The 144,179-nt window shown below is 40.1% G+C and overlaps 1 long non-coding RNA gene across 6 annotated transcripts; it reads left to right on the top strand.

The window, feature by feature from the left end:
- Positions 1–41,391: 41,391 nt before the first annotated feature.
- On the top strand, positions 41,392–142,590 carry LOC125919446 (uncharacterized). Of its 6 annotated transcripts, none has more exons than XR_007456784.1 (8): positions 41,392–41,593; positions 86,743–86,808; positions 97,856–98,033; positions 101,061–101,259; positions 136,230–136,308; positions 141,103–141,183; positions 141,405–141,456; positions 142,211–142,590. It is a non-coding gene; the product is annotated as an uncharacterized LOC125919446 (long non-coding RNA). The 6 variants fall into 6 exon arrangements; XR_007456786.1 differs by lacking the exon at positions 101,061–101,259 and adding an exon at positions 60,624–60,705; XR_007456785.1 differs by lacking the exon at positions 101,061–101,259 and having other exon boundaries at positions 97,856–97,995.
- The last annotated feature ends 1,589 nt before the right edge of the window (positions 142,591–144,179 follow it).

Below are 144,179 nucleotides of genomic sequence, written 5' to 3'. Positions count from 1 at the left end.
AAAAATGTTTGTTTCATTAAACTTGGCACTACTACGAAGAGAAAATTATGCAGAAGCTCAGAGTTCTAGTCTATGAGTCTAGATGAGTCTCCCAAATACCTTTGGTAAGAGGTTTAAGATTAACGGAAAATTCCTATGGAAGTAATTAACACTTTCCTCTGAAAAGAAGTCAGGGTCCACATAGACATGAGTTCAGAAACTGAAAATATTTTTGAGAAGCAAGGGGGGATATGGTAGGACATACTTGTTTACAGACACCAGGAGAAAAAAATGTAAGTGGGTCTTGTTACGATTAGTGACTGGAGGTCTTAATTTGTACCTATGAATAAAGATGTATTGTAAATTTTGCTAAGGATTAATTACAGTTAATCCTACCTACCTATGCAAACCTGTGTTATAAGATATGAACAGATAAAGAAGACTTGGTTCCTGCCCTCAAGCAGCTTTTCAAAATATATTTTTAACAGAAACATATCATCAGCATCGTTTCTCTTGCTTCTGCCTTCCCTATTTCTTATAACTAGGGCTATTGATTCACCATATCCAGCACCAACTATTTCCTGATTCTGAGGCTAATCTTGAGTGAGGCAGACATATTAGCCTCATGTGCACTATTTAGGAGGACGTGAAAATGAGTCTCATTTCTGGACCTGGAATCCAGGACTCAGCCCAGCCATGGGTGCTAGGCTCCATTGCTTCCTTGAATCTTCTGAACACTTAGACTTGGGATGGCCACTGTTCTGTTGTCACATGGGTAGAGTTATAGTATTTGCTACTCTCTCTTTTACCTGGTCTGGCACCTTCATCCTCTCAAGTTTTTGCCTTAGCCCATACCTTGTCAGCCATGTATTTCTCTGCCTATTTCCTCTGACCCTCTGGCCCCCAATACCAGACTGTTCCTTCCAGTCTCTTTCTTTGAGAGCTGGGCGCTGTCCTGGTATATCAGACTGCAGGCCCCAACTCTGTAGGGAATGGGAAAATCTCCCAGGACTGTCCTCTTCCATTTCCTGAGATTCTCTGCTCTCTTCCTTTTTGAATCTTCCATTCCTGTGCACTCTATTTGTAAGACCAGACCATGCAGTTGTAATGGTTTCCTGAATAGTGCCATGTTCTCTATACCCCTTGGATTCTAGGCCTTAGACTATCCAGCTTCCTTTCCCTGGGCCAGTCTTTGTAGCTGGACCAGATTCTGTGCTACCCTCACATCCATTTTTACTTTACTTAGTTTCTCTCCTCTTTCTTCCAGTTACATGTTTCTGAGGACCCTTCATACTTCAAGCTCAAGTCCAGGTAGGTACTGCCACGTTGATCTTCTTGTATTAGATGATGCTTCTAATCTAGTTAGAATAATTTTCTTAGCAGATATGGACACACACACACACACACACACACTCATCCATAATGCATCCTATTTAAGTATTAACTTTGTGTCCAAGTATTTTTCTTCATCCGTCCATCCATCCATTTATCCATCCAACAGATATTTAGTAAGAAACTACTGAATTTAAGCCATCTGGCTCAAATGATGATTGGTAAATTCAAACCATACAGATACTCTGAAGGTAAAACTCTGCTAGCTTTAAAATTTCTAAGATAACATGAAACTTTTGTGCTATATAATCATTAGTGATAAATTTTAGACCATGGATATAACTTAAGACCAAGTGTATTTTAAGTTCAAGTAAAAAAATATGATTTCAAGTCTATTATATGGGATTTTAAAGCTAACTGTTATATATCAGGTACTTTACATATTTTATAAGATAGGTTTTTATCAGTATCCACAATTTAAGATGTGAAAATAAGAAATGGAAGCTCAGAGAAAATTAAGTAACTTGCCCAAGTCAATTGTCAGAAAGCAGTGGAGAGAGATTGTATAGTTAGTTATTTCTAGGTCTAAAGTCCAGGTTCTTACCATATCACCTCTCTGATATTTAATAAAGAATAAAAATAACATTTGAAATTTTACAATCTGATCCTATTAGAATTTTGTATTGTTATTATTTTTAAATGGTTGCTTTTTTATTCTTCCTGATAAGTCTGTCGTTACACAGAAATGTTTTATGTGTGTATCCAACTCCCACCAAGCCCCCAGCGTTTGTCTAGATTTAAATAATCAGGATACAGTTAAAGAAAGGGGTTTGACCAGTAAAGGGAAAACACATGGCTTCCCTTCTGCTCAGGAACTTCACTTGAGGTACAGTATCTCAGCACCTCAGTTAATGTCTAAAGCTCTAAAGTTTTACTGAATTCTAACAATACTTTAGGTGGTTTCCCAACCCAAGGCAGAAAGAAGAGGGGGTGATGAAGGCATATAACTGCAAGAAATAATAGTTGCTGTGTTTTGATGAGAGGAAAGATGGGAAAACTACAAAAGTAGGCACAGGGACTAAGAAAACTAAACTAAGAAATTTAATGACCCTTTAAAATGGTGAGACATTAGACATACCTGCCCGAAAGATGCATTGTATGATAATTGCTTCCTTACAACCATTTAGAAGGGAGCTGGTACATAAGGACACACAAAATGATGATTTGGGGAACTAAGTGAAAGATTAAAATATATTCCAATTCTCTCTCTTGGAAGGCAAGAAAGTGTGTACGACATACGAGAGTATTGAAATCCAAAATGGTTTTAGGACTTCAAGGAATAAACTTCTATTTTCTGAAAAATTACACTCATTCGGAATATGCATCCCAGTGCTACTTCTTACCCTCTCTGTGACCTTTGGAAAGTCATTCAGTTTCTCAGAGACTGTTCCCTTCTCTGTAAAATGAGGCTAATAATAATAATAATGATGATGGGTTGGTCGTGAGGATGAAATTAGATCAAGTGCTACCACAGCTCCCAACATATGGTAAGCACCTAAAAAAGAGTTTGCTATTGTTTTTTAGGTTCTGTCCATTTGCATTTTGCATTTCCTTGGATCCATGGATTTAGGTTTTTGCATTTTAGAGCTTAAGAAAATTCATCAGCAGAGATATGTTTATTAGAGAGTTTGTTGTATCTTGAGATCCATCTTTGCCTGAGTTTCTCATTACTTTTTACAATTACATGAGACTCAATTATATTTCACATCTCTTTTTTTTTTTGTTGCCCAGACACTCCATAGGAACCACATGGCAGCCATGATCCAGTTTAAAGAACACCAGGCCAGCCTCTGGAGACCTAGATTTCATTTTGTCTCTCTCGGTACCTCACTGTGTGAATTCAGGTAAGCAGCTTAACTTCTCTGGGCTTTCTTGGTCTGAATTTCTCCCTAATATTCCTATCACCTTCTTTTATAGCATTTTCTATCAGTCTTTGGAACTATTTAAATGGTTTCTTTGAATAAATTTAAATATATGCAAAGTATAGTGTTTAAGTGTGGACTCTCTAGGGTAAGTTTGACTGGCGTCAACACTTACTGGCTCCTGGAGGGTAGGCAAATAACCTAACTTGCCTGTACCTAGTTCTACTAATTTGTGAAATGGGGATAAAAGTATCTACTTTGTATGGTTATTAGGAGGATTAAAAAATGACTAACACACCTGCAGCATTTGAAATCATGCCTAGCACATGGTATAAGCCCCATAAGGGATATGGAGATGAATGCATTTTTAAAGAGCTGGCAATTTACTGGGGGGAGATTAAGGCACATACCAAATAACAAAGAAAAGTATGATGCATATTCAGTAGAAAGAAATTGCAGAACCTGATGGAACACTAGGGAAGGAGCAATTGATTCCTACTGAAAGGACCAAGGAAGGTCTCATGAATTAGCTCAATGTTGTCTGGGCCAGGAGGAGTAAACTGGCTCTCAAGGGAAGGTCAAAGGTATTTCTTCTTGGTAGAAGAAATAAAAGGAGGCAGGGTGAAAAACTCAGAAAGTACCTGATGTGTAGCTCTTTTTAGCTGCAGTGTTGGTGGTGAGTGAGGGTGTGTACTGAGAGATGAAGTTGGGAGAATGACCTGGGATTAGATCAGTAAGAGGTTTGTTTAGTGCTTCGGCAAGGAGTATGGGGTTGACTCCACCAGCAACAGGAAGCATTGAAGATTGTTGAAGTGATATCATCCCATTTGTGAGCCTGGGAAAAGTCTCAGGTGATTCTATCAAAGAGAAATTAGAGGAAAGAGAAAATGCAGTCAGGGAGAACATTCAAGGACCACTGGGGTAGTTGAGTAAGAGATTTTAAGGGTCTAAATTGGAGAAGTGGCTGTTGGGATAAAGAGAAGGGCTAAGATTGAGAACTGGGAAGATAGGTGTTGTCTTAGAAACTCTCTTACCTGCCCCCTGTTCCCCCCCCCCCCCCCCGCTTGGTTCTCTTTGTCCACCTTTTGAGCTCCTGTGGAATTCTCTCTATGGTGATCTACCTGTACCCAGTGGCCCACATGGGCCACTATCTAGTCATGGAAGCATTAAATGGCAAGCCCTCAGTGAGCTAGCAAGCCATCAGCTTTTATTCCTGTGTTTAAGGGAGAAGATATTTTAGAAGCAGAAGACAATCACACAACAAACAGCTTTTGTTTAATGGGGGAGAGGCTTCCAAGCAATAATTAATCTGAAAGCCTTCCTTTACTTGCAGGAATCCAACCATTGAATGGTGCATTTAAACCTCTTCATTATGTATCTGCAATAGATACTGTGTAGCAGGAATTTTGTGGGGGGCATTTTATACTGCAGAATCTGTGGTATGGAGAGCACTGTCGTTCATCACTGCCTGGGTTTGTGTAATAGCAAATAGGAAAGGGACCATCTAGATCAAAAGAAATAACTATTATAGGCAGCACCTATGTATTGCAGGGCAGATATTCTCTTTACTTGAAAGAGTGCATCGTAAGAAACTGAAGGTCATGCTGATTCTCTTTAATTAGTTGTACCTGGTTTGACAAAAGAAGGTGAAATTCATGAATCTGTGTAAAATACAAACCAGAAACCAATCAGTGAACACTGCAACAGTATAACAAAAGGGGATCAGAACCAGGTAGAAACATAAAGTTAACAATTATAGAGTGACAGTGATGCCCTGTGAAGAGACCATTAATGAATCCCAGAACCACACTGTAGCAATTATCCTGCATTTACATATGTGAGTACGTATGCATATATACATCTGTGTATATATGCATAGGTATATACACATAATATAATACATAATATATGTAAATAAAAGATAATTCATTCAACAAATGTTTACTGAATGCTCAACGTGTGCCAGACACTCTTCTAGGTACTAAGGATAAAACAGCCAACAAAAACAGATCATAGCCTGAAGAGCTTCTCTTTAGTAGGAGAGACAGACAATAAATATACATGAAGTCAGATGATGATCAGTACTAAGAATAAAATAGAGGACACATTAAGTGGAGAATGAGAGGTAGAGGGAGGGCTGTGTTTTATATATGTTTAGGAAGGGCCTCCTTAGTAAGGCGAAGATTTGAGGAAAGGCTTCCAGAGATCTGGGAAGGAAAAGTGGTCCAGCCAGAGGGGACAGGAAGTGAAAGCTCTGAGGTGAATGTCTTGTGGGTTTTTTAATTTTTTTTTCCCAATGAATTTCTTTTATTTTTTTTTAATATGAAATTTATTGTCAAATTGGTTTCCCTATGACACCCAGTGCTCCTCCCAACAGGTGCCCTCCTCAATGCCCATCACCCACCCTCCCCTCCTTTCCGCCCCCCATCAACCCTCAGTTTATTCTCAGTTTTTAAGAGTCTCTTATGGTTTGGCTCTCTCCCTCTCTTTTTTTTTTTTGAGGAAAGCGATGAGGCAGGGTGGTGGGAGCAGATAGAGGGAGAAGGAGATGGTAGATGGGGTTAGAAGAATAGGTAGGTCTTTCAGGCCCTCATAGGGCACAGTAAGGACTTTGGGTTTTACTCTGAGTGAGATGGTAAGCTTCTAGAAGCATATTATTAGTATTTATTTATTTTTTATTTTAGAGAAAGACAGAGCATGAGTAGGGGAGGGGGCAGAGGGAGAAAGAGGGAATCCTAAGCAGGTTCCATGCTCAGTGCAGAGCCCTATGTGGTGCTTGCTCCCACGACCCTGGAATATGGCCTGAGCTGAAATCAAGAGTCAGACTCTCACCCAACTGAGCCAACCAGGTGCCCCTAGAAGCATATTATTACACTAACCTCATAGGGTTAATTTGACTACTTCCACATATTACTTTATGATCCCACTTTGCATGCATAAATTTCTAACATAAGACATGTCCCCCTCTTCTGTCCTGCTTGCCTTCTTCCCATCTATAGTGCCCAAGCACAATGTAAAGACAGCTCTGGATTCTGTCCTGGCTCCTGCCACTGCATCCTTGGATAGTTTCAGTAAGTTACACTTCCTATTTGATTCTCTGATCAAAACAATGGAAATACTTTCACAAAACTCATGTTATTAATGATTTAGCAAGAAAAAAATTTTAAAAATGTGCAAACTCGTAATATTACAAGATTCTTTGTCTTTACACAGTTGCCACAGGGCATAGTATGCAGTAGGCACACAATAAAGGCCTATGGAATTGAATTAGAAAATTAAATGAGGAGAGGTGTAAAATGTTCTATTAGGTAGGTAAAAAGTTTTATTAGGACTAGTATAATTTTATTCACTGAGCTCAAAAGATACTCTCCCTGGGGAGTATCACTCTCTACCCAGAAAGTTGTGCCATTTTTGTTTTCATAATGTTTCTCTAATACTCTTTTTAAAGAGCTAATTTTTTTATTTATTTATTTTGAGAGAGAGAGAGAAAGAGAGGGAGGGAGAGATAGAGGGAGAGAGAGAATCCCAAAAAGGTTCCACACCATCAGCGCAGAGCCTGATGTAAGGTTCAAACTCATGAACCATGACCCGAAAAACAAATAATCCGGTGAAGAATTGGGCAGAAAACATGAATAGAAACTTCTCTAAAGAAGACATCCAGATAGCCAACAGGCACATGAAAAGATGCTCAACATCGCTCCTCATCAGGGAAATGCAAATCAAAACCACACTCAGATATCGCCTCACGCCAGTCAGAGTGGCCAAAATGAACAAATCAGGAGACTATAGATGCTGGAGAGGATGTGGAGAAACGGGAACCCTCTTGCACTGTTGGTGGGAATGCAAATTGGTGCAGCCACTCTGGAAAACAGTGTGGAGGTTCCTCAGAAAATTAAAAATAGACCTACCCTATGACCCAGCAATAGCACTGCTAGGAATTTACCCAAGGGATACAGGAGTACTGATGCATAGGGGCACTTGTACCCCAATGTTTATAGCAGCACTCTCAACAATAGCCAAATTATGGAAAGAGCCTAAATGGCCATCAACTGATGAATGGATAAAGAAATTGTGGTTTATATACACAATGGAGTACTACGTGGCAATGAGAAAGAATGAAATATGGCCCTTTGTAGCAACGTGGATGGAACTGGAGAGTGTTCTGCTAAGTGAAATAAGCCATACAGAGAAAGACAGATACCATATGGTTTCACTCTTATGTGGATCCTGAGAAACTTAACAGAAACCCATGGGGGAGGGGAAGGAAGAAAAAAAGAGGTTAGAGTGGAAGAGAGCCAAAGCATAAGAGACTCTTAAAAACTGAGAACAAACTGAGGGTTGATGGGGGGTGGGAGGGAGGGGAGGGTGGGTGATGGGTATTGAGGAGGGCACCTTTTGGGATGAGCACTGGGTGTTGTATGGAAACCAATTTGACAATAAACTTCATATATTGAAAAAAATTAAAAAAAAACAAAAAAAACAAACTCACGAACCATGAGATCATGACCTGAGCTGAAACCAAGAGTTGGATGCTTAACCTACTGAGCCACCCAGGCACCCCTAAAGAGCTTATTTTATTTCTTAAAATGAAAATGGTTAATTATACTTAGATTTGTACTTTTCATGATGCTACAGATAATACATAATTATTCCCTTTATGAAATTTTGCCAACAATTTTAGAACAATTTTGAAGCTTTGCAGAATGATCTGTGTGATACTTTTGTGTGTATATACCTTGAGTCTAGCTTTTATAGTAGATGTTTGCAGGAAATGGTCAGAAACTCTTTTTCTTCCTATATACATGTCCCTTTGATGTGACTTTGCAACCCATTAAGAGCTGATATCTATTTCTTTATGTTTTAACTCTGGACTTGGCCATGTGACTTGCTTTGCCAATAGAACATTAGCACATGTGATACAACTAGACCCTTGAAAAGTACCATGCACAGGACCCTCCCTTGCTGCTCTTGGTAACCCTGTGGCCAATAGCATGTAAACAAGGTTAAATTTACCTGCTGGATGATGAGTAACATATGGCCAATTACCTTCTTTGCTTCTGCCAAGAGCCAGACAACTACAAGATATGCCAATGATGCTATTGTCAGCCAGCTGACACATGATTGAGCCTGACCAACAACACATAGACCAGAAATGAACCATCCTAGCTGAGCCTAACCCAGCTAATCCACTGAATTCTGAGCAAATACATGTTTTAAGCTCTAAGTTTGGGACAGAAAAATCTAACAGATACAGCTAGTATCCCTATTAATTGTTTATATTTTGTGAAATGTGTTTTCTTTTTGCTCCTTTTTGCTCCAGTGTGTTTCCCTCCAAAACACACCGTGGTAGGGACAAGTGTCTCTACCCCAACATCCATTTTCTCTTTTTTGTTTTATTAATAGGCCTCCTCCCTTTCTTCCAACTTTCTACATTTGAGTTTTATCCAGGCCCATGGCCATGCAACTTAAGACTAAATTCCCTGCCTTTCCTTGCAGCTAAAGTGTGGTCATGTGACAAAATTGTGGCCAATGTGACATGAATGGACAAAATGTGTGCTAAGAAAGCTTCTTGCTGTCCACTCTTCTGCTCTGTCATTTTTCCCTCCCCATTTCCTCAGGCTGGGAAATGGAGCAGCCTCAGACCAGGAGATGGAAGCCACAGGTTAAAGACGGCAGATGTAACCCACTAGCTTGGGGCCCAGAGCACACCTACTTTGCACATCATACCTACTTACCCGTCCTGGACCACTGTCTACCACTGGTCTGTTATGTGGTAACCGTCTTAAGTGTGCCACTATATTTTTGTGTCTCTTTGTTACAGCAACTTGACTTTTACCCTGACTTGTACATAACAAATAATCAACAGATAAAAATAGCAAATACACACTGCCTACAACTTAGAACTCAGGAGCTCAATTAATGTTAGATTCATGCACTTATTCAATAACAGTTACTGATTTCCTATTGTGTATTATATTGTGTATTAAGCCTAGAGTTGCCTAGATAATAGCTTTTTTTTGTGGGGGGGGGGTGGGCAGGACAAATGAGCAGGGATAGAAAAACATAACAAACAAACAAGAAAGGAATTAAAGGTGAAGAATACTGTAACATAGGACTCTGTCAGGGGTGGTATCCAGAGAAAATGAAAGGATTTGGAGATCTTTTAAAAGTTTGCTGTAGTAGGATGAAACACAAATCATGAAACGAAGCAGCCATTCAATGCGCCTGTACAATTACTTTTACAGAATTTGGAAGCCTCCTCTCTCTTGTTTCTGGGTCACTGACCTTGAGCTGGGGCAGGGGTAGGGGCTGGCCACTGGCTTACTGCTTTCTCACTTCAGACTTCCAACACTATCTTTTCAAAGGGTTTTGTGTGTTGGGCATAGGGGTGGCAATAGGGACGGAGGTTAGGTTTAGAGGATTACTGACAATCCTGTAATAACTTTTGAAATAGCTTTTCAGATCAATTCCCATTCATTTCCCACTTTACAGAGAAAAGAGGACCAAGGAAGGATCAACAGTTATGAGAAAAACTTATAGGAAAAAACTCCACTAACCACACCTGGAAATGGAAGATATCTCTTTGTTCCTGTGTCCCATTCCTCGCCCACCCCACCCCCAACCATATCCTGTGGCTTATTTGTGTTTTCCTTCTATCATCCACAGTAGCTTTTGTTTTATATTGAGAATGTCCTGGGAAGAAGGCACTAAGTGAGAAACCATTGAGAAAGTTCAAGAAGAGAATACACATAGTATCTTGGGTGTTAACTAAGACATACTAAGCATGAGAAAGAATCTTGTCAAATTAGGTAGTCATGTCTACTTCATCTAATTGCACCAAATCTCCTGTCACGATCATTGGCAATAGTGGTATTTTTTACCTTGAGTCATAATAACCTTGCTCTTTATGAACGCCTTGCCCATATGTGCCTTATGTTTTCAGAATTCCATTCATTTCCAAGTTGTAGGTTATATGCCTTTACAGAAATCATGTATCCTCTGTAAGCCCCAGTTTTTTTTTTTATTTGTAAAATGACCACATAATCTATGAGATCTGCTTTGGGTCCCAAATTCGATAATTTGAGTTCCCTTGTAAACATATTGATTAAAGTCTGGTGACAACTGTAGCTACAATGACAACAGAATGACGAAGCATATTAACGTTAGTGTTAATGCAATAATCAGCTGTGTTTTATCCCATATGGCAATTTATTTCAACAATGAAGCCAAACTCCATCTGTTTTGGCATACACATTTTTTTCAAACGGGTTCCTGAACTACATCTTTGGAAATAATTTTATGTTTTGCAAATATTGCTACCATCCATAAATGATGACTGTGTGGAATCTTTCTGATTAAAAAAAAAAATCATGGGTGCCAAAGCCCATCTTATGTGACAAAGGGCTCGTTTTGCTGTTTGACCTTATGGATATGTTGCATTGTCTAATTGATAGTCCCGGAAAAGGAAGATAAATCTCAGTGTCTGCATAGAGGGAACGTACATGGGGTGCTAGTTCCTAGAAGAGACAGAGAAAGCCTCAATGCCATCAACAGCAGATTTCTATTTTTCTGACCTGAGGATCCTGTTGGGACAGGATGTGCCTCAATCTGTGATGGAGACAAGACAAATGGTAACTTCCATACATCCGGCTTGGGTTGAGCTGCATTGACAGAATAGCAATAGGGAACATTTGTCTTTATCTTTATAACGCTTGACAAGAGGCATGATTACTGCTGTAAGGGTATCAAAATAAAGAAAAAAATGGGCTGTCCTACAGCCCTGTTATTTATCACATTCAGAAACGCTAACCCAGACTAGCAGGAGAGAAATTCCTTGTCAAATTGCCTCTAAAAATCATTTCCCTCCCTGAGATAATATGTGAGTCCCATGGATCCACCCATGCTGTCCCCCCACCCCTCCAGGTTTGTGGTTGGGGACAGTCTTCCCCTGAGCCAGGCTGTCCCTCCATAGACTGGAAGTTGCTTCCATGTGGCTCATTGCATGTGCCAGTCTGCCAATAAACACACCGTTCCTTGCATGTGCAGGAAATACAGAAAAAATGCTAGCTGGCAGCTTATTAACAAATATTGAATGTACACAGCAAAAATTCGATTTATTTTGCAGCAAGTGTTAGGATGTCTCCAGGCAAATTAGTGCTGGAGCCGACTTTGTTCAACCCCTTTATTTATTTTCTTATTCCTCATTTTCTAATTAGGCAGGCTTTCTTCTGCTTTACAAACACCCTCTCTGCCTAAATCATTGCAGGTCTATTGCATCCTGAATACAATAGGCTTACACATTCATAGTAATACCATGATAGGGAGGTATAATCCACCCTTCTGCATATAGGCTCCAAATTGTTTCAAGAGTGATACTAAATGCCTTTACGACACAGTATGCATTTTCCCGCTCTGACTTATAGGAGGCCTGCATGTGCTAAAGCCAATGATTTTTTTCCGAAGAAATTGCAAACAGTAAATGGGTCTAAATAGTGTTTTTGTTTTTGCTTTTGTTTTTTTGAAAGGCCACCTTCTTCAGTGTGTGGTACAAAGTAGTGTTTTCCCCTCAAAATGTTCTTTTTCAACAGGTATTTGCAAAAGAGGGTATTTGCTCCCAGTTCCTCATGGAGAGAGCAACTCAGGAATTAAATCAATGGCTATGTCCTGAAGCTTGTTTGAAATTCAACATAATTTTATTTGGATTCACATTCTTTTGTAGGGTATAGAGCAATGGTTCTCAACCTTAGCTGTCCATTGGAATCATATGTGAACCTTTAAAAAATATTGATGCCCAAGCCCCTTCCCAGACCAATTAAATCAGAATATCAGAGGGTGGGGCCATATGGCACTAGCATTTCTAAAGTTCTCCAGGTGATTCTATTAGGCAGAAAGCCATTGGTTTTCAGGGTTTTTATCATGAGAATACATCCAAAGAACTCTTGTTTATTTATTCAATGAATATTTGAATAACTACTATTAGGAAAAAGACTATGTACCATAGGGGAATCAATGACCTACCAAAGAATGTCTATGTCCTGAAAGTAGCTGGTAAGTTAATAGAGGACATGAAGTTTTCATTCATTCCACACATATTTATTGAGTCTTATTATGTGTTATGAGCATTGGGGAGTGAGCAGGGAACAAGACAGACAAAGCCCCTGCTGTCGTTGAGCTTACATTCTAGCCAAACATTGTTTTAAATAGGTACTGATTAATCATATAAAGAAATGAATACAGAGATAACATGATAGAGAGTGGCTGAAATGAGGGAAGAGTTCTGGGATGCTTATCTGAGCAGCAGATGAGAATGATGTGAAGGAAGCAGTTAAGTGAAGACCTGGAGGGATCCAGTTTTGGGTAGAAAGAACACCAGTGTCAAGGTCTTGAGGTGGGAGTGAGCAACTGCAGAAGCAGAAAGAGGCCAAAGTCTTTAGAGGAGGTAGGTGGTCAGAGAGGAGGTCAGAGAGGTGAACAGAGAGTCAACAGTCTTCATAAAGGTAATCTTAACAGAGAGAAGAAAGCAGGTAAGAGTTGGGAGATGCAGATTAATGATTCTGAGTATTCAGAGAGAAATGATATTGCTTTGGTATGGACATTCAGTGTTCCTAGAGAGAGTGGTTTTGAATTGTACCTTGAAGGAGAATACCTGAGAACTGGAGGGGAAGAACATTTTAAGTAGTAGTATTTCTCTGCAAAGACAAAAAAGGCACAGCAATCTAGACCATGAACTGAGAGTAGCACATTGTTCAACTTGACTGGAATGAGGGATATAGGAAGGAGTAATGGGGACTCAGACGTTGGGGTAATAAAGGACCGTATATGTAGAAAGCTTGGACGTCATCCTAGAGAGCTGCTTACTTCTTTAGTCTTATGTGTGGCCAATTCCTGCCTCACTCTCTGTGTCCTGGAAACTCCAAAACACTCCTTACTGTCCCACCTCCACACACATACCACCGTGCTGGTCCTAGCCTTTAGGTTACAATTGTCTTTTCCTCTGTTTGAAATATCTTTCCCATGTTCTTGGGCTCCTCTTTGTCAGGTAGTCAAACTCCTCCTACTCAGGAGTTAGCCACAGTTACTTCAGGAAGGTGTTTCTGACACTCCTTCGTGACTCCATAAAATGAGAGGCATATTTCAAGGGCACTTGCCATGTTGAGTGGATCGTTCATGAGTGCTAGGTACTTGCTCTTTATTGAGTGCTAGGTACTACTCTGTGTGCTTGCATTATGGCTTAATTGATAGGCAATAAATACTGAGCATAACAAATAAACAAATTGTATAGTATGCTATAGATGGTAAGTGTGATAGGAAAAAGTAGCCTAGGATATGGAAGGTTAGGAGTGGCACAGGAAGGCAGTTACACTTACAGTAGTAAGTCAGAGTGAGCCTAACTGAGAAAGCAAAATTTGAGCAGACTTTGACCAACTGTTCTAATTTACTTGAGACTATTTCCTGGGATGTGGGATGTTCAGTACTAGAACTGGATCAGTCCTGGGCAAATCAGGATGGTTGGTCACCCTAGAACTGTCTGTTAATATTTGTCTTCACTACTAGTTCTAAACTATTTGAGGACAGGAACTAGAGAGTCAGAGTAGCATGGTGGCTAAGATCATAGGCTTTGGAGTCAGAGTAGCAGGGTTCAAATCATAGCTTAGCTCAGCCATTTGTTAACATTGTGACCTAGGACTAGTAAGATTTTTAATTTTCCTGAACCTCTGTCTCTTAATCTATAAAACTGAAGTAGCTGGCACAGAATAAGCGCTCAATAAATGTTGCTGTTATTATTATTCACAGTGCCCAGCACAGACCCTGGGGGAATAGTAGCTCCTTGGTAGATGTTTGTAGAAGGAACAAATGAATTAATGATAATGTACCATGTGCCAGGCACCAGGCTAAGCCCTGGATATATAAAAATGAATCAGGCATGATTTCTGCCTTTAAGAAAATCACAATCTAGCAGGAGAGACATACATGAAACACCATATTTGATTTTAACAACCGCTCTGTTGTTCTACCATGCCATTCTTCATTCTACTTTCTTGGTGTACTTTTCTTTTATAGAGTGTTCTTATATGTCAGTTATTCTCATCAGAATGCAACTGCTTAAAAGCAGGGACCTTGGTTTTTTCACCGAGATATCCCGAGTGCCTGGAACAGTACCTGGCACCAAGAAGATGCTCAATAGTGTTTTGTGGATTCATGAATAGAAGGTCCATTTGGTGTGATAAGAACTTTTAAAGAGAATGTGCAAGGTGTGGATGACTATTTTTGGAGTCAGGAAAGGTTTCGTAGATGACTCAGGTTCCACAGATGTGGCATTTTAGGTTGATCTTGAAGGATATACAGTGTTTCTTCTAGAAGGCTTCTGGAAGGCTTCTAGAGCCTTCAAGGATCAGAGCTCATCAAGAGGACCTGATAGGAGCAGGAGAACCAGAAGAATGCAGGGTCAATGAAGGTGGAAAGAGGGATTGATGGGTTGAAGAGAACCTGAAGCAGTTTAGTATGGGTGAAATTTTTTTTTAAATTTTTTTTAACGTTTATTTGTTTTTGAGACAGAGAGAGACAGAGCATGAACAGAGGAGGGTCAGAGAGAGAGGGAGACACAGAATCTGAAACAGGCTCCAGGCTCTGAGCTGTCAGCACAGAGCCCGATGCGGGGTTCGAACCCACGGACCGTGAGATCATGACCTGAGCTGAAGTCGGCCGCTTAACCGACCAAGCCACCCAGGCGCCCCTGTATGGGTGAAATTTAAGAGACATTTCAGTGTGTTGGTGTTGATGGAAAATGGATCAAAGGTTGAAGCAGTGTGTGGCGTGACAGCATGGAGACCCGTGTGTAGTTGCTTAAGAATCTGGATGGAGATGAGTTGGTAATTTGATGGAGGATGGTTTTAATTTTTAATGAATTAAGATCACTTGAGGATTAGAACACTAAGGGGAAATAGCCAACGGAGGAGGCTAGAATAAACACCGGAAGAGGGCACAACTGATACAAGGAAGTTCTGGAAGAGACAGGAAGAGATAAAGTTGAGAGGACAGAGACAGGGAGGGAGGGATTCCTCTGAAAGGAAAAGAAAACCTTAATCTTCTTCAGAGACTAGACTTAAGCTTCTCTCACTTGTGTGGAACCCGATATTCATGAAGTCATAGGAGACAGAACTATTATAGAAGCTGAGTCACTATTGGCACGTCAGTCGAATCCTGTTACCTCACTTTATGCTGGATAGCAGTTAAGAAAGGTGGAAACTGGGAGACTTTCTTCAGCAGGAATTTTTATAAAAAAAACTTAACCACTCAATTATTAGAAAACACAGGGTGCTGTAATGGAATTTTCTGGCCAACTCAGAATTCACCAAAACCAAAACCAAACCAAACAAAAAAACCCAACCCTTTCTGTTTCCAACATTGTTAAAAGTGATGGCATTTTTTTCTTTAATGGAGAATGACAACTGAAAAAAAAAAAAAACCAAAACATTTGGTTTTTAACAAATTCGAAATGCCTCAGAAGTTTCCTCCTCATTTTCATTTAATTATACTGAGTTGCAGAGGTAGATGGTATGAGGGATTAGTATTAATGGGTATGGAATTTAGGATGTACCCAGAGACAGCCTTTTTTAAAAAAAAAATTACTTAATTCCAGTTGTGGCACAACTACTTAGTGAATTGAGGATCCTGGTTCTTTGCTTTTACTTATTTTTGACTTTTGTTTTATATCGGAAAATTAACATCTAAGAATTAGGAAATGAAAGGTTATGAGTAGCCTGGCTTTTGCAGATCAAACTTTAGCTTATAAATTTTGTAGTGGGTGGGTAATCTTTATATTCTGCCATCAGCCAAAGAAGTGGGTTGTCTCTGAATATAACTATTATATTATCAGCCATAATAGTCTTTTCCTCAAGGGCAGTTACTCAAACAAATGATTTCAAAATCAATAAACACCCTGTAGCCTCCTATTTCAGAATTTACTTATTCATGAGATGCTTATCTCTCTGTAAATTCCCAGGAAGAATTCTTATTGCTTAATCCCACCATATTGGATTGAATGCTTATCAGTTCAAAATTAGTTCTTATTAAATTTTCTTGGCAACTTTGTAACCATCTCAGGGGGTTCTCCCCCAGAGAGTTATTCTTACTTTTAAATCTTACATGAATAGAAACACACTTTAACATCCTAAAAATCATTAAACATTGGCTTGCCCATTTGCAGTCTGTTCCACTTCAGTGTTAGTTAGGCAAAGACCATATGCCCTCAAACAGGGCTTCCTAAACAGACTATTTTGTACATCTGCATCTTTTCATTATTAGACACCAACAATCTCCATCACTGACAGGTAGAGACACATTGGAAGCTAAAGCACAATGGAGGCTAGTATAGGCACGTCCTCATTTTTCAACTTGAAGGCTGTTCTGCCATCCTTTGGTTTGGTCCCAGGGTCATTAGCAGCTTCTCTCCCAATCTAGGGATGTGATGTACACACACATGGCCAGGTAACTAAAGAGGAATGGTCTGCTCAGACTGCCTGACTCTGAGAGAAGATGCCTGCTCAAGATGGCGAGAGCTTCCGAAATAATGCTTTGCTGTGGGCTCATTTGAATAATCTCTCCACTCATTAAACACAGCTGCAAGGCAAGAGGCAGCAGAGTTCAAAAGGCAAGCCAAGGGAATATATTAGTAATAGAATTATAGTTTAAGCCTTTAGGCATGTTTCCCCAATATTTTTGTACTCCATTAATTACAACAAGAACACTTTTGTCACTTACTGAAAAAAAAGGTTAGAGGAATATTTTGACTAGGAAACATAAGTAAAATGTATATGTTTTATAAAAGTGTTAGGTATGCTGCAATTAAATTTTAAGACAAACTCTGGAAGTCATCCAACAAGTCATTTCCCTGTTGTACAATTTAAATCCCTGGTGAGCTGGGATTAGAAACCATCAGCATGATTTAGCTTCATGAGTCACTTTACCCTCGGCCCAGTACTTTGGTGTCCTCACGCAATTTTCTCACAGCTGTGTGTGTGTGTGTGTGTGTGTGTGTGTGTGTGTTCTGCTGGGTGATTTCTGGTTTAAATCCTAGAATGCCTCTTATACCCACTCAGAATAGCAAATTTATTATAAGACTAGAAAATATTTAATAGAAGACAGACAACAGTGGAAGTAAAAGGTGGAAATAAAAAAAACCAAAAGTTTCTTTTTGAAGACCTCACTGGCAGCATTTTTCCTCTTCTCTGTCTTTGAGTTTCAGGGTCACTTGGGCACTTCTGGAGTTGCAGGCTCTAGGGTCATGTTTTTGCTCTCGATTTACCCCCACCCCTAATCTCATCCACCACACCATCTTGCCTGGATGACTCACCAACATGACATTTTAAGATATTGGGAATTTGATGTATTTAAATTCTGAATGGTTTAACTCTGAATTCAATTCTGTAACCTCCCTTGGGCTGTGGATTGGATTGAGCTGAGGTTTATTACCCCAGGGACTCATGTCCTCTTCCAATACAGAAGCAAATGGCTTTCATTTTGTCACAGTTTCTGTAGGGATTTGAAGGATATATTGGTGTCCAAGGGTGGACAACTCCATCCTTCTCCTTTCCTTGTATACCTGTCTAAATTGACAGAAAGTGATGTAAATAAATGTAGCACTATTAGAGATTGTAGGGACATTCTAGTTCTCCATTTTCATTAGCATTTCCATGTTAAGGTGTTCCTAAGGCATGAGGCAGAAAACTACTGAAGAGTTTTTCTTTTTAATGCACCTTATTTCACCCAGCGTTGGATGAATAAAATATTCCTTTCTGGTGAATTTTTTAGATAACCGAATTTATCTAAAAGTTTGAAGAAGAGTTAACTGACAGTTTATCACTTGGTTTTGGCTTTGATCTCTCCCTCTATTTGATTTTGTATGTGGTAAGCGCTTGGCAAGCAGTGAGTATAGTATACCAAAAAATGGTTCCTCGAAAGATTTCCACATCCTAATACCTAGAACCTGTGAATGTTAACTTATGTGGAAAAAAAGAGTCTTTGTGGATATTATTCAGAATCTTGAGAAGGGGAGATTATGGTGGGTTATCTAGTTGGGCCCTAAATGCAATCACATGTATGTTTACATGAGGAAGGCAGTGGGAGACTTGATACACAGAGGAAAGGTGATGTGGAGATGGAACAAAGTCAAGTTTTAAGATACTGGCCTTGAAGATTGAAGCAATATGGCCACAAGCCAAAGAATGTCAGCAGCCACCAGAAGCTGGAAGAAGTATGACTTTACCTGGAGAGACTGTGGCCCTTAAGATACATTGATTTTTGCCCAGTGATACTCATTTTGAATTTCTGACTTCCAGAGCTGTGAGGAAATAAATTTATGTTGTCTTAAGCCACCAAAAATCTAGTAATTTGTTACAGTTGCAATAGGAAACTAACAGAGGAAGGCATTTTCATAACATTCAAACACTGGGGCCACTAGCCAGGCAAATGAATCCCCACATATCTGATAGTTCCATGTTTGCAAATGATCTTCTAGACAGTTGCAATAGCACAAAATATTTAACAAAAAAGAAAAAAAAAACTAGTGACTTAAGGGCTATAGACCAAAAGAAAAATATAAATTTGGTACCCATGGGTTTATCCCTCCCTCTTATTTTCAGCCTGAAGGTACCAGTTCTTATAATCTAGATGTTCTTTCTCAGGAATGAAATAGATGGCATTGGATATTATATAAATAAGTCCTCTAAGATGAGGATCTGGCTGCTGCTGTGTCCATAATTTCAGTTCTTGCCATGTTATTGTAGGGGAAGCCATAAATTGTCACCTTAGGTCTCAGAGTAACAGGTGGTCCAGCAAGATGCACGGTATAGCATTCCTGTCCCTTACTGTGCCCTTGACCTTTGATCTTTGGTTCTCCCCTCCTCCCCAAATAAAAGAAGCCCTGACTTTTAATGTCTTTTCCATCAAGTTAAATCAGAAGCACCTTCTCATTGGCCAATTTCCTCCTAAGACATCCTACTTTTGGCCTTACCAGGTCCATTTCAGTTAGGGAGACGAGTTCGGTAAGAGAACACATCAAAACATCTCTTTGCCTAGATTTATGAAACATATATCTTCTAAAAAAGTCTGAAATATCAGACTATAAACATATCCGTATGACTTTTTAATTTCTCTATGGAGAGGAAGAAGTAGGCTTTTTTGGTGGATAGCCCCTGTAGCTGGGACAATGCCCATTTTCCATTTTATTCTTCTTTAAGTTTAGAAAAAATAAACAGAACTTTGAGAATGATTCCACATATCTCTAAACACCATCATTACATTGGCAGCAAGATTTCACTAGTTTAGAATAATGATGTGAGGGTGGAGAAGGACAGAGACAGCTGAAATTCTGGTTGTGGGAAATTTTTAAAGAGCGCTTTGGTGTCACCTAGAATGCATACTAGACAGTAAGGTATAAATGTATGTTAGTTATTGGAATAAAGCAATCTGAACTAATTTTAACATTCTTTCACACTGGACTAAAGAGACAGAAGTCATTTAATATGCAAGAATTTATTATGTCTCCTCAGTGGTCTAACTGAACACATCTGGAGGCGTGTTTATAAAGAAATCCTTCGTTTCAAGAGCTTTTGGTTAGATATAGCTACTGATTTTATACTGGGTTCCCTCCCCTGTGAAACCCCAAAAAGGTTTTCCAGGAATGTGTTATTTTGACCTTCAATAATAGATAAAATGGACTGATATCATCTTTGAGAATTAAAATCTCTGTCCTGCCTATCAGGACTGAGTTTATGATAAGCATTGTTTCCACGGACTGCCTGTTTATTCACCTTCTTCCCAACTTCAACCCAATGCAATGTTTCTTCTTTCTTCCCATCTCCATCAAAATTGTTCTTGGAGAGGAGCAGTGATATAGTTGCTAAACTCATTGGATTCTTTTAGTACTTATTTAACTGAGTTCTTGGAAGAAGGTTGATCCAGTCCCGGCAGTAGTCCGGTAAAACATCTTGGCATCTGCCCTGAGAATTCCACTGGACTGGAATAGTTATGGCCTGAAGCCTCTGTCATCCTGATCATTGATCCAAGCCATCAACTCTGTGTTCTCCTTTCAGTACCTCTTCTGGGCAGGACCCATGCTGTTGAATGAGAGTAAGAGTGTAAGAATAACTAAGCTCTGATCTCAGGGTAACCATCTAAATTCTGATCTAGAGTCAACCTCTTGGGTCACCAGATGAAGTCCACGTGTCCTTTCAGGCAAGCTCCTAGAAATATGAATTAATTGTATTATTCCATTGAGTTTAGGGCACATTCCCCTCCCCTCTCCCCAACATTTTTAGCCTTTTTTATGGTTCATGGCATTTAGAATCACTGTTAGCCTGGATTGACATTGACTTCTTCCCTGGAGGATTTGAGTTTCCTTTATCAGTCACTTGGTCTACTATCAACTTGAAACCACTTTAAAATAAGTTCTCAGGTTGAGGTTTCTTTTGACCACACTGATGGTGTAAATTCAAATAAAAATCTGTGTGTTGGCTCATATTTTTATGGGAGAGGTTTTGATTTCCTTCCCAATTAGTGCCAAAATTGAGGTACCCATTCTTTACTGTCCCCTTCTGTGTGGTGGGTTTCTCATTTACTCTTCTACAGAGAGTGTAGCCCTTTGTCTTCTAGCTCTAAGCAGAGGTGTTTTTCTCTCTTAATAGTATACAAAATTATAGTGCATGTTTTTTTTCAGGGACAATAAGAGAACAAAAGGTCAGTGTTGTACCTAGAAACTTTCCAGCAGGCGGGCTGAATTCACCTCCTAACTAGAGAACTTTCCTTCTTTCCCTCAAGACCACACCTTTTGTCTGTAGCATACAACTCTCACCTCTCTCCCCTAAAATGCACTCAGATCTTCCCCTAGTTTGTTTTTCATAATAATACTATTGGTATGGGATACAGTTCACTCATGACTAGGTCAACCAGGGGTGGGTTTGGTCTTTATTTAACTTCATTAAAATGTGAAGTGTAGTCTTTATTGAAACTAACCTTAACCCTACCTGGTCATGTTCCCATTGCATTCTTGACTCATTTCATTCCTGGGCTGTCAAGAATGCACAGCAGTTCACATTTTGACCATCCTCTTCCACCTATTTTATCTGGTTTTCCTTTTGTACTAGGATGCTTTACCCCTAAATTTGCTAATTTAATTCTTTTTTATTTCAACTAGCTAGCTTTGAAGATTTTCTCTTCTGCTATGTACAATAGGTTGACCCTCTGAACTTCCTCTCTCACTGGTATATTTTGTATAACTCTTATCACAATGCTGACACTTCCTTCATTTTAGAATGCTCTCTTTTCTTGTCTTCTTTTACACCATGCTCTTCTGGTCTTTCTCCTACTGCTCTGTCCATTCCTGCCCCTTGAATGTTGGTGTTTTTCAGGCTTCTTCCCTATGCTCCTTTCTGGTCTCACTTGGTATACCTTCTCCAGGCCATCTTATCTATACTCTCATGGTTTCAATTTTAAATGCTACTCTGACCACTTCCCAATTACAATTTCTGGTCCAGTCCCTTTGCTGAGCTCTAGGCCCATCTATTCAGTTGCCCTCAGACATCATCCACAGGCACCTGAGATCAACCAAGTCTAAAAAGGAGTCAGCACCTTTTCTGCAAATGTTTGCCCCTTCTATATTTCAATGGCACCTGTATTTCAATGACACCATCATTCAGCTCTTAGCTCTGCCTCCAAAACTGGATGTCATCCTTACCGCACTACTTATTAGGTCTACAGGCTAATCACGTATTTGTCTCTGTAAGTCTTATTTCCTTCATTTCCAAAACAGGAATAGTAGTGCCTGTTTCATAGACTTGGGAGAACATTATAAATATGTTTGTAGCACTTTGTATAGTGATCTATGATAAATGCTCTATTATTTTTTTTAATTATACTTGAGTCTTTCCTTTCAGATAACCCTTATTCAGTTGATCACCAAATATTCCTGAACCCCCCTCCTAATCCATCTCTCCTGTGTCTTTCTCATTTGTCCTTTTCTTATATCCACATTGCTAGAATTTTAGTTCAAGCCGCTAGTGTCCCTTAGGCTAATTATTTCAACTGATTTCTTTGCCTCCCATCTTGCCAGCTGTTTATCCATTTTCCACCATTCACCCAGAACAGTCTTCTTAAATCAAACACCCAATTGTATAACACTGCTGCCTGGAAACCTTTACAACTTTCCATTGTCCTAAAGGTGTCCAAATGTCTTTATAGGATCTCCATGGTCGGGCATCTGCAATCTCTCCTGCCTTATCACCCCATGCCCAGTTATTTTGTATGACAGTGATAGGCATAAGCCAGTCTCTTTCTCTGCATGTGAACTTTGCACTTGCATTCCTTCTTGAAACCTCTTAACTTTTCCTTTTTCTTGGTTAGCTCCTATTCATCTTTCAGATCCTGGTTCCCCAGTCTGGGTTACTCATACATCCTTAACCACTTCTTTAGCATTCAGATCATACTTACCACTTCACACTGTTGCAATTGCCCATTTACTTTCTCTTAGGCTCACCAGATTTAATAGATAAAAATACAGGACACCTGGTTAAATTTGAATTTCAGATAAACAGTGAATAATTCTTTAGAATAAGTATGTCCCATGCAAGCCTTTCTTCTATTAGACTGCTCTCACTTGAGGGCAGGGACCATCATTGCTTCCCAATACCTCGCATTTTGCTTAACCCACTGCACACACTTTATTCACTGTTGACTAATTGAGTAAACTACCTAATGAAGTCCAAATATATATTCATTAGTTGTATGTTAGCTGACATGTTCCAGATCTTTCATTTTGATGCTATGTTAACCATGAGACACATTCTTCTAGTTGATTATCTATCTTTCAACTGGGCTCTAAAGCAAGCAGAGAACTTAGGAATTGACCGCCTTCACCACAATTAGCTTTTACGTAAATGATTCGAAATGCTCATGTTTGGAATTTTCACTGTGTCAGAACGAAGTTAAAATTTCAACCATAGTTTTCAATAAAACAGAAGCAAAAACATAACTTCCACAACTCAACTGCCTTTTCCTTTTTGATCAGTTGAAGGGCTTTTGTTCTTTCTAATACAAGTGTTTTCTGTTCATGCATAGCAAAGACATAATCTAATCTCCAAGGTTTATTTGCCTAAAGAATCACTAGATGTGAAAAGGAGCAAAGGTTTGAATTTTTATTAATTTGAAACGTAAGTTCACCTGAGAATTAATGTGCAGATCTCTCATAGGAACCTTTTCAAAATAAGAGTACAACTAAGGGAAAGTTCATAGATATTTTCCAACCTATGAACTTAAAAGTTTAGTTAACCAAATGAAAGGGTTTCATTGTAAGACTGTGAATGGAATAGAAGCAAACCAGTTTCAAGGTAAATTCTTCATGCTCTGAATCACTGAATGCCTTCTTTCTAGAGAACAATAGAAGCCCTCAGCTATTTTATAAAATTTGAGAAAATACCATGGGGTCTGAGATTGGCTTTATTCTCTGCTGTGATTGGCCAACTCCTCTTTCCTTTAATTGTGCTTGTTCAGTGGTCTAGTTTAGAAAAAAAAATGCTGGACTGCTTTCAAAGTATGGAAAAAACACCTTACTGTATTTTCCAATATACTATTCTCAAGGCTAGTAACCATAGGGATCACACTCTAGAATGTTATGTCAGTGAGATAAAACGAAACCTTCCACACTCATTAAACAAATCTTTTGGTGTTTTTGGTGAACAATAATTACAAGAGCTTTTAGTCATTTTGGTGACTGTGTGACTCACACAAGTCTGAGACAAAAAAAAAAAAAAAACCTACAAGAAAAGGGCACACACCAAATATGCTTCCTAGGGGATTAAACACATTAAAACCAAGAGGCACTCTCATTGTAGAATTTAATTGAACTATTTTTCAGTAGCTGATATTTAGTTTGCTTTATTTATATTTAATGTAGCTGTAAGTAGGAAGACTGTGAATTGGGTCTCTGGGCTAATCATGCTGACATGTTCAGGGATGAAACTCAGGGGTTTTGCATAGCGGAGTTCTGTGATCAGGTCAGCACTGGGTTATTGAGTTTCTAAGGTTGAGGATGGGCTGTGTCAGTTTATACTTTTCCAGATAAGGAAAAGAAAATTGCACCTGGAGGCAACAAGAAGAGTCAAGAGTAATTTGCAGGGAGTGAGTAAAATGAAATCCTGCAGGAGGTCAAGTTTGTTTTCGCCAGGAGGTGTCACTATTGTCAACATACATTACTGGAGATGGAGGAAAGCTAAGAGGCAGTGGCTAGCATCATTGGACAACAGGAGACAATTTTTCTGAATTTCTTCTTCTCCTTTCTTCCTTCCTTCCCTCCCTCCCCTTTTTCCTTCCTTCCTTTGATGCCGCAATTTACGTACTCTATGTTACATGTAACGGGTGTGTTAAAATGCTTTTATTAACATCAGGAGGAAAAATCAGTGGTGGGGAAAGAATGGAGAAGAATTCATGTAGTTTAGAGGCCACCAACTCAGATACATTGTAGCTTTTCCCCCCTCTTAGTCATGACTTACTGGCCTGAACTAATGAAAATTTGAGGCCATCGAGTTGTGAGAACTGACCCCTTTGCGTCTTTCTATTCCTGCACGACTCACTTTCGTGAGTATTTTATAAAATTCCTCTCGTGAGGAATTTATAGAATTCCTCAAGATTATCCATCAGAGATAGTATGGACAGTCTTCTGAGTTCATGCTCTGTGATATTATTTAGGTTTTTTAAAACAGAGTTGGGGACTTCTGAGTTTTTTTATTTTTGTTCACGCTCCAAAGTCAGAGAATTTGGCTTGACTGGCTCTATGTAATCCAGCTATGCAATCTTGTTTGGCAGCTTATTTACTCTGACAAAAACCTTAGTTTCCTCACATGGAAGCTGACAATAATAATACTACCTACTGTCACTGGAATGCTAGGAGGATTAGGTATGAATAAATGAGATAACATATCAAAGCACCTAACACAATGTATGGCACCTAGTTAGAAGCAGTAAGAGTTAACTTTACTATTATCTGTTAATGTTGGCATCTGGGCAGTAGGGAGGCCCTTATAGGGTTTGAGAGTCATACTGGCTTTCAAGTTGCCCTAACTTCTCTGTCACCAGTCCCTGGGGGATCTAGAAAAGACTATACGCCCTTACTTTCTTCAAAGTCTCCTATCTGGCACTACTCTCCATTTGAGTTGATAGTTTACAAAATTTATTAATGACACTTCCTTGTTGGAATATGGTGACTGCAATTGCTTTTTCTCTCTCTTCTCTGCAAGCCCAAGTGCTTCCCTTCCTTTATGCTTCAGGTCAACTTCTACCTTTCATGTGTCGTCTTCCTCATCTTTTCAGCTCAATTTCTATAGCACTCAGAGTCCATATTCCACAAACTAGATTACTGTCATTACCACTTTTTATTTTTTCGCTAGTAGTGTTAGCTGTGCAAACTCTACTTCTTCAAATAGCTTTTTTGTTTCTTAAGGGTCAGAAGGACATTTGTGTCTTCCTTTTATTCCCTGTAGCACCCAACTTAGTCTTGAACATACAGGAGGGATTGAATACTTGTGTGTGTGTGTGTGTGTGTGTGTGTGTGTGTGTGTGTGTGACTGGTTGACTTATTGAGAGTCCAGAATGTCAGGGAAGCATATTGAAACAAACAAACACGAGCAAGTAATTTTGCAGCTCTAAGTAGGATGAAGGAATTTAATGGGAACTTGGGATTGGAGGTGGAAAAGGAGGACTTTGAGAGAAGTTGGAGGGAGAAGCTCTGGAAGTTTAAATCTGGGAGAAAAACAAGAATTTGGCTAGAGCTACCATTGCTGGATAAAGGCAGGGCTGTTTGAAAGAGACAGTGTGCCCTAAAGGAGGTAGCGCTAGAGTCACGGATTTGAGTCCTGAGTCTATCACCACCTGTGCCCTTGAGAGAACTACACAACCTCTCTGGGCCCATGCTTCTTTGATTTGAAAGTGAGAAGCTTGGATTAGCAACATCTAATGTCCAAAGTCATTCTAAAACTGTATACTTCTGAGATAGGAGAGAAATAGACAATTCTAGACTGTGATTCCTGAGATTCCAGATGTTTCTTTCTTTTCCCCCAAAGTGTAAAAGAAATAGTGTTGGATAAAGAACGAACACTGCTCTGTCATAGACTCACTGTGTACCACTCTTTCATTCACCCAACAAGTGTTAGCGGAACCCTGCCATGTGGCAGGCTCCAGGCTAGTGCTGGTGACCAAATGGTGAATGAAACTGGCATGTCCCCTTCTCTTCAGATTTACAACCTAGTGGGGGAAAATAGGTCCAGAAATGTAAAGCTATGAATTGGATGAGGTCTAGGAAGGACATGTAGATGGTGGGTGAGAGAGCCAATTTGGACTTAATCTGGGAAGGCTCTCTAGTGGAAATAATCTAGGTAGATGGCAGGTAGAGGAAAAGGACATGTGTGAAGATCTCTTGGTGGGAGGGAGAATGGAAAGTTTGGAAAATAGAACAGTGCAGCTGGAGGTGAGAGGACTAAAGAGGATAATTTAGATAATGAAGGAGTGATGGGGTCAGATTATGGGGGACTTGTTAAACACTGTAAGAATACGGGACACCTGGGTGACTCAGTCAGTTCATGATCTGACTTTGGCTCAGGTCATGATCTCACGGTTCGTGAGTTCAAGCCCCACGTCGGGCTCTATACTGACAGCTCAGAGCCTAGAGCCTGCTTCGGATTCTGTGTCTCCTCTCTCTGCCCCTTCCCTGCTCACACTCTCTCTCTCTCTTCCTCCTCTCCCCCCCCCCACCCCAAACATAAATAAATATTTAAAAAAAACCCCAAAGAACATTGTTCTTTATTTTAGGAAATAGAAGGCACCCATGAGAGAGGGGGGGTGATCAGCATTGTGGTAACTGGATTTGAGAGTGGCTGGAGTGGGTGTGGGTCAGATCACTCAGGAGGAATCCAGGCGAGTCATAGCCGTAGATTGGTTTAGGGAGGTAATGCTAGAGACAAACTGATCACAGACTTTCAGGACCTCAGTTTCCTCATCTGCAAAGAGAAAAGCTAAGTTCAACACTAGGATCCTTTCTGGCAATTTCTGTGGTTTGATGGGATGGAAATACTCTGGGGAAGAGTGTGTTGCTGTGTGGCCTCATGACTAGTGTGTAGACATGTATTCTCACATCCCGCCTTTTGGGGTGGCCTTTTCCTGGATTTGGGGATTCTCTTAGAACTCCTCAGATGAGACATGCATTACAGCAGAGCTTCAAAACTTACAGGATTTCTGACAACTGTATTTTAAAAATTTTACTGTGAATCAAATTATAGCATGGGATGAGGGATTGTTGAAATTTTCCTCTGACTTAAACCTCTCCCTTCTCCTTCTTCTTCTTCTTTTTTTTAAAATCCATATTGGATGGACTAGACACAACAAAACAAACAGCTGCGTCTACTAGTTTTCGTTCTGGCTCCACTGGAAGAAATAATGAGAACACTTTGGAAACATTCCCCCCAGGGACATAAATCCCATGAAAAACTCAAGAATTTTATACCATGACTTAAGGCTTCTTGGTATAACAAGAAGAGGGACAATCTATTGTAAATTTTACAGCCTCTGCCCTGACTATAAAAATATATGCTAAATGCAGACAAATTTTGAAAAATACAGAAAACTGTAAAAGAGAAAATTAAGATTCCTCAAAATCCCGCTACTTAGAGATAAACACTGTTTAACATGTTTATTTATTTTTGATTCATTCTTTCCTATCAATGTACATATGTGAGCATATTTAGACATACAAACACACGCACCCTTCTTTTATTCCTACAGGATGGTGTAATGTTTAGGGGTAGGTGCTCTGCAGTCAGACTGCTTGGATTCAATTTCCAGGCAGCTCTTGGATAAGTTTAACAATTTCCCTCGTTCCTAAGCCTCAGTTTTCTCACCTGTAAATGGGCACAATAATAACACCAGCCTCTAGGACACTGAAAGAGCTAAAGGAGATAAGGTATGTAAAGTCCTTGCTATGGCTCTGGGCACCAGTACTTCAATTTGCATAAATAGATATAGGTTATTTTTGTTATGCCATTTTGTTATATAGTTTCTGTCATCTTAGATTTTCTTCCCTTGTTTTCTGTCACTTTCAGTCTCTCCTGTGATTTGGAAGTTACACATTCTATTTTTATTTCTAGTGACTATTTTTGAGTTGCATTTTAAAACTTTGCTCAGTCTATATTTCTCTAAATATTAAAGTCAATCACTCATATGAGGGCTTTAAGATACAAAACAGATGAACATAAGGGAAGGGAAGCAAAAATAATAGAAAAACAGGGAGGGGGACAAAACATAAAGGACTCTTAAATATGGAGAACAAACTGAGGGTTACTGGAGGGGTTGTGGGAGGGGGATAGGCTAAATTGGTAAGGGGCATTAAAGAATCTACTCCTGAAATCATTGTTGCTCTATATGCTAGCTAACTTAGATGTAAATTAAAATACATAAATAATTAAAAAATTTAAAAACATAAAAATAAATAAAAAACAAAGTCAAGAATTAAATGGTATTTTTTGACCTTCCCCCACCATGAAAGAAAGGACCACTGAATCCTTGAGTGGCCTCCCAGGACATCTGGTTCATTACACGGATAGGTTTCCTGATTTTTTCTAGACTATTAACCCCAATGCAAGATGAGGACACTGAGACTTAGGGAGATTAAGTCACTTGCCCAAGGCCACATATTTTAGGGTATGGGGCTAGTTGTCAAACTCAATTCTTTCTGACTCCAAACTTATTAATTCTTGGCTTATGTCAAGAATTACTCTGGTCACTGAGTTTCTGTTTGAACACTACTGGGAAAAAAAGGATTCATCACTTTCTAAATCAACCTAATCCACCTTGAGTGGTTATAAGTTTTCCTTGTATCCAGCTGGAATTTTGTCCTTCCAGTTTCCTCCCCTAGCATCGACTCCAATTTCCTATTATGCTGATATATTTTGAACAGTCAACCAAACATTCCTTGAATTTTATGTGCTTGGATTCAAAGCAAGTGCTACGTGGGCTTAAGACATGGTCTTTGTCCTTAAGTAGACCTTCGGTGAAGTAAGACCAAAGTATATAAAGTAATTACAGGATAAAATGAAACTGTGAAGAATTAAGTAAAAATATACTGAATGAATTATCAGCTCACGAAAGTTCAACAAAAGGAGAAGAGAGCACAGGGGTACAATTTCCATGGAAAGTTTATCTTTACCTTATCTCTTACTCCATCTGAAATGATATAATTATAATCAAGAATTGGGGATTCAAAGTGCATTATTAGAACTAAATAGTAATGCAATAGCAGAAGAAACTTCTGCAGGGGTCCTTGGATGTTTGATGTAAATGTAAAACAGATTCCACTAAAATAATAAATGTCAAATATAAAATCCATTGTTTCCAATTACTGCCACTTCACAGACTTTAACTACCTAATTTAGCCAAAGCATGAGGGGAAAATATTTTGCACTTGAAAATGTAAATTAAAACATTTTCCAGTGCAGCAACAATGCTGTATTATTGAGCTTGGCAGACCCCTGCTCCATCTCCTATGGTCCATTACCCTGGCCCAGCGCCTTGGAGCTTATCTGGGCTGCAAGACATTCTTTGCTTCAGACTCTGCCTCTTGATAAGGGTTATCACTTTGCTAGATGTAGAGAGCTCATATGTGCCAGCTTAGGGTTTTTACCCTTTACCTCATGGCGAGGTAAGGGGCATGCTGATGGGGTTTTTCCAGAGCCTCATTCTTTTCTCTTTTACTGAAAAAATTGGGCTATGTCATTTCCATCAAGCCTTTGCAAACCTCTTAGCAGAAAGACACAATGTTTCTGCTTATTCAGGATCCTTCTTGTACCAAATTTTAGGTTCTTTATGTGGCTTAGCTCAGAGAACAGACAGGTGACCCATGCTTCAGGGAGTTTATTTTAAGGAAATTAGAGCAGGATCAGCTTGAAGACAAGTTATGCTCTGTGTATCTCTCTCTTGGGCTAGGGGGGTCTTTGTGATTCATGGCTTCTGTCTGCACATGCTCTCGGTATTGACTGGCTCCCTATGTTCCCTCATAGTTTCTGCTTTCTTATAATGGCCTGCAGATGGCGTGGACTTGCCTTGGTCTTGGAGTCTACCTGATAATGCTAACCATCACTTACATGGTGCTAACTGTATGTTAGCCATCATTCCAAGTGCTTCCCACATTCATTTACTCTTTGAACTTTACACTAGGGCCACAGTGCAGGTTCTATTATCACTTCCATTTTTACAGATGAAGACACTGAGTTCAGAGAGATAACGTACCTTGGCCAAGATCACACAGAACTGACAACTGGTACAAGGATCCAGGCTGACTAGATCCAATCTTCATTCCCTACTGTAATATGCCTACTAATGGTATTCTTTCAGTTTTAACTCCCATTCCTTCATTTTCTCAGTATTTCTAAATACACATTCTGCTATAGACTGAATATTCCTGTCCCCCCCAAATTCATATTCTGAAATCTTACCACCCCAGGGTGATGGTGTTATGAGGTGAAGCCTTTGGGAGGTGATTAGGTCATGAAGGTAGAGATCTCATGATGGGATTAACACCCTTATTAGAGACCCCAGATAAATTTTTCCTCTTACACCATGTGAGGTTATAGTGAGAAGACAGTTGTCAATGAGGAAATGGGTCCTCACCAGAATCTGAGCAGTACCATGACCTTGGATTTCCCAGTCTCTGGAATTGTGAGAAATGAATGTGTGTGTGTGTGTGTGTTTTTTTTTTTTAATAGCCACTCAATCTATGCTATTTTGTTACAGCAGTCTGAACAGACTAAGACAAATTCCCAAGGGAAAGAATCTAATTGGTCAGTTCTTCATTCTGTGCCTGGTTGCATCATAATTTTCTGTCTCTGGTCCAATGAACGATATACATCTCACTAGGGCTAGGGGGATCATGTATCTTACAATGTGGTCACATTGGGTTTCCTGGTCAAAGGGGTTCGAGAGAGGGCATCATTGCCCAGATCAGGCGTGGAAGGGTAGGTCCTGTTAACTGAACTTTTATACCCATGAACACTATTTTTGACATGTAGGGTTAAAATATTTACATGTATCCACAGGCTTCCTTCTTAGAGTCACTGAGTCTGCTAACTTGGAGGTCTGTCTGTCCAAATTTTGAAGTGTTCATCCACATTATTGTTATCTGGTTGAGATGAAGGCATATTGCAGCATGCCAGAAAGCATGCTACCTGCTGGTTTAATTTGCTCCCTGTGGAGCCTACTGCATTAGCACATCAAACACTACCTGCTCATAGGTGATGTGTAGGGTACAGAACAGCAATGAGAGTGTCTCTGCCATAAGGAATTTATAATCTTGAGGAGAAAAGTCTTGTGCACCGGCACACAGAACAAAACAAAGCCCTGTTGATGAAAGAAAAATTCCACCAATATTTACCAAGTACCATGCTGGGTGTTTTCACAGATGGTACCTTACTTGGTTTTCACCATCACTCTACGTGATATGTGACTTATGCCCATTTTTCAGATGAAGAAACCATGCGATGGTGATGTCGACTGTCCCAAGACACAGATGGCATGCAATAGGCATGGTCTTCAACTACGGATTGCCCTGACCATTGCAAAATGCTCAACATTTTTGTTCTGAGTGGCCCACTTCTAACTGGAATAAGTCACATGGGTTTTCAATTTATGTAACTGGCTCTGAGAACCTTCCGAAGATGGAACTGGTTTAGCAATATTTATTTCTGAGGACAATGAAAAGCAGAGATTTTGCTATGACAAAATTCTGAAAACCTTTGCCTTGGGTCTTGCTTTGCTTCCTAGACAAATGCAGCAGTACTGGGCTGGAATTCTGTTCTCCCAGCTGGAGCCCAGGGGAGTGATGAGGTGAGGTCTAGCTAGATACAGAATCTACAGGAGAATGAATCTTGAGCTGAGCCCGCCTTGCTCTCCCTCTCTTTAGCTTAGGTGCTAAACATGAACTTGAGTAAGTCTTGGGCTTGTATGATCCTTTCTCTGGTATCCTTTCTCCAAGTGATTAAGAGCTTGGACTTTGGTGAGAGACAGACCTAGGTGTGGTCTTAACTTTGGCATTTATCACCTGTGTGACATGAGGCAAATCAAGTGCTATCCAGGAACCTCATGTGCCTAACATGTGCTTGCTAGACTATATCTATTATCATTAATTTCCTCGTTCTCATCATCTAGGCCCTAGTTTCTAGGAAAAGCATTTTTTAAAGTATTTTGTAATGCTGGGCTTCTTTGGGATACTTTTTTCTTTTTTTTTTCTCCATTTCCCTCTTTGAAAATGTTTATTTATTTATTTTGAGAGAGAGAGAACATGAGTGGAAGAGAGGCAGAGAGAGAGGGAGAAAGAGTATCCCAAGTAGGCTCTACACTGTTAGCACAGAGCCCAATGAGGAGCTCAGTCTCATGAACTGTGAGATCATGACCTGAGCCAAAATCAAGAGTCAGACACTTAACCAACTGAGCCACCCAGGTGCCCCCAAGATTTATTTCTCTTTGGAAATTTGGCTCATGTGATTTCCTGGCAGGGGAGAAGCTTGTCCTTATGGTCAGGTGATAAAGAGACATGTGAAAACAATGATGTCAAGTGTCACCAGAGGATTAGAATTAGTTGCCCATGGACGTGTCCTCATGCTCCTATGCAAACATACAATGAGTAGTGAGTAGGCCTCTTGTTCTCCTCCAAGGAAAACTGTACTTATCCCATTCTGCTTCTAAGAAATGTCCCCCCTGCCCCATCCTAATCATGTGGTTTGGATAGAAATGGACAAATTCTTTTTTTTTTTATGTTTATTTTTGAAAGAGAGAGAGAGAGAGAGGCAGAGAGAGAGGGGGACAGGGGGACAGAGGATCCAAAGTGGGTTCTGTGATGACAGCAGAGAGCCCGATGTGGGGCTTGAACCCATGAACCATGAGATCATGACCTGGGCCAAAGTCAGACATTCAACTGACTGAGCCAACCAGGTGCCCTGGAAATGGCCATATTCTTATGGATCTCATCAACTTGGCCTCTATTCTTTGATTTAGGATAAACATATGATTTGTGCTTGGCCATTTGGAGCACTTTCCAGCTTTTAGAACTTGGGATGAGAGAAAGTGAGATGTACTGCCTGATCATGTTGGTGGTCATGTTTTCTGTTACATCAAAGAAGACTGTCTGAGAGAATGAAAAATATGTGCAGAGAGAAGCAGAGATGAGAGATAAAGAAAAAGTGTTTTGGCATCTTTTGGGGCCCTGGTTCCATTGTCCTTTAAACCACATGCCCTCAAACCTTCCTGTAGGAACATAGGTTAAAAGTTTACACTGTTTAAAACTAGTTGAAATTAAGGTTCTGTCACTTGCAGCCTTTATTGTTAACTATTGCCGAATGATAGACTACTACAAAAATTGGTGACTGAAGACAACAATGCTCATTTATTATCTTATTATCCAGTTTCTGTGGGTCAGGAATTCAGGAGAAGCTTTTCTGGGTGATTTTGACTTGGGATTGATTTGTTCATTCAGATGTTGGTGGGCACTACAGTCACCTGAAGCCTGGAATGGGGCTGGAGGATCTGTGTCACATGGTGGTACATTGGTACTGGTTGTTGGTGGGAGGTTTCACTTACTCTTCACACAGACCTCTCCACAGAGCTGCTTGTGCCCATATGACATGACAGATGGCTTCCCCAAGAACAAGTAATCCAGGAGGCCAAGGTGGGAGAAGCAAATGTCTGTTATGACCTAGCCTTGGAAGTCACACATTGTCACTTCTCCAGTATTGTATTGTTCATATAGGTTAGCTCTGATTCAGTATGGGAGGGGACTATACAAGGACATGAATACTAAGAGGTGAAGATTATTGGAGGCTGTCTTGGAGGCTGGTTACGATGGAACCAAAAGAGTCCTGACTGGTACATTGTGGTGACAGATGTCTCTACCTGAAGGATAGATTTTATACCATATAGGTATTCTGATCACTATGATAATCAATATTTGTTCATTAGGTAATTGCCATTATTTATCACCTATCATCTCTTTGGAGGTTAAATTCATATAATATAATTCTCTCTTTTCACCTCATATATAATATGCAAACGATTCATGAATAGAGTTCCATTTTTGTCCAAATAGATTTTTCATTGGTTAAGTTCCTCGGTTGTGCATAGGCATGGAGGTGTGAGATGATGACATGAAGAAGTTAAGAACAAATTGCTAACCTCCAAGTTCTGCCATTTTCCCAGTTCAGAGGTCGTAGAATTAGGGTAAGAGGAATGGGTTTAAAACATCTGGTTTCTAGTTCTGAATTTGCCACATACTAACTGTGTGACCTTAGTCCCTTAAGCTCAATGAGTCTCTTTCCTCATGTTTAAAAAAGGGATCAATATTTTTATCTTATAGTGGACTTAGGAGGATTCTGTGATTTGGTGCTTTATAAACTATGAGATGCTACTTGTTGCTGCAGAAAGGTACCGTGGTATTGGCTTGGGAATCAGAAATCAGACTTGGGTCCAGTTTAGCCACTTGTGGGCCACATAATTTTGTGAGGAATTATTTATCCCCCCTGAGTTTGGATCTCCTCCTCTGTAACACCAATTTAATAATAATAATCATAGTTTCATGCAGATATGGAGTTCAGATGAAATGCTGTCTGTAAAAGTTTGGAACACAGCTTTGCTATGACAATGTCTATTAGAGAAGGGTTGGAACCAAATTTACTGTATCTTTTATATCAAAGTAAACATGACCAAGTAATTTTACTTAATGAATCAACATGTATTGAAGATAAGTATATGGCAGATGTGAGCTAAGTGCTATGGATACAACAACAAACAGGACAGACGCTATTATCCCTGTCTTCTCAGAGCTTAGAGTTGATGAAGGAATGATAAACAGGCCAGATATTACAAAGCCCTGTGATAAATGGTATGGATGGGCATGTGGGTGCTATGGGAGCATGTAGGAGTGTTGCCTCACACAGGCTTGCAGGGTCATGGAAGGCTTTCATGAAGAAATAAGGTCTAAAGTAAGATCTGAAAGTTGAGTTGGAATTAGGTTAAAGGAAGTGGGTGAGAGTTAAAGGGAGGAGCATCCCAGATGGAGGAAAGAGCCTACCCAAAGAATGAGAGGTAAGAGAACACAGGATGGTCAAAAATTATTCACTGTGGCCGGAGCCATGAGACAGAGGCAGAGCCCTTTGTGAACTAGGGTTGAAGAGATGCCCGATCTTAGAGAACTCTCTGGTAGGCATGCTAAAGCTTTGTCCTGGATTTTGTCTTGAGGGCAATGAGGATTCCCTGGAGGAGTTCAAAGCAAGAAAGAGACATATTAGATTTGCATTTTAGGAAACTCACCCACTCCATATTTTTCAAAGAGGCTGCTAGTGGCATTTTGAGTGGAACAATTCTCTACTATGGAGATCATTCCAGCTGTGGTTGCAGATTACTGGCTTCCCAAAGATACCCATGTGCTAATTCCCAGAACCTATGAACAGGTTATATTACATGGCAAAAGGGACTTTGTGGATAGTATTAAAGTTATGGGTTTTAAAATAAGGAGGCTATCCTGGGTTACCTAGATTGGGCAGGCCCCATCTAATCACATGGGCCCTTAGAAGGGAAGAGGAAGACAGAAGAATCAGGGAAAGATGTGGTAGGAGACGCGAGGCATGAAAAGTATTCAATCCACCATTACTTTCTTTGAAGATGAAGGGAGAAATGAACCAAGAAGTATGGGAGGCCCTAAAAGCTTGAATGATCTCTGCTGATAGCCAGCAAGGAAACTGCCACTTCAGTTCTACAATCCCACGGAACTGAATTCTGCCAACAACTTTACTGAGCTTGGAAGAGGAGCTCGCTTCCATTAAGGAGTGCAGCCCTTCCGAAACCTTGATTTGAGCCCAGTTAGACCTCTGTCAGACTTCTGACCTACATAACTTTTGCAGTAATAAATGGATGTTGCTTTAAGCTGCTAAATCTGTGGTACTTCACTACCCGAGCAGTAGGAAATGAGAACACTAGATAATGCAGCCTCCCTGGCTCCTATTCCTTTAATGACAGCATGGCCCCCCACCCCCTGCCCCCACTTATGTGACAATCCCAATGGCTCTCACACATTTCCAAACCTCTGCTGCTGCTGGGGGCAAGGGTGGGGGTAGAGCAGTTTGCCCCTGGTTGAGAATCACTGCACTGGAGAACTGTGGATAGGAAGAAGGCTGTGTGGAAGGCAGAGGAACCAGTTAAGAGGTTGTTGTGAAATTTAAGCTGAGCAATGAAATGGCCTGAAGGAACATAGTGGGAACATTCATGGGAATAGGGAAGGGGATGACTTTAAGAGATAATTAGGAAGCAGAACCAACAGTGGTGGTTTGATTAGCATTGCGGGTGAGCAATCTCCTCTGTCCCCAGCCTCCCCCCACCACCACCCTTCCACCCCCACCAGCACCACACACATCTAAAAGCAAAGAGCATTTTTGTAGAAACCTGACTTCCCCTCCAGTGAGCAAGAGGACACACTCTTGGAGCCATCAGCAATTTGTACCAGGATCAGCCAAGGAAGGGAAATGACAGCAGAGCTATTGCAAACCCAAAAGGCCCCTTATGGCCAGAGGCACCCAGTTGGTGAAGCCCAGTAATTGCTTGAACACTTTTCAGCTACTCCATGCTGCAATTGACGACAGGAAATGAGGAGAGATTTTATACTTCCCAACAGAAGCAAGTCGGGCGATCCAAATGGCTGGAATGTAGTTCGAACCAGGGTGTTTGGCTGAGCTGACCAAACCCCTGTGTGCAGTTTGAAAGCATTTTGCCCTGGAGATTTTTATTTATACTTTGTCCATAAGAACCTGTGCCCCTTACTTACAGCCATGGACCCAAGTGCTTGTAGTAAATCCCTTCTGTGTGAAATACTTGGTGCGGTTTCTGCCTTCCTGACTGGACCCTGAGGCAGGGCACATACCACACCACACACACAAGCCTATTTCAACAGTGAGTTTGTTCTCACTCTGAGATGTCACAGCCCACTGGCTTCCCAGCCCTCCTCTGGTTTGTGCTGAGTTCCCCAGCCTAGTGACTGGGAGGGCCAACACTGCATCATTGACCCCTAATCCTGGGAAGATGAACACAACAGAGCATGTAACCAGTTACCCAAAACAAATGCAAGTGTCATAGGAACCTTTTAAAGTTGGTTCTCAGTGGGAAACGAAAATTCTCCCTGCGTTTGCATTTTCCTTACGTTCTTGAAAACAGCCACGGTGACATGAATGAAACATCAAGTCAAAAAATAATGATTCAACATAATTCATAGGTCATAGCAGAGAAGCTGAGTTTTTTTGTGCTCTTTTATGCATAGGGATTGATGAATCCCGCAGGTATTCCTGACGTCGGCACTTTAGGTAAAGTGTTCAGCCTGTAATATTAAGACTAATTGGCCAATATGTAATTCACACATGAAGGTTTTGCCTTTCAAAGTCCAATGAAAGTTGACCACACACTCTTATCCCCAGTGGAACTGAAGTGGGTCATGTCACGGGGGAGGTCGGCAATGTGTCTGCTTAAGCAAAGCATTTCCCCCTTTCTGCCTCTTGATGAAAGTCCATTTAAGTGGAATCAGTTCTGTTTCTTAAAGACAAAGTTATCTCATTTTCAAATAATAATAACAATGTTAAGTTTCAGCCCCAAAGCAGGAAAACCCAGGGCTGATGCTTCTCATTGCTCTACACTTACCTTGCTTCTGAGTCATTTTCAGTTCCAAGAGATCCTCTTTGTTCTCTGCCCAGGCACTGAGAAAAAGCCAAGGACAGAAAGCAGGCCTCGCTGTCAAACGTTTTCGGTGTCATTTTCCTAATGCTGACTACGTATCAGTATGTGTGATTTTATAATTATAGCTGTTTATTTGATTTGGATAGGCAAATTGGCTTGGGAGTGAAAGGGATGTTTTATGTCAAGATGCTCTAACTTTGGTTGGCAATTATCTTCTGAATATTTAGGAATGGTGACAGCCGTCTCTCCATTCTTGAATATATTTCTGGCATTGTCGGGGCTTCAGTCCCAGGAAGGGAGGAAGAAGGCTCCTATACAAGAGGAGATAGCTAATAAAACTATAGTGGTGGGATTTTTTTTCTATAAAAGAAAATCCATAAGTGACAAAATATCTCACCAAGTCATTTTTCCTCCCCAGTGTCTTGGCATTGTGCGCGTGCTTGGCACATGCACAAATTAAGTTTACAGATTCTGTAAAGCAATTCATCCTGCTCTGAATCTAATGCCAGTAATTTTTCAAGGAAGTCAGCAAAATGTAGCCCAAGAAGGAAAACACTGCCATTATTTTTTCAGAACTCTATTGTTTTTATTCAATCTGCTACTGAACTATGACTAAATCATTTACTCTTCATATTTAATTTTTAATTTTGCGATATTCTCACCCCAAATGAGGTCAAGTCCTAAATCCTTGTATCCTAACATCCCAGCTGTACAGTCATATAAGAGGTTTGTTTCAGTAAAAATGATTACTGGTGTCTATAATAGAATTGTAATAACTCAATACTGTTTTATAAATTTTTGATTCACTCTGCATTTTTTATTTGACAGCTTGCCAAGTTCCAGTTTTTATCTGATCATCTTTGCATCAATAATACATGAAGCTGAGATCTTCTGAAAAGAGGATACTATTCTCCCCCCTCACTGAATGCTTTGCTTTTGCCAGCACCAACATTGATTTGGATTTAATAATCTGTAGTCCTTTTGGTTTGATCACACTTCTCAGGAAACCCCAAAAAGAGCCATGGCCACATATCCACCAACATGGAATCAATTGCTCCTTCTTAATAAATGCAATCATTGAACACCTGATCCATACGTTGCTTGTTACGTGTAATTGATTAAAGTTTCGACATAGTTAAGATTTGAGTGGCCCCAGGTTTTCCATATTCAGATCCTCTCAACCAAAAAAATGACAATCAACAAAACCTATGCCGTAGAAGGATGATGTTTCTGATTGTAATTCCTTGTCACCTCCATCATCGCACATTTCGTCACACTCTGCTCTTAAACGATGGTAGCAGTTCTGCTGCTCTCAAGCTTCTCTCGCTCCAGCTGTTCACGTTAAAGACCACTGTGTGAGTAACAGGTCTACCCATCACCCACCTCCAAGATTGTTATAAATAATCAGTATCAGGAAAAGGAACTGACTAGGACTGAGAGCACCACATCTTCATCTATTGTCTTATTTTCCACCTCTAAGGAATGCAGCCAAGGGCCTTTTACAATTCATCATTCCCATCTCAAATAAACAATGAAATGCTGGTGAGTAAGAGAATTGCTCACCCAATGGTTGTCAAGTGATTAAATCAGAATCTCTGGGGGGTGCATTGTGGGCATTTGGTATTTTTAAAAGCTCCTCGGGTCATTTCGATGCGTAGCCAAGGTCGAGGCTCAGTGTGCCCCAACCTGAAACCTTGCCACTCTGTGTAGCTGGGTGCCAGCCTCATGGGCTTGTTAGAAATTCAGAAATGTACTGAATCAGCTAGATCTGTTGCACCCGGTTTACTGAACAGAATCTGTGTATTAGCAAAATCTTCAGGTGATTTGCAGGCACGCTGAAGTTGGAGAAAAACTGACCTAAACTGCTATTGTTGTAAGAGACATCCCTAAATTAGGTAAGCCGATTGCTGAACAGATTGGCCTCTCTCGGTGTCTCTGGAGGAAGTGGGGTGTAACCGTGGGTCTATTGTCAGGCAGTTCTGGGTTTGTACCCTAGTTATGTCAGTCAGTAGCTGTGTGACTTCGGGAAAGTCTCTCTAAGCTTAAGTGTGCTCACCTGTGTAATGATACTAATAATAGTACCCACCTCTCTCGGGTTATCAGGAAAATGAATTGACAGATTTCATGGAAAGTGCTTGAGACAATGCCAGGTGCACTGTAAACAAGCAATATTTTTTAGCAGTTAATACTAACATTGATAAAGTTATACTCTTCAGAGACTCTGCAATTTCTCAGATGTTTAAACGCAGATAATAATTCTTGTTTATTTATCTGTTCACCCTCAAAGCCAAGTGAGGCTTTTATGAAGGTCAGCCCTAATGTCCACCCTTGCATTTTCAGCTCACACTTGATCCCATTCATCATTTACAGGAGGGACAACAAGAAGGTTAATGGATGCCTAGAACAACAGTGCAGTAGTGAGCTCAACCAGAATGCCTTTCCTAATGCCTGAGTCCGGGTGACTTCAGCTGAATTTTCTTTGGAAGCCATTGCCATTGTATGTAAAAGGACTCACAAAGCAGGCTCCATGTGGGGCTAACTCTGTTCACCTACATTTGGCCTGATTTGGAAAGCTTTCTTGGCTTTTTCCCATCCAATCCAAACAGGGATGGGAGATTTTATTAAAATGACTTGGGCCCAGCCTGCTCTGTGTTCTGAACCATTGAAGAGAGCCAAAAATGTCCCCTGGTGTCCATAGAAACATTGTTCTTATTTTTCAAAATTAATCCTGCCGAATTTGCGAGGCTGCCTCACCTCCATCAGAGCTGCAGACGGCCAGGACAAAGAGCTGTTTTGATGTTCCCAGCTGGGAACCCTGCCCTCAGCAAATACAGTTGATATAAATAAATGGTCTCTTGCCTGCCTACATTCATGCCCATCTGTTTGGAGGGCGTGGTGCCCAATCAAAAGTTGCCTAGACGCTCACCATGGGCACCGGTGCCAAGGAAGGACGATTTCATGGCAGCCTGCCTAATGCTGTGAGTGCCATCTTTCCAGTAGTGGGTTCTCATGCTGGACCAGAATGGGAGCACTGGCACCGCATGTTTCCTTACTGTTGATCGCACCTGTTGACAAGGTGGTGCCAAACTAAAAAAAGAGGGAGAGAAAGAAAACTGCTGTGTAGGAACATCGTTGGGCTCCCAGGGCCTGGCACATCCACTAAGACAGATTCTAATTAAGTAGAGAAAGTCTCTGCCCATGGATGTTCTGATGAGGCACGAGATTGGCAAGTCAAACTTTACTTGGCTCTATCACAGGGGCAGAGGGCTAGCTGCTCCCAGCTGGCAGTCTGCCCCTGTCTAATAGAGGAAATATGATAGAATACTGGTCTTTGTGATGACATCAGGAGCCAGACAAACCGGGGGAATGAATCATGCTGAGCCCAGCCCACCATCCCCTTGCTCCCAATTTTCACCCACCCACAGGCAATGATAGACCTGATGAACACAACTTACACACCGTAAAAACCTAGGAGCTGATTTTATTTTGCGTTGGCTGAGCTTGAGAAAGGAAACGAAGCCAGTCAGGAGAATGCAGGATGTGGGGACATTTTCATGCTGATAAAGGTAAATAAATTCCCTCAGAGTTTGTTAAGCGCGATTGCTAATAAATGCACGTACTCAGGTCAACAGGGGACCACAAAGGGGACCAGGAGAGAATCCTCACAGCAAAAGTTAGGAAATTACTAATCCCAGCATTCTCTGTGGACCTCTAAAGGGCTAAAAACAGTGGTTCTCAGCCACAGAATATTGTGGAGATGCGGAGTGAGTAATCTTTATTGATGAGAAATTCAGGCACACTACCTTGTCCTGTGGAAGAAAAATAGGTCGAGAAACTGCTGGCTGAGAGAATCAAAGCAACATGCCTTATTTACACTTAAAAGGGCATTTGTTAGTTCAATATTTGGTTTTGATCCGAAATTTGCATCGTCTTATTTAAACAGGAAGTCTATCAGTTAGACTTGTGGATAAATCTTGAGGTAAGTTGACAACAGTCCTCCAAGATGTCCATGTGCTAATCCCCAGAACCTGGAAATATGTTACCCGATGGGACAAAAAGGACCTAGCAGATGTGATTAATTTAAATATCTTGAAATGTGGGAGATTATTTTGGATTATCTGAATGGGTCTGATGTAATCACAAGGGTCCTTATTAGAGCAGAAGGCAGTGTGAAGAGGGCAGCAGAGACTGGGTGATGTGTTTTGAAGATGAAAGAAGGGGCCCAAAGCCAAGGAATACACACAGCCATCAGATGCTGAAAAAGGCAGGGAAACCAGTTCTCTCCTCAGAAATTCCAGAAGGAACCAGCTTTGTATATACCTCTATTTTAGCCCAATAAGACTGATTTTGGAGTGCTTACAATTCCTTCAGAATTGTAAGAGAATAAATGTGTTTTGTTTTAAGCCAATAAGTTGTGTAACTTGTTACAGCAGCATTAGGAAACTAATGCAATCCTTAGCTCTGTGTAGCCGACTCAGGGTGGCCCAAACTGGAGGGCCCCAGGCAACACAGAGCTTGGAGTAACACAGTCTTATCAGCTGCTCTGATAGAACCGACTAATTCAGTTCATTGTTTTTCTCCCCAACTCACTGGCCTTTTCTTCCCCCATCATGAATACAAAAGACTGCAATCAAATCCAATGTTTTTGTTTATCCTTATTGGCATTGCACAAGCCTAAGTTTAAAAGAAACAGTTCTCCATCAGGTCTTGGGTCCCACCCTTAAATTCACAACATTTGGCCTACCAGGAGAGAATATCACTCAAATTAACAGCACAGGCAATGCCAGCTCTAATCGGAAGCATTCAGATCCCAAAGGCTGGGAACAGTTTTAGAGCCTCAGTTTAGATTTATGTTTGACTAATGTTGTATCCCTACTATGTGCCAGGTATGAACCATTGTATGTTGACATTTGGAATAGATCCCCAAGCAACACGATGGGTTAACTTTGCAATTACTGGATATACATGCAGTGTGAAATAGCCATTATTATTAGAAGTTAATAGGTGACTTATTCCTCTCAGCAACTGACCTAACACTGTAGGGCGCCTGCTGTCACTGAATGTTAGCAGCAGGTGCCTGTCCATATACTGGTCCATCATTCCATCTCAGTGTAGCAGTGTGTCAAACACAGGGAGTTGGGACATTGAGGCTTTTCTTTCCAGGAAGCAACTTTATTCATGCCAGCACGGGCTCAGTGGGCTAAGACCCCAAAAGGCTGAGCCCTGAGCATAGCAGGGGGGGGGGGGCTGCCTTTTGTACAATTTTGCTCCTTTGTCTCCCATATATGGTAACATACATCTGAATGAGTGGTCTGTGTTGCAGAGTTGTGAGGAAGGTCACGCACTTGCACATAGCCAGGTTGCCTTTCCTTGTCTTGAGGTTTTTACCACATTCCTTAGGGAGAAGCTCTACCACATTCCCCCCTTTGATGCTTGGACCCCCTATTTTGGGTCAAAGAGCATCATCTTGGTTTAGAGGTTTATACTTCCATAACATCATCACATGTGTGGCCGTTTCCCTTTTGACTATCGCCTCAGTGAGGTTGGAGACAGACTGTATAAGCCAGGGACCTAAGCAAGGTAGGATTAAGCAAGCTCCCAAAATCAAGAGGATAATACTTAGGTGGGTTTTGAATCCCCAAAGAGTTGAAAACCCTCCTGCAAATAACTCCCCAGGGTCTCAAACTTTCCGGGTCTGGACTGGCACAAGCAACATTTCTCGTTCGATTTATGATCTCCTTTGTGACTTTTCCTTCATCATCTATCTGTAGGCAGCAGTTGCTCAGGTTAAACTTCCCACAAACTCCTCCCCCAGAAGGAAGCAAGTAATCTAAGGCCAAGCGATTTTGATAGATAGCATCGTGCATTTTGGTTTGCTGCTTGGCTAGTAAGTTAAGAGCTCTGGCACTTTCATTGGTTATAACTTCTACAACTGCTTGCAGTCTGATTATGTGGTTTAACATGTAAATGGGATTGCAGTAACAATCCTACCCCATCCTCTAACCTCTCCTAACCCATCCTCTGCTAGGTGGCAGGGCCATAATATTGGATTATACACTTGGGAGGCCATTTATCATCTTTCCAATTGCCAATTTGTAGGGCACATCATTTCCTTTGAGTCTCCCTGTCCCCATACACTTGGACTCCCAAATCCTCCCCTCTGGTGAGGGGGAGCAGGAAGAAAGGTGGATGAAAGGTTCCCAGCACACATGACCCTGACCAGCCTTAGGGAAGTACTATATAGGCTATCCTTCCACATATCCAGTATAGTCAACCTGGGGCCCGCCATTCAATGGCTGCATTGACATTGCCCCAGGCCTCTTGGAGATGAGAGAAGTTAGACAAGGGGTGGGGATCTGTCTGACTCAAGGTGATCTGGGGATCCCCACCACTGTGTTTCCCGGGGGGTTGAGTTATAAAATCTTTGGCCTAGACACGTGAAGCTTCCAACAGAGATGGTGAACTTTCTTCCCCACCAGGCAAGGCAGTTTGTCTCAATAATTGAGGATTTGAAGAGCCAAACCCTGGTAGGACTGGATTATTCTGTTCCATTATAAGGTTTGTGGGGATCTAATTCTCTAGCCTCCCATGGTCATTGATCTCCCATGTTGGTTCCCACGCATACGTAGCAATAAGAGATCTTCAGAGTCTGGGCTATAGTCTCTGCTAGGGCTAGAAACACGTTCCTTGCTGTGACTGAAATGGGAGCGGGCTATTTCTTATTTCTTCATAGAAGGAGTGGAAGACTTGATGGGACATGGTTGGATGGGCGGTAGTGACTCTCTTGAAATATAGCACAGTCCCTGGGTCTCTGCCTCGCCCAGGGATCCGGATGCCAATTCAGGTGCCCCATTGCCATTTGGAATCTCCTGGGTTAATGATGGTAAAATTAACAGCATTACAGACCTTTGATTGACAACCTGATGTAGCAGCCCCCTTCTGAAGGAGCACTGTTGTGCTTTCTTTTTTCCAAGTAGCCCGTGAAACACAGCTCCAGCTGGGGCATAAAAACTCAGGTGTATAGGCACATAAACCATTTTCCTCACACATGCATTTGTCATTGAGTCAGTAAACCCACTCCCAGTCTAAGCCTCCACATGGTGTATAAAGAGTCTTTGGGCCCTCTGTGACAAGTGCCCACTTTTTTCTTATGACAGATGCCTCTGTGCCAATACCTATAACCACACATACGTCAAACAACATTGACACTGGTCCTTTTGGGTTAGTAATTTGTGTCCAGCTGACCAAGGCCTCCCCTCCCCCTCTGGAACCTTGGTAGGATCAGACTTCTAACCAATCTTCACTGAGGGAGTACTGTGGGGTGAAGCAAGTGTTATTGACTCTCCCATTGGCAGATAGAATAGGTGGTCTTATGTCTGCAGGTCCCCAGTCCTTTTCCCTGCGATGAGAAGTGGGTATGGTAAAGTCCAAGTGACTCTCTGGCCTGACCTGGTTATATGAATACATGGGTCACATGATGAGGGATATAGGTCTACAGAAGGGGTCCAGATTAGAAGCAACCAATACCAATGAAGCATCCCTCCACAAAGGGAAGGTGGCACTAACAGAAACCTCTCACCACACATGCAGCCAGCCGGGCAGCCACTGCCAGTCCTATGGCAAAAAGTAAAGCAAGAATCACAATAATAGCAAGAAACAAGGGTGACAGTGCATCCCAGTAAGGAAACAGATATAGAAAATAAGGACAGTCGATTTGTCCCACCAGACCATCGATTCCTCAGGGTTCTGCCATGCATAGATTAGTCAGCTTCTGGAGTGACTAAAGCAGGGCTGTAGTGTCCCAGAGGCTCTGGAGTTGCAGATTGCTCCCTCCATATGGTCAGCTTGCACGGTGTTGATGGATCAGGAATGTACTCCCAGTTTCGAGATGCTGCCTTCACTGTGCTGTGGTGAATTCAGGGACCCACCTCGGCTACCTTTACTGCACTAGGTGACAGTGAATGGACCCTTCAGAAGGGGTTTTAGGGGTTGGACATTCCACTCCTTCACCCATATAGCATCTCCTGGTTTAAAGGGGTGAGCATCTGTGGCCAGACTCACAGGTAATCCCTCCCCAACCCAGTGGTGTAAGGTGGTTAGGGTAGAGCCAAGGGCCCACATCTGTTGCCTCAGGGTTAAACTGCCTATCTAATTTAGATCCCCACTTATGCCCTTGATAATGGAGGGAGGGCACCCATAATGGATTTCTTAACGGGAGAACGCCATCTGCTTAGTGGGGCTACACCTGATTCTTAACAAGGTGATGGCAACACCTTGTTTCCTGACATAGTTTACTTAATTGCAGCTTCAGGGTTCGGTTCACTCGTTCCATCTTCCCAGAGCTCAGGGGTTGGTATTCTGTATGTAATTTCTAGGTAATCTTTAACCCCTTTGCCACCAGCCACACCACCTCAGCCGTGAATGCTGGCCCATTATCTGATCCCATAGTGGTAGGGATTCCAAATAGAGGAATGATATTTTTAGAAGAAGTTGGGCCACTTCCTGTGCCTTTTCTATGTGATCAGGGAAGGATTCCACCCAGCCTGAGAAAGTACACACAAAGACCAACAGATATTTATAGCCTCAGACCTAGGGAAGATCAGTAAAGTCCACCATCATATTTTCAAATGGGGCTCCCCCAACACTCTGCACCCCAGGGGCAGCCTTGAGTCCCTGACGTGGGTTATTCCGGGCACACATTTCACATTGCTCGCATACTGCTCAGGCTATGCTGGACAGTCGAGGGATGTAGAAATGTTGGCTCAATGTAGTCTTGAGAGCTGTCTGGCCAGCATAGTGTCCTGATGGAACTTCTTGACAAAAGTTTGGGTCAGGGCCTCAGGAATTGCTAACTTGGCCGTCTTCAAAGTTCCACCATCCACCTGGGAGGTAGCTTCCATTTTCAGTCTTAAACCAGGTATTCTCATGTTGTGTCATTAGGGTCCCATTTTGCCAGTGGACTAGGGAACAGTGTGGCCATTAAAGTCGCAGATTCCACTGTCCTTTGGAAGCTGCAAGCTTTGCCTCTCGGTCTGCTTTACGGTTTCCCTGTGCAGCCATGATGTCCCCAACAATGCATGACTGCCACTCTTTAGGGGCCCACACAGCATGTAAGAGTTCAAGGATTTCCTTACCATACTTTATGTCTTTTCCTCCTGAGTTTATTAGACCCTTCTCTTTATATAAAGCCCCCTGTACGTGGAGGGTGGTGAAGGCATACTTAGAGTCTGTATATATATTAACACCTATCCCTGCCACCAGTTGGAGAGCTCGGGTTAATGTGATGAGCTCTGCCTTCTATGCCAAAGTCCCCTTTGTCAGGGATTTGGCCTCAATGATAGAATTCAGGGTCACCACAGAGTACCCCACAAGGCATTCTCCCTCTTTCACAAAACTGCTACCGTCAGTGAAATGCTCAGTGTCGGGGTCCTTGAGGGGCTGGTCCCTCAAGTCTGGTCTGCTGGAGAACACCTCATTCATGATTTCAATGCAGTCATAATCTGGTTGATCTGGCCCAACAGGCAGTAGGGTTGCAGAGTTTAGGGTCCACACTACTTCTAGGTGAATGCATGGGTTCTCACATAGCATTCATTCCCTGGTATCTGACCATCCTGGCATTGGTTAGTCAGTAGTCCATTAACGTCAGTACTGAATGTGGCACTCAGACAGTCAATTCTTATCTCATAGTTAACTTGTCAGCCTCAGACACTAAGGGGGCCGTGGCTGCAAGTGCCTATAGCAGGGTGGCCAGCCTTGGGCAACAAAGTCAAGCTGTTTGGAGAGATATGCCACCGGACAATGCCAGGACCTCAACATCTGGGTTAGGACTCTCACATGATGCTGGTACATTCATGAACGTACAAGAAGAAGGGCTTGGACATGTCTGGGAGCCCCAGACCAGGCACGTTGGTGAGGGCCCATTTGATCTCTTCAAAGGCCTTTTGCTGTGCTTGCTCCCATAACTAGAGGTTCCTGCCCTCCCTACTCTGTGGCCTCATAAAGGGGTTTTGCCAAGACTGAGAAGTTAGGTAACTGGATTCTACAGAAACCTGCAGCCCTGAAAAACTCCCAAACCTAATGTCAGGTCAACAGGACCAGAATCAAACAAATGGCCTGTGTTTTCTCTGGGCCGAGTTGGCACTGCCCCTGGGAGAGGTGAAAGCTAAGGTACTTGACTTTCTTTTGACAGATTTGGGCCTTTGGCACCCCCCCCCCCCTTCCTCCATGCCATTTAGAAGGGCTTCTTGATACTGGTTAGTACTCACCAGCCCTCCATCTACACATGAGTCATTTGGGTCCCATTTGGGGTCCTCTCCAGGGAAGTGAGCCCGAGCATAAGTGTCGCAGCCGGGCCATTCTCCTCTAACCATGCTAGGGCCACCTGGGTAATTTGAGGGTCAGGAGGAGTTGGCAGCAGTCCATGCAGGTAGGTTTATGGGTTTGAATTATGGACTGCATTAGTTTAGTCATAGCCTGGGGCTTCTCTGTACAGGAGGGAGTGTGGTGCTTCCAATTTAGGAGGTCCATAGTGGTAAAGGGTTGGTACACAAAACGTGCTGGTATCCTCGGATCTGGCCTTCCTGATCATCATAGATGGGTCCCCTAATTTCCCTCAGTGGCATCTGTAGGGGTCCCCAGTGTTGCTGCAGGGAGGGACTGTCTCCGCCGGCCTGATCTTCTAATCGCCCTCTAGGAGGGATATATGGGGTTAGGACGGGTGGTCCAGTTGAGCTGGTCACATCCAGAGAAGCCGGTGGTGCTAGAGGTGGTGAGGTGTCAGGACTAGGGGCAGACTCCTGTGGGGTTTCAGCAGCTGGGATGGCTGGAGGCACAGGTGGCAGTAAGGGGTATAGTGGGGGCATATGGCAGTGGGGTCCCCTCAGGCTCTCCCAACAGTATGGGTTTTTCAGTTTTTGGCCAGCATTTGGAGGATGCCATGATGCGAGCCATCGTAATTTTATAGTTCTCTTTAATACAGACTTTTAGCCAAGGCAACTGGGATAGGACTAGGTCTTGCCAACATTCAATGTGAAGAAATTGGTTGGGGGTGGCCTGGATCCCCCACAATGACCTTGAATACTGGACCAACTAGTTCCCTATCAAGTGAGCCCTCAGAGGGCCAGCCCACCCCAAACGGTGGCTAATCAATTTCATAGAATGTCCAGAGCTTTCCGGAAGTTAATTTCACACTGTAATCTCCTGAATATCCCTTTTTGAAATTCCTCAGAATACACTCTACGGGAGTCGTTTACTCTGCTTTCCACCCATTTCCTCCCCATAATGGACAACTTTCATGCACAAGAGAGGAGAAAAGGGGAAAGAAGGGACTAATTTGGAGAGGACACACACTTGCTTCGTCCATTTTCGGCTGCTCTCCTCTCAGAGATATTTCAGGCGCCACTTAGCATTGGTGGGTTCAGTATCAAGCGCTGACCCAGGTCAGACTCCTGAGGAAGTCTGACGCCGCCCTAAGCCATATGAGGTTGCCACGGAACCACAGACTGGGACTCAGAATTCACTTTGACCCATTTAATGGGTCAGGGTCAGAAAACTTCCTTTGTCCGTCTCATTTACACACAGTCACACAGTGACTCCAACCTGCTGCCCAGTGCCTGGTATCTTAGAGTTGTGGTTTCATTCCTTATGGAACTACCCGGGCAACTCTGGGAGGTGATCAGGCTCCCCTTCGGCCTCTTAGGGGCAGGTCTACCAAAATGAACCTGGGTTCTTACCAGTCTGATGGGCGATGTTCTCTGAGCTGGTTCCTGGGCCTCACCAGCTTCCTTTGTGGATCTGGGGCCCTCGCCCCAGTGTGCTGGGAGGCGTTAATCTCCTATGGACCAAGCGGTCCGCCAGCGCCAGTCAAGGTTGCCTCTCCCAGTGCCCTGAGGTTCGTGCTTGGTGACAAGGGAGGTAAAACACCGTCCCTGCCTCCCGGGCGATGTCCCCACAAAATGTAGTGATGTGTCACACAGAGAGAGCCGGGGACACTGAGTCTTTTCTTTCCAGGAGGCAGCTTTATTCATGCCAGCTCAGGCTCAGTGGGCTAAGACCCCAAAAGGCTGAGACTTGAGCACAGTGGTCAGGTTGCCTTTTGTACAATTTTTGCCCCTTTGTCTCCATATATGGTAACATACAGTCTGAATGTGCAGTCTGCGTTGCAGAGTCGTGAGGAATAGTGCACACGTGCACATAGCCAGGTTGCCTTCCCTTGTCTTGAGGTTTTCACCACATTTCTTAGGAAGGGACCCTACCACATCAGCAGCTGGATTGTCTATTTGCCTGCCTGCAGTGGCTGTGATGTGCAGAAAACAGACACCAGGAAAAATTCAGGCTTTACCTGTGGCTAAATTATGGTTGGACCAAATTTAATATATATATTTTAATGTTTATTTGGAGAGAGAGAGCACGAGCAGGGGAGGGGCAGAGAGAGAGAGAGAGAGAGAGAGAGAGAGAGAATCTCAAGCAAGATCTGCCCTGTCAGAACAGAGCCCCACTCAGGGCTCAATCTCATGAGCCGTGAGACCATGACCCGAGCTGAAATCAAGAGTTGGACGCTTAACTGACTGACCCACCCAGGCGCCCCTACTATATTTATTTTTAAACCATAGTGGACGGCTTTTGCTTTTGTTTCTTCTTGGACACAGCATGACACACACAGTACACAGTAAGTATGTACATAAGAATAAATGACTTGAGCTCCAAAGTAACAAGGATCCTAGAAAAAGAAGTGGTCATTTAACTGTTTTCCTTTTCCTTCAAGGAAATTAAATACTTCTACCTTGTTTTTTTCGCAAAAATTTTGAGAGATTGAGAATCTACCAGCTCTTCTATTGTTAATAACTGTTGAATGAAGTTAAATGACATCTTTTCCAAGTTGGTTGAGTTGTATCTATGTTTCCCATCAATTGGCCTATTTCAATATGCATTTCAAGCATTTGGCCTACTGGAAAAATTGCCCCTATCACTTCTTAATCTAATATTTGGACTTCATTCTGCCAAGGTTTTTCTTTTAAAAATAAAAGTAAATAAAAATAATTTTCCTCAGTGTATCATCTTTTTCTCTAAATGCTGTTTTCTGTTTTTATTTTGCTTGCAATCTAAGTTAGTGATAATTCAATATCTTCTGTTATGATAAAAGCCTCAGTTTTTGAGATGCCTTTAAGAGTGAAATGAAAGTATCTCTGTAGAGCTCTATAGACTTGAGAAGAAAATAATCAAAATACTGTTTATTTATTTATTGAGTGTCTAGTTGCTCTGCTATCTTCCCTTTCTTTCTTTTTGTTGTCTTCCCCCCACCCCATTTTCTCTCTTCCTCTCTCCTACAAAGTTGGCATTGTATCTCAGAAACTTGCAATTTAAAGATGAACAAAATGAAGGACTCTTAAGGACTTAGAGTTTAATAAACAGTAATAATGCAATGCAACTGTTCTGTTATGGAAGGGTGCAAAAGGTACAATGGGGGTATGAGGAGGGAGAGTCTATCTGTGCATGGGAGCATTGGGTTAGGCAGATAACACTTAGATAGAAGTTTGAGTAGGATTCTACAAGCGAACAGGATTGGGAGTATATTAGTTTTCTGTCTCCATGTAACAAATTACCACTTTGTAGTAGTTTAAAACAATAAACACTTATTATCTCATAGTTGCTGTAGGTCAGGCGTCTGGGTGTAGGTGAGCTTGGTTCTCTGCTCAAGGTCACACAAAGCTAAATTCAGGATATTGGGTGGGCTGCATTCTCATCTACAGGCTTGACTGGGGAATAATCTATTTTGAAGCTCATTCACGTTGTTGTCGGCTTTCATTGTCTCATGGTTGTCTGACTGAGGGCCCCATAGTTTTGCTGGCTATTAGACAGAGGCTGTCCTCAGGTCCTAGAAGACAGCTTTCATTTTTAGAGGCTGCCAGAAGTTCCTAGCTATGTGGTCTTCTCCTACATGACTTCTTACTTCATTAAGCCAACAAGGATAGTCTCTAGTCTAGTCTGCTAAGAGAGTCTTATGTAATGTAACAAAATCATGAAAGGACATTCCATCACCTTTGACATACTCTATTGTTTAGAAGTAAATCACAGGTCTTACCTGCACCTAAGGAGAGGAGATTATACAAAGGCATGAACACAAGGAGCAACTCATTGGGGGTCACCCTAAGGTGTGTGCCCCACATGGGGTGATAAGAGGAATGGGAGAAGCAGGTAGATAAGAGATTGTGTAGGGAATGAACAATGGTTCTGTATAGCTGCAATGGGATGGAGGAGTGAAGGAAGAGTGACTCAAGGTAAGACTCAAGGCAGAATGATCACTGCTAACATTTAGATAATGCTTAATCCATGCCAGGGTACTTTATATATGTTAAATCATAGAATCCTTACAAAAACCCCAAGAGATAGATATTATCACCATTAAGACAGGCAGAAACTCAGAGAAGTTAGATAACTTGACTGAGGTTGTATAGCTTGTAAATGGTGGAACTGGATCCCAATTGTCTGGCCCCTGAGTCTGTGTCTTTAACCACTACACAACCTAGTCTTTGGGCAAGTATTGAGGTGTGCAAGGAGGAGATTATGAAAGGTCTCATTGAGGAATTTGAATTCGTTCCAGGAATCAGTAGGGAAACACTGTAGAGTTTTCAATGAAAGGTATAGATGCTCAGATTGACATGCTGCCAGAAGCACAGAGGAGGCACTGGTATAGGTGAGGGAAGATGGGTTACTGGAAGTCACTGGGACTGGGGCTGGGGAGGAGGGAACAGATAAGAGATCTTTGGATGATCTGACTCAGTGATCAATTATGAGAGCTGGGTGTGTAGTGGTGGAACTGAGGAAGAGCAACCCATCTCGGGTAACTTCCAGGTCCCTGGCCTGAATGATTTGGGGTGGAAGGAGCATGGGACTCATCCAATACGCTCAAAGTTACTGGAAGGCAGGGACTATATTCTTCTTTTTGGTGTTAGATCCTTTGGGCCTCGCATATGTCTTTGCCTAAAGTTACAAAAGCAAACACTTGGGCTGTGCATACTACATGCCATGCACTGTTCTAAGAACTTTGTTTATACTAACTTGTTTAATTTTTGCAACACCTCTGTGAGATCTACTATTATCATCCACGTTTTACAAAAGGGGAAACTGAGGTATAACATGGTTAAGTAACTCGACCAACTTCACACGGTTGGTAAGGATCATAGCCAGGACTTGAACTCAGGCGGGCTCTCTTCAGAGTCCATGTGCTTAACTACCACATTATGCCACATCCACACAAACAGATGCTCAGTAGTATTTGCTAAATGTTGTTGTGTGACCTCACGAAAGTAGAACAAGTATTTAAAATACAATGTGATAAATTTGTCCATGGCCCTAATGGCCTTTGTATAAGTCTCCATTATCACATTGAGGAAATCGTATTCTAAGGATATGTTGAAATCTCTCTCTCTCTTACTACTGTTAACTGCTCACACATAAGGACTGGGTTCTATTCTAGACATTTCCATTGTGTCTTGTGCAGTACACTCAATAACCATTTGTGGAGTGAATTACTTTCTTGTATATTATATATACGATTAAAAATTAAAAACTGTATTTACTACATTATCTCATTCAATATTGACATCAACCAGAAAAGATAGGGGTGGTGGGTCCTGTTATTCCCATTGTATAGCCATGGATATTGAGGCAGAAGAGAGTGACCAAATGGAACCCCGAAGTTCAATTCTTCCTCATTATAACTTAAATCTTGGCTGGGATAATGAGGACCAGCGAGAATGTCAAATTCTAGTGATTCTTTGCAAGTTTTCCTTTTACAAGTACATCAGGGGATCAATAAGGACATGAGAACATAGGGTACACTAAAAACTAAAGGGACACAGCAAAAGTATCATGACTGGCATTAAGTGATTAATTAACTAATTAAATGGCCATCAGAGTGTAGTCTAAGGAAGAGGTCTATTTATTGAATAAATAAAAATAAAAAGCTGAGGGAACAAACTGTGACTGCCACCCTTGCTTCAGCACATGCCCACCTCTGTCACTCTGACCTCCTATCCACTTACTAATTCAAAATAAATTTAAGAAAATAACCCTCATCAGCAGTGTGGCTTTCAAACTACTCCACAGGTAAGACTAATAGTCTCTGTTTTTCCTTTCAAAATTCACCCCAATTCTTCCCTTAATCTATATCCATTGTCAAATTTCCTTCCATTATTTAAGAGCCTCTTTTTCCCCATTCTTTTCCTCTAAGATAACATCTTAAGAAATAAGATAACTTATTTATCTTTCCCCCCTTTTTCTTGTTTGCTTGCTCTGTCTTTTCTGCAACCTTCTACTTTCTTCCCACACAGACTCATATTGACTCCTTCTGCTTTAAGTATCAGTTCAGGAGTTCTTTTGGGGTAGGCTGACTTCTAATAAGGGCTCCCATGGCCTCTGCTTCCTAGTATTTATGCCCTTCTATAATCTCCTCCCCTTGAGAATGGGCTGAACTTAGTGACTTGCCCAGGACTGGCAAAAGTAATGGGATTATTAGTATGGCAAAAATGATGGGGTGTCACTTCCATGGTAATTATGATGTCCACCTTGCAAGTAGGCTCTCTCTTTTGTCTTCCTGGCTTGCGTGTTTTGATGAAGCAAGCTGCTAAGTTGCTATGCTGGAGAGGTCCACATGGCAAGGAACCAAGGACAGCTTCCAGCCAACAGGGAAGAATTAGTGTCCTCAGTCCAATAGTGCACACAGAAATGAATTCTGCCAACAGCCACAGAGCTTGAAAGTGAATCTTCTCCCCAGTAGAGCTTTCAGATGAGGCTGCATACCTGGACTAACACCTCGATTGTAGACTTACGAGAAACCATGAAACAGAGACCTAGCTACACCATGCCTGGATTTCTGACCCACTCAAGTGATGTGTTTATATATGTGTGCTGTGTTAAGCCGCTAAATTTTGGACTAATTTGTTACACAGCAAAAGATTACTAATACACATCCCTTCCAAACAGCTTCCCCTCACCCTAGGCACCTCTCCTTTATGTAGCCATCTGTATAGGTCTATTCTTGTACTTAGAACATGGTATTCTAATTATGTTTGTCTTTGTTTCCTGCTCTGCACTGAGCTCATTGAGGGCAGTGACCTGATTTATCTCCTAGCACAGCACCTGGCTCAACAATAATTGTGTGTTAAGTAATGAACATATATTCAATAGCCCTCTCTGCTCCCACTGCTCTCCTACCAATCACCAGCAATTGGTGCCATTAGGGCAAGAGAAGTTTCAGCTCCAACCATCTCAGGTAACTGCTGTAATTCTTCCTGTGCCCCCGCTCTCTCTGTCCATTTGAGCAACACATCCTGGCAAAAATGGGAAGAGCAGGTTTGTGATACATTGTCTTATTTGATCTTCCAGTCAATGCTATGAACGAGGTATCAGGATCCAATGTATAATGAGGAAATCAATGTTTTATACAGAGCTGCACAGCTGTTAAATAGCAGAGTCAAAGTTGGTATCTAAATGTGTCTGATTTTTAATTCAATGCAAATCTCTATTCACAGTTACGCTATGCTGCATGATCCTGGACAAAGTTTCCTACACACTAGAATAAACTGGCAAAATGAGAATAATAACAAAGATAATACTATTTAAAAACATTTATTGAGTTATTGTTCTGTAACAGGCATTGTTCTAAGCCCTTTAAATGGATTTACAAATGAAATTTTTATAAAAGCTATGAGAAAAGTATTGTTATTTTTTCCATTTTACAGATAAGAAAACTGAGATGAGAAAAGGTTAAATAAGTTGCCAAGGTCATACACTTCAGTGGCAGAGTGAAGATCCAACTTGGGTGGTCTGGGTCTAGTAATCAGTGTGGTTTTAAGGGACGTGATTCATCTCAGGTAATTTTGACTTGCTCCTATAAGAGAGTAGAGTGACAGAGCACTGCTCACATGTTTTTGAATCCTAGGTTCTCAAGACAAAATTAATTTGGAGATCCGTTTCTCTTTTGTTAATGAGCATCAATTTTTCTCTAGAGAGAGGACCCCCTCCTGTTATAGATCCCCACTGCATTGTAGGAGCTCTAATTAAGCGTATGCAAAGTACATAAAAAAGGGAAATAATGAGAATCTGCAATTGAGAAAGACATGACTCTGGTAGCAACCTTGAACACAATTTGGCCAGATTTTGTCCCTTCCTCTTAGCATCTTAAGGCTGTGAGCAATGGGAGGGAGATGCAAAACATAAGTTAATTTTTGAGAAAAGAAAGCTTAATTGGAAGATTTTCTCAAGCAAGGGCACAGAGCATTATGTGAGCCTCCAGTTCATTTGCTGAGAAGAATTTATAAATTTTATTTTCTTTTTTCATCAGTTGTAATTGCCACGTAAAAAGTCAAACAGTTCTGCAAGACTTATGAGAAAGATCAGCTCCCTGCACAGTTCCCACCCCTTGCCCCCCACAAGCTACCTCTTTAAAGCCTTTTCAGCTGTCTCTCATGATATTTACCTACATATTTTCAAATAACTTGCTCATACTGCTACCTCTTGATTATTTTAGTTTTAGACATCATTCTGAAGAAGGATTTGTCACTGGCATTTTATATGTCAAGTTAGCATTTCCTTTTCAGACATTTCTCCAAGAATAAAGAAAATAAGGCAAAGGGGTAATAGTTCCTTGACATAAAAAGTACATCCACATTTATACAAAGCACCTCGAGATAGGTGGGTAAGTAGAGAGAACAGCTATACGAGACAACGTAAGAGCAGTAACCAAGTAGATGGGGGGAAATATCCATCACTATTTTGGAATATAAAATGAAAGCCAAAGCAAGCTTGAGGTGCCATGTGAAATTTAATATATTAGCAAAAAAGAAAGGCTAATGAAACACCCAGTGCTGGTGTGGTTGTTGTAAGTTGTAAGTTGTAAGCTGTTGTGAGTTGAAACTCTCACATGTTTTTGATGGAATAGTTTTGAAAATAAATATGATAATTATGTACCAGGTGCCATTAAAATGGTGATACTGTTTGACCCAGTAATCTACTACTGGAAATTTATCCTAAGGAAATAATACAACAGAAGCAAAAAACGTATGAACCAACATGTTCCTTGTAGTATCAATTATAAGAGAAAAAGAGTTAGGACACATGGACGGACACACACACACCGAAAGGCAGCCAGTTTAAATATAGTGTTTCATATACTAATGTAAATCACCAGATGGATTACTGTCCACCTGTTAAAAATGACAAACACGAAAGCTTTATAAAAACATGAGAAATATTTACGACATTCACTGAACAAAACTGAACACAAAATAGTATACATTCTCCGTTTAATTATGTATAAACAAGTTTGCACACCCACGGGAGTGGCTATGGTACGAGGGACATGAGTATTGAGAGGGAGGAGCTGATTTGAAATTTAGGTCTTCCATTTACAAGCTGTGTGTTGTTGGGCTTTAAAAGAATACTTCTCTGAGCCTTGCTTGTTGCATCTCTAAAACTGTAGAAAATATCAACTTTTTAGTGATGTAAACATTAGAGAAATAAATAATTGGCAGCTAATTTGGTACACAGCATATTATGGTAAGGGCTCCATAGATGGTTATAAGTATTGCTAATATATGGGCCCTATTCGGGAGAATGGGGGAGCTATGTTAGGGACATGTAGCCATGAGTGCCTTTGTGCCCCTTAACATTTTTTATATATGCATATATATAAAATGTTATATATGCATGTCTATATATACATTTAAAAAATAATTATATATATATATATATATATATATATATATATATATATATAATTGCTGCATGAGCATTTACTGACCTTGTCAGTAACGAGGCTCCATGTTTCTGAAGGTGTCATAATGAAACGATCCGGGAGTGGAGAGAAAGCAAGGCTGAGAGCCTTGGTCTGTTACACCTCTGTTCTCTTTTTATTGCCCTTGGCTCTCCCAGCTCTTTGTTCTCCAGTGGGCGATTGCGACTGGAACTGGTGCATTCCTGCTAAATGGCATTTTAACCCTGGTATTCCCACAACTCTCTGCTGTTTCCTTAACTGACATTTGCATGGCAGATGGCGCAAATGGCCTAGCAAATATATACTGGGTCAGCGTTAAAAAACTGCCAGATTGATGGCTTTGTTGGCTGTGTGCCTCTAAGCAGAGACACGACTGGAAATTGCACAGAGACTCAATTTTCCAGACCAACTTGTGGGCTTTCTGTTCCTCCCTTGCTATGGGCGATCAGTAGGACAGGTGAAGATGGGGCTAGTCTGATTGGCTTCACTTTTAAATAGACACTGATGTGGGCAGATGGGTTGGCACACAATGTGCTGAACTGGGAGCTAAATCTTTCTACTTCTAATCCTGCCTGCATCAGATTTGCTAAGGAATGGAAGCCAAATCTTAACCTGTTCATTTCCAGAGTGTTCCATACGATAATACTAAGCTTCTTTCGAGGAGTGTCATGAAGGCTGATTTAGAAAGGTAGAACATTTTATCTAAGTGGCTAAAGAAAGCTGGTTTACTTAATACTTGTTAGTCTGAACTACTTTTGGGGAAGAACATACCATTGACTTGGCTTATACATCTTTGGCCCTTAGGGTTTTCATTAGGGCCTTTAGTTGTTTCACAGAAACAACTGTTTCTGTGTTTGTGATCTTCTCAACTAGACTATAAGTTCTTTGGGGACAGAGACCAAATCTCATATATGTTGGTCTTCCTTATGGCATATAATAGGATCTCTTGCCAATGGTAATTCTCAGTGCCTAGTAAATGTTTATCACATAAGTACTGCTGGTCTGGTTCATAATGCTATGACAACAGGCAGTTCTGTTCTTAGAGGGACCCCTGCCTTGGGTCTCCTGTGCCTATCGTCCTACTGTTGGGATAGAGAGTCCAAGGTTTGATCATCTTAGTAGATGACTATGAACATGACATGGCAGTTAGGTAGGATTCTACTTGGGGATTTCCCTTCTCCACACCTACTAGACCATATTCTTCATATCTGTGACTCTCTAATTGCTTATCCCAATGGTCCTGAGCCCACAACCAGAACCCGCAAGGTCCTCTTCCAAGGGAAGACACTCTTCCCTGTTCTCCCAAGGGGAGACTATCCTAGTGTTTGTGTCTTTAGGCCTGGAGGGTAGCCAAGGGGCCATTGTTTGTGGGGAGGGGAGGAAAAAGGTAGAGATGTAGCCTGGAAATGTGACCCAAGAGATGAGTGTAGGTGGAGTTGGGGCCTGAAGAGACAGTGGTGAATAGCAGCCCGGTGCTGACACTCCACGGGCTGCCACATTCAGGTATAGCTCATGGTGATCCAAGAGTTTAAATCTGAAGCTGGCCTTCAATTTTTCATACTAAGATAGGACCATATGACAAGATCTATTTTTCAAAGTGGACAGATAGAATGTATTTTATTTCACCTGTGTAAGCTCGATTGATAACTTTTAAATATATGGACATAGAGTAGTAGGCTTCTGTTTGTATTGTCACGTCTGAGCCCTGCAAATTCTAAGGGCAGGCTCATGTCAATGAATTCAACCTGCAGAATAGTATTGGGCTGCAAATGTGATGTCAATCCCTGCATTTTATCTACTTAGTTAACCTTCCTATAGTAGGCACCTTTGAATGTAGTAAACAGCAGGAATAAAAGGTAAGAGACCACCACCGCGTGCAAGTGACACTAGGGATATTTTCCTTATATGAACCTGAAACCACAGCGGGTCAATCCCGCTTCTTTCAACCGTGGGAAGTTGGGGAAGAATCTGAATGACAGAACAGCTTGAAAAACAACACAACTTTGTTACATATAATCACCCAAACTGATGACCAACTAAGTATTGCTAAGTTGAAGTCCTACGGGTCTCCTTTAGTAAAAAGATAATTAGCTCATTAATGGCTCTGAATGAAATGAAATGAAATGAAATGGCTCTTAAGGCACTCGAAAACAGTATTTTCTAAAAGAGACTAAACATTCCAGTTGTATTTTTGTATCTGGCTAATTTTCTTAGGTCATTTCATCCCTGACCTTTTGTTCTCTAAGATAAGGTAAACTTCTGCCTCGTTCGAGTAAGAATGATGACCAATTCTGAGACGCACAGGGCCCAACTGGCAGAGTTTTATGGTGCCGATTAATGTTGAGAACAAGACAGGGCAGATAAGATTCCAGACCCAATGTCAAGCATCCGGGTTTTCCTTTGGGATACCTTTGGTAGAGAACAATCGTCAAGATAATGATTATTACAATTTATAGAAACATTTTATTGTTCCTTTTCAAATGATTTAAAAAACCCCACTATAAGCAGGAAGAAATTAAATTCAGAGGGAAAACAAGAACTTTATAGGCCATCTGCTCAGACTTTCAAATTTAAATTTTATACATAAGAGCACATTAGCTGTGGGGAAAAAATGTGATCACATTTTGTAGCTGTCTGAGCAATGAAGAAATTTCCCTCGTTGGGCTTTCTGCATAGAAATAAAAGGAACCGTTTTGCTGAAGAAAATGAAATGGCTTCGGTATGGGGGAAATTTGCTATTCACCATTTTATATTTATGGAGTGCTGAACTTACACCGTTTTTTGTAAAATATGAAGTAACGGTCGATGCCTGGGGTGGGGAGGTTCACAGGTGACGTTAGACAAACAGTATTGGAGAGCACCTCGCAGAGAGAAACCTGGGACCCTGACAGCCTGTTAGAGGTGGTGAGTAATGGGATGAATGGGGGAATTCAGGGCAACAGTGGGCCCACCTGTGGGGAGGGGGAAACAGGTGCATGAGGGAGGAGGCTTATCCTGAACCTTCCCCTGAATCTGGGCCTCCAACTTACAGCCTGGTCCTACTGGCCTGTGCCTTTAGGTATATCCTTTCTCACACAGGCACGGAGAACAGTAGGATGCGGTTGACAGCAAGAGAGAGTCAAGGATCATACTGAGTCGAGAGCGGGTGACAGCAATGCCGCTCACAGTGGCCGCTGACCCCTGCGAGCCAAAGCTGGCGGCTTTCCTAGGAATGGTCTGGAGAGCGTTTGATTAGGTCAGGCTGCTCCTGCTGCTTCAAACCTACCTGTCTGATGCTCCGTGACAGGGGGAAGAGAGGTCGCGGCGAACACCAGGACAATTAGTGTGCCGGGTTTTTTGTTTTTTGTTTTTTGCATCTGCCTGCCTTCCTCCCGTTTGGTGACCACCAGAGAAACCTCCATCATTGCTTGGTCAAATGAAGCCTGGCAAACAAACCAAGCCCCTTGCCCCACTTTGTTGTGCTGTGAAAAGATAAAGGAGGCACAGTGAACATCCAACTGATGGAATGAATGCTGACCCTGGTAGGCAACTTGATCTTTTACAGCCAACCCTAAGAGCTGATACCTTAAAGCACCTAATTTAGAGAGGTATGTGAAATCGTTAAAAAAAAAAAATACTAATTAAGGAAAACCAGCTACAGGGAAAACTGTGAACTGAGGGTCAGGAAAAACAAATTAAATTCATCTGAGTTGGTGCTATTTTAGAAAAGCCTAGAAAGGCTTAAATTAATCTGATGATAAATGAATGAAAGGAACACAGAACTCAAAAGGAATGGTAAGCACTGAAACTCAAGCTTCGTTCAATCATAAGATCTTAAAAAGCAAGCAGCACAGTGGTTCAGGGTTCAGCCTCAGTAGTCAGACCTCCTGTGTTTGAATTTTGGAAGATGGGAATATCTTCCAGCCATGTGACCTTGAATGAGTCAATTACCATCTGTGGGCTTCCAGTTCCTCATCTGTAAAATGGGGCTAATAATAGTAGTTAGTTCACATAGTTTTGAGGAGCATTAAATGAGATAATACATAAAAAGTACTTAAGAGGGTGCCAGAGATACTTGCAAGTGCCCCCTAAATATTAGCAATTTTAATCCAGTAATTTTAAAACTATGCTTCAAAGAGTCCCAAGTTTCTACAAGTCTTGTGCTGAAACACCTACAAATTTAAGATAAGGATAAGCAGGGGAAACTCTTGGTTTTTATCTGCAACTACCACAGTTGCTCAGCTTGTGTGTACCTTGTTTTAATTTCTGTTTGCCATTTTATTTGAACAAGATCCTGTAAGTTAAAACAAAACAAAACATGTCTTATAAGGCATCTGATCCAGCATCTGATCTGTTTATCCAGTTAGATCAGGAATCCTGTCCCTATCCGTGGATCATCCTGCCTCTTCTTGAATCTCTGCAGAAAACGGACTCTCACTGATCTATAGACCTTTACGGTTCAGGGTTGTTTGGATAATTAGAAAGTTCTTTCCCATGTTGACTTGTCTGATTTCACCTCCAGGTGCTAGTTTTGCTCTCTAAATATGGCCAAATTCTCTTCTGAAAAGATCCAGGTAGATGTTAGGAAAAAAACGATTGTACCCTTTGAGGTCTTCAGTGGCAAGAAGCAGAAATTGACTTTGACAAACCTAAAAAGAAGATAAATTTCTTGATGAGCCATTGGGCTGCTCATAGAATTGAAGAGAAGTTGGAGAACCAGGCATAGAAGAAAAGGCAGGAGTCAGTCTTTCTGGAGATCTTGATGGCATGACCCACTTAGGGCTTCCCCTCCCACATTCTTTCAGCTATCCCACCTAAGATGTGATTTCCATTCTCTCTGCCCATCAACCCAGCAGCATCTCTCCAAGAATGGGCCCGGAAAGACCCAACACACTCTGCATGTGCTCTCTTGGGCTCAGTGAATCCTGGGGTTCTTTCATCTAGTCGTCATCCTTCCCGTCATACCGCGGAATTGATGTGCTTTCCAAGGCACCCATGTCTGAAGGCGTGTACTGAGCTTTCAGTCAATTCATACCTCAAGAGTAAGGCTTCCAGATTTACTAAAACACACAGAACACCCAGTTAAATTTAAATTTCAGATAAACAAGGAAGAATTATTTAGTGTAAGTATGTCCCACATATTTTGTCTGGCAATCCCACTTCTCACTTCTTTTGTTTTTTAATAGAATTGGCTGTGGAACCATTGCTGGTTCATCTTCTGTGCTTCATTTTAGAAGCTAAGCTCAGAAATACCCATTTATCTCAATTAAATTTCATCACATTGATTTCAGCTTCTCTTTCCAACTTGTCAGAAGTTTTAAATCTTGATGTTATGAAGTCAGTGTGTTCACTCTACTTCTAACCCTGAATCCCTAGTTTGACATTGTGACCAGAGAGGGAAGGAGAGCAGAGGTCCGTGGAGGGAAAAATAAAGAGAATGATGCAGTGTAGAAAGGATGGTGGTAGTAGGGAGATAGCCCATCAGAAAGAAGGACTCAGGATAGAAAAAGCTTTAAGGAAATTGGAGGAAGAGAAAGAAAGAAACATAAATATAAAGGAGAGGTACCAGTCAGGATTCTTAATTTCAGGCAACTGCTCAATTTAAGCAAAAACAAAAACAGCAATTATGTGAAGATATGAGAGGCTTGTAGACCCAACGGGAGGTTTGGATAATGGGCAGGAATCAAGGGTTGGGCATCAGGAACCAGAAAAAGGGCTGTGAAGCAAAACACACTGGACTCAAGGCCATTCGGGTTGCCATTGGGCTGATGAGCAACCTCCACCTGGCTCCACAATCATGCGTCATAGGTGAGCTCTGGCGAAGAGTATCCCATTGGCTGAGCCTGTCACAGCCTGTCCCACAGAGGTGTTGAGCTTAGGGGAACTTTGGCCAAACCCTTTGGTCTGCATTGTGGAAGCCTCAAAACAGTCTCAAAAAGGGATCAGGGTGCAAATACGAAGAGGCTTTTTTTTTTAATTTTTTATGTTTTTTATTTTGAGAGAGACAGAGACAGTGTGAGTGGGGGAGGGGCAGAGAGAGAGGGAGACAGAGAATCCCAAGCAGGCTCCATGTGGTCAGTGGTTAGGGGTCAGAGCACAGAGCCCGACACAGGGATTGAGCTCAGGAATCCATGAGATCATGACATGAGCTGAAATCAAGAGTCCAATACTTAACAAATAAGCCACCCAGGTGCCCGAGGAAGGGGTTTCTTTTTGTAGAGTCAAAAATCAATCAAAATCAGTCAATCAATCAACCCATTATTCATCAAGCAAGCAAGCAAACAAACATAATATTCCCCATGGAGAGATTAAAAGAATAGAATCATATGCAGACAACTCACTATATGCTGCCTCCAGCCCAGGCCTCTCTTCCTTGCTGCCAGCCAGAACAGTCATTTGCCTACTCAGTATTTGGACAGTATGTATGAACCAAAGCAATGCCAACAAAGTCTATCCAGAATCAAACTCGTGTTCTGCCCCAGCTCTGCCTCCAGCCTGTGTCTTCTTTCAGTGTCACCTGTCTCTGTGAACACCACACATTCCAAATCTAGTATCATCCGTACTCTTCTCACTCTTTTATCCTTGTATGAAATACACCTCCAAGTCCTGCTGAGTTCACTCCTTAATTCTCATTTGAATATGTTGACTTCTTTCTATCTCTTCACCTCCACCCATTCCAATCCTATCCTCACCTTTATTACTATAATAACCACATTCCTGAGGTCTCTGAATCTGCTCTGCGCCCCTGCTCCCTGACTGTTCTTCACCCTGCAGCCACAGCAATCTTTCTGAAGTGCAAATTTGAACATGAAACTCCCCCCCCCCACATCCCTCAACTTGAAATATTTCAATGGCTTTCCATTGCGCTTAGAAAGAGATCAAGATCTTTAATCTAGCCTACAAGGTTTTAAAGGTCTGACCCTAGAGAGTCCTCTCCAAACTCTGTATCTGGGGTTGGGTGTGAGGATGTGGGGTGTTAGTGGTCGCGTAGTGGAGTGGTCTTCAGCGGCAGTGTCCAGAGCAAGAGCGTCTGTTGGGTAAGAACCAACCTCTAGGCTTAGAGTTAATTCTAGCCTTCATTAGCACCTATGATGTGATTAGTCCTGATCCTTGTACGCACGTTCACTTAACTCAGGGCAAGGGTCTCTACCAGGTGATGGCCCATATTTCTTTCCAGCTCCTTCTGTGATGTTTTAACTGATTACCTGGAAATATTCTGGCCGCTAGAGGGCCTCATTGGTTTTTTTCCCCTTAAAAGGCTCTCAAATAGTAGACAAGAACTACAAACATTCACTGGGCTCTAGCTGCTTTTGGGGTGTGTGACCTGTGCAAACATGTTGACTATTTTGCTAACAACGTTTTGAGAATATTTTTAATATCATTGGGTAGCTTTACACTGAAAACAGTTAACAATAAAAAATAAAAGTCTCTTCTATTTAGCATTTCTAATCTGTAGGTGAAACTAGGCTGTTGGAGCTCAGGGACCCTCAGCAATACACGACTCCTCTTCCAGCCTCCTTCAGCACTTGAAGAAAGAATTTTAGGGTTGCAGAAAGCTTCACGGTCCTAGAACACCCCATTTCAACCGCCAATACTCGCATCCTTACCATCACAATCTGCCAAAGAGATTGATAGTCACTGTCAATCCTATCATAACCTTTATCCAAAAGGTAATATGTCCTGGTTTGCCTAGGATGACCATCCTCTCCCAACCCTGAAAATGTTTCCGTTTGGATGATAATTTGCATGACCACCTTATTTATCCTTGTTTATTTCAGACATTATAAGAAACTTAAGACTCCCACATTACTGCCTTCCCCATGGATCCTTTTCCTCACATATTCTATATCTGACCTCATCTTCCATCCTTTCACAACATCTAAAATCTGCCCTTGGTCCAAAAGTTTTTCCTATATGTTCTCTTCAACTTCTGGTTCTGAAATCTGACTCTCCTCTGAGGATCCTGCTTCTCATTTGGGCCTGGAGGTGGTGGTGATGGCGGTGGTGGTGGTGGTCATGGTGTATACCTTGCTCCCTGTCGCTGCCTCCAGACCACCACCCTTCTCTTCTCAGAACACCCAATTTTGACCTAACTCATGTCATCTCACTATATCACCTTCTCCTCCCCCCGCCCTTATTGTTGTGATCAATGGACCCCACAGAGCACTCTCATTTTATTCCTTGAAGGTTTTAACTCATTACTCCTTTTCATGGGTCTTTAATGCGCCTCCTGACGAAATTCTTAGAAATTTCAAAATTCACGTAAATGATAGTTCCCAAATTCTTGCCTCTTAGCTCTTGACTTCTTCTCTGGTGGTTATGTCTTTGAACATACCTCAGTCACCAGAGTCATGCCAAGATCTTTCATTATTAACTGCATGTACTTCATAATCTTCATTTTTATCTTTCATCTTTGACTACTGTCCACGATCTCTTTAGCTCTCTCCCTTTAGTATTTCAACTTCAACAATACTTTAAGCCCCCCAAGATCCATATTCTGTCAACCTCATCATCTTATCAGTACCCCTCACCTCTCACCCTCAGTACTTTTCTCTTTACCACGGTTCATCATTGCACTCCTTCCTGAAATCTTTCCTAGATATACAGATATAGTTGGGTGGGGAACTTTGACAGTGGAAGCATGTGTTAGATATCTTCTGAATGCCTCTTTGTTGGTGCAATAGCAAACAAGGCACGGGTGAGAGTGAAGGCAGGAAGGAAGTGTTGTAAGCATGAGAGGAGACAAGATGGCTTGAAAGGGGCTTCTCAAACTTTAATGTGCATACAGCTCACCCAGGGATCTTGTTAAAATGGAGATTCTAGTTCTGTAAATCCACAGTGAGGCCTGAAATTCTGCATTTCAAATAAAATCTCAGGTGATGAAGATGTCATTGGTCCATGGGCCACACTTCGAGCAGCAAGGGTCTAGGATAAGTTTTCTTAATCTTGGTACTCTTGCCATTTTGGACCAGATATTTATTGTGGATGGCTGTCCTGAACATTGTAGGATGTTTAGCAGCATTCCCTTTTATAGGTTAGCTGCTAGCCCATATATTTCCCTGTCACATTCAACTGGAAACGCCCAATCCTGGCCAAATCCTATTCTCTACCTGCTTCATGCCTGCACCTGTGTAGTTGAATATGCCTGGAAAAACACACAATAATAATGTAAATCCATATGCATTATGCAGAACCTTAATGCTGCTTATTGTCCCTATTACATTTTCTTAATCTATTTAGACATTTATTGTCCTACAGTAGTGGTTTTTAACCAAGGTTGATTTTACTCCCTCAGTGGATACTTACAATGTATGGAGACATTTTTTTTTTTAATTTTAATTTCAGTATAGTTAACATACAGTGTTATGTCAGTTTCAGGTGGACGATGTAGTGATTCAACAGTTCTATATGTTATTCAGTGTTCATCAATATAAATATACTCTTAATCTCCTTCATCTATTTCATCCATCCACCCAGCAACCTCCCCCCTGGTAACCATCAGTTTGTTCTCTGTAGTTAAGAGTCTGTTTCTTGATTTGTCTCTCTCTCTCTCTTTTTTTCTTTTTAGTTTGTTAAATTCCACATATGAATTAAATCATATGATATTTATTTTTCTCTGACTGACTCATTTTGCTTAGCATTACACTGTCTAGCTCCATCCATGTTGTTGCAAATGGCAAGATTTCATTCTTTTTTTTACAGCTGAATAATATTCCATTGTATAGCTATCACATCTTCTTTATTCATTCATCTATCAGTGGACACTTGGGCTGCTTCCATATCTTGGCTATTGTAAATAATATAAATATATTTATTGTAAATAAACATAGAGGTGCATGTATCTTTTCAAATTAGTGTTTTTGTGTTCTTTGGGTAAATACCCAGTAGTGGGATTACTGGATTGTAGGGTAGTTCTATTTATAACTTTTTGAGGAATCTCCATAGTATTTCCACAGGGGCTACACTAGTTTGCATTCCCATCAACAGTGCATGAGGGTTCCCTTTTTCCACATCCTCACCAACACTTGTTTCTTGTGTTTTTGATTTTAGCCATTCTGATAGTTGTGAGATGATATCTCATTGTAGTTTTGAGTTGCATTTCCCTGATGATGAGTGATGCTGAGAATCTTTTCATGTGTCTGTTGGCCATCTGTATGTCCTCTTGGGAGAAATGTCTGTTCATGCCTTCTGCTATACGGAGACATTTTGGATTGTCACAAATGGAGAAGATTATGCTGTTGGTATATCACAGGTAGAGGTCAGGAATGCTGCTAACCTACTATTGACCATATTGTGTCACTGTAATGATTATCTAAAATAACTCGTAGACAAGGTGACTGAAAATGTTAGGAACAAAAGAAAGAAAAGAAAAGGACATGAAAAGGAAAGGAAAAGAAAGGAAAGGAAAGGAAAGGAAAGGAAAGGAAAGGAAAGAAAAGGAAAGGAAAAGAAAGGAAAGGAATAGAAAGGAAAAGAAAAAAAATGCTAGGAACATTGTCAGGGGATGCTTGTTTCTTTGTACTGACAGTTACATATACGATCTAATTTAATCGCTACCATATCACTATGAAGTTACATCCTCATTTTTTGGGAACTGAGACTCAGAAAGACTGAGGGTCTTTCCTAAGCTAGTGAATGCAGAGTTAGAATGCAAACCCATTTCTGGGTGGCTATCTCCATAATTCTGTATTTACATAAGAAATGTTACCTTCTTCCTGATTAACACAGAACTAGGCCTGCACATGAGGAATCATTAAGAACCAACACTTACATCTTCAGCCTGACACAATTGTAAGAAACAGTGACTTAAATGGAGGAAAAATGTCACACTGACGATCACAAGAAAGAAACAATGATGCTCTAGCTTCGTTTAAACAATGAACCATCTTGCTTAGTGATTCAGCTGCAATTATATTTCAGTAATGTACCCCAGCTTTTCCCTGAGTGGGAGATAGCTGCTTTTAGACTTTCTGTTCCTGTTTTATTTAATCCAACCCAAGTTTGTTGATGCCTTAAGTGACTTACTAGTTAATTGTCACCCTGTTGATAGTACAGTTAATTGGTCCCTACCTAGTTCTAAAGGCTGGCGTGAGATGGGCGAAATCTTTTGGAAGCGCACTCTGTGGCTGATAGGAATGCTCCCACTGACCACCTCAGCAGTAGACAAGGGCTTGCATCATCTTGCCCTCTGTAGGCCAGCTAGCTGAAGTTCCTTGCCAGATTTTGCCATCAACATTGGTCTTGGTTCCTGCTGTGTGGCTGGCCATATTTCACTCTTACCAGCCAAGGTATCTGTTCTGAGCTGTGGTGGTAGTTAGTAGTTAATTGGTAAGTAACCTTATCTGAGTCACTGAAACTAGAGCAAAGACCACACCTTAGCAAGGGTGTATCCTAGTGTAATCCTAGCTCCATGATTTACCACTGACTGGGTGACCTAGGGCAAGAAACAGGATTCTGTTTTCTGCAAAGTGGGGCTAGTAACACCTGTGCTACAGTATTCCTGTAAAGAACTCACTGAGCTCCAGCTCAGTGCTTAACGCATACTCCTCACTGAGGGCTTGGTGCTGTGCTAAATCCTTCCCACCAGTCACTTCAGTTTTACTTCAGTTAACTGTCACAATGACCCTAAGAGGAATAATAACATTCGAATCCTCATTTTATAGATAGGGAAAGTGGAGAAGAGAGAGAGAGAGAGCGAGCGCTTAAATCACATGCTTGCTGTCACACAGCCAGCAACAGGTTTCAAACTTAAGCAGATGAACTGCAGGCCTGTGTTCTTAATCATTAGCCAATAATGCTCAGAGTGAGTCGTTCATAGAAGGTGACTGTGTTGTTGTCTTTGATGATGGTATTACTGTGTGGTCTCCTTCTCAACTTTCCAACTTCTTTGGGGGTCTATGTCTATTCAAGAGGATGGTTCTTTGTTTTTTCATTCAACATATATTTCTTGAAAACAGACTCTGTGCTCACCTAAGATAAGTAAACCAGACAGACATGGTTCCTGAATTCCTCGAATAATTCAGTGGGGAAAATGCATTGAACAAGAAGTGCCAAATGATGAATTAACTGCAAGTGTGATAAGGAGGAAAGAAAATTGATAAAAGGGGAGCTCTAACCTTTACTGTGGCAGAGGGCCAGGTAGGCCTCTTGGGTCAGAAAATTCTCTTCTTCTTTCCTGGAAGCCTGCAGGGGAGGGATGCTAGTATTTTTTAAGGAGATCCGCAACAGGCTGTCAGAGTTATTTTTATGTTAACTTTCTTATTAAAGACAAAAAGAACAAAACAATTTATGGGCTTTAAAAACCATATGACAGACCATTAGGAAAACTGAATTAATGAAGTAGATTAAATATGAACATATGATAAACCGTCTCAGTAGTTTTCTCTACAATAGTTTCCTTCTGCTATGGAAACACCTGTCTTCCCTCTATTCACGTGAAATTTCATGCAATCTCCTCTGGCTGTTCTAACCTCATAGGTTTGGGGATTGGTGAAGAGACACTCTGCGTACATCCATTAGAGGCCTTTTGCTTCCAGCTGTTCCCAAATCCTAGATTGTTCCTTCAAAACACAGGCTTTATACCCTAGAGGGCTTTCTTCCAACATACAACTATGCCAGTTTATCGTCCTAGATCTGTTTTAAAAATTTACATTTACTTAAGATGTTAAAATACTTAACCCAGGGGGATCAGTTGTTTCCCCATAAAATGTTGCAGCTCTGCATATTATATTTCCACCTAAAATATATATAGAAGGATTTGTAAAATATTTAGGCTAAGAGACATAGCACAAACCTAATTTATAACATGCCATAAATAATAATAAGGCAGTTTTCTAATTAGATTCTGTTTCCCCAAATAAAGACATACCATAGTAGATTATTTCTGTAGTCCTATTTTTTAAAAAAAAAATCAATTCATCAGCACATCTGAAATCCATATACCAAACTGGCAGAAAATCAAGATACTAATTTTATATGGGAGAGGAAAACCCCTAGAGATTTCCATTTAAATATCTACATCCTGGAACCATTTCAGGTTCTGATTTAAAATCAGGGGTTCGATATTTTATGGCAGATTATAGGCAGAATCCAGAGAATTAGATGAGACATTTTCTGACTTGTATTATCTACTTGATGAACCAAAGTCTTGCTTTCAGATTCATTTTCAGTATGATTTCCCTGTTGGATATGTCCTGGATGCCATGGTGAGAAGCTGGCAGGAAAACCCTGGGGAAGAGGTCAGAAACGATGCTATCAAAAAGAGAAATGTCATGGGACAAAGACTAAAAATTGGAAACGATGAGAGAAGGAGGGAGGGAGGGAGAGAAAGAGAGAAAAAAGAGAGTGCCATATATCTATATCTATATCATCTATATCTATTTCTATCACTATCTCTATCTCTATGGAGAGAGAATTTGCACGCAAGGCAGAACAACATAAGAAATAATACATGGAGTACTGCTACTAACATGATCATTTTGGTTCCTCTTATTTAAACCCTCTTTAAGCTTTCACTTGTAATTAATAAGAACTGCTATTTAAAAAATTTCAGAAGGACTTCTGTTTAGTGTTGAAACATAAAAGAAAAATATTGCCCTTTCATCATCTCTAAGAGAAAAAAAAACCCCACACGATTTATGTATATACTTTGGAATCAAAGTCCCTTTTAAGTCTCTTGGAGCTGATCATAAATAGAAGCCAAGTCTGATCTCCTCAAATAATAAAATAGTGGGAAAAAAGATAATGCACCCTACCATTTAAGCATTTGGACCACATCGTTAAGAGTGGTTCAACTGAGTGCCATTAAATTAGTCTTAAGAATGCAATGCATTGGAATTTGTGTAGTAGGGACTGTTTTTCTGTATAGAAGCAACTGCTGATTACTGAATAGTAATGGAGGAACTCTATGGTTGCTTTCCCAAGAGTGGTGCTGGCATCCACTGAGCTGACCACTAACCCTCCTCTAACCTAGTTTCCCTTGGGACTGATGCTGTGGGTTATGGTTTTTCCTCTAAAAGGAAATTGACAACCTTACTTTTGAAGTGGAGAAAACATGAATTATATATATCAGTGCTAGTACTCAGTTAAACAGGTTAGAGAGTAGAGTTTTGATGGAAGTGAAAACTTATCCTGGGAAGAAGAAATTAGCAATAAATCTGGTGATGAAGGTGGCTGAATTCTTCCCTAGATAGCCCCGTTTAGATGCACAACCTGAAGCATGTAGCCAACATGTGGTGGAGAGCCTGCTTAAACTTAATACGTTTTCCCACATTTGGGAGGTGGGGGTGGGGGGAGTTCAAATAGAGATAAACAGCAGTCTAAGACCGCGGAAGCATCCTTAGAGACAATCATTTTTAGACAGAAAATAGAAAGGCTTATGTATACAGCTGGTATTTACATGAATTCCTCCCACTGAAGCCTGGGACTTTGGAAGACAGACCAAGAGATAGGAAGGAAACAGCTGTCTGTGCAGATGTTGTCAACAAATAGGATTTGGGATTCTGATCTATTATGCAAAAGCCCATAACCAACGACTTTTACCTGAGGATCTGGGGAAGAAGGGCATTTAACTGACCTCTGAGTACTGGTGTGTTCAGGGCTTATTCCTGGGCTTCCTTCTTTCCCTGTTTTTTCTCCCTGGGTGAACTCACCCAGTCCTAAGCATGTAAATGCAATCTATGCTGATTTAATGTTTGTGAAGTGATGAGAGTCATGCCTAGCTCATAGTAAACACCATGGAAGTGTCAGCTATCTTTATTTATTATAGCTAATTGCCTACTATTTCCCCTTGTGTGTTTGATAGGTATTCCCAAATTAAGTCCAAAATGGAATTGCAGGTTTTATCGTTCCCACAAACCAATCTCCCCTGTGTTGTTTTTCCATCTCTGTAATAGCAGCTTGACCCAGTGACTCAGGCCAAATGCTTAGGAATCATTGTTGATTCCTTTTTTTCTCTTACTCTTCACATCCAATTCATCAGCAAGTCATCCCAGTTAAACCTCTGAGATGGAAAACAAATCCATCCACCCCTCTCCATCTTTACTGCCACTATTCTCAAACAAGGCTCCCCCCCCGCCCATCTCTTGCCTGGAAGGCTGTAGAAACGTTTTACCTTTTTTTTTTTTTTTTTTTTTGCTTCTACTCTTCCATTAAGATCCTTTCTCCATACACTAACCAGAAAGATGTCTTTAAAAGGTGAATCAGGGTCAGGCTCATGACTTACCAGTGCATTCAGCATATAATTCAGTCTTCTTTGGTTTTACTCCATTTGGGCTGCTGTAACAAAACTACTATAGACTGGGTGGCTTGAACAATAAGCAACAAACAGTCCATGATCAAGGTACCGGCAGATTTGGGTTCTGGTGACAGCCCATTTCCTGGTTCATAGACAGTTGTCTTCTTAATGTGTCTTCTTATGGCAGAGGGGACGAGAAAGATCTCTAGGGTCTCTTTATAAGGGCACTAATGCCATTCATGAGTGCTGTGATCTAATCACCCCAAAGGCCCCATTTCCTAATCCGATCACGCTGGGAATTAAAATTTCAACATATGTATTCTGGGGTAGGGACACAAACATTCAGTCTAAGTCACCTTCCCATGAAGTACAAAGCCTAAGCCTTTCCCCACTTGACCCCCCTCCATCATCCTTTCTCTTGCTCACGACACTCCATTTAAACTGGACCTTTTGTTCTTTCCATTTGTTTCCTGCGTTATTTCTCCCCACATCTTTCACCCCTGTCCCCCACCAACAATACATTTGTTTCTCAAAATTCAGGCTACAGCCAATGTGTTTAAGGCTTTCCTGACCACTCAGCTCATGTCTACCTACTGTTAGTGCAAGCTCCTGGAGTGCCGGGGCTTTTTCTGTCCTGTTTATGGCATCTCAGATGCTTAGGACAATTCTGTAGCAAGGAAGAGGTTCAATGAATAAGGATAAATACAAAATTATCCAGAAAACTGATCAGCTAGAGGGGATAAAAACTTGAAGCTTGTTTAGGGAGAGCAGCAGCATGTATGATGTGTAAGAATAACAAAAGTACCAAAGGAGGGACCCTGTGATTTACTTAGAAAGAATAGGGGCTGGAATCTCCATCTAAAGTCAAACTCTTCATGTGCCCACTAGATCCCTCTCCTTATTTTTACTCCCGGACAATATTCCAGAAATTTCTCTTTGTCTCTATAAAATCATACATTTTTTTTTTTTTTTGGCGTTCTACTGGATCATTTCCATCATCATGCAAAGATGTGATTTTTCCTTTTTTTTTAATAAAAGACAAAGAAACAGACTAAAAACCCAACTTGACTCCTTTTCTCCCTCTATTTCTCTGCTCACTGTTAGCACAGACATTACACAAAGGGATGCATATTCTTGACGCTCCAATCCCTTGCTTGGAACTCCCTCCAATCAGGCATTCACAGCCAGCCTACTACCAAGATGTGTGTGGCCACAGGTGACTTCCATGTAGCTAGTCTTTAGTCCTTGCCTGACGATTCATGTCCTCACTCTGTCCTCCTTGATTTTTCACTTGACTTCCATGGTAATCACCTAATTCTCTTAGCTACTTTTTCTCCTCTCTGATGGCTTCCTCTCAGTCCTCTTTCCTGGTGTTTCCTCATCTCCCACAACTGTAAGTATGCAAATGTCCCAGGACTCCAAGCTTAAGCACCTTCCTTTTCTATCTTTACTCACTTGTTTGGTGATTTCATAGAGCTTCACACTTTCAACTTCCATCTATATGCTTATGACTCCCAGATTTCTTTTTTTTTCATTAAAATTTTTTTAAGGTTTATTTATTTTTGATAGAGACAGAGGGAGACACAGAATCTGAAGCAGGCTCCAGGCTCTGAGCTGTCAGCACAGAGCCCAACATGGAGCTTGAACTCATGGACTGCGAGATCATGACCTGAGCTGAGGTCAGACGCTTAACTGACTGAGCCTCCCAGGTGCCCTTTGACTCCCAGATATCTATCTCCAGCCTGGACACTTCTCAAGTCTTGCCTATTCATCATCTCCACTTAGATATATAATAAACCTCACAAAATTAAAATGCCTGAAACAAAACCCCTGATTTTTCTCCCCCTCAAATCTCCTCCTCCACTGTTGTCTCCAGTTTAGAAAAAATGGTGACTCTTTATGATTCTCCAGAGGGGGAGACAAAAACTTAGAACCTTGGATCCATACTGATCAACTCCTTCCTTTAATACCCACATCCGTACTGTAGACTCTACTTTTAAAAGGACCCTAGATTCTGACAGTGTCTCTCCATTACTATCCTGGTTGAAGCATCATCTTTTCTCTGAATTATTTCAATATCCTCCTAATTGTTTTTTCTGTTTCCTTCCTGTCCTATTGGAATCTATTTTTAGCATGGCAGTCTGAAAGATCCTTTTAAAACCTAAGTCATCTAAAGTCACAGCTCTCCTCAGAGCCCATATTTGCCTTCCTGCTCAGAGTAAAAGCTAACTCCCCAATAGACTGTAAGGTTCCTGGGATCTTCATACAGTGCCTACAATGGCACCCGGCACATAATAGGTACTTAATAAATATTTGATAATTCAATAAATTAAAAAAATAGGCTCCTCAGAAAGGGAGGCAGAGTAATACTATATGGCAATAATATCTTAAATTCGCTCAGAAACTCTTAGTGAGGGTAAAGTACATGTCGAATTTCTTGGCAACTGATTCTTCTCTCCTGTGTGGTCTTTTGCCCATCACCTTTCTGTCTTGTTTCCTACTTCTCTCCCATTCATTCATTCTACTCCAGCAACACTGTCCTTCTTGCTGTTTCTCAAATATGTTGGGCATGTTCCTGTTTTGGAGATTTAGTACTTGTTGCTTCCTTTACTTGGAACTCTCTACCCCAAATATCTGCATGACTTACTCCATCACCTCTAAAGATCCTTTGCTCAAATGAATCTTTTCTGGCAACTTCTTTTAAAAAAAAATTTAATCTCACACTCATGACAGCCTCCTCTTCCCTAAAATATTTATTTCCATACAACTGGTCATTATCTGACACTCTGTAATTTTATACTTTTATTTGATTAAATGTAAAATCCTTGAGGGAGTTTTGTCTGTTTGGTTCTCTGCTGAATCTTCAACACTTCCATTAATGCCAGACACAGAGGACGTTCTCAGTAGATATGTGTTGAATGGATGAATGAGGTAATGAATAAATGAACTCTGATATGAAGGAACTGAAACCTCACTTGGGCAAAGAATTTGAAATACAGATAACTCAAGTACTGCAAATAACATTTTTTTCACATGAACCCAGATTAATTATTTCTCATGACTGTGGAGAACTTGCAAGTCAGGTCACTGAACTGAGATTGATTACTGTTGAGAAATAAAGAAGAAAAAAATGTGCCAGAAAACTTTGGATGTTAAAAAAAATCTTATTTTCAAAACAGTAGACTCAGTAGACCTAAGACTGGTACACTTGCTCTTGAACAAGATTTTGGAATTGATCATTATATTATGTGCCTACCCACTACAGGAAGTTTGCCACCAAGGCCAAATAGGAGGATACCAAGAACAAGAAGTCATGTTGGCTAAATTAATTTCTTATTTGCCTTGTTGAAAACTAGAATGCCAGAGAAGGCATGTGAGAGGCAGAGTGTATTTGCACTTTAACAAGTGACTAATGAAAAATCTCTCAGCATGTGTGTGTGTGTGTGTGTGTGTGTGTATAAAATGGGGGAAAATGAGAAAGACCTGACATAATTAGATAGATTAATAATTTGTTTGACAATCAAAGCGATTGCTATCAGCCAGGATAGAAATTATATTCAAAAAGTTTTAATCAGTTCTCCGTATTTTGCTAAGCATTCTCCACACTCTCCTTCTCTCCTTGAAGCAGAGATCAGCGGTACCCTGTGGTTCTCTCCCTAGTCCTAATCAACATATTTATTCATCAGTGCTTTTAGCAGTTTTAAATGTTTAGATCTGACTCACTTGGAAGTAATGGTGAATATACTGTATGACAGAATCTGTATCCAATTCTATCTAGACTGGCTTGGAGGACAAGTTGCCCCTGAGTATGCAGGGTCCTGCCAAGCTTCAACAAGTTGCCTGCACCCATGATATATGGAGCAGACGTAACTTAGTAGCAGCCCATGTGGAAGGCATGAGAGGTTTGATTAGCTAGGGTGGAAGTGAAGTTGCTCCAAAATTAGGACCCATGAGGGTCATCCAGGCTGCTGGCCAGCTTGCTTCACAGGCCATGGCTCTGCCATCCTGGAGGATTCTTGTCTTACCTGTATAGGCAAAATGCCTCTGTTTTATGTCAATGTCCTAACCTATGGGAAAAATGTCCTGGGAAAGTGATTTCCTTTCTTAAAGTTATTTTTTTAATTTACATGTAGTAAAAATCTTTTTGGGGGGTGTGTTGTCCTGTAAGTTTTAACATATATAGAGAGATTTTTTGTGAACACCCCTCTTGGTTCTCTGAGTGCTGAGATCATGGGCTTCTCTTGGTGTTTCCTGTTTATGGTTCCAGTTTTGGGCTTCTCCAGAGCCCATTCCATCACATATCAGAGGTACAAACAAAGAAAAAACAGCATTGCTGGGTTGCTTTGGAGCCCTGAACTTCCTACCTAGTCCTCTTTTTCTTACTCACTTTTCAGAGTCCTCTAACAGTTGCTTTATGTATTCTTCCCAAGCTTTTTAGTCTTAGTAAGCAGAGAGATAGTAGGGAGTATGTTTGCTCCCTCTAAACCAGAATTGAACTTTGCAGTTTCCTCTTAAAATGCATGGAATGATGGGACACTCTTTACTTCCACTCACACTCTATTGATAGCAACTTAATCTTAGGGCCATGCCCACCTAGCTGCAAGACAGGCTGGAAAATACATCCTCCAGCTTAAGTTAAGGGGAAAAGCCAAAAATTTTTTACCAAGAAAGAAAGAAGAAGAGATTTTAGGAAACACTGGCAGTCTGCCACAGGGATGACAGTGAAGAATATAGTCAACGTGGCTTGAAAGAATAAGATGGCTAAGAAGATCTCATGCTGCATATCTGTGCATTTGAAATATCAGGTTAAACTCTTATTGCCTCAGTTTCATCTTGGACTCTAAAACAATACAAATTTAAGACCAAAGTGAGGGCTAGACAAGTCGATGTATGCAGAATTACAAAGGAAATAGCTGCAAACTGGATCAGATTGTGGAGAGGGATAAATGTGGGCAGGAAAGTTTTTGGCAAAAGCTATAACCTTTACCTCTAGCCTGCTGAGGGAAGCTTCCCTGAAGCCATTCAGAGAGCTTCAATGTAAACTCAGAACTGTTAGTTGTGTGTGGGGGGTGAGAATGTTGGTGCCTGACTCATACCTGAGGGTATAAGTGGCTGCCTAAGGCTTGCTGATACGTCCAAAGTTTGCTGAGATGAGGAATGGACCACAGGTGGGCCATACAGAAGAGAGAATTGATGTGAGGCTATCTTGAATCCTGTTTAATCTGTCTACCTGGAAGAGAGGAAGGACTTCAGCATCAAGAACATGGAAGATAATGCTGGGTTCTAGGAAATGGTTCAAACAATGATCATTGAGACAACAAGCTGAATGGGATGGAGTTATCACCTGAAGTACACAAAACACCCACATAAAAACAAGAGAAAGCTTTAAACACCTGCCAGACCCAGAGACAGCAAGCCAGGTTTATGATTCAAGACCTTTCCTTCATCTTACTGTAGCTTTGTAAAGGGCAGGAATTAGCTAGCAGGTGTGCAGATAAGAAGCCACCCACCACCCACCACCATCCACAAGCATATGAAATCCTTATTCTTTTCCTGTTGCATGCAGGCTTCCAGCCTGAAGCTGACCCAAGCTGAGGAAGTAGAAAAGATATAATCATCAAACTGATGATTTTAATTAAGTGGATATTTTATTTACTGAATTGAGTCTACATTTATAACTTAAAGTGTTCTTAGAAATGTCTGTTACTTATGGGGTGCTTGGGTGACTCAGTTGGTTGAGTGGCTGACTCTTGACTTTGGCTCAGGTCATGATCCCAGGGTTGTAGGATCAAGCCTCATGTCAAGCTCCTCACCTGCTTAGGATTCTCTCCCTCTGTCCCTCTCCTCTGCTCTCATGTTCTCTCTCTCTCTCTCTCTCTCTCTCTCTCTCAAAAGAGAAATAAATAAAAAGAAATGTCTGTTACTTAAGAGTGAGGACAACTCGGGGCGCCTGGGTGGCTTGGTCGGTTGAGCATCCGACTTCGGCTCAGGTCATGATCTCACGGTCCATGAGTTCGAGCCCCGCGTCGGGCTCTGTGCTGACAGCTCAGAGCCTGGAGCCTGTTTCGGATTCTGTGTCTCCCTCTTTCTCTGCTCCTCCCCTGTTCATGCTCTGTCTCTCTCTGTCTCAAAAAAATAAATAAACGTTAAAAAAATTAAAAAAAAAAGAGTGAGGACATCTCACTCATTCTTTACCATCCCTGATTACATTTTAAAGGGAAGGTAGGAGACAAAATAATGTTGCATTTTGATAATGCTACAAATTGTATCTTGTCAATATAGCAACTACAAGTATGAAGTATTTCAGATGCAAGAGAGAAAAATCTGGTCTTATTTTCTCACAGAAGAATGTTGAGCATTTGTAGGCACTATATGTTAAGAGGAACACAGAAAGGAACCATTTGCATCAAGTGACCATGCTGGTAGAAGGATTCAGAAGGATCACATTTTTTCCCAAACTGAAGGGCTAGCATGAAGAAGCGAGATTAAACTTGCTCAGGAGTTTAGTGGGTCAACTTGCTGAAAGCTTTATAGAGTCATGTATTTAATATGAAGAAGACTTCTTTAGTGTTATGGGGCCCCACAGATAGAATGGGTTGCTTGAGAGATGGGAGCTTTGCATCACTGGAGATGCACAAGTTCCATTGGATGATGTTATATGGCAAGGTTGCTTGTAGAGGGAATTCAAACATTGGGAGGGTGGTTGGGGTTAATGATCTTTAAGGCCCTTTCTGACTTTGAGACTATGGGGTTCTATAATCTCTCTGTCCAGATGTGTTCATACTATTTAGAAACTGTAATATTACTGAGTCAAATCTAAAAGTGCATGTATTCTCTCATGTAACAAGCATCTACTCTATCTGATCATTTCTATTTGAATCTCATAGGAAACCAGCCAAGTGGAAAAAAAAACTCCAATAAGTTTTTAAAATCATGAATCCCATAACTGAAAAATCCCTCAAATAATGACAGTTTAGCTAAGTACAAATTATAATTAAATTTGTGATTTGTTTTATAGCTAAAAAAAGCATTCCAGCTTCCCCCGTCACCCATTCTCTTCCACTGTTGCTCTCTCTGTCAATCACCCTCTCTCGTTATCCATTAGCTCTTTACAACTCAATCCACTGAGAGAAAACTCTCTGTTCCAATGTATCCAGGCCATTGTCTTGGCTATATCTCTCTGGAATACAGTGAAGGAAGCACAGCTGCTCCGGTGTAAAGATGCAACATGGGGTTCCATGTGCTTGCCTGTTCTCTTCAAGAGTTATTTATGCCAATGACTCTTACATTTTTCTTCGATTCCACAATGGCAGGAAGCACATGGTGGGTGCTCAATAAATAGGGAAACAATGATCTCCTTTTCTTTTTATCTCTCTCATTGGGGAGCTACTGAGAGAAACCAGATTGATCTCACAAAGAAAGCCACACAGCTTTGAAGAGTGTTTGGCATTGCTTCCATTCTCCAATATTTACAGACCATGTGGAATATAAAGACAAAGCAAACAAGATCCCAGCTATCAATGTGCCAGTAATCTAGTTGGGAAGATAAAATATGGGAAAATAGACTTAATAAAAGAAAAGGTATGAGTGTGATAAATGATGTGGATAAAATATTGGGCTTACAGCTTTGGAAAGGACCTTGGAGATTAGTGAATTCATAGTCTTCTTTTTACAGTTGGGTAAACTGAAGCCTTCCCAAGTCTCTGCTGTCTTGACACTCCTGTGTCCACATTACTCAAAGCATTATCCCACATTCTCCCCCAACATGATGAGTCTTATAGCTTGCCTTTCCAGCAGCCATTGTCTTCTCTTTGCAGGCATGGTCTAGTTGTTTGAGTAGTAGTGTGCCCAGTCTAAGAGATGAATCAGGATTGGTTTCAGTCATGACTATCCTTCCTCTATGCCAATGATTGACATAGGGATGAAAGCGTGACAGTGGGATTTAAGGGAAATCAGATGAAGATTTCTGAAAAAGCTTCTCTTCTTCATTAAAAAGGTTCTTTTTCTTATTTCCACTTTGTTTCAAGTGTAGATGTTGATGTCTAAGGATATGACACTTGGAGTTGGGATAGACAAATTTGCACCATGAGGGAGACAATGCTACACGTGGTAGAATCAAAGGAACTCAGGATCAACCTCTGTCTAAACTTCTTGTTAGTTAACAATAAATGTCAATTTGGTTTAATTCTATGTATGTTTTGCTTTTACTCACAACCATAAACACTGCAAAACTTTATCTTCAGTAACTCTTCTGCTGCTGTCTTTCCTCCTCACTCACTTCATTAGAACCTCTGGAACCTGGATTCCATTGTCTCTCTGCTTAACCAGAGCCCTGGCTCTCCTCAGAGGGCACTGAGTCTGTTGCAACCCTTTAAGAGAACTATCGTTCTCCATTCTCCAAATATGACAGAGGTCAGAGGTATGGATGCTATTACCTTAGATGCCCATTGCCTTGGTAGACCATTAATTCTTTGCTGTTACTAGAAAAAAAAAACAAAAAACTCTTCTCTTTTGAGGAGGCAAGAGGAAACAGATTGTGATTATACCTGATTATGCCTGATAATAACTACCATCTGGCTAAGACATCCTCTACCCCTCCATGTTGTTGCCATGTACACTCCCCCCCACTTGATCCCCCAAGCCAGGAACTCATTCATGTTCCTTTTCTGAAGTCTCTGGCAACAGCTTCACAGGCTTCCTTTTTCTCCATATACTGTCATTATCATGGTGACATCAGTGACTCTATAGATGTCCTTTCCAATACTTGAGTTCCAGTAATAGGTGTTCAGCCTCTCACTGAAATAGTCCTTTCATTATGCATAACACTGATGCAGTGATTTCAAAATATGCCAGCCAATTCTTTGACACCCTTTCAATCAAGAGGGGTGTCTATGTTTTCTCTTTGATTTGAGCTGGCCTGAGTGACTACCTATTAACCAATAGAATGAAGTGGAAGGAACATGCTGTGACATAGGAGACTAGCTTAGAGAAGACCATGCAGCTTCTTCCAGATTCTCTTGAGATGTTCATTCTAGGAGACGCCAGTCTCCAGGTGAGAAGTTCCATACTCAGAGACAGTCATGCTGAAAAGGCCATGAGTAGGTGTTCCAGGCAATAGTCCCAGCGAAATTCGCAGCTGACAGAGTGTCACTGGGCAGCCTTGTTAGTAAGCCATCCTGGAACTCTAGATGCCCTTTCAGATGATTCTACCCGCCAGCCATAGAGTCATTCCTGCAGCTTTTGAGTCTTTCCAGCTGAGGCCTAAATATCCTGGAGTGGAGAAAAGCCGTGTCTTCTGTGTCCCGTCTGAATTTCTGACATAATTTTTTGAGCATATTAAAATGGTTGTTTCAAGCTGGTAGGTTTTGGAGTACAGGTTTCCCCTGCTACCTGAGCAGAGCATTCCTTTGAAAACTTTGGTAAGCCAAAATGGCACAAAGCCAAGCGTATGTACCCTCTGCCATTTCAAAAGTTTGTGTTTCGCCATTATGAAAGACCTACATTAGTACCTGGCTTTTGCTAACCGATAGAAATCTGAAGAGGATTTTCACTTTTACCAAAAAAAAAAAGCCTTCACCAAACTAATGTAGGTCTTTTTCAAGAGTAAAACAGCATAACGCAAACTTTGGGAAAGTGAGGGATACCTGCACTTTGTTTTGCCGCTATAGTAAACAGAACTCCTGCCATTGGCTTTCAGGGGAGTACAGTTCATTCAATGCTCATCAAATTCTCAAGAGAGGACCTTCCAAAGCAGAGAGGCAGGATAGGACAGTGATTATACCTGATTATACCTAATAATGTCTATTTTGAACATTATGATTGTGCTAGGCACGGTGCTTTGGCTAAGAATATGGATTTTGAGGTGAAACAAATAAGGATTCCCATCCCTGCTTTGCTACTTAACAATTGTGTGATTTGGGGGCAAGAAAAGCCACTCTACATTTTTGAGCCTCAGTTTCCTCATCTGTAAAATGGGGAAAATAACATCCATCTCATAGAATGGTTTTGAAGAGTAAATATGATAATATATATAAAGCCATTGATACTCAGCAAATGGTAGCTAGTTTTGATAATAACACAGAATAATATGATTTGTGTAAGAAATGAAGTCATAATGGAAGCAGAAGGTAAGACTACAGGGTCTTTTTTTCAAAACTATACCATAGTTTATTATTTTTTACTAGAGGACTCCTTTTTGTTGGTATATTTATTCTTACCTAGCTCTTATTTACTAGTTATTAAATCATATTTAAATGTTTAAAATATTACATTTGGTTTCATGCTAGTCATCTCAATCTGATATGAGACATAAGAAAAAATTTACAATCCAATATTTCACAGACCAGAACAATGATACTGAGCAAAAAAGTTTGGAATTTAGGGGAACTATGTTGTTCTTTTTATTATTTTGAATAAACAGGTTTTAAGAAAATCGATGTAAACTTATCATTTTGTGTGAGGGAGTGAATTTCGTTTCTAAAAATAATATTTGAGCTCAACATACTATTTATCAATTTAATTTAAAAATATTTACTTAAGTATTTCAAGAATAAAGCAAAGTGAAGAAAAAATAACATATTTTGCACAGAGGACCTCCCTCCCATCCAGATGCTAATATTTAAATGCCTTTGTGTTTTAGAAGATGAAGTTGGTAGGTTGGTGGAGAATGAATCAAAAGGTGGAACTTCTGAGCAGGGAGGTTGGTCAGGGTTATTTCAACTTCAGTATTACCGGTAGGCCATGTGGTTATAATTCAACGATGGGTAGGAGGCTGGATGGGAAGGTGTGGGCATGAGAGGCCCCATAAAGGAAGACGTGAGAGGCCTTGGTTTTCAGGAGACCTGTAGTCAAATTTCTCTCCCCAGCCCCCAATACCATAGCACAAATCTGTGTTTCCTTTTTCTTAGGGAGAAAAAATAAAATTAACAAAGTACAACCACTAAACAGGTTACACTAAGCTATGTGAGCAATTTTGTCAGAAATATCAATTCTACATATTGCAGCAAAAGAAACATGGAATGTTTGCCAAGTTCTTGTGAGAAATCTCTGTCTAAAAATTGTGCTAGCTTGCTAAATATAGAGTTGTTACAAAGAACAGAGCCAATTGGCCTGTTAAACCCACCTCAAATGAGATGATGGGGTTATGCTGGATTTTACCACACCAATCACTTCTACCCCAAGGGACGTGGAAATGAGGTCAGGGCACTTTTGTGCCTGAAGCCAGATAGTTTCCCAGTTTCTGTAGATGTTCCTCCCCTCAAAAAGTGACAGGAAGTATCCGTATGTCCTCATACACCTGATTTCGAAACGAAGAAATCTCTTATGCAGATGGCTGAAGCAAAGCTGTGTATTAATTTTTTTTAAAGTAAAAAATCCAAAAAGGACAGTAGAAAAATTCTTTGAATGCTCTCATAGTGTCCTGAAACTTCTGTTCTGTTGCTCTTTAAAGAACAGTTAAGTCTGGCTCCAAGGAAGGAATCACCCTTAATATTGCAAAGCACCTAAAAATATTAGTAACCGACTGAATGTAAACGAGTCAAATAGCTCAGGATATGAAAGCTGTAACAGGAAGAGGAATTGGGTTGTGAGAAAGAGGCATGGAAGTAGCTTTGGATGTCATGAAGGAAAGCATGCAAATTGCTGTTTGGGAAGGTAATTTGTGTCCTTATGAAAGCACACTGAGAAGGTGCTGGAATATCAATGTAGTCGGCTGGATTGTGTCCCCCCAAAAGTCATGCCTAAGCTCTAACCCCTGGTATCCATGAGTATGACCTCATTTATAAATAGAGTCTTTGCACATATAATTAAACATCTTGAGCTGATATTATTGTGGATTTAGGATGGATTCATTCTAAATCCAACACCGGTTCCCTTAGAAGAGAAAGGGGGGGAAGTTGAAACAGAAACATAGAGAAGGCGGTGATGTAAAGCAGAAACAGAGATTGGAGGGACGCAGCCAGAAGCCAAGGAACATTCAGGACTACTGCCAGCCACCAGAAGCTAGGAGACAGGCCTGGAACAGATTTTCTCTCAGAGCCTCCAGAAGGAACCAATCCTGACAACTTGATTTCGGACTTCTGGCCTCTGTAACAGTAGGAGAAGACATTTTTATTGTTTTATGCTGCCCAGTTTGTGGTCATTTGTTACAGCAGTCTTAGGAAACAAATAAAACCACCCACAGAAGCACCCATGTGAAGAGGAGACCCAGGATTAGAAAAGGGGATGTTGATAGGTGGAGAAGTGTGCTATTCCAAGTTGAATTTATTAAAAATTAAATGAAATAAAAAATTTAGCTCCTCAGTTGCACTTGTCACAATTCAATTGCTACACGGGGCTCCCAGTTACTCAAAGGGACAGCACAGATACAGCACATTTCCATCATTGCAGAGAGTTCTATTGGACAGTGTTGCTGTAAGAGCCACAGATCAAAGTTTCATTTCTATGGGCAAATGACGTGCATGGGGACTGTTGGCTTCAAATCTGTCTTTTCACTCACACCTGCACCAGAAGATAGCAGTTATCACTGGTAGTGTCACTTTTGATTATGAAGGAACTACAGCAGAAAGGTGTAAATATAGTACAACCACCTGTCTCGGGTTTCCTCCCACATACCATCTTCCCAAACAACAAACATAATAAATGATAGTATTGATAGATAATTCTCTTCCAAGACGACATCCCAAATCACTATTGCAGAAACTATCAAACATGTTCTTATCTGTGAATGCTATGTGAGTCGTACCCAGGAGGCCATATTTACTCCATTCCCTTCCGTGTATATTTCTATTTCCTCTTAAAATTTTAAGGAGGATTTCCCCCCCTTATAGCAATTTACCCTCTGGTGGGCTCTGTAGTTATTGAGAACAGCAGGAGCTCTATGGTGGGCTTAGAAACCTAGGGAAAGATTCTGAACAGGGGGATGATGTGATATACACTTATTTTCCCCAGAAGATGAATCTGGCAATGCTGTTAGGATGATTGGAAGGGGTAAAGCCTGTTGGCTGTGTAGTTGTGATGAAAATGGGAAAGAAATTATGCTCTGAATTGCAAAAGCTGCCGTCACCAAGATCCACCTGTTCAGAGCTATCTTTAGCTGCATTCAGGAACAATTTACCCACATAACCTTCCTTTCCCTTACTTTTCTTGTCTCCAGGTACAGGCATGAAGGAATTTGCAACATTAAAATGGGAAACGGCATTACAGGAGTGTGTGTGTGTGTGCATGTGTGTGTGCGTGTGTGTGTGTAAGAGAGAGAGAGAGAGACAGAAACAGAGAGAGCGATGGGATATACATGTGTGCATGTACATGTGTGCTGGTGCATTGTTCGTCACAGGTAGTACCAACAGTATGGCATTTAATAGTTTCTTACAACCTGACCCTAAACACATTATCTTTTTCACCCTAAAACCTTCCCTCCTTCAGCTCTTAGAACCACATGTACGGTTCCCTAAATATTCCAGGCACTGCTGTGTCTCCATCTTTTGTCCTTATCTTTCCTTTGCCTGGAATGCTGTTCCATGTCTTCTCCTTGTGGTAAATTCAGACTCATTTTCAAGGCCAGTACGTAGGTCACTGCCTGTAGAAAGCTTTCTTTCATTATTCTATTCTCCCTTTGGAAGATATTCTGCTTCTTGTGGCTTTCCCTCTTGACAGTCAAACATGTTCATTTACCATGCAGGATTTGAATTCATTGCGTTCTTATTATTTCTTTTACATTTTATTTGCAGAACTCGTCCCAGCATCATCCTCAGTGGACACTCAAGGGAAGTATGCTGAATGGACATCTGAGCTAGGTGAGGTTGACTTGGAAGTGGAATGGGAAGTAGGTGCCAGACGTGAATCTCTCAGCCATTTTTTCCCCCTTATTTGACAAATACTGTTAGGACCTGTTTTCATTCAATAAAATTCATTGGCCTATAGCTTAGCGGTAGCATGTCATTTTACATCCAGATAAATTATTCATTAGAAGTAACAGATCTCTTTACTCTCCTCACCCCTCAGCATGCATTTGCTACACATATCTATCTGCCCTCTCCCCATTGCAGTCTTCCCCACTTTATTAAATAGCACCCCTACCCCCCGCCCCCCACTCAATTGTATAAGCCAGAAAGATGGAAATCTTCCTTGATTGTGTTTCCTTCTCTTTGTCTCCTCCTCCCATATCCAATCTTTCAGCACAAACTCTTGATTCGATCTTCATGTCTCTCTCTCCTTCTTGCCATTTCCACAGCCACCACTGTGACCACCCACCAGTATCTCTTGCTTGGATTACAGCTGTAGCTTCTTAGTTGGACTTCCCATATCTGTTCTCCACAGAGTAGCCAGATAGACATAGCAACATAAATTGGAGAATTTTACCCCTTTGGTGAAGCATTTTAATGGCTTCCCACTGTCCTTTGAATGAAATTGAAATTCCTGAGCATGGCCTAAGAGGCCCTGAGAGGTCAAGCTCCCAACTGTCTCCCAGCTCCTGTCAGGCATCTGTCCCCATCACATGCCAGTCTCCTTCACACAGAGTTTCTTTCTTCACTTCAGAGCTCTGCAGACTTCTCTGATTGGAACCATGTTTTTGCTACTCTTGGAGGATTGATTCCTTCCTGAATGTAGGGGTCAATTTTTATGTTACTTCCCCCAGAAAAGTTTTCCCTGACCCTCATTAAGTAAGATCCCCTCTTATTCTCTTTTCACAATGTAGGTTGTGTCCTATATAGTCCTCACAGAATTTTTCATGAGTTCAGTTATTGGTGTGTTTGTTCAACTATTGTCTACTCTCCCAGTGGGCTTTAAGCAACACAAGGGCAGAGATCATCACCAACATGGTGCCTGATAGAGACTATATGGTCCGTAAAATACATATTGAATGAGTGGATAAGTGGGTGAGTATTCAGACTCCTCTTACCATTCGTTGGCTGTCATAACCTTCCTCGTGCTTTAAGACTTACCTCAACAATGCCAGCTCTGCATAAAGTCTTCTTCAATTCCCCTACTCAAACCCTTACTTTGAGCTCCTATGCTATTTGTTTAAGGCTTTGATGTTGTGAAGCAATATATGAAGTAGTTGAGAGAACAGGTTTTAGAGTAAGTAAGAATCTAACATTTGTCACCTTTGTGATCTACTTGGGTGAGTAACTAAAACTCCCTGACTTTTAATTTCACTACACCAGAGAAACTATTTTCAACCTCATTTGTGTAAGGTGGTTGACACAGAGAAGGAGACTTAATGATGATTGATAGCCAGTAATATATTGGTTCATAATCTTCTATATATTTTTACATAAGTGTTTTGAAAGTAAGAAATAGTGATCCCTAAATGACATGACTGAAGACATTTGGTGGCTCTGGACCAGGTCAAAAGCAGCTATTGATATCGGAGACCATTCCAGGTTCTGGAGTCATAAAAACCTGGTTTTAATCCCTAGATCTACCACTTATTGGCTGTGACCTCGTATATATTTCTTATCCTTTTGAAGTTTCAGTTTCCTGATATGATTGAAATGATACTTTCTCAACAGGGGTGTTGTTCATACTATCTCAACAGGAGTATATTAAATACAACTTATGCAAAGAGGGAACAATGTATAATCAGAGCTATATAAAATACCTTTAATACTGATCTATTTCATTCAACCAGGATAGAAACTTGGTCAAACTCAACATGATCAAATCTGACGTGACTAACAATGCCAGTAGATCTCCTGTCAATTTCTTAAAGCAGCCAAACATACCAGAGTCTGAAAAATACTTTTCTCAAATTGATGAATACAATGCAAAGGTCTGGGCATTTCTCCAATGCCTGCCCATTCATCCTAGGTAGTGGCTTCCAACCACTCTTGCAACAGCTATGGATTCAAGGTGAACTCTGACTGGGACTGGATTAACACTAAAAGATGCTCTGTTACAAAGATTTCTGATAGCTAGTAGGTTCATCTTTTTGAAGAGATATCTGAGAAATCTGGAGGCAGATAAAGCCTTCTTTAAAAGAGAACAATAAACATCTGACCCCTCTGGGAAATGGGTATTCAGACATTTCTAATGTTCAACTATTGAAAAAGATATGTAAAAAAGTATTTTAAAAAATTGAAAAGAACATTTCCAAAGGAGATGACATGGGGTTGTGTAGTGGGTTGGATAGTATCCCCCTAAAAGTTATGTCTATCTGGAAGCTGTAAATGGGCCTTATTTGGAAATATCTCTGAATAATTTAATCAATGTGCAAGCAGGTGTAATCAACTTAAGATGAGGTCATACTGAATTAGGGTCGTTACTATATCTAATAAGACTGGTGTCTTTATCAGAAGAGGGGAATTTGGACACAGACACACAGACATAAAGGGAAGATGATTTTATGAGAATGGAGGCAGAAATTGGAGTGAAGTTTCCACACACCACGGAATGCCAAGGATTACAGCAGTCACTATAAACTACAAGAGAAGTCTTCCCTCGAGTCTTCAGAGGAAGTATGATCCTGCTGGCACCTTGATTTCAGACATGTAACTGACATGACTAACAATGCCAGTAGATCTCCTGTCAATTTCTTAAAGCAGCCAAACATACCAGAGTCTGAAAAATACTTTTCTCAAATTGATGAATACAATGCAAAGGTCTGGGCAAAGTATTTTTTAAAATACTTTTTTACATATCTTTCTCAATAGTTGAACATTAGAAATGTCTGAATACCCATTTCCTAGAGGGGTCAGATGTTTATTGTTGTCTTTTAAAGAAGGCTTTATCTGCCTCACAGTTCCTTCAGAACTGTGAGAGGATAAATTTGTTGTTTTAAACCACTCTGTTTGTGCTGATTTGTTACAGAAGCCCTAGGAAACTAACACAGGCTGAAATCTTGAGTACCAGATCATGAGCTCTGCCAGATATGAGCCCCATCTATTCCCTTGAGCCTCTCCAGGCCTCAGTTTTCCTATTTGAAAAAGACTGTGACACCAAAGGTAGGAAAAAACAGTACAAGAAAAGAAAATTACAGACCAGTTTCCCTGATGAACATAGATGCAAAACTCCTCAACAAAATACATGCAAATTGAATTCAACAGCATATTAAAAGGATCACTATGATCCTATGATCACTTGATCACTATGATCAAGTGGGATTCATCCCTAGGATGCAAGAATGGTTCGTTTGCGACAACACAAATGGATATTGAAGGTGTTCTAAGTGAAATAAGTCAGTTACAGAAGGACAAATACTGCGTGATTCTAGTTATATGAGGTATCTTTAAGAGTCAAAAAGATAGAAACAGAAAATAAAATGGTGGCTGCCAGAGGATGGAGGTAGGGTGGAATAGGGAGTTGTTCATTGGGTATAAAGTTACAATTACACAGTGAGTAGGTTGAGATATCTGCTGTGCAACATAATGTCTATACTTAACAGTATGATGTTGTGCACTTAAAAATTGTTAAGAGGGTAGACCTTCAGTTAAGTGTTCTTATACAAAGACAGAACAAAACAAGAGCAAAGGGACACGAGGGAACTTTTGGAGGTGAGAGATACGTCTATTGTATTGATTGTGGTGGTGATATCATGAGTGTATGGAGTATGAATACATCCAAACTCATCAAATTGTATACATGAAATATGAGCAGTTTCTTTTTGTGTATTAATTATTCCTCAATAAAGCTGTAAAAAATTGTCGGTGAATTATACAAATATAATGAAAAATCTTTGACATATGCAAAAAAAGGAAAGAAAGAAAAGGAAAGAAAGGAAGAAAGAAAGAAAGGAAGAAAGAAAGAATAAACGGTGTGTATGGAATACGTCTTTTGCCCTGTTTCATATTTTGCCTACCATCTTACTCTAGATGGAAGTGCCTCAGCTGCCCCACGCATAGCTTACATTTTGGTCCAGAGCTTCTCCGCTACAGCCACATGAGGCCTCACAGGACTCACTACTCATAGGTATTGTAGCCGTGGAAGTGTTACGATGCCAACACCCTACAGAAGAGCTCTTGACCAAAAGGGATAGAATCCAGGCGGGAAATATTTCCCTTCTCAGAGTCTAAGACAGATAATTCTAGGGTGTTTTCTGTGTAGCTCCTCAGAGCTTTCCTCACCTGTTAGAACCCCAGTTGCCCACAGAGTCAATCATCCAGACAACACAACCCTGGGTTTCACTCCCCCTAATCTTCACTCTTTTTCCTTGGTGTGCTTCCCAATTTAAACTGCCTGCACACAAGCCATTATCATATGTTCTGCTTTTTGGAGAACCTAGACTAAGACACTGTGAGAATCATGGCATTGACCTCACAGGTTTGTTTCAAAGATGAACGTTTAAATGTATGTAAAATGCTTGGTCTAGTGCCTGCCCATAGAAAGCACTCAGTAAATGTTAGCCATTTTCCCCATATGAGATAGAATGTTCTGGAAGATGAATTTGAAATGTGCTATCATCAATCTCTCTTTCTAAGTGTTGAGTGGATGCATAACAGTAAAAGTCGTTTGTGGTTTTCAGCTTCAGCTTCCATCTTCATTAACACAAGTGGGGCTGTAATGGTAGAAAACAAGATATCAAATTTCACTCCCCCTTATGACACCCACTTGAAGCTCTGAACCCAAGAACTAAAAGCAAAATAAAACTATTTACCAGCCAGAGGGAAAGGAGAATAACAGCATGTGGCTTGTAAACTTAACAAATGTAATCACAGTAATTGAGCAGCCCAGGAAATAATTTGGCCAGCATAATTATATTACAAATTACATATTGCACAATTAAACAATTGCATTTTGGCCACAAATGGAACTCCAAATATACAATTTATGGTGAAGTGGAGAGGTAATTTAAAATGATAAAAGAATAGCAGGGCCCAGAAATGCATTTACATTTATATCCATATTGGAAGGAATATACCAGGCAAAGTAATAAGGAAAAGGGCCAGTATTTTCAACAGAAAAAAAAAACAAAAACAAAACAAAAATGAGTTGAATGAATTTTGCCAAGTACTACGTAGATGCTTTACCACTATTTGACTTTCTAACGTAGGTAAAACCCAAAAGTCCAGTGCTTTTTTTTTTTTACTAAGGAGAAATTCATGTGTCAGAAGTTCTTAATTTGGGCTATTAAACTGGATTACTAAAGTCCTTAATTTAGTAGGAAATTCCAATACTCAACTATCAAAAACATATTGAGAGAGTTATATCTTATTTTTTTCTTGTCAAATACATTCCTGAAATATGCTGTTTAGAATATGCACAAAAAATTACATTGTCTTTCTCACTCTGCGGTTCACACTTCTTGGGGAATTTGGTTATTTGGTCTGACCCTCGTCAAACATTGACTATAGACCTTCTACCTTCCAGGTTCTATTCTAGGGGGTACAGTGGGGAACTTAGTAGACATAATTCTCTCTTGAAAAGTGTGTTAGATGAGAACAAACAAACTTTAAACAAATTATTACAAATAATTGATTAAATAATTACAAATGTGTAAAAAATTGAGAAGGGTGCAGGGTACCCTACATGCACATAGCAGGGGGTTCTAACAAAGCCTGATGGGGAAATGGAGTAGATCGGGCAGAGGAAACCTGAGGATCTATATTTACATTAAGACGTGAGAATGCCCAAGAAATATAGGACTCACTACTTATTTTATAATTAGTAATGGGTAAGGAAGCCTTTCTGGAATTTTTTGACTGGGGGTCCAAAATTCCAACTCCTGCCATCTAAAGGCAAAAGAGATTGGAGAAAACATTCCTCTGTCAAAAAAGAATCATAAAAAAAAGCAACGTCAGTAATTTGGGGATGAGTTCTATAATACTTGGCTTGTATCCTGCAGGACTGGTGATTTAATATTTCCATTGGATTTTTGATAAATGCGAAAGCATCCAGACTCTCTGTGCTTAATATCTGGAGCTTAAGGGCTGGATATCACCAGGGTTTTTTGAAAATTGACGAAACAATACTCATGTGGTCACCATTTATTGAGTGCTTTACTGTGAGCCAGAGTCTCTGTTGAGAGCTTTGTCCTACTCAGTCTTCACAGCAGGTGAAGACTGTGGTGGGCTCTACTCGTCTTACCTTATTGTGCACATGGGACGATTGGGGTACATATGATAAATAAATGGTTTCAGGATTTCAGATACTGAGTGGCACATCTGGGATTGAAGCCAGTGTCTCTCTGACCCAAATGTCCACTCTATAGCATTTGCTATCAAGCCTTTCACCTGTTTAAAAGAAAAAGGAAAGGAAATAAGAGCAAGTACCTCATCAGGCACTTGCCTCTGCCTTCCCCTCTACCCACCCCAACCAGGCCAAGGTTGTAGTTCACTATTGTCTAAGTCTGGTTTTCAAGGTGTGGTCCTCATGGTCCTCATTGTCATCTGGAAATCTGATAGGAATGGTTGAGCTACTAAATCTGAAACTCTTGGGGTATGACCCAACAATCTAGGTTTTATAAGCCTAGGGGAGTGTAACGCCAGTTAAAATCTGGGAACTGGTGGTATAGACAAATGTGAAAGGCTGTGAAGGTCCTTATGTTTGTTTGGGGTCTGACAATCTCAGATGACAAGGTGCATCTCATTCTTTTCCTTATGCCGGGACAGCCAAAATCAGATGACCTCATTAAGAAACTTCCCTGGCCCCCTCAAAAGTCCTGGCTTTGTTTGTATTTGAGCGTGTATACCTTAATTGGAAAATGTGGGAGACTGAAATTAGAATGTGAAAACCTGATTGTATCCTGGGAGATGTAGATTTTCCAGGTGAACTTAATGAAGAAACTTTTCCCCCAAGATAGAGCGGGAGCGACACCACAGGGAGGAAGTAACTAATAAAAACAAAGGAAATCAAAAACCCCAGGGAAAAGGAAAATATTAGATAGGTGGAATTAGATCTATCTCATTAAAAGGAAAATGAAATTGGGACGCCTAGGTGGCTCAGTTGGTTTAGCCTCTGACTTCGGCTCAGGCCATGATCTCACAGTTTATGGGTTTGAGCCCCACATTGGGCTCTGTGCTGACAGCTTGGAACTTGGAGCCTGCTTCAGATTCTGCGTCTCCCTCTCTCTCTGATCCTCCCCTGCTTGTACTCTGTCTCTCTCTCAAAAGTAAATAAACATTAAAAAATTAAAAAAAAAGAAAGGAAAATGACATTGGTGTGAGACGGGAAGCTACCGGTCAAGTGAAATGACCTGAGTTATGTTTTTTAGGTTAGTTTTTTTCTCTTCAGGTAAAAACTGCCCTGACACTTACCTTTAAATGACATACAGCTCATATTAAAGAGAAAGAATGGCCTAAGGATAGGTTCTGTGGGTCACCTATCCTGACACAGGGAAGGTAGTAATCAAGTACATTTGGAACATGATGCATACCCTCTCTTCATCTCGGGGGTTTTGGTGTACATTAAGCATTCTCTCAGCAGATAACCTCTGCTTCAATAAGTGTTTCTCAATATTATTTGATCTTAGAACAATTTATAACAGTATCTATTAACAGCCTGAGAACTCACTGATCTAAAGTCTTCAAGTACCAAATGATCCATTGAGGCCAGTGGGGCCAAGTTTGTGACAATCTTTAGTATTCAACTCATAAATTGATCGTCGTGATTGGTGCTGTTCTGGCTTATTATGTATAGAATAGACAGTGGGCTTCAGGTGTGGTAAATGAAATATGAATTGGGTTTCCTAGGCAAAAGCACTGAGATGGATATTGAGGAAATGATGCGATTAGAAGTTTTTCTTAACACTTTCATGCTGGGTTGAAAGTCCATCTGCTAGACACCCCTGCTGGATGAAATTCTCATAGGTGGTTTGCTGGTCCACGTTGGAAAATATTTCGTGATAGATACCTTTCTCTGCATTTTCTCTTTTGCAATGTCCAATTTGGAGATGGAGGTAATAAGACCCAGGCTTGACTAACGAGCTTTGGGGAAAACAATGTTCCTGGAGGCAGCAAACAGGACTAGGAGAATAGTAAACTTGGTCCCAGCCTCTTGGTTCTCGGCAATGAGGTTTTCAATCATAACCTGCATCCTGCTCATTTGCTGAGTCAACTTTGCTAAAGGGCTTAATCTGGTGTGAGATACTCCATGGCCACGTCCCTGCTAACCTCTTCAGACTTACTTCTCACAACTCACCACCTCCCATGACACCTAACTTCTTCAATCCCTCAAATATACCATGTTCTCCTTCTCTTTCCCCTGGCCTTATTCCTTCAGCTGCAAACCCTCTCACTTCCTAGCTAACCCCCAGTCCTCTTTCTTTCCCATTTTTATTGAGATGGTAGTTGATATTCAGCACAATACTTTGACTTACATGTATTGTGAAGTGATTACCACAATAAGGTTAGTTAACCTCCATCACCTTGTAAGATACAATTTTAAAGAAAGAAAAAAAGCGTATTCTCCTTATAGATGAGAATTCCTAGGATTTGCTGTTTTAACAACTTTCATATATATCATACAGCAGCCTCATCCTCTTTCACATCTCAGTTTAGATATCACTTCCCCTAGGAAGTCTTTTATATTTGTTGGGGTTTTTTTTTGGTTGCAAGTGGTAGAAGTCAAATCTGTCTTTAAGCAGGAAAGGTTATTACATGGCTCATAAAATGTTGGAGCATTGGCTTGACTTTGGAACCTGAATGGACTGGAAGTGCACCTGCCGCCAGCATTGATGCTAAATCTGATTCAAGAACCCGACTTTCCAACCAGCGTACCTGCTAAGGCTTGGGTGCCTTGAAGGCCAAATGGTTCCACTGGGGGCCTTCGTATTCATCTTTCTCATATATAAATCAAAATCTCTCAGAGATGAGTCTGATCAGTGTAGCCCAGGGAACACACCTGTGCCCCAGTTACAAAAGAGGCTGGGGTGGCAAGTTTTCTGGTTCCTGTCTTAGGGAAAAGGGATGCATAGGGCTGAAAATTTCCCAAGGATTAAAAAAGGGATCAGAGATGCAGGGCTAACAGCCAACATGACAAATGTTCACCACCTATTTACTGATTTTGTAACTCTGGGTTAGGTGCCCTTCAAAGCACTACACATCCCCATCTTGGCATCTTACTCACAGTTCCATGTTGTAACCAGCTCTTCATTATTTTATAACTTTCCCCAGACTGTCTGTGAGAGAAAGGACTGCTTGTTGTCCACTTCTTTTTATTCACAGTTAAATTCCCAGTCCCTAGCTTCTATTGCTCTGCACATAGTAAGTGCTCAATAAAGATCTGTTGAGAGAATACATTTGGCTCAAGTAGTCTGGACTTCCTAAAGCTGGCATCCAAGGAACTTTCATCTTATAGCTGCTGTATTTTTTCCCTTTATGATTTAAGCCCAACCTTGCTTCTCATTTTTCTCAGCTTTATTGAGGCATAATTGACAGACAACATTGTGTAAGGTTAAAGTGTACAGCATGGTGATTTCGTATACGTATGTATTGTGAAATGATAACCACAGTGAGGTTAGTTAACACATTCATTACCTCATGTAGTTACCTTTTTTCCCCAGTGGCGAGAACATTTAAAATCTACTCTCTTAGCAAATTCCAAATATATAACACGATATTGCTAACTATAGTCAGCATGCTATCCATTAGAACCCCAGAACTTATTTGTCTTACAACTGGAAGTTTGTACTCTTTGATCAACAACTCCTCATTTTCCTTGGCTCTCAGTCCTTGGTAACCACCATTCTACTCTCTGTTTCTATAAGTTAGATTTCTGTAAGTAGATTCCACATATAAGTGAGACCATGCAGTATTTTTCTTATTCTGTCTGACTTATTTCACTTAGCACAGTGCCCTCAGAAGTCATTCATGTTGTTGCAAATGTCAGTATTTCTTTGCTTTTAATGGCTGAATTTTATTCCATTGCATATTTATATATACCACATATACATTCATCTAACATCAGACACTTAGGTTATTTCCATGTCTTGGCTATTATGAATAATGCTGTGATGGGAGAACTATTTCTTTGAGATAGTGTTTTTGTTTTCTTCACATATATACCCAGAAGTGGAATTGCTGAACCAGCCTTACTTTTTAGCTTGTTCCCAATTCTATCATTAGGTCAAGGAAAATTACCCTGAGCGCCAACCTTTTTGCTGAACTGGAAATCTATAAGCTTTTGCCAGCTTTTTATTACTTCAAACTCTTCTCTTGTACCCTCAACCTTTGAATGGAATTGCATTCCCAACCAGGAGGATGACTCAGGAGCAAGGCATTCCCACCTGCTTAACTCCCACATTGTTCTAGACTGCTTCTCTTGTATATGTCATTCCAGTGCTGTTTTGCCTTTCACATTTGGATAGGCCTGAAAGTTGAGTTTACTCCATTAGTTCTAGGACTCCCAGTTCCAATTTTCTACTAGCCCAGCACAGAGGGCCTAGCGTTCCTTAGAGTCAAGCCCAAATGAGGGTGGATGGGTGGAAGAATACAACATCCCATTTGGCCTATTTGTATTTGAATTAGGGTGGAATAGCCCAGTGAAAATGCCAAGTGGGCATATACTGATCTTGAGCTCACGGATGAAGTCATAGCCAGAGCTGAGAATTTCAGAATTATCAGAAAAGCAGAGTGGCTAGAGTATGAAAGAATCCAAAGAGCTAATGTAGAATGGGAAGAGAGGCAAAGACCAAATTCTCAGTCTGTTTGCAAGACAGGGGGAAGAGCCTGTTCAGATGAAGAAATCAAGAGCATGAAATATGGAAGAAATAAATGATTAAGTTTGTGGGGAGATAGGAGAGATTAGGTAAAGAATACAACCGAAGGGATTTTCTTAGAAAGAAGGGTGGAAATATCCTTGAAATGAAAGGAAAATAAGCAAAGAGTGAAGGTCCAGAGATATAATGAAGTGAGAGTGGGAGGGGTCCTAAAGGAGTAGCATGGCTGAAAGCTTTTATTCTTTCAGATCTGCTGAGAGTTGTGTGACTGAGATGTCCTTAAGGCCTTGAAAAGAATGGAGATGGTCTGAAAGAGCTGCTATAGGGAATGGGAAGGGGCTGTTTAGGGATGCAGTAAAGTATCAGGATCTAACAGAAGTGGAATGATGTGAGTTTTAGTGGCTGCCATCACTACTTTTCTTTGAGGTAATAGCAAATTATTCAAATTAAAATCCTCCTGAAATTCATAATATTTTAAGTTGTGGTTATAGTTTAAAGATAGCAAAAAATGAAATATACTTAATAAGATCTCAAATTAATTTCCAGTGACTCACATTCCAAGTTTTCTTGAGAAACGTTAAGTGTGATATATCTCAAAACAATAAGGCTGGAAATAGAACTAGTAGTTATTGAATATCTCTGGCATACCAGACCCTGGGGTAGGCGCTTTATATGTGTTGTCTTGTTGAACTTTCACAGCATCCTTTAGAGGAAGCAACTAATACCTCCATTATGACATGCAGAAAATGAAATATAAAAGGGCATTCTAGTCCAGGCCACTCATCTAGCAAGTGGAAGAGAGAGGATTTGAACCTAAGTCTTGGAATGCCAAAGCTTGGACTCTTTTCACTTCTTCATGTTGTGAGATGATTATTAGGTCTCACTGAAGAATCACTTTTCTTTCATTATATCCATATTGCCTTCTAGGTAATCCCTGATTTTGTGAAACAAAAAAAAGTTTGATAGAATACATGGTTTAATCTGCTATTCCTCAGAGTCCAAGCATAATAGACAGTAGAGGAAAAGATAGATGAAGGAGAATTTTAGAATAATTTCCAGAGATGCCATTGGGAAATTCTTACTTTCTTCTTAAATATGCCAGAAGATTTCAAGCCTTGAAGTGGATTCTAAATGAGAAATGAGAAAGATAAAGTTAGAAAAAGAGGCTTCAACTAGAATCATATTTAGTCTATTTGATATTTCTGGATCCTGTATTGGTCTCATCTAGATTGCTTTCTCACATTACTTAGTTTCTCCCTAGCAAACCAAAAGTAAAACCTGGAGTAGAAATGAACTCTTCATAAAACTAATGTCAAATTAGTAGAGTTACTAAAGTTAAAAGCAAATGTGATCATAAAATCCAAAGGAATGTGGCAAAATTACTGGATAAAAGATTAAAATATAAAAATCAATTACATTTTTATAGTAGAGCACATAAAAACATTAAAATAATCTAAAAATTATTATTTACATTAGGTGTTAAAAGTATCAAACACTTAAGAATGCATTTACCAAAAGAAATGTAAAACTTCTACACTGAAAACTTTAAAATTACCGCATAGCTGAGAAACATTAAAGCCTTCTTAAATAAATGGAGAGGGTACCATGTTTACAGATAATAATATTTTTATGATGCAACTGTCCTCAAGTTGATCTATAGATACAATGGAATCCTGATTAAAATCCAGTAGATTAGTTATTTTTGGGCTAGAAATTGACAAGTGGATTCTAATCTTTATATATATATAATATATATAATATATATATATAAAGATTAGAATATATGTTATATATATGTGTTATATATGTGTGTGTTTTATATATATGTATACATTTGTATACATGTACATATATATATATACATTTACATGGAAATGTGAAGAACCTAGGACAACCAAGAACAAAGTTAGGGTATTTATACTACTATATATCATTCATATATTAATGTATCATCATAAACTGATATATCACCCATAAAACTGATATATCACCCATAAACTGATGATGTAGCCTTTTGGGTTCCAGTTTTATGGGGAAAAGACTGCCTATTAGATTTTTCATCTTGGGCAGGCCTACGTTGGTTTTTTTTTTAACTTTTCCATGCATCATATCAACCATGAAAATTGTACTTTAAAGTTATTCTGTTAGGCAAAGTACCTAAACATTAAATTAAGTTTCAGTGCTTTTAATTTTTCAGAAATCCTACTTTCTCTCAGTCCTTGAATTTTATTATCTGATTATTGATATTGTTTTTAAGAAAAAATTTAAATTCGGAAATTTTAGTTATTTTTCAGCAAAAGAATTTATCAAGGTGCCCAGATAACCTTATTGTTAGAAATGGAAGTCCCCTGCACATGTTAAGTTTGAGACACATTTGAGAAACCCAAGAAAAGATAATAGAAAATTTGTTTTGTGAGTCTAAAGTCAAGGAAGAGGTCTATACTAGAGACATAAATTTGGAAGTTGTTGGTGTAAAGATAGTATTTAAAGTCGTAAGTTTGATGAGATCCACAAAAGAGTGGGTATAGGTGGAGAAATGGTCTAAGGACTCCTGGACACATAAAAGTTTAGAGATTGGGTAGATGAGGAACCAGTAAAGACTAAGACACATTAGTGAACAGGAGGAGGAAACTGGGAAGGTGTGGACTGCTGGAAATTAAGTAAAGAAAGAGTTTCAAGGAGGACAGAATGGTCAAATGTACCAAATGATGCTGAAAGATCAGTTACAATGAGGAGCTAAGGTGAATAAAACTCATTGGGCTCTTTGGCCTCAGTAATCTGGAAGCCAATGACCTTGAGTAGAATATTTTTGGTGGAGTGCAGGCAGCAAAGCCTGATTTGAATGGGTTGAAGGCATGACAGAAAGAGAGGAAATTGGAGCCAGCATCTACCAATAAGTTTTTATACAAATAGATATAGACAGAGAAATGGGGAAATAGTTCTAGGACAGGTAGAGTTAGGTCTTTTGGAAGCCAAGAAAAATTATAGCATTCTTGTACATTTGCAAAAATGACCCAATAAAGAGAAAAAGTTGATGATACAGCAGAGACAGAAACAAATTTCTGGAGTGATGTTTTTGAGTAGGCAAGGTAGATGGGATTTCATGCACAAGTGGATAGGCTGGCCTTAGGGAAGAATATGGGCAGAGCATACTCAGAAGATAAAAGAAACTTTCTGAGCACATATGTGAGTGGGTGTATAGTTGTAGTGGTATGAGCTCATAGGAATCAAACCTTCTGATTTTTTTTAGTAAAAGATAAAACATGTTTATCAACTGAGAATGAGAATGAGAATGAGCAGATATTAGAACTTGGAAGAAATAGAAGGAGGCTTCTAATAGTAATGGTGGAGAGTGAATGAATATGGGGCTGCCAGGTAGCTCTAAGGCCACTTGGGGGGGGGAGATTATGAATTTAAAGTGAAATCAGCCAGTATGATTGTGTTTTTCTTTAGGTCTGTTCAGCTGTGCATGTGTGCAGTATGGAGCAAGCAGAAAATTGTACTTAGGCAGAGCTGGGGTTGTGCCAGGTGTGGGGATGAAGTCAGAACATGACAAAAGAGAGCTGTGTGGAAGGGAGTGATGTCTCTGATTCCTGGAGATGTTAAGCAAGATAAGAAAAACCTGAAGATGCTGAAATACAGTGAAAGGAAGGTAAGGACTTCAGATTGTCAGAGCAGATGGGTTGAAGAATTGTTGTAGTTGGAAGACTACAGGGAATGTGCTGGAAAGATAGGAAGTGGTATAACAGAGGGGGTACTAAAATTGAATTTACAGGGAGTGGTTGCAACTTTTGGTGATGAGAAGGCATTATCATGGCAATGAATGTCAAAGGTAAGGTGAGGACAAGATCATCAGAAGAAAAGAGGTCCAGGAGTGAGAGACCAATGTATTGGAAGGATAATGTACATCAACGGTCAACAAACCATAGCCTCATCTGGCCTGTTGCAAGGTTTCATATGGCCCTGGCATATGAATCTGGATCTGGATAGCATTGTGAGCCACAGAGATGAATTGGTGCTTCCCTTCACTGTGTTTACCTCCACTCCCAGCACCAACCCATCCAGCATGGTGGCCACACTTCATTGCTGCTCAAGAGTCATGCTTGGCAACTGCCGGGTACCAAGTTGTGGAATCACCTCTGGCCTTCTGCCCAAACTGAAATGGTTGGGCTTTCCAGGAGGAAGCAGTGTTCTGAGATCAGGGTCACTGAAGCAGAGGGTGAAACTGACTATGATGGCAGCCACAGACAGATGGGGTGGGAGGAACAGGACAGGAGTTTTCTGCTTTGTTATGTAAGTACCTACATAATATTCTTGCTTTTGTCCCTTGGCCAACAAAGTCTAAAATATTTCCAACTGGCCAGGCTCTGATCTGCAGAACTGAGCAAGAATTGGGATAAATTAGTATTGGAGAGAATGACAGTGAGATAGGAGCAAAAATCCTCAAAAAAATTAGAGAAAATGGATTAAGGGATATTAGTTGACTGTACTGAGGAGGTTAGTGGATGGAACAGTCTGATGACATGAGATTAAAACCTGGGTCCTGGCTTCCCCACTTTTTTAATATTCTTAGAAAGCCTGGAGTGAGAATGACCAAGGAATGGCAAAGGTTGTTACTAGGAATAAAAATACAGTTTCAAGCGGGCTTTAAAAAGTCATCATCTTACCATTATCATTATGGAACTATAAATGGTTATTGTGCTGAAGTAGAATTTAATAGACTCTTGAAAACTTATAAAAAGGTTAAGTATATAATCAATAGTGAACCATCATTATAGAAATTTCAGCAAGTTTTAATGCAGTTCTGAAACCCAACTTTCCTATGAAACTATTCTAAGTGTCCTTGGTTTCAACTCTAATGTCTTCCTCAGAAGTAAACTTTCCATGCAAATTATTTATTGCCTGAAGAAACAGGGTCCACAGGAAGCTAAAATTAGAACTACCATCCTAGGAATTGTTATTGAATATTTCAAACAGCTGATGTTCTCTTCCATCACAGTCATAGCAAGGTACATAGAGGAACAATGGAATCATTTTTAATGGATGGGTACTTTTATACGCTCCTCTTTCTTTTTGAAAATTATCTTCGAGGGCTGAATTACACCAGTGATAGGCAGCATGAAATGATGAAAAGCACCAAATTTAAGTCTGGATTCCTAATCCACCATTTCCCAGCGGTGTGGTTTTGCACAAAGGACTCACCCTCTTTGGTCCAAAGTTTCCAAGACTGTAAAATGGGAATAATATTATTATTAAAGCACATTGGAGTATTGTGAAGGATAAATGAAATGTGTGTGCAAGTTTTTAGCTCTATCTGGCATATGAAGTAAGCCTAAATCTGAACTAGCAAGATGTTTCATTGATCCTCAGACAACATTCTTCCAGGGTCATGACTTTTTAAAAAGAGTTTATAGTTTTGTGGAAAAGAGGCATTTTCTTAGAATATTTCAAATGACTATTATGTGCTATTTAAGCCATAAAGTAGCAAAATTAATGAGTATCTCTAAGAGAGAATACAAAATGTTATGTATACAAACTTAGGTCTCCATACTCATTTATTGTATATAATAGGCCAGAGAGCCAAAACTCCAAAAAAGAGTGCTGGTAGCTAAGGCCTACTGGGGAATCCATGTTCTACTTAAGAGCAGCCAGATGTTTACAACAATATGTTCTCTCCTCCCCTAAATCATCAGATTTAGCTAGTGGGCCAAAATTTTGTGGCTATGTGTAGACTGTGAGATCTGTGCATAGGCCTTCGGTGTTATTGAATGAAATCTCCAGACCTTTATGAATATCCTCCTAATTTTGTTGATATGCACCAACTTCTATTGCTGATAGCTAACTACCTGCATTTTTAACTTTCACTAAAGTTTGATCTTTCACTGTATGGCCATTTGTCATAAAGAAACAAGGATTCTGTCACCTCCTGGGAATTTTGCATACCTCAATAATGAGCTGAGAATAGCAAAGACCCATTGAGATATAATCCAGGGATTAGGTCTACTTCCTAGCTAAGTAGTTTGTTCTCATAAGCTAACTTCACAATCACCCGAGACTCAAATTTCTGCCTCAGCAAAATAAAGATTGACTGTAGTATGGCACAAATTTTGGAATCCCTGGCTATAGTCATAGGACATGGTTCAAATCCTGGTTTGACTGAATTGCTTAACTTCTCCAAACTTTGTTTGTTTGTTTGTTTGTTTTTCCTGGGAGTTTTAGATTGACCAGGCCGGTGAAGAGTAGTAGTAGTAGACAGAGAGGATGAGAGGTCATGGGGATGAGAGGTCATGGTGAGTGGTAAGCCTTGTCTAGGGGAAATTAACAAGAAAAACAACATTGTCAATGCAAAAAGCAAGAGTGGAGTTGAAACTTGAAAAACCACAGAGGTCAAGAGCCTCCAGAAATGGAGTAGGGAGAGGGTAGGAGTGAGGTGAAGCAAAGCAAGAGGTGCCAGGCATTTCCCAGGAAGCAGACGCTGTTCTGTAATGCTTGGTTTTATCACATGCTAAGTGTTTTCTGATTTGAATCTCAGTGGCCCTGGTTTAAAGCAGAAATCGCAAACTGGCGGCCCACAGATCAAATTCAGCCCACACACCAAGGTAATAATGATAAGAAAATGTGTACTAACATTTAGTACACATGAGATTTGGTCTAAGTATTTTACACTTACTAGCTCATGGAAACTGCTAAATAAGCCCGGGGATGGATACCATTAGTATCCTCAGTTTCCAGATGTGGGAACTGGGTTAACAACCAGTTAACTTGTAGCATTGGGCTTTAAATCTAGGTAGACTGGTTCCAGAGTCTATACACTTACCCATCATCCTATCAAAGGGGCCATGTCCTAATATTAGGGAGAACACACTCAGGGCTTGCAGAAAAAGCCTATACTCTGGGCTGCTGAGGGAATAGTCACTTAAAACCAGCTTCCATGCAAAACAAACAAACAAAAAACAAAAACAGCTTCTGCCCTTTGGCTACTTTCTTTATACATATCTTGGTCTTGTTCTCCCACCATTTTCTTGAGCATCTTTTCATCTGTCTTAACTGTCATCAACATATCATCTTAACAGATTACTTTAAAATAATATGTTTAGCATATTACCTTAACATGTGTATGCTTTTCTTAGCTAACATGTATTTTGCCCACCCAATGTTTTGAAAACATTGAAAGTAGCTGACAACATTTTAAATTTGAGAGGTTTCACATAAAAATCCTGATTTCTGGCTTTTCGCAAGAAATTGGAGGACCGGGGGAGTTTGGGATGGTGTTCATGCTGATGACTGTCATGGTGTCTGGCAGAACAGGTGCCACTCTGCAGAGTCCTGTGGTCCTCACCCACCTTTGCTACATTCATTTATGTCACTTGCCTTTCCTCAATAGAACTTTGTGATCCCTGGTTTAAAGGTCCCAGGTGGGCTGATAGCACCAAGTATAGCAGAGTGATGTCAAGATCATACAAAAAGACATGTAGGAAACAATTGAATTTATTTATTTATTTATTTTTAAATGTTTATTTATATACTTTGAGAGAGAGCGTGTGTGCTCAAGCGAAGTAGGGGCAGAGAGAAAGGGAGAGAGAGAATCCCAAGCAGCCTCTGCCCTGTCAGTGCAGAGCCTGATGCAGAGCTTGATCTCATGACTGTGAGATCATGACTTGAGCTAATATCAAGAGTCAGATGCTTAACCAACTGAGCCACCCAGGCACCCTAAAACAATTGAATTTAAAATACAAAAGTGATAACCAATTGAAACTAAACCAATTGAACTAAACCAATTTAACCAATTGAAACTAAACTCCCCAGCTACGTACATCTATTTGTATGATTTTAGAGCTTGAATTTTATAACTAATGGCTAACATCTAGTTAACCCTTTCCGGTGACCGAGAATGCTATGCATTGACTAAATTGGTTCACTTTATGCCAGCACACATAATAATAAGGCTATGTTGTCCAGGCCCTTGGCATCTAAGTAGGATCTTAAGACTGGTTCTGGGGAGAGTGATGCATGTCATTATGAAGCCTAGCCCTTAAGAAAGCCTTCCAGATATTATTATCCTCTTTCTTCCCCTTCCATGGAATCTTGGATACCACGAGCTAAAGATGATGGCATTACAAGATAGAAGGATTTAGATCACAGTGTCGTTACCTGCGGAACTGCCAGCTGGCATGGACCATCTGCATTGGAGAAATTGTCTTCTATTTTGTTGGGCCAGGGGGACTGAGGTTGGCTTGTTACTGTAGCTACTGTAATTACCATGGCTAATAGTCTTAATATTACTCTGTTTAAAGAAACTCAGTTCTCACAGCTACCTTGTAAATTCTCTGCTATCCCATTTTGCAAATGAGGGAATGGAGGCATGGAGAAATTAGTAACTTGACCCAGGTTACAGGACTAATCAATAGCAGAGTGAGGATTTGAACATAGCTTCAAAGTCTCACCATTGTCCATACTGCCTCTCAGCAAATTGCTACTGAGCATGTGTGAAGCAAGGTTCTCGGAATCCAAAGTCCATAAACACACACCGTCCCTATACTTAAGGACTCACAGTATAACAGTGGAAGTAACCTCATAAACAGATTAGGTAATCTGACATGCTTGTTGAGTGATTATGTGTCAGACACTGTGGTAGGGGACGAAGTTCATCTGTTGTGAAAGTCGGTAGAGGGTAGATCAGGATGGAGACATAGAGGAGGGAGAAAACCACTTCACATAAGAAAGGCAGGGGACATCTCAGGGGAGACAGCAGTCTGCTTGGCTCCAAAGTGCTGCTTAGGATTTTGCCAGGGTTTGAATAATTCCAGAGGCTCGATAAGCATGTCCTATTTCTCAAGTACACACGGCCTGAAGCCCTTTCCTCTCTGACTTATGAGCTTTTTCTTTATCCAGTGAAGTGATCATCACTGCTTAGTTATTTTAGGAACAGGAGCAGAGAACAATTAAAAAATCATCAATTACTGTAAATAAACTTGGCAGTCAATATCCCTCATGATACCATAAACCCATGCAAGCTATTGACTCACTAACAGGTGAATAATTCTCCAGGATCAATGATGACAATAATGCTTTGCTAAATTTAGAACCATCAAAATAAACATACAAGTACATAGGGTCAAAACAATTCTTCATATCCACAAGGGAAATTTTCATCAAGTTAATGTGCCATGATAAAGCAAAAACAAGTGGGAAAAAAAAATCCACTTCTCCTTGAATGTACTTTTTTTTTGCCTGCAGAGGATTCTAGAATTATTTTCTTTGTTCCTAAACTTTATGACATTCCACACAGCAGTGATATTAGCTTAGAAAAATGATGACTAGTCAGCATCCACATGGAGGCACTCTTTTTAAGATATTTGTGAAAGAGTTCCATAACCTTTAGCATCCCATGGCTTCAGCTTGGTTATTGCAGTGGTTATTTGTAATCCTTAGTGTTTGCTGTTTTCCTCATGTTATATAGGTCATCATGGCATTTTGCATGCTCTCCATCTGCAATGTATAGTGGTTGGAACTGTTTTTTAACAGTGGGGTTTATAGCAAGCTGAAATTTTATACGATCTAATATATTCTAATGCTTATTACCATATATATTTATGTACATGGGTACATGGAGCTATGTGCTGAAATTAAGAGTGAGTCCAGAGAGTCCGGAGTTCTAATCCTGTCTCTGCCTGGCTCTGCACTTGGCCAAACTCCTTTACCTCTCTGAGCCTCTATTTCCGCATCTATTAAATGGAGTTAATGGGAGAATCTTTCTCATACGATGGAAGAGTTTAAATGAATGGAGGAAATGTAGATAGGGGTAAGCAGAATAAATAAAAAGGAAAGGCACTCAGGGTTGGGTTGAGAGAAAAAAAAAGACTCATGCCATTTCCTTGCTCATGGCCTTACATAATTTTCCTTCACCTACGATATAAATACTAAAGTCTGAATTCCTTAACTGAACTTCAATATCCTGTATATTTCTTACTCCTTTCTAACTTTATCTTCCCATAGTAGTCTGTGCTTAGATTACGAAGACCTAAGTTCTAGCCCAGCATTTCCCATTTATCAGCTGTGTGGTTTGAACAGGTTGCTGAACCTCTCTGAACCTTAGTTTTCCCAACTGAAAAATGTAGATGACAATGATCTTATAGGTAGTAGTGACAGTTGGATGAAACACTCAGCATAGAACCCCACGTATCATATCCACCCAGTAAACTATTCTCCTTCCTCTTTGCTTGTATGAAAAGTCCTCTATAAACTGTAAGTCATTTGGAAGAGTTATGTATCATCGTCATTCTGACAGAGCAGCTGGCCCGAGCCACACTCTATTTATGCAGCTTCAGAGACATTGTATAAATACATAAATGCCTAGGTAGAATGCAGACGCATCTCACTTCCTAGTGACAGAGTCTGCAGCTGCCAGTAAAAGATGACTCTAGTGGGATACCCATGAGAAAGATGCGATTACAAGACTTAATTAGGACAAAGGGTATGGAACAGAGAAGATTAAAAACCCCATCCAGTAGGACATTGCAAATTGGCCAGAAAGTATAGCGGGAAAAAAACGAAAAAGAAAATTGTGTCTGGGACAGGTTTTCCATGGGCATTTCCATTAGGGTGAGACGAGTTGCTTCTCCTTGGAGAATCCTCTGGACAGACAGCACTGTGGGCTCGGCCTGCATGCTCTTCAGCTCTGCTGAGTTTCCCCTCCCATGAACTCCTTGGGTTAAATCAACTGTCACTTCTTCCCAGACCCACTAAACACAGTTCTCCGTGATCTTGTAGAAAAGCAACTTTGTTCAGCACTCAAAGCAACTACTGCCTAATCCCATTATTTTTATGGGTGTTGGTCAGATTTTGTTTCTCGCTACAGACATCAGTATTTCGAGTCCTGTTAACCGCCCTTGGGTTCGGTTCAAATAACCTGTGAAAAGTACCGACCGATCCTTAATGGGACAGTCAATTCACCTTTCCATTCCAACACCAAAAAAGTTTTCCATTTTGATATTTATGAAAATTACTGTGATAAATCACATTGAAGCCCAGTCCCATTTCCCTTGCTATTAGACCCCATGCCAAATCTTGTCGGACCTGCATTCAATTTGCTTTCACATAATAGAAACCCTGTGCATCTGAGGAAGGAAAGTAGCCTATTTTTCTGGTGGTAAAAAAGAATTGCTCCTTCTCACACATGCATCAGGGGAAGCAGCTCCTCTTACAAATCCAGCAAATCCTCTGTAAGAAGGTGGTTTATGTCCCTGCCGATAAGGAACAAAACAAAAAGAAATACAGTAATTGTGGCATTAGCAAGTCATGGAACAACTACTTTTGAATATTTATGTTTTTAGGCAATTTAAAATGCATGTTCTTTTTAAAAAGAGACTGAAGAGATATACCATTTATTAAGCCCATAGCAGATGCAAGGAACGTATTCAGTACTTATGAGATTTACCTTATTTAATCTTCCCAACCTTCTGAGGAAATGTTTTAGATATTAAGTAACTTCTCCAAAGCCGTGTACCTGCCAAGTGATGGAGTTAGGTTTGTACTCAGGTCTCCTAGATTTCAAAGTCCAAATTGTTCTTGTCTACTCTGCTGACTCTCTCTAACTATAGAAACTTATTAGCAGAATCAGTTAAAAATGAGAAACTCCCAAATCAATCATATTTTTTTCTGCACAGCTCTCTATTTGATTATTAAATGACTTGGTAACTTATGGTCAATAGGAAAGAATAATACCTTTTTTTCAATTTAGGCTCGGTAACTTGTTAGCTGCGTGATCTCAATCAAGCATCTTAGATGTTTGAACCCTCCGTGTTCTTATCTGTAAAGTGGGGATAATAATAATATCTACATTACAAAGTTGCTGTGATTTTACAAATAAGATATATAACTTCCAGCAGAAGAGTGGGTGAGTTTTTCAGTAAAAGGCAGCCATTCTTTCTTCTTGTACTGAGTGGACATTTACTCAGTGATACTGAAAATAGCTACTCCAATTGATGCTAATATTTTGAACCAGAAAATTAGAATGTCTAAAGAATCAGGAAAAATAAAGGGCTGAGAAATGGTTTCTTCATACATATAACTACTAGCAATTCTAGTAGATGTTAAGGAATTACTAATGCAACCCACAAGGCAAATAGGTGGGTAAAAGGTCGGAACAACAAATGCATTCCTTTTTCTCCGCAAGCTTAGAGTGCTTAGGGTAAAAATAAATTTGTAGTTTTCCAGTGAGCCTTTTTATTCATTCTTAAAAAAAAAAGCCATTCCATAAATTTAACAGGTCTTAAGCTATAAGTCAGAGTAATTTTTAAAGTGGTAGACCAAATTATATGCATGCTACCTAGTAGCATTTTTCTGAAAACACTAATATTGCTCTAAATAGTGTCAAAATGGGCAATTTCTGAAAAAGCAGAAAAGAAACGTTGCAAGCATTTTATTACTACTTTTGATAGTCCTCTGGCTGAACAGTTTCGTATTGGGATTATTCTGGATAATAAGAATAAGTGAACACACAAACATCATTCTGTAGATGACTTCTCTCTTCCTTCTTATTCCTTGATAGCAGCAAATATGCAGAACACGCTGAAAAATTCTGTTGCGGGCTTTTTATTGAGGTAAAAAATCACTGGGGACTCTGCCTAATGAAAATCATTGCACCCAACCACAGGAAATCAAAAGAGTCAAAGACTCTGACCTTGAATTTTAGAACTTTTTTTTGACCGTCAGAAGTGCATTTCCCTATATTGGTCTATAATAGCACCATGGAGCAGGTTGGAGGGTGGGGAGATGTGGAAAGCTCTGAGTGATCTTTGCTATTTCATGTCCAGCACAAGACTCTAGATTGGATGCTGGCAGTTTTTAAAAATATATTTTAAGGTTTATTTATTATTGAGAGACAGAGAGAGCTAGAGTATGAGCATGGGAGGGGCAGAGAGAGGGGGAGACAGAATATGAAGCAGGCTCCAGGCTCTGAGCCATCAGTACAGAGCCCAATGCGGGGCTCGAACTCAGAAACCGCAAGAGCATGATCCCAGCCGAAGTTGCACACTTAACGGACTGAGCCACCCAGCTTCCCCTGGATGCTGCCATTTTAACCCTTGTCTTCCTTTAAGCTTTCCCAGACAACATGCGTCAGGTGTCTCAATGGGTAGCAGTCCTTCCTCTCTCATTTTGACAAAAATTCTCAGAAACTCTGAGTGGACTGAGATTTACATGTTAAGTTTGAGACTGTAAAGAATCAAGTAGCTTATGCAAAGTTTTATGGAATTTAGGAGAGAGCCCGGACTCAAACCAAGTCTTTTGACCATCAGCCTGTCACTTTGCTCGACGTGAGAGCCTAAAAGGAGAGTTAGTTTTGATAAGAGGACAAGCAGCAGGAGCATGCAGATTGGATCCTTAAGCAGGTATCAGAAAGAGAAAAGGACAAGAAAGTGAGACTAGTCCAGTTTTGTCCCGGTTCATCCAGAGCATCTCAGCCCCTGGGCAAATGAGATTCACGATATCTGCAGAGGCCAGAAAACTGGGGGCTGGGGTGGGGGGAACACCTAGGGATGGGCAAATTTCCACCCCTGTGCCTTGGTAAGATTGAGGAGACTGGGGCATTTGCCTTCTAGTACTTTTCACCTCTGCTGATAATAATACTCATCTCACAGAGTTATTGTGAAGGTTAGTCTACATAAAGTGCTTAGTAAAAACTTCTAAGAACAGGGTCTGCCATAGTAAAAACTTACTAAATTACTATATTAGGGGTAGTATCATAGCTTTACAAAAGAAAGTCCATTCCACTATAGGTGCGTGCATATCCATTATTACAGATTTGGAAAATATCTTTATTAACAAATATTTAGTGCTTAATAGGTGTTTCATATTGTGAACCACTGGTTGGCTCAGTCAGTTAAGTGTGCAACTTCGGTATGATCTCGTGGTTCGTGGGTTTGAGCCCTGCATTGAACTCTGTGCTGACGGCTCAGAGCCTGGAGCCTGCTTCAGATTCTGTGTCTCCCTCTCTCCCATTTGTGCTCTGTCTCTCTGTCTCTAAAATAAATAAACATTAAAAAATTTTTTTTAATATGTGTTTCATAATTATAAACTCTTTTCTTAGTAAGGAAGTACTTTCACACTTTCATTTACAGAGGGGTTATAAAACTTGTCTAAAGTCACACAGTTGGTATCAGAGCTAGGATTCAATGCCAAGAAAAGCCATGTTATCTCTGAAATAAAAGGGTGAGCCCAAAGTATCTATAATCCCAGTACCCAGAAATTTTAATTTTGTTTCTACGTTTGTTTACTTTTTTCTCCCCCATGGTAGTTTTTTTAAAGAGAGATCATTTTAATTTTTTTATTTGATTGTTATACATTGTCAGGATCACACTTTATGATTTCAAGGTATAGGAACATTAGGTATTGGTAACATATGTACATCCCAGACATTATGCTAAGTGCTCTACATATATTTCCCAACTTGCCCTTCATAGCATTCCGGTCAGGTAGGTCTTATTTTTACATATTACTGATGACAGGAAATTATGTTTTAAAAGTCCTGTTCTTATAGGCTTCTCATTCAAAAATAACTATGTAGCAGAAATCAACACAGCAATTTAGAAGCAATAAAGTGCCTTAGGATAGGCCTGGCCTGATTTCACAGATGAGAAAACAAGCACAGAGAGAATATGACTTTTTCACTATCACGCATTAGGTTAGGGACATAGGGAAGACTAGAACCCAAGATCTCTTAATTTCAGCTGTATGCTCACCCCACATCTCCCCCCACCTCCCCTCACCCACACAGTGTTTTAAATTAGCTCTTTTATCAGTCCCTTCTTTTGCAATTCATTTCCTCCAAGCAGTAGAAGTGACAGAGAGTCAATGTTTCCGAGCTGATTTGTCCCTTAGCATCCTGCCTCGTGATGCATACGGCTGTCTATTTGTCTGCAAGAGCTTCCACAACTCTGTTGATTCTCATGACTGCTTCCATCTGCATGAATCACTCAAGATATCAACATCCTTCTCTTGTGGGACCTACATTATATGCAAAGGGAAGTTAACTTTGGGCTGAACAAATTGTGTTTGGGAGGACATCTGTGATTCATTTCAACTTAATAGAGATTTAAACAAAATAAAAAAAATACAGTGTGATTGAGCAGAGATAATATGGGGGGTTATGGTTAGAATTTTGTCAGATACAGAAAATCAGACTGTGGATATCTGACTGGTTGGGCTCAGAGTATATAAAATGCACTTTTTAAATAATATGTCTATTCACTTGTATGTGGAATTTAGGAAACAAAACAGATAAACATGTGGGAAGGGGAGAAAATGAGAGGGAAGCAAACCATAAGAGACTCTTTTAATGATAGAGAATAAACTGAGGGTTGATGGAAAGGGGTGGGTGGGGGATGGGCTAAACAGGTGATGGGCATTGAGGAGGGCACTTGGTGGGATGAGCATTTGATGTTGTATGTAAGCCAATTTGACAATAAATTATATTTAGAAATAAATAAATAAATAAATAAAAATTTGGAAAAAAGGAATAAAAAAATAAAATAATGTGTATAAGGTCACTGAAAATAGGGGTGAATAGAAATGTGATAGTGATCATAATAATAATAATATCCCATCTATACAAAGGTCTTATTATGTGCTAGATCCTATGCTGAAACACTTCGTTTATATTATCTCTTTATCTTCAAAGCCACCCTGCCGATAATCACTCCCCTGGTGAGGAAGATGAGAGTTTATGTAACTTCCAGCTTAAGTAATTTATAAACACTTACAGCTTGTAGGTGACAGAGCTGGGAGTCATGTTTTTTTCAATGGACACATTTATTTCCCTCTAGAATATAAGCTCCATGAGAATAGGGATTTTTTTTTCCTGTTTTGATCACCTAGAACAGTGCCCAGCATGGATTTACAGTGAAGCGCTTAGAGTCTGGTTTCTGTCACTCAACAGATCTTAACAGGGCCAGCCATGTTATTTTGTTTGCTCTGTAGAGACAAGAATGATGCAGTTGTCAGTTTTTTCCAGTTGAAACTATTAAGGACTCTTATTGGTAGCAACAACATGAAGGAAGAGATACAACTCTTAACTAGGATGAATTATCTGGACAGACCCAAACAACCAGAGAGGCTGTTAGTGTATCTTCCTAAGGCCATGTAAAATGAAAGGATGGAATGTGGGAGAAGGATGGCAGTAAGAGAGAAGGTCAGAGTGACAGCAGTGACCAGATGCATTTGCAATGCAGTGTTAGGAAGTGACAATGCAGCACAAATGGCTTCTATGAAAATAATAAGGATAATGCGAAAAGCATATTTTCCATTGCCTCTGTTTCCAGATTTTAAGATAATAATGATCGCATGCAAAACATTTTGAAGGGCTAGTTACTGCTGTTCTGCCAAATGGGATTCCTCAACTCTCTGACTGCTATGGCTCATCGAAATGGGCACAGATCATGGCCTGTGGTGTAAACTGTTATGAACATTTCATGAATCGGCCCAGGCTCTTGTGCCTTGACCTGGTATAGGTAACTGGAATTTTTCCCTTGAAGCTGTAGCTAGTATAAGAGGGAAAGGAACTGGCATAATATTTAGTAAGATTTTGAATCTACAGAAAGAGAAAGCATACGCTATGGATGGGACAGACTAAGTGTGATCTCTGGCCAATGATGGGAGGATAGAACCTGCCTCTGACTGCTTGAGATTGCAAGACCTTATTTCTTGACTGTAGAATTCTACGACTCTTTTAGTGATATAACTTCAAAATTTACATAGAAATGGCTCATTGTTTTCCATTAGCATACAATGATAGTAGCAACAAAGAAGAGCATTGGCACTTGAACTTTCTTTTCATTCAAGAGAAGGTTGTATGCTGTAGTGATAAGGACATGGGTTTTGGAGACAGATAGACCTGGGTTCAAATCCAGCTATGCAACTCACCGTGTAGACTTCAGCAAGTAACTGCAATTAGCTCAGTTTCCTCAACAGCAGTTTGAAAGCTGAAGTACTACCAGGCACATACTGATGGTATATAAATAGATGTATTTATTCTTTGAGGGCTGTTTTAAGGATTAAAGAAAAGTATGTGTAAAGTAACTGACCCACTATATAGACATTCTATAAATAGTAAATTTCACTACACACACACACACACACACACACATAAAAGAAACATTAAGGGTAAAAATGTATCAATTCCATAAACAATAGTGCCAAATGCAAAAGAGTCAAGAAAATCCTTGAATAATTATACAATGAAAATTAAGCTCTGGACAAAGAATATTAACAAGGAAGTCATAAAAGAAAATACATAAATGAGCAACATACAAGAAATCCCTCAACCTCACGTATTGCCTAGGAGATCCAAAACAAACCAAAAATACTATTTTTCACCAAATATGTGGAAAAAATAGAGTAGCTTGATAAGATCTTAAAATAAAGAGAATATGGGAAAATGGCGGTATAAATTGTTATTTTTTACACAAAGTAATTAGGCAATATCAATTACAGATAAAAACAAGATACTCTTTGACATAGCAATTGCTTTTTAGGATTAATTCTGTTTAAGAAAAAAAAGAAAAATCTTATTCTGGGCCCTAAAACAACTTTTTAATAAATTTAAAAGGATTCAAATTATACAATATAGTCTTTTTTTATGTTTATTTTTGAGAGAGAGAGAAAACGGAGTGGGGCAGAGAGAGAGACACACATAGAACCCGAAGCAGGCTCCAGGCTCTGAGCTGTCAGCACAGAGCCCAATGCCCGGCTTAAACTCACAAACCGTGAGATCACGACCTGAGCTGAAGTTAGATGCTTAACCAACTGAGCCACCTGGGTGCCCCTAGAATATAGTCTTTGACAAAAATTCATTAAATTAAAGGTCAATAGGAAAATAGCATGACTATCACTAAATATTTGGAAATTAAATGACACGCTTCTAAATAACTGGTAAAAAATAAAATCACAAGACAAGGTAGAATATATTTTGAATCACAAAATATCAAAATTCAGAAGGCAAAGTTATCAAAATTGGTGTGAAATTTATAAGATGGGACATTTATATTAGAAAAGATTGTTAGGGGAGCCTGGGTTGCTCAGCCAGTGAAGCGTCCGACTTCAGCTCAGGTCATGATCTGGCGGTTCATGAGTTCAAGCCCCGCACCGGGCTCTGTGCTGACAGCTCAGAGCCTGGAGCCTGGTTTGGGTTCTGTGTCTTCCTCTTTCTCTGCCCCTCCCTCCGTCTCTCTCTCTCTCTTAAAAAAAAAGAAAAAAAAAGAAAAGATTGTTAAAGGTCTCAAGAAATGATCTCAGGTTTTACCATAAGAAACTTGGAAAACACATACATAAACACAAAATAACCCAAAATAAGCAAAAGAAAGAAAATAATAAAGAGATGAGTAATAAAGAAAGAAATAAAGAAAGAAAATAATAAAGAGAAGTGCATAAATAATGAAGTGGAAATCAGATAAATAATAGAGAAAATGAGTAAAACCAATAGCTAGTTCTTAAAAAAAATCAATATAATTGATAAAACTAGACTAATCCAGACAATAGCAGAGAAGGCACAAATTACTTCAAGAATTAATGTGAGGTTATGACTACAGATTGTATAAATATTAAAGAATAACAAAAATTATAAAGAACTTCATGCCCATAAATTTGATAATGTATACAAGATGGACAAATTTTTTGAAAAAGACAAATTACCAAACTCTCCTAAGGAGAAAAATAGATAACCTTGGAATACCCAAATATCTATTAAAGAAATGACATTCATATTTAAAACCTTCCCACAAAGTAAACTCCAGGCCTAGAAGGCTTTGTTGGTAAATTTTCTTCAGCATTTAGGGGAAAAATAGTATCAATTTTGCATACTCTTGCAGAATGTACAAGAGATGGAAACATTTCTTAATTGACTTGAGACAAGTGTAACCCTGCTATCAAAATTAGACAAAGAGAAGGGGCGCCTGGGTGGCTCAGTCGGTTGAGCGTCCGACTTTGGCTCAGGTCATGATCTCACAGTCTACAGTCTGTGGGTTCAAGTCCCTTGTCATACTCTGTGCTGACAGCTCAGGGCCTGGACACTGCTTCGGATTCTGTGACTCCCTCTCTCTGCCTCTCCCCTGCTCATGCTCTGTCTCTCTCAAAAATAAATAAAAACATTAAAAAAAATTTAAAAAATTAGACAAAAAGAAGAAAATTACCAACATAAGAAAATCCAGCACTATATAAAATGATATATCACGATTAACTGAGATTTATTCCAAAAATTTTTAAGGTTGGTTCAACATTTGAAAACTAGTCAATATGATAATTCACTATATTAACTGATTAAAGAAGAAAAAGTTTTAAAGTTTTAATCTTAATATGGTAGGAGAAACATTTGACAAAATTCAACACCATTCATGATTTTTTAAAAGTTGTAAGAAACAAGGAATTAAGAACTTTTCAACCTAATAAAAGTTATCTATGAAAAAAATCACAAACAACATCATAGTTAGTGGTGAAATACTGAATGCTTTCACCCTAAGATTAGGTACAAGGCAAGGATTGCTCACACTCACTATTTCTATTCAACATTGTACTAGAAGTTCTAGTCAGTAATAAGGCAAGAGAAAAAAAAATGCATACAGATTGGAAAGGAAAGAATAACCCTGTGTTTTTCATATAATTATGGGTTTATATATAAAAAATCCTAAGGAATCTAAAAAAACAAAAACAAGCTAATTGAGCTTAGTATGTTTGCAGGATACGAGGTCAATGTTCAAAACTCAAGTGTATTTTTATACAAACAACAAGCAATTGGAAATTGAAATTTAAATATACTTACAATAGTGTAAACAACATACAAAAATTACAGATAAATGTAACAAAATATGCACAATACTTGTATACTGAAAACTACAAAATCTTGCTAAATCAAAGAATTTAAAGAAGATTTAAATAAATGGAGACGCATCCTATGGAGTGGAAGGCCCAATACCACTAGGATGTCAGTTCTCTTCAAATTGATCTATAAATTCAGTGTGATCCTAATCAAATCCCAGTGGACTTTTTTATAAAGTTGGAGAAATTGTTTCCAAAATATATGGAAGTACAAAGGGCTTGGAATAGTAAAGATAACCTTGTAGAAGAACAAAGTTGGACCTTTTATATCATCTGAATTCAAGACAAAGCTACAGTAATTGAAACTGTATAGCACAGACATAAGTAGAATTCAGAAATTGACACATACCTACACGTTCAATTGATTTTTGCCGAAAGTGCCTTAGCAATTCAGTGCAGACCAGACAGTCTCCTCACTAAATTGCTTTGCAATAAATGGATACCATATAATTGAAAAAATAAAACTCAACTCTTACCTTATACCACACATAAATCTAACTTGAAATATAGATCTAAATATATAAGAAAAAACTAAGTCTTCAAAACAAAAGATGTTTTGTTTTAGACAAAGATCTGTTAGATAGGACAAAAAGAACACCATAAAAGGAAAATCAATAAATTGTATTTCTTCAAAATGATAAACTTCTGCTCTTTCAAAGACTCTAAGACTATGCAAAGGCAAGCCAACAGATTAGGAGGACATTTTCGAAAAACATCTGGTTTAGATTTCTAAAAACTAAGGGTAAGAAGCCATACGCAAAACACTATACGTATATGCTTTTATTTGTTTGAATTTTAGAAATGGCACCAACTATAGCCAGAATAGCAGGTCAGTGAATGTGGAGGCAGTGCTGAATTAAAGCACATAGGAACTTTTTGAGGATGATGGATACGTTCTATATTTCATTTACTGTGGTATTTACATGACTGTATATATTTTATATGCATGATTGTTAACACATATCAAACTGTGTACTTAAAATGGCAAAATTTCGTTGAATATAAACTATGCTTCAGTAAAGCGGATTAGAACAAACAAACAAAATAAACAAACAGCACTTGCAGCTAAGGACAGATACATGGGGATGTTTTAAAGACAAAACAAAACCGGAAAACAAAGACAAAAAAAAGGCTCTGATCTGATTACCTACCAGAATTTATCCTTGAATACATTATGGTATATTTAATATATGCAACATTATATATTTTAAGCATTCCATTTATATTATTGATCTGGAGATATACACATAATATTTTGTGGAATTCCAATGTGATATGTATATTACACCCCCCCTTTGTTAGGAAAAAATAAATCTTATGTATTGAAGAATATATAATTTTTATTTTTAAAAATACTTCAAGGATACTGAGATTAAAGATAAGGAACAGGGGATGGGCGCCTGGGTGGCTCAGTCAGTTAAGTGTCCGACTTCTTCTCAGGTCATGATCTCGTGGTTCATGGGTTTGAGCCTTGTGTCTGGCTCTGTGCTAACAGCTCAGAGCCTGGAACCTGCTTCAGATTCTGTGTCTTTTTCTCTCTGTTTGCCCCTCCTCTGTTCATGCTCTCTCTCTCTCTCTCTCAAAAATAAATAAACGTTAAAAAAAGATAGGGTACAGAGGAGATTATTTGCTTTTTATAAATACATCTGTGTATTGTATGGTTTGTTTTTTTTTTACAAAATCATATATCACTTTTATTTAATGTTTATTTATTTATTTTGAGAGAGGGTGCACATGCTTGCGGGGGAAGGGCAGAGAGAAAGAGAGAGAGAGTGAGAGAGAGACATTGAGAATCCCAAGCAGGCTCTGTGCTGTTAGCACAGAAGGCCACACAGGGCTCATGCCCATGAACTGTGAAATAATGATCTGAGCCAAAATCAAAAGTCAGATGCTTAACTGACTGAGCCACCCAGGCGCCCCCATATATTACTTTAAATTTTTTTTAAATCTAATAAAGTTTAAGAAAGAAAAATAAGAATTGAGGTTGTTCTTTCTGAAGGGTTTCCCTTTTTGCTATTACTACTGCAAGGAGTCATCTATAGCACTCACGTGTACATCGTTCTCAAAATCTATCACGTTGCACTTCAGTTGTTTGTAGGACTGATTCTTACTGGATCATAAACCACGGAGGAAAGGGAAGAATCGAATTTAGGGAAGAATCAAATTCATCTCTGAATCCGTAGCACCTTTCATTGTCAACTATTTACTGAATACCTACTAAGCGGTATTCACTGCCAGTGCAGGGGACATATTTTCCAGTATGTAATAGAAATTCAATGCTTCTTAATTTTTCAGTTGAATTCAGGTATGAGATTTCATGGGGGCAGAAGAAGGAAGGGATCAAATGAATGTACCACTTTCCCCTCTAACAAATGTAAAACAAAACAAAACAAAGCAAAGCCACCAAACAACTAAACTGTAATATCCGTCCACTTGTCATCTGGTTTAAAGTAGAATTTGGCTCTGCAATTTGAGTGTGAAAAAGGGATTTGAGAAAAGAAAAATTACATAAAATTCCAATTTAAATTGTTTTAAAAAGGAGCCAAATGTTCAATATTTGATGCTCCTGCTCCCTCCCATATCCATAAGACTGTAATTTAAGATCATAAATCACAAACCTAGTAAAAATGAGGACCACCTATTTCATTAGAATTTATGTTTTTGCAAAATTTAAATATATAAACCTATCATCATCCTGGTAGAAGAGGCTTAATCCTTAGAAACCAGTGTGCAAGAATTAAGTTTAATTCTTAAGGTGGAACATTAGCGTTTTTAAATTCTGTAAGCCAGGTGGCCCCAAAGAGGCTTAAATCACATGCACGGTCAACGTCTGTACCTCCATCACCGCTTTCGCAAATGGCATGTGGTCACAAAGTGGGAGACCAGCATTTCCTAGCAAAAAACAGCATTTCCTAGCAAAAAAACCCAGCATAAATATTAGCAAAGCAGTTAAACTATGGAGCCTACCTGGGTTTATACCTGGGTTTATAATCCAAGGTCCATCTTTTCCTGTCTTTCTGCCCTAGGGTAAATTGCTTAATTTCTTTGTGTGTCAGTTTCTGCATCTGTAAATTGAGAATAATAAAGGCATCCACTTCATAGGGTTGTTATGAGGGTTAATGAACTATATTCATTAATTGTGAATTACCTGAAGCAGTCCCTGGCCCATGAGAAGTACTTGATGACTAAAGAAAAGTGCTCCGCCTGTACACCAGTTGTCCTCACTTTACATCTGTGTTAGTGACCATCTCTGATAGAGAAAGGGAGGTAGAAGGGGCTTGAGGAGATCATCTCAGACCCAATTTGACTTCTGTCCCACTTTGCCTTGATATTTGATATTTTTATCTCCCTGTTTGTAACCAAGGGTGTCTAAACCAGAAACACCAAATTAAAAAAAAAATTTTTTTTAATGTTTACTTATTTTTGGGAGAGAGAGACAGAGTGCGAGCTGGGGAGGGGCAGAGAGAGAGAGACACAGAATCTGAAGCAGGTTCCAGGCTCTGAGCTGTCAGCACAGAGCCCGATGCAGGGCTTGAACCCATGAACTATGAGATCATGACCTGAGCTAAAGTCAGATGCTTAACTGACTGAGCCACCCAGGCACCCCAAGAAACACCAACTTCTAAATGAAAATATTCAGAAGAAGAAAATGTAAACAAGTCTACCCCATGCCAAATTTCTTCATTCTAGGATTCTGGGGCTGGGACTTTGTCACAAATTTGAGCAATGGTGTTATAAAACAGACTGACAAGGCTGTGAATTGCAACACTACATCAAGCTGGAGTTCTAAACTGTTATACTTTTTTTTTTTTTTTTTTTTCTTTTGGGTTTTTACTCCATATGCTTGCCATTTCTGCAGACATACTTTCATGCATTGGAATTTTTATTTCTCAAGGAAAAAAATACTGGGGATTAAATCAGCCAGGATTTTACTAAGTCTTAGGTCAAGAGAGTTAAGACATTTGGGAGTTAGTAGGAAGAGAGCTGCGAGAGGAAAATCTAGGTCTCCCTGTTTTTCTGGAATCTGTCTATCCTGGCATTATTTAAGCCTCTTTCATTTCCGTATTACATCGTGAGTCTTCTGAAGTAAGAACTATGTCTTGTTTGTCTTTGAACTATAAATGGCAATCGTAATAATGGACAATAGGCAATGTTTGCCACATGGCAGATAGTGTGTGGAGTGCTTTACATGAGTTCTCTTATGTAATATCCACAATCTTCCTCGCTATTGCTTTTATTCTAGCGTAACAGATGGGGAAGCTGAGTCTTAGAAAGGCAAATGAATAGCCTCAAGGTTTTATGGCTAAACGGTGCAATCAGGTTTAGGATCAAAGTTTGTTTTGTTCAGTTTCAGAGTGAGTTCCTTAAACAATACCCTGTGATTCTCATGTGGGGTACAGCTCAATGCTGGACCCTATGAGGAGCTCAAAAAATAAACGTTCCCTCCTTGTGGGGCAGCTGGATAGAATGAGCAAGATGAAAGAAGCTTGTGGTAGGAGGTCAACAGAATACTTTGTGTTGTCCATCCTTCGAAAAATACACATATGCATTCCTTTATATAATTTCAGTTGTTAAAATTTACTAGTTTTTAGGTTTAAAAGAGCATCTGAGAATAATTGGACAAGAGAGAGTTTATTGTACCGTAACTGCAGAGATTGTGGTAGCGTTGTGTAATGGATAACTGACATCCTGGGAGGGCCTGGGTCCGTGGTGCAGAGGGCTTGGGCTGGGTCCTGAATCTACCACTTAAACTCGGGTCCTCAGGCAAGGGTCAACCTGTGTAATGTTAGTCTCTTCACCTTATAAAAGTGAAGATCCTCCAAATTGGTGTTTATGAAAGCATCTCAAGTCACAAGGCACTTTATCCATGTAAACTATAATCAAGTTCTCAAGCTGCTAAGGCTTTAGGAACAGTGAGGATTCTTGTCTGTGATAAGCTAGAGAGTGTAGATCAGAGATATACAAGACAGGTGGTAGAGATGTACAAGAATAAGAAGAGGCATACCTTCCTAAAATGATGCAGCATGCAGGACATTACCTCTTCTGATCATGCACACTGCGCCCCTTTTTTGACCTCTAGGGTGACAACTAGCAGTTTGATGGGTAAGACAGGAAGGGAAGAGAGCTGGAGTCTTCTGCACGGATGCACGTGTGGATGAGAGGGGCCAGATGGAGAACGTGGGTTTCTGAAGGATTTCTGAATCTGGGAGTACAAAGGGAAGATGTGCATAGACACGAGTTTTACTGAGTGTCATGCACAGTTTAGTTAAGCTCTAGTTTGACTGTCTGTTAGGGACTGAATATCTCTGTTTCCCTCTCCACCCAATTTATAGATTGGAAGTCCTAATCCTCAATGTAATGGGATTTCGAGACGGGGGCCTTGGGAGGTAATGAGGGTTGGAGAAGTTCACAAGGGTGGACCACCCCTCATGATATGATTAGTGCCCTTATAAGAAAAAACATGAGAGTTTATCCCCCCACTTCTTTCTCCCCTCAGACATTCATCAAGAAAAGGCCAAGTGAGCACACATCCAGAAGGCAGCTATCTGCAGGCCAGGAAGAGGGTTCTCACCAGAACCCAAGCATACTGATGCCCTGATCTAGGATTTCCAGCCTCCAAAATGTGAAGAAAATTTCTCTGTTTTGCTTAAACCACCCAGTTTATGGTATTTTGTTACTGCAGCCTGAATAGATTAAGACACTCACCAAAATCAGGCAAATTTTAGAAAATATAATCAATTAGACCACTGGTTTGTTCTTAAATGTGGCAGCCATTCATTCAGTGGAAAATAACTACTTGAATCAAAACGATGAATATGAATTTACCTCTTTTGTACTTAGGATTATCTTTCAAATGGAATCTCCCTCATTGTTTAATCGCTTTCTCTGTACTCTCCTCCACTGCAAATGTAACTCACTCAACATGGTTCAGACTTGCTACTTTGAGATTTTTAGTAAGAAAGAATATTGTTCAACACAAGGTCCATTAAGTCTAAAAGCCTACCCCCCCCCCCCCCCCGCCCACATATGCAGAAAGCTTTGCTTAAGGGGATAACTTACTTTGCTACTCACCTAAAACTCTACCGCCTACCTATAAAGGGGCAGGTTTTGAAAAGATGACTTTCATTTTAAGATCAAAATGAATTTAAAAGCAGAACTAACTATAGGACATTTCATTTTTGGAATTAATAATGAAAGAACCTTATCCTACCTTGAAAACAGAGGTGCCTGGGTGACTCAACTGGTTGAGTGTCTGACTTTGGCTTAGGTCATGATCTCACAGCTTAGAAGTTTGAGCCCCGTGTCGGGCTCTGTGCTAACAGCTCAGGGCCTGGAGCCCACTTCTCTCTCTCTCCCCCTCCCCTGCTTGTGCTCTGTCTCTCTCTCTCAAAAATAAAAAAGCATTAAAAAATAAATACAGCAATAAGCAATAAAAGATGCATCGAAAAGAATACAAATAAATAAATAAGTACAATGAGAAGCACCCAGAAATGCAACTACTTCCCAAGGCTTATTTGATTGTGACAAATTTCAATTAGCTTTGAAAGGTATAAGCAGGATAGCTAACTTTTGCTCTCTGACCATGGTGGACATAAAAATGAAGAGGAATTAATCTCTAACGAATCCTTCCCTAAACACTGTTAAAATATAAACTGAAGCATATTAACATTTTTAAGAGTTTATACAAGCAAAAATTTATTGGAATAGGGCAACACCAACCTGGGGGTGGTTAGTGGTACCCCATAGACAGGAGCTAGGGAGAAAGACTTAAACAGAAAAGGTGCAGAAGAAAAGCAAGGAAATTATTTAATTGGCTATGACTTAAAGCCTCGTTGGCTATTTATGATTGGTTGTTCTTAGGTTTCGATTTTATAACCTTGAGGCGTTTACAGGCTTGGGTTTTGGATTGTTTCCATCAGCCATCCTAGCGTGAGAGCCACCTCAGTGTAATGGCCTCCTTTTTAATTAATTGAAAACCAGATAGCAGAAATCACATTTTTGGAGGAATATAACACACCTTGCCAACGTAGCAAATTGAGCTAGAAGAATCTGAAGAGGGTAGGAATGGATTTGAAGGCAATAACACCTGGGCAACTCTAGTCAACCTGGAAAAAACACTCTGTCATATTTCAAAAGATCTCACAAAAGGCAAACCCTTTCGTCCATGTTTAAAAACTCTTGTCAACAGTAAATGGTGACTTTTACCCAACTGAAGACCTCCCGATGGTAATTTTCATGGAGACTTTATGTTAAAAAATGTTTTTAAGTAAATGAGGACACAGAAAAATACATTTCTATTCTTAGTCAAAACTCTTTCTAAAATGGAAGATTTAAAATTTAATTTTCCTTGATTTTTTTCTCTCCTTCAGGCTAAAAACTCCAAACCTGTTTAGTTTTCTGCTCTTCGATCTTTTGCTTTGTATATTAGAACAAGTACATCTGAAAGCAAAATTTAGATTTAAATGTCTTAGGTTGAAGTACTTTCACTAAAATGTTCTCCATTTCAGAAAACACTTTTGGCTTTTATTTACATTTGAGCACCCTTGTAAATTAGGTATTTTTCCCCCTAAAATGGCTTCAAACTTTTGCATTATAAAATGCAGATCACTTGATTAGATACTCAATCCGATATAATAAAAATAAGCTTCTGACAAAAGCAGCTTTAAAGAAGCTTTCCTAGACTATGCCTATAAAAAAGTCCATTTGCCTATTTTGTCTGCCATTGCTGAATGAGTAAAAGATATAAATGTCATTGAAAGACAGATTATTTATTATATTTTCCCATCTGCTTACTACATTGGTTATTTGAGTCTTTTCTAGGTGTAAAATGCTTCATATTAATAAATTCAAATGATGTCTGTTGTCTTGTACAAACACAGATGTCATTTTTGCAGCTTGAACTTATTTAGGTCCATAAAATAAACTAATAAAAAATAAAAACAAGAATTTTGAATTGACAGAGAGAAAAGCTGTAGTAAGAGCAAAAAAGCCCATGTTTAGCTTTTATACGTTTGTCTCTTACTCAGCAACACAATATTACACCCAATCACTAATCTCCACTACATAAAGCATTTAACATTTTTTTGGCTTGATGTTATCAAATATTATATTGTTCACATTTTCTATCAGTCTTTATAATAACAGTGACTTCATCTATAGAGGACTGGATTCATAACCACAGAGAAATTTGTGTTTTTTTCCTCCCATTGGTGTTTATTAAAATTGAAATCAAACTAGGGAATCGGCACACAAGCCGATTGGTCATCTATCTATTCTCAGTCTTTTGTCTCACAATGATCAAAACCATGATTCCACTAGAAAATGAGAAGCTTGGGTGGACCAATGAGGACAGCCTAAAAGATACTTTGAGGACACAAGTCTCAGCTTCTGTTTTCAAAGCAATATATAGTAATAATACTTCAATACGACTGCAGGGAAACTTTAATATCAGACACTGGCCTGGCTTGGGAAACTAGCTTGAGGCAGTGCTCTACCTATTTTTGTGAGATTCGTATCTGACACATTCCAGCTCACTTTCCAATCCCGTGTTCAGCTGCCAGAAATGGGAAGCATATTATAAGAGTGCACTTCTTTTCTCTGAATGTGAGTTTTGGACACTTTAGAACCACAATGTTATCACTTTTGCCTCCTGGAAGATAAAATTGATGATGATGATGTCCATTTTTTGAGCACTCACCATATGCCAGGCATTGGGCTAAGAGCTTTTTATTATTAATTTACATGAGCTAGATAACCCTATGAGATAGCTGTTGTTATTATCTCCATTTGGCAGATGAGGAGAAATGGAAGCTTAAAGACCTCAGCCTCCATCGAGGTCCTACTCCTATTAAATGAGAGAAGTGCAAACCAGATTCAGCTGAGTCCAGAATGAGCTCCTAACCACTGTGCTATATTGATTTCAATTACTAAAGGAATACCAACTCATTGGATAGAAGGTTCAAGGGCATTTTTGTCTTTGCTTCATTTGAAACTCCTCTATCACTTCTTGATGCCATGGACAAAAGCACTGGAGAAAGTCAAAACTCCATGGTGGCTGAGTTCTTTGGAGATAGTTGTTTTGAAATGAAGGAAAAGATAAATCCCAGTTGTCTCTTGGGTTTACTATAGGACTTGATAGTCATCAACCTTTCTGCCAGGATATTTATCATCTTGGCAACTCTAGAGGAGGAGATGATTTTGTCTTTGACAAATAAGATTTTCCTCAAAGGTATATACGAGGTAAACACTGAATGTCCCCAGTATCATTGAGATCTATTTCAGCACGGCTGGGCTTATGTAAGGAAGGACAGAAGAGTTCAGACGTTATCTCTCATGCTGGCTGAGGCTCTCAACAGAATGGGAGCCCACTCTCACCCTCCCTCCCCCGCCCCCGCCCAGTTTCCAGGCATCCAAAACCCACACTCTATACCCAGATGTTCACAACTCTCCTCTGTGGCAGCCCCTTTAGATACAGCACTCTCTACTGAGGACTTCATCAACCTTGTCACCTTGGAAATATACTTTGTATTATATCCTCATAGAGCTCTGCTTAACATTAAGTTACTGAATTCCAAGTTTCAGACATGAGTAGAATCATAAATGTCATCTCTGCAGTATCTTCTTGAAGCAGATAAAAGATCCAAAGCTTGGGCACATGCCCCAGGTCACCCAACTGGTGAGTGGCAAGGGTGGGGAAAATTCTGCACCCTGCCCGTGACTCTCGGTCGCGTGTTCTTTGCACTGCACCGTGTCACCACCTCTTATACCATGCAATTAGCCGGTTAACCCCCCAAATTAATCTGCCACCCAGATCCCTGTGAACAGCACTCTCCTTCTTTCCAATTACCTTATGCACTTCAGCACAGGATGGTTTTAGAGACAAGAGTAATGAATAACTTTAGTGATTTAAGGAGCTCCAGGACTAGGCAGTTCAGTTAGATAGAGAGCCTTCTGGCAAACAACACTTAATATTCATTGTTGACACACATTCATCACACTTTTCTTTGGTTAGGCCCAACCGAAACTTTAGAAGGATCTTAGAACGCTACAGTTAATCATAGGATGAATTATGAGATGGAAAGCACGGCCAGCAAGAAGAAAGCATACAAAATTTAGGATTATTCAGCCTGAAACAAAACAAAACAAAACAAAACAAAACAAAACAAAGACAATGAAAGCTACTTTCAGAATTTCTTTCTGGTCAGGGGGTTTATAAAACAGAAAAAAAGTGAGTTGTTTTCCATGGTTAGGACACACAAAAATTGGGCTTAAAGTGCAGCAAGATAAATGAGTGGCCCCACTGAATGTCAGTGTGGTTGATTAGGTGGCCTTTGGAAGCCTTCTGTGGCCCTACCACAGGGGAGGATCTTGAACTGCACTCTGCAGGAAGCAATCTTATCAGAGGCATTGGAAGAGCTGTATATGCCTGGAATGGTCAAGCCAGGCTCTCTGTTGAAGGCAGAGGCATACACAGTGCAAGGTTCTTGAGTTTCCTCACAATCAGGTTTCCTAGGGTTGATTTTGTTTGCTTTATAACTGCTGAGGAATTTTGAGGAATCACCTACCACACACAAGCTTCTAACATGTGGCAATGAACCCTCTACTGTCATTGACAAAGGGATCAAATTTCATCCAGTCTCAAAGGGAGCATCTAATTTTGGACCATAATATGGTTAAAACTGCTCTCTGCAAACAGGTTTCTAAATCAGTTTTTTTACTAGCATAATGAGATAAGATCTGTAATTCTCCTTTTTGAATTACTCTGTGCTTTGAGAAGCACAAAGTCAATCTTCATTGCTACCAAAATCTGAAGGTTAAGTTTCCAGGCAAGAAAGGAGGTGGTTCTGGAGCCATGATCAATCAGTGATGTCAACCTGCCAGAAGTAACTTATCACAGCACAGGGATTGGACATTTTAGTTTGAAGCCTTCTTTTTTCTCGCTCCTGAGAATCTGACATTCAGTCACTTTTTTCTTAATTCATTGGAAGAAAGATGCAGTGGAAGAGAACTTATGATCTCCAGACAATAAGATGCCTTTTTCATACCACCATTTGTTGATTTCTTGTACACTAGCCCTACCAGCATTTTCTCATGTCCTTTCGAAAACTCACAACTGTTCCAAGGCAAATAGCGAGGGTTGTTGGAACACATGTAAATCGTGTGTGCGTGTGTGTGTGTGTGTGTGTATAATTGAGTGATAAACTCTGTATTCTTTTTTTTTAATGTTTATTTATTTTTGAGAGAGAGAGAGCGCGCGCGCGCGCGCGCGCATGAGTGGGGGAGGGGCAACAAGAGAGGGAGACACAGAATCTGAATCAGGCTCCAGGCTCTGAGCTGTCAGCACAGAGCCTGACATGGGGCTCGAACTCATGAGCCGTGAGATCACGACCTGAGCCGAAGTCAGATGCTTAACCGACTGAGCCACCTAGTTTCCCCTGTATGTATGTACGCATTTGTTTATTTTCCCAGTCCACAGAATTCAAAAGGTCACTTAATTCAAAATAGGAACTAGCATAAGTTCATATAGGCTTCTTTTTTATGAAGGCCACATGCAGTCACTCAGTGTACAACTTAGATCCCCAGATTTTATCTTCTCTGATCCCACCGGCTCTCAGAATACTTTTGGACATTTGAGAGAATTCTTCCTTCTTGCTCTTGTGTATAGATGTTATGACTCTTTCCTTTGGGAATACTTTTTCTAGTGGAGATGGGAAATGGAAGCAAAATAGATGGTAGAGAAGGAACTGAGGTTTTTTTCACCCAAAGTTACGAGTAGATAAAACTGACCTTCAGAACTATTACCCGGGGCAAGGATAAAAATGGGGGAAAGTGACAGAGGTGGATTCAGGGTCTGGCCAGAACCATCCTTGAAGTCATAAATTTGAGTGGTCACTGAAAAGAGACAAAAGGTCTTTTTTATGCATATTACCTGCAACCAGGCCATAGTTTGCAAGCGTACTTAAAACTAAAGGAGTTGTTGTTGATGGTTTTGGAGTTTGAGATAAGAGTTTGCCAGTTGCTTGGCAAATCACTTAATCCCTCTGTGCTGAATTTCTGGGTGGATAAAATAAAGATCATAATTGTATCTATCCCTGGGGTTGTTGAGACAATTAAATGCCACAATGTACATATAAACACTTAATATGGTGCCCACAGCATAGTAAAAGCTTAATAGATATTAGCCATTACTACCCTGAGAAGTATTTAGTGAAGAAGAAATTGTAAATATAAACTGAAAGCAGAGTGACTGCAATTATACACCTCATATGTTTAAAATCTCAGGATAGTCTCTTCATAAAGGGTGCCTCCTTTATAGTTTCATTTCAGTGAAGGTAAAAATATTTCTAAGGTTTTCGTAAGATCTTTTTTTTTTTTTTTTTAATTTTTTTTTAACGTTTTTTTTTTTTTTTTTGGACAGAGAGAGAGACAGAGCATGAACGGGGGAGGGGCAGAGAGAGAGAGGGAGACACAGAATCGGAAACAGGCTCCAGGCTCCGAGCCATCAGCCCAGAGCCCGACGCGGGGCTCGAACTCACGGACCGCGAGATCGTGACCTGGCTGAAGTCGGACGCTTAACCGACTGCGCCACCCAGGCGCCCCTCGTAAGATCTTTTTGACATTTTCCTCCCTTAGCACGATACTTATGGAAATATATATCTTCATAATGTATATATGCATACAAATATAAATGCTAAGTTGCTCACCTTTCATGTCACTTCACTTAGAATTTCAGAATCCTAACACTGACAGTTGGGATGAACCCACATTATTTGAAGGATTTAGAGAAGATGTTTTCTTTTCTTTCCCCCCTTTTTTTGTCTCTTTGATTGGAGGGTTAGAAAATCTAGAGTAGGATGGAGGTATGTGGAAGAAATTTGAAGGAAGCATGTTGAATAGGATACCATTATTCCATCACAGTAATTCTTTTGATGAAATCTAGTTGGAAACTCTTCTACACACTTAATTAACTGACAGAAGATTTAATTTTGATTTTGGCTTCAACATCAACTGAAAATACATCGAATGGTAAGTCACTTCCAAACTCCAATCAAGCTTCTTTAAGAATCTGAATCATTTCTTAATTTCTATGACAACCAACTTATGCTTCATTCTGTCTCATGTGAAGCTTAGAGTGACAGTGACCCAAATCAATGCCATCATTAATGACAATAGCGTAAGGTGTTTAGATTCCCTTATGTTGTTTGCGTGCTAAAGAAATGTATCTGTGCATTGAAAATGAAAGAAAAATTAGTTTATAAACTGATCATGAAGACCAAACTTTCAGTGGACAGATATTCAAATTTCATTTTGTTTATGTAATGCTTTTCCTCTATGCTAATTAGTTTTTTTCTTAACCCTCTGTATGCTCCCACTTACTTAGACACATACCTTCCCTGTAAGCTGTGATAGCTAAATTGATTAAAGTCGATAATATTTATTGAGTATCAGTTATGCCCCAGGCAATATAGAAGTTTTGGAGATGTCTAGGTGAAAAGACAGAAAGGGTTTCTATCTCACAGACAGCAGGTGAAGGCAGGAAGGTAAAAACTAACAATGGGGGAATTGCAGTGTTGTGGAGTAGGGACTCTGGCGGGTGAGGGTGGGGTTGGGGAGGAATGCAGCGCTATGGCGCTATGGCGGTGCATTCAAGTCCTGCTTCCTTGATGAGGTGGGATCAGATGCCTGTGTTGGAAAGTCCCTCCCCCTCCCTTCCTATTTACAACCACAGCATGAAGACACAAGCAGTTTTAAGGACTCATTTTCTTTTTCTCGTTAGTTGGCTTCCAGACCTTGGGCAACGTGATGGTCTTCTAAGTATGCAGTGGGAGGGGGGTACAGAGAATTGTCTGCCACAAGGAGCCATCTTGCTTTCTAAAATAATGGGCCCACATGTCAAATGGCTTGCCAAAAATGTGCCAGCCTTCTTTTTTTTTTTTTTAAACTCTTGCTTGTCAGCACTTCTTCAGACTCAACATCTGAAGAGGAGAAAACTGAGTCTGGCTCAGCCTTACACATCACGAGCAAAATTGTCAAAATTGAACAACATTTAAATCTTATAAGAGGAGCTGGGAAAAAGAAAAAGATGACTTTTTTTGAACTTTAATTCATTTTCGTCAATATATAGGGCAATCTAATACAAATGAACTTGGAAATTTACCTCTGATTCCACTTGAAAAGGTTACATTTGAATGCACATATGCAATATTCGGTAAGTAAATAATACAGCAAATAAGTTACTGGATTAACAGAAAGACATCTAGAACTAGCTAGACTCCAACAATCATGATTGAATATCTTAAAAGTCTTTTTGCCAAAAACATATCAGTTCACAAATTCAGCATTCCTTGGTTTCTCATTTCTCCTGAGCTGTCTTCACCTCTTACCCTTTAGCTCTGTCTGAAGGATATGGATTTTCTGACCACATATATATTCATCTGGCCCTCCCTGCCTGTCTCTGTCTATGGAAAATCAACAATAACCCAACAGTATGACAAGGCTTCATGGTAATGGCATACCTGGGAGAGCACAAAACCAAAAATTTGGGCACTCATTTTGACACCTAATGGATTTTGTTTCCAGAATAAGCTACTTCATTTCCTTGAGCATCACTTTGCTCATATGCTCTGTAAAGTCTCATGGCATATGTGTATACTTATTTTTCTTTCTCCAGACAGGGCTTTCAGGCACCAAAACTTCTAAGTCACATATCTCCATCCTGTCTTTCAGGTGGATTGTTGCATACTGTCATTATAGTTTTATTTTAGTGAAGATAAACATATTTGTAAGGTTTACATGAAATCACTTAGTAGGTGACCTCTGTGCTAGAGGGTGTTGATTATCCTACAATATCTATACTTCCCTCTTCCCAATTTTTAGTGAGACATGTGATCACTTGCAAAAAGACATTTCCCAGCTTCCTTTGTAGGTCTTGCCATGTGTATAGGTCCTGACCAAAAAGATTCATTCAGTCAGTCAGTCAGTCAGTCAACAAATACTTATTCAGCACCTACTGGAGTCTGGGATCTAGGGATATAGTGGTAAATAAAATAAACAAATTTCCAGTAATCCCTGCCCTCCCAACCCCCAAATTGAGTTTATAATCTACCTACCAGGAGGAAATAGAGAAGTTAAAAATATATTATTCCAGGTGATAAGTGTTATGTAGAAAAATGAAGCAAAATAGGAGGATAGAACATAGAAGAAGAGATGGGAGTTGCCTCACTGTTCATAAAGTTGAGTGGGAATGAGACACCTGGGGGTGAAGTCTAGTCTGGGAGTCAGGGGTTTTTGTGGTGACTGATGTAAACAGGGCAACGCGCACACTGAGATGACGACAGGGCAGACAGTGCTGGTGAGGCTCTGCATGCAGAGAAAAGGGCAGAGCGAGGTTTAGCTAAGGACACAGAATTCTGGGGCCCTGTCTCTACTTCTGCCTCTAGCAGTGTTTGGTGGTATGGGGAGGCCAGGAGCAGAGTCATCTGGAACACACAAAACTTCCTCCTGACTCCTGCTACTATAGGCAAGAGAGGTAGGGAAAAGTGGGCATTCTTGCCCATTATTGACACAGAAGTGTCAGGGGTTAGCTTTCAAAAACTTGTCTTAAATATCAACTGGTTGGTGCCTTTTTTCCACTGTTGTTTTATCCTTTAATCCACCCTTATGCTTGGAACAGAGATCTGATGGCAGGATTTCTAGCAGCCACCTTATATTGTGAGGACAGGACCATACTCCAGGGAGTGGGAAGAGCTTGGTTCCAGAGATTTTAGACAGTATAGTCACCTTGCTAGCCCTGTGCAACTAACCTCGTTTACTTGAGAGAGAAATAACCACTTCTTGTTCAAGTCACTATTATTTGAGTGTTTACTACTTTTTTGCTGTTTTCAAATATAGCATGCAGGTATAAAATCTACCATTTATCCTTGGAATGTTTTATTTGGGATTAACAATCAATGTAGTATCTGGGACAAATAAGTGATTTTGGAGGCAGAACATCTGGAGTTGTGTCTTGATTCCATGTCCATTCATTTTCCTTATAAAATGAGAATCTCCTACTACCCAAGGAAATCTACACATTCAATGCAATCCCTATCAAAATAACACCAGCATTCTTCACAGAGCTAGAACAAATAATCCCAAAATTTGTATGGAACCAGAAAAGACCCCAAATAGCCATAGCAATCCTAAAAAAGAAAACCAAAACTGTAGGCATCATAATTCTGGACTTCAGGATGTATTACAAAGCTGTAATCATCAAGACAGTATGGTACTGGCACAAAAACAGACACTTAGATCAATGGAGAATAGAGAACCCAGAAATGGACCCACAAACGTATGGCCAAATAATCTTTGACAAAGCAGGAAAGAATATTCAATGGAATAAAGGCAATCTCTTCAGCAAATGGTATTGGGAAAACTGGACAGCAGCATGCAAAAAAAAAAAAAAGAATCTGGACCATTTTCTTATTCCATATACAAAAATAAAATCAAAATGGATGAAATACCTAAACATAAGATAGGAAGCCATCAAAATCCTAGAGGAGAAAGCAGGCAAAAACCTCTTTGACCTCAGCTGCAGCAACTTTTTACTCAACACGTCTCCGGAGGCAAGGGAAACAAAAGCAAAAATGAACTATTGGGACTTCATCAAGATAAAAAGCTTCTGCACAGTGAAGGAAACAATGAGCAAAACTAAAAGGCAACCAGCAAAATTGAAGATATTTGCAAATGACATGTCAGATAAAGGGTTAGTATCCAAAATCTATAAAGAACTTACCAAATTCAACGCCCAGAAAACAAATAATCCAGTGAAGAAATGGGCCAAATACATGAATAGACACTTCTCCAAAGAAGACATCCAGATGGCCAACCGACACATGAAAAAATGCTCAACATGACTCATTATCAGGGAAATAAAAATCAAAACTACAATGAGATACCACCTTGCACCTGTCAGAATGGCTAAAATTAATAACTCAGGCAACAACAGATGTTGGCAAGGATGCGGAGAAAGAGGAATCCTCTAGTGCTGTTGATGGGAATGCAAACTGGTGCAGCCACTCTGGAAAACAGTATGGAGGTTCCTCAAAAAATTAAAAATAGAACTACCCTATGACCCAGCAATTGCACTACTAGGTATTTATCCAAAGGATACATGTGTGCTGTTTTGAAGGGACACATGTACCCCATGTTTATAGCAGCATTAATGACAATAGCCAAAGTATGGAAAGAGCCCAAATGTCCATCAATGGATGCATAGATAAAGAAGATGTGGTATATATACACAATGGAGTATTACTCGGCAATCAAAAAGAATGAGATCTTGCCATTTGCAACTATGTGGATGGAACTATAGTGTATTATGGTAAGCAAAATTAGTCAGTCAGAGAAAGAGAAATATCATATGACTTCACTCATATGAAGAACTTAAGATACAAAACAGATGAACATAAGGGAAAGGAAGAAAAAATAATATAAAAACAGGGAGGGGGCAAAAGATAAGAGACTCTTAATACAGAGAATGAACTGAGAGTTGCCGGAGGGGTTTTGGTGGGGGATAGGCTAAATGGGCAAGAGGAACTAAGGAGGACACTTGTTGGGATGAGCACACGGTGTTATACGCAGGGGATGAATCACTGGATTCTACTCCTGAAATCATCATTGCACTATATGCTAACTAACTGGATGCAAATTAAAAATAAATAAATAAATAAAATGAGAATCTTCTTTATAAAATGAAAATAGTAATACTCAACATTTCTGCTGGAGAAAAATCGAGTAGCAAGACCCAGAGGTGAAAGTGAGTGTGTCCGGTCTGAAGAGTTGGAAGTTCAATACGGCTGGAGTGTAGCCATTCCAACATTAAACCAACATTTGAAAAGCTGGCAAGCGCCCAAGGTGCCAGGGCATACCAGCCAAGAGCTGCTAATCAGCAGCTCAGGCTCCATGGTGTAGCTTATGAGTCCTCCACGGTTGGGCCACTGCTTCAGCCTCCAGTCTTGTCTTTGCTTCTCTTCTCTATTCACATTACCCTCCAGACACACTGAGCTGCTTGTTGTTGTTTCATACTCATCCATTATGTCTTTATACTTTCGCTCCTGCTATCCCTTCTGTTGCAATGAGAGCCTACTGCTCCCATTTAGCCTATAGAACTACATCTTCTGTATAACATTTCAGCTGCAACCTGAGTGTTACCACCTCTAGGTAGGTCTTCCGGATAATATCCTCATTATTCACATATGCTATCTGTAGTGGGTAGAATGGTGGCCCCCTTCCTGGAAACTGTCCACATCCTGGAACTTGGAAATGTGGCCTTGTTTGGATAAAAGAGTCTTTGCCGATGTCATTCAGTTAAGAATCTTGAAGTGAGATCAACCTGCTTTATCTGGGTAGGCACTAAATCCAATGACAAGTGTCCCTATACAAGACACACAGAAGAGAGACAGACCCATTTGAAGAGGGAGGCAGAGATTGGAGTTAGGAAGCCACCAGCCAAGGAACAACATGAACCCCCAGACCCTGGAAGAGGCAAGCAGGCATTCTCCCCTAGAGCCTTTGGAAAAAGTAGGTCCCTGCTGACACCTGATTTCAGACTTCTAACCTCCAGAACTGTGAGAAAATGAATTTCTGTTGTTTTAAGACAGCAAGTTTGTGGTCATTTGTTATAGCCGCCCTAGGAAACTGAGCTTTTAGAATTACATATAAAAAATTGTCTTACAATCCTATTATTTGTTTGTGGCTGTCTCTCCCATGTAATAGAGTGAAGCTCCTCGAGAAGGGGAAATGTGGCTCAGTTACCTATCATCCTGTATCCAGCCCCATGCATGCAAGACACAGGGTTTGTATTTGTTAAATAAATGGAAGAATGGGTAAATAAATAGGAACTAAACATTTCAATGTCCTGACCGCAGAGTGTTAAAGAACAAAACTTGTTTTGGTTTCTGAAAGATGTATGTTTATAAATGTTGGATTCTCTCCCCACTCCCCACCCCTGCTGTCAGTGTGGTCCTGAGCACTCTGGTTCTTGCTGGGTTTTATTTAGCATCACACCGAATCAAAGGAAATTAGATGTTCGTCCCTTTCCTTGCTTCCTGGGGTTTAACCTTCCTTTTGTATAAGTCCTTCCTGGCTCTCACAGCAAGGCAGTGCCTATACGCACCCTGAAAGTGTTGTATTCAGCGCTGTGTGGGACCAAGGTCTAGACAGCCATTCTGAACCTCTTTTCTTCTCCTTTTTTTTTTTAAAGCTGAATGCAAATGTTCAGCTTTGGCACTAGTTCAGCGTGGAGTTGGACATATACTGGCTCTAATGTGTTTTTCCAATTGTGTGACATTTTCACTGCACCACAAAAGGGACATTGAACCACACCCCGAGTGCCTAGACATTGGGGCCTCACAATTAGGTTCCTCACCTGTCAACTCTAATTGGCTCAGACTGACCCACTCGCTGTGATATTTGCTTTGGATATTTGGATATTCGGATATTTTCTCAGGAACCTCATTTTTATACATTTGAAAAGCCACACTCAAAGAATAGGGGACAACTGAACACATGTCATACGTAAAAGAAATCTGTTCATCATTTGTGGGAAAACAGCTTCTGGCAAGAGGATGGTGAACAGAGTCCAGCGTTCCCTTTGCCTGTGGTTTGCAATTCCACTGTGGGCTTGTACTGCCTCTTTGTTTCTCTAGATCATCTACACAACTCATTCAGTCAGTTATTTATTGCGCACTTTCTGGATGACCAGGCAGTGGGCTAACGTGTCGGGGACACAGCCATGAACGAAACGGAAAACTGATTCCTGCTGTCATGGGGTTTACATTCTAGTGGGAGGCAGTGGCAAAGGAACGAATTGAACATCACAGCAGATGTACAGTTTGACACACATTCTTCCAGTGAGCTGAGGGGCTCAGATAAGCTAATGTGGGTGAATGCACTTTGTAAACTATAAAACTAACCGGAATTAGTGACTGTTTTTCTGTCCCCTGTTCAGGTATAGATTACCCACTAAAGTTTCCTTATTGATATTCCTGAAATCGATTCACCAGTGACTTATAAAGGACCATAAAGGACAGAAGGAGAAAAACCCAAATCAAATGGCTATTTGGCTCCTTAGCAATTTCACCAGGGCTTTCGAGACATGCTGCTTCTAAAGCAGGGTGTGTTGGGCATCCGTAGTTTCCATGGTTGAGTCCGTGCGATAAGAACTATTATCATTGCTCATGTTTTGTACCTATTTCTTTCAGTCAGAGCAGAATACTATCTGAAAGACAGGATTGGAAGTCACCGGGAGGGTTTTGTTTTGTTTTGTTTTGTTTTCCACTGCCTACCTGTGCTAAACTTAGCTAAAAATTAGTAAGCATTAATGTCTGGGCCGTTCCTTTTTGTACGAAATGGGGATAAAAGGCATAAGTTAAATTCTCCATATGCTACATTAAAGGGGAATGATTTTGACTGAAGATTAATTTGGGGGTTAATATTTGAGGGGGCACTGGCCACACATATGAAATGCCCAGAAAAGTTAAGGAAAAACATAGCAGTAGATACAATTCATAAGTCAAAAACAAAACAAAACAGAACAAACAACCTTAACGTTGAACTGAAAAGAATACATGCAAATTTATGGTAATTTGTGTCACAAATATCCCCAAATGTGAGGCAGTGTGATAAAGTGGAAATAGTTTGCTTGTGGAATCAGACCATTTTCCTAGATGAAAAATAATAGTAGTTAACGTGTACCAGACACTATCTTTAGCATTTCACACTCATTCTCTTGGTTCAGACTCACCTCTTCTCTGGGAGGGAGGTACAATTACAATACATAAGACTAAATTTATGATTAATGAAAAAAGATACAAAAAGCTACTAAGAAAGCGCATCGCAAGTTTTGTTAAAATATTATTGTGGGGCACCTGGGACATTTAACCAAAGCCAGTTAAATGTCCGACTTTGGCTCAGGTCGTGATCTTGTGGTTCATGAGTTCGAGCTTTGCATCGGGCTCTCTGCTGTCAGTGCAGAGCCTGCCTGGGATTCTCTCTCTCCCTCTCTCTCTGCCCCTCCTCCGCTTGTGCACTCTCTCTCAAAATAAATAAATAAATAAATATATATATATTATTGGTTTTAAGACATAACTCTGGTTAACTCTAGGCCTGCTACTCCCCACATATGTGATTTTAGGGGGTCACATGTTTAATCTTTGAAAGCCTCTATTATGTCTCCATCAAAGGGTTGTCATGATTATCAAACAATATAACACATGGAAAGAATCTAGAATAATTCCTGGAACATAGAAAGTGATTAACAGAAGTTACTTCCCCCAACAGCAACCTGAAAATGGTGGTCTAGACAGCATTCCCTGCACCCCCCACCCCCACATACTCCCAAGGTTGATCTAGAGCAGTGATGACTGAAATAATGTGAGACGCAAATAGAATTTAAAATTTTTAGTGGCCACATTAAAAAATTAAAAAGAAACAGGGGTGCCTGGGTGGCTCAGTCAGTTAAGCATCTGACCTCAGCTCAGGTCATGATTTCGCACTCTGTGAGTTCAAGCCCCATGTCAGCTCTGTGCTGACAGCTCAGAGCCCGGAGCCTGCAGCCTGCTTTGGATTCTGTGTCTCCCTCTCTCTGCCCCTCCCCCACTCATGCTCTGTCTCTTTCTCTCTCTCTCTCTCTCTCTCTCTCTCTCAAAAATAAATAAATATTTTTAAAAATTAAAAAATTAAAAAGAAACAGGTTTAATTAGTATAAATAAGATATTTCATTTAACCCACTTTATTCAAAATATTATTGCAATTGGAAATCAATATAAAATTATTAATAAGCCATTGTATATTTTTTGTTACTAAGTGCTTGAAACCTGGGCTTTATTCTAACAGCACACCACAATTTGGACACTAAATTTTCATTGGAAATACTTGACCTGTATTCAGATTTCATAAAATTAACAGTTGACAATACAAGAGTCACAAGACCAAATCGTTTCTTACAAGTTTTCCAATAACCAAATTGAGTTTCAGTTTTTAAATTTAACTTATTTAATTTTTCAAATAAAAATTAAAATCTCAGTTCCCCAGGGACACTAACCGTATTTTAAGTGCTTGATAACCATATGTGACTAGTAGCAACCCTATTAGGCAGGGTGGATTTCATCCCTCTGTATAATCAGCCAGGAGTGGGACTAGGATAGGAATTTTGCCCTGTTCTCTCTAACCCCAAGGAGCCTGTGCAGTAGCTTTCTTGGTTTGGGTCAAGAGGTGTAGATGTCACTGGGACTGTAACATGAAACATGAAAATAATGCCCATTTTTTGGTGAGGTTCTTGAGATTAGGGCTGATATTGAAAACACTCCTGGGTCCTGCTGGGTCAGTATGGGGAGGGAAGCTTGAGGCTGGCTGAAGCCTGACCAAATTCAAGAGACTCTGTTGGAACCCGATGGGACTCCATCATTCAGCCAATTGTACTTCTGCATTGATGCCTGATGTCCTTTCTCTAGGCTCATTCCCAGAAATTCAGTTGGTAAGAAATAAGGGAATGGTCATAGTCCAGAGATAGAGACTATGAGGGGGGAAGAAATTAAGGGTGGTGTTTTTTTGTTTTTTGGTTTTTGGTTTTTTGTGAAGTCTAATTCTCAGATAGAAAAAAAGAAAACCTTGAGAGCTTCGGAGAAATATAGGGAAGCAGCTAACTTGGAGGGCAGCAGGATTTGTTCTGTGGGACAGTGGTGAGATGTTACTTGAAATACTCAACTGGCTCTAGCCCTTCTTACACAAATTGGTGGGTGGAATTCAGAGAGAAAGATAGTTAAGAGAAAGGGTTTCCAGCTGGGATAAATGAAAAGACCCTGCAACTTGAAATAAAGGAGGCTAGGGAGGTCACGGTAAGCCTGGGCAAACATGTCACCGGTGTAATCATAGAGCATTGATTTAAGTGTTCAACATCAGAGAGGCACTGTGGTTTAGAGTAATAATATTCGGTGCTTTTGTTTGACCCCAAAATGGACGTAATATTAATAAACGTTTACAGTAAATAATGAGACTCAATAGACAAAAAGAAGACGGTCACTCTGTATCAGAGTACAGAATACAGTCCACTGCACGTAGGCACCATCAGGGGGTTCAAATCAGAATTCTCTCCCTAGACATTTTTATGACAACTTTAGAAAACATGTGGTTAACATATGTGTAAGTAATTTGTTCCTAAATTGAATATTCAAGTTTAAAGGAGCTTCCATAGACTGTTGCCATTTTTGGTAGACCTTTTCTTAAGGGCAAAAGTCTCCCTTGTTTCAACACTCGGCTGAGATGCAAAGGCTCAGTGATTTGCCTAAGACCAAACATGTAATTAATGGAGGAACTGAGACTAGAACTCAGGTCTTCTGAGTATCTCATTTATCCTATACTTTCCCAGTAAAGAAAACTTGTGCTTTCTGCAATTAAATGTATGCACTTAAAAATGGGGAAAATCTAAAATTACTGTCAGAACAGATTTGAAATTTGGTTTTCGCAGAAAATTTCCTATGAACGTATACTCCTGAGCTTCTGAATATGTATTCTGGAAGCATGATTATAATTTAAAAACCCTCATATATTACCATTAATACATAATAACTTTACAATCTGTCTTCATTAGGGCAGCATGGTGTAGTAAAAGAGGTTGAACTCTACCACTTATTAACTGGGCAATCTCTCTGAGGCTCCCTCATACTTCAAGGTGAGTAATCTCACTTTTCCAAAATGGTCCTTTAAATTTTTTTCTATAGTACTTATCAATTTCTAGTGTACTTTATAATTTGATTATATTGTACACTATATGTATACAACAGTATACATGTTGTTCACATACAAGAATATATATGTTGTTTATTATCTGCATGCCTCACTAAAATTTTTTTATTCAAGTATAATTAACATACAGTGTTATGTTAATTTCAGGTGTACAATATAATGAGTCAGCAATTCTATACATTTCTCGGTGCTTATCGTGGTAAGTTAAGTTTTAATCCCCTTCACCTATTTCACCCATCCACCCACACACTTCCTCCCTGGTAACCAGCAGGTTATTAATATTAATAACCAGCAGGCTATTCTCTATAGTTGAGAATCTGTTTCTTGCTTTGTCTCTCTCCGTTTTTTTTTCCTTTGCTCATTTGTTTTGTTTCTTAAATTTCACATCTAAATGAAATCATATGGTATTTATTTGTCTTTCTCTGACTGACTTATTTCAGTTAGCATCATACCCTCTGGATCTATCGTGTTGCTGCAAATGGCAAGATTTCATTCCTTTTTATGGGCGAACAATATTATATATATATGACACGTTTGCCCAGGCTTACCGTGACCTCCCTAGCCTCCTTTATTTCAAGTTGCAGGGTCTTTTCATTTATCCCAGCTGGAAACCCTTTCTCTTACTATCTTTCTCTCTGAATTCCACCCACCAATTTGTGTAAGAAGGGCTAGAGCCAGTTGAGTATTTCAAGTAACATCTCACCACTGTCCCACAGAACAAATCCTGCTGCCCTCACTTCTAAAACTTAACAGTTGAAAAGTAGATTCACACACACAAGTTGTTCCAAATATACTGAAAACATGTTGAATTTAATGAAAAAAATCAGGCTTCTTCTTAGCAAAGTATTAGAGTTGGAGAGCAACTTCACCCTTTGGGAGTTTGCAGATGCTGTGTGGAGGACCTGATGGGGTAAGGGTGGTGTAGAAAACTTCCTCTTCTGTCTTTCCTCCAGAGTCTCTGACTACCCACAGGAGAAGCAGAGGGTGCAGCATCCTCATTGGCCTGGGAGATAAAAGGACTTGAGGAAGACGCGGGGAGGACATCATCACCGGAGGTCGGGGGGCCACGAGACAGGACAGAGGTGTAGAACAGTTGGGAGTCAGGCATCTAGAACGGGAGAACTTCCAAGTTGTCATGATGTGTGAGGGATTTAGAGAGAAAAGAAAATCAAAAAGGAGATACTTAAAATCCTGGGGCTCTAGGTTACAAATCAAATCCTTTTCATCTTTTTTGAAGGAAGAAAGATTGGAAGTCCCATTTAGTTACTTCGGGAGGGTTTTTTCCATCTGTAAATTGGAGATAATATCTGCAATAACGTGATATGAGGATCAACTTAGTTTTCTCTACCCTTTTCTACCACTCTCCTTTGCCAAGGCCCTGCCCCATAACCGTTGCCTCAAAAGTGTCCACAACTGGCTGTTGTCCCTGTATTTATAGCACTAGAAAACAGTGATTTCTTTGTGACTGTGACTGTGGGCTCCCTGTGGCCAGTGCTGTGTCTTTTTTGTCATCGGGTCTTCAGTGCCAGGCATAGGATCTGATACATCCTGTGTACACAACCCATGTTTAGTAAGTGAAGGAATGTATGAATGAATGAATGTGAATGACAAGCACTGATGTAATAAATAAGCATTCTCATTTCTTGTCCAATCAAAGCCAAATACTAATACACTAAAGATTCTCCAATAATTTCTTAAAACTCTAGTTGACTTAATTAGCTAAACAAATTACAATGAATTCATGCACACCATCAACAGGCCTTATTTACTAATCCCCTACTCTGCCCTGTTTCTGTGGTGATGACAGTCATTGCAGTAGGCCCCCCAATGATGTTCCCATTCTGGTTCCCAGAACCTGTGAATATGTTACCTCACATGTTAAAAGAGACTTTGAAGGTGTGATCAATTAAGGATTTTGTGGAGGAGACATTATCCTGGATTATCTAGGTGAGCCTGGTATAATCACAAGGATCCGTGTGAGGAAGAGACTGGAGGTCAGAAAAGACAGAAGATGCTACCTGCTTGCCTTGAAGATTAAAGACAGGGACCACGAGTCACAGAGTGTAGACAACCTCCAGAAACTAGAAAAAGCAAGGAAAGATATTCTCCCTAAGGGCCTCCAGAAGGAATGTAGGCTGGTGGACCGATTTTTAGACCTCTGGCCTTTAGAACTGTAAGTTAATCAATTTGTGTTGTTTGAAGCCACTAAGTTTGTGATGATATGTTACAGCAGCTGTAAGAAACTAATACAGCCATAGAAGTAAATTTCTGAAATTTACAAATTTAACTTCAGCATACACATTTTAAATATAATGGCCTCCTCTCTTGCTGAAAAATAAGGCAGGTTTAGACATGTTTCTAGGGACAATATAGGGCAAACATATGCACTGAATGGTCAAATATAAATATGTTACGTAACACTGCCCTCAAACATAGAGCAGGCCTTGTGATTCACTACGAGATTTTCAAGTTTTATTCTTTCTGATCTTCTAAATGTAAATGAAATTCCAGCACTCTTTAGAACATGATAGAACCCAGCAGACTTCTGTATTTTTATACATGGACCCTCTAAGAATAGTGCGATATTTTTGAAGTCAAAAATAAAATCAGCCTGATGAGTTAAGTAGGGCTCCCATGTTTAAAATTATGTATAAGACCCTCAAAGTTCAGAGAAAGTGGACTGATTTGATCTGTTCTTATTACTGGTAGCTATAGAGGTTTTTCTACTGTGAGAACATCCTTTTACGAAGCAGAAACAAGATTGTCTTGTTGCCTCTTTTAATCTCAGAGTTTAGATTTTCCCATACCATTTTCTTGTTTTGAGGGTCACTTTTCAACACAGGAGCACAGCTGTATGAGAGGCCTCCTTCTTTGGAAATACAAAAAGCGCATAGCTTCCTATTTGATCTCAGTTTCATTATA

Source organism: Panthera uncia, chromosome B4, assembly GCF_023721935.1.
Source record: "Panthera uncia isolate 11264 chromosome B4, Puncia_PCG_1.0, whole genome shotgun sequence".
NCBI classification, from domain to species: Eukaryota; Metazoa; Chordata; class Mammalia; order Carnivora; family Felidae; genus Panthera; species Panthera uncia.
The sequence above is the reverse complement of the archived record's forward strand: the minus strand, read 5'-3'. Positions and strand labels throughout refer to the sequence as shown.